A 141,525-nucleotide genomic window follows, 5' to 3' on the forward strand; every position below is an offset into this window, starting at 1 on the left:
ATTTTTTAGAATTTTTTGGAATTTTTTTGATTTTTTGGAATTGGATCAAAATGGCAATTGAAAACATTTAAAATGAAAATCCCCAAAATACCCCTGGTTAAAGATGAAGCTTTTGGATGGAGTTAGTGTATGTGATCAAAATGGCAACAAAAGGGAAAAGTCAGGGACCCAGAGGCAAAAAAAAACTATTTGGACTAAAATGGTAAATTCGGACAAAACTCAGGGACTTAAATGGCAATTTACTCATATATATACCTCATATATGTAGTTTACGAGCTACATATATGTAGTTTGTCGATCTAGACATATTTTTTGTAAAAAAAAATTCTTGATTTTACAGTAATAACCTTATAAAAAAATAAGGAAAAATAAAGAATGTAAAAAAATTGATTTATTAGTAGTAGTTTTTTTGGTTTTCAAGGTTTTAGTGGTTTTCTCAATAACCACACACATATATATATGAGAGAATAACTAGATTTTTACCCGTGCCGCGCGTTGCGGCGGCAACAACGTGTTTGCGACTACATTATACGCGTTACGATGATGACATTAACATCTGATGCCTGTGCATAACCTGACTTTTCAAACACGTTACGTCCGTGACATTAAATGTCGTACAATAATTGCTTAGTTTTCTTTTCTTTTTTTTCAATAATTACACTTAGCGTTCACATTTGTTAGTATAGGATTTCAATAAAATTTAAAAAAAATCTATACACGCCTCCAAAGTCACAATGATTTCACTTAATAAAAACATTATTTTAACATAGATAACCTAAATCTTCTATTTTTGATAACATAAAAATTAAAAATATTGTATGTCTATTTTTTATTTCATTTTATTTTTATCAAAAGAAAAACTACAAAGTGAAAATGAGGATACATGCTTTTAAAACAGTCCAATTTATAATTATAAGAATACTAATGAACTACGATTCTTTGAGAGTTTATAATTTTTATCAGGATTTTAAATATATATTATTAGATTCTATGTACAGCTGGATTTTGAAAACCATCAAACAAAACTGTCTTCACTCTCTCTCTTGCATTACCACCATATTGTTCTCCTCTCTCTCCCTCCCTCTACTCCCCACACTAACATCGCCGTAGCCATACCACCTCCACCACTCCAAGTCCGCCGCAACCATTACCACAATCGCTCACCAAGTTCCAATATTTTCTCCTCCGATTCTCTAGCTTCTATCTCTCTTTGAAAACCCCATTTTTCTCTCTAAAAAACCCAAACTTTTAGCACATCAACCTACTGAAAGAACAAATCTGAAAGACCAGAGAGTGATGGTGGCTATAGTACCTGGCGATAAAGTGGTTGTAGGTACGGTGGTGAAACTGCCTCTCAGCGGCGGTGGTGGCGGTTGAACCCATTGGTTGATCTCGACGGTGGTTCATCGCCTAGGCGGACGACGATGATGACGAAGCCATCATCTGCAGGAGGTGGTCTGTGAAGACTGTATTTGTGTGTATGTTTCTTGGCGTGTGTAGACTGTGTTTATGTGTATGTAGGTTGAAACGAAGCTTTAGAGAGAGAAGGGTAAATTTGTAATTGTGTTGGTGGCACTGTAGCCACCGACCTTTTGTTTTAAGATTATATAAATGAGAAAAATCTCCTCATGAGAAAACTATATCACAAGACTAACATTTGTGTTGAACTAGTTGATGCCCCGTTTGCGTTGCGGGGCGATGGCTGAATAATTGTCAATCAATTAAAAAAAGACTACTATAATTTTGCTTGAAAAAAAAAACAAAAACGATGATAAGACCGTAATTTTGGGCTCAGGGCAAAACTGTACTTTTTCAGGACTAATGAGCGAGTGTTAGGCAGCTCCTTGACACGAAAAAAAATTAAATCGAGTAAACCAATTAAAAAAAACCTTTATAGTTTTGCTAAAAAAAAACCTAAAACGATTGGAAAACCGTAATTTTTAACTGAGGGCGAAATCATAATTTTAATTCAGGGATAAACCGTAAATTAAATGGACCAACGGGGGAGTGCCTGGAAGCTTCCGGCACGACTGTAATTTTACACTGGGGACAAAATTGTAATTTCACCAGGAAAACAAACAAAAACGATGGGTAAAATGAAAATTTAAGTTGAGGGCAAAATCGTAACTTGGGTGTGAGAAAAAAAAAACTAATGGCAAAATTATAAATTTATACGTGGCAAAATCGTAATTTTGAACCGAGGGCAAAATTGGAATTTAAAGCGTAAATTTATTTTTAAGTGGGGATAAAAACATAATTTTGAACTGATGGGGAAATCGTAATTTTAAGGGAAAAAACTAATGACAAAACTGTAAATTGAAATGGGGCAACATCATAATTTTGAACCGGGGGCAAAATTGAAATATTTAGCTGGGAGTAAAAGCGTAAATTTATTTTTAAGTGGGTGCAAAAACATAATTTTGAACTAATGGCAAAATCGTAATTTTAAAGTGGGATAAAATCGTAAATTTGTTGGGCCAATAGGAGAGTGCCAGGCAGCTGCCTGGCAGTATTACTTTGCCGCCCATTTTGCCCAATGAAGGGCGACACCTATTCCCGTGTCGGTGCCGCCACTTCTTTTTGTAGTTGTTGATATCTAGTTGATGCCCCGCCCGCGTTGCGGGGCGATGGCCGAATAATGAGCGAGTGTTAGACAGCTCATTGACACGAAAAACAATTAAATCGAGCAAACCAATTAAAACAAAACACTGTTATAGTTTTGAAAAAAAAAAAACTAAAACAATGGCAATATTGTAATTTTTAACTGAGGGAAAGTTGCATTTTTTGACCAGGGTAAAATCGTAATTTACCAAAAGCTAAAGTAATGGTAGTACTGTAAATTTGAACCAGGGGCAAAGTTGTAAATTTTCACAGGGACAAATTCGTAATTTTGAACTTGGGGTAACAGCGTAATATAAATTTGAACTAAGGGCACAATCGTAATTTTAAGTTGGAGGCAAAAGCACAATTTTATTTTGAACCGATGGCAAAATCGTAATTTTGAGTTGGGGGCAAAAACATAATTTTATTTTGAACTGTGGAAAAAACGTAATTTTGAATTGAGGGCGAAATCACAAAATTTTAAACGGGGAAAATCACATTTTTGAACAGAGGGCAAAATCGTAAGTTTTAGCTGGGCGCAAAACAGAATTTTATTTTAAACTGGGGGCGAAAAGGTAATTCTGAGTTGAGTGCAAAACCACAATTTTATGTTGAATGGAGGGAAAAATCGTAATTTTGAGCTGAGGATAAAATCGTAATTTTTTTTAGCTGGGGCAAAACCGTAATTTTAAAGAGGGGCAAAAACGTAATTTTAGAATGGATATAAAATAATAAACTGGTTGGTCCAATTGGGGAGTGCTAGGCAAAGTCGTAATTTTGCATTGAGGGCAAGATCGTAATTTTGAAATGGGGATAAAAAGCGTAATTTTATTTTTAGTTGGGGGCAAAAACGTAATTTTAAAATGGATATAAAATAGTAAATGTGTTGGTCCAATGGGAGAGTGCCAGCCAGCTGCCTTACACTATTCCCCCATTTGGTAAATGTATATGGTGGAGAATGGATAATTTTATCTGTGATATATTTTATAGGGTTTAAGTTTTAGTATTTATTTTAAGGAAAAAAGAATTGTCCTTGGCCATTTTTATTTAGAAAAAAGTTAAAAGAATACAAACCAAACATACTAAGGCCCTAAGTCCAAACAAAGTGCAACATACTAGATGAGACAAACAATATGAGCCCAAGCCCAAACAATATGCAACGAATCCAGTAGAAACCATGTGAGTTTGTACTCATACTTCCAAGCCCAGTAGAGAGAACCATCCATAGTTCAGCCAAGGATCAAGCAAAACCACTCCATGGAAGTGAAGTGAAACCATTCAAGCCCAATACTAATCATCAAGGCTTATGAGGAAATAAGTATCTAAATCTCATTATGTTTATATCATGTTCAAGAAGCCCATAAGAATATTTCAAATCCATACGCTCCTATGTCCCATATCAAATAAAGTGGGCTTAGGGCAAAAAAAAAAAAAATAATAAATAAATAAATAAATAAATAAATAAACAAAAGACAGAACCACTTAAACTTGAAAAGCAGTAATCCTTTCTTTCTCAGGCATTTTAACTTGAGAAACAATAATCTCATCACACCAAAGAACCGTTTTGAGTTTTTTTTTCACTAATTCAACTTTCAATAATAATATTTACACCCTCTTAACATTCTAAAAACTTTGTAAAATGACATTTTGACCCCTTGAGTATTACGCTCCTTATTTTAATGTACGTGTTAGTATAAACTGAAGTTTGTTTACTTTTCAACGTAAACTTTTCAGAAACGAGTCGGGTCAAATATAATAAGTTTCCGTGCTTATTTTTTATATACGTTTTCAGTTGGTCTACATTTTTGATTTAATGTTTTCGTGTCAGTATAAATCCAATTTAGTTTTTTTTTTACAAAATAACTAAATACGTGATATAACTTTTCTGAGAACCAATCGAGCCGATACCCAACCAAAAGCTTTATCAAATTATTTTTACCAAAGCTTAATACGTTTCCATTTAAAATGTATTATGTCTCCCCCACCGCTAGTTTCCTAATAGTTTTCATCTTTTACATTTAACCCTAACACGTTTTTCACTTTTAACTTTGGGAAAAAAGTACACCATTGGTTCTTTTGGTTTCTGGCAAGTTTCAATGTCGAGTACTAATAGTTTTTGTTGCAAAATCAGGTATTAACATTTTAAATTGTCACAATGTTGAGTAATAAGACCAAACCTTGTTAAATTTTTTTGTATAAAAAACAACCCAAATGCAAAGTCCAATCTTGATGAGATGGAGAAGAAGAAATATGGAATACTTCTATATGATATGATAATGAAAATCACGTCATGATCATCCTTCAAATGACATTAATAATAACACATGAGATTCCGCAAAAGAGTCTTTGAATGATAATAACGCAAAGGGTGGTGGAATGAGTGCAAAATCTTACGGAACCCGGTTTAGTATCGTCGGAGAAGATATTAAAGATCATTTTAGTCATTTTAATAAGACTTAACTAAAACATTAACAAGGTTTGGCTTTAGTACTCAACACTGTGACAAGTTAAAACGTTAATACTTGATTTTGCAACAAAAAACTATTAGAACCTGACATTGAAACTTGACATAAACCATAAAGACCGACAGTGCAATTTTTTCTAACTTTGGTCATATACACTTTTAATCTTTTAACAAGGTTTGGCCTTAGTACTCAACACTGTGACAAATTAAAACGTTAATACTTGATTTTGCAACAAAAAACTATTAGAACCTGACATTGAAACTTGACATAAATCATAAAGACCAACAGTGCAATTTTTTTCTAACTTTGGTCATATACACTTTTAATCTTTTACAACGTGTGTATGTGCTTCAACGTTTCTGCCTCAATTTTTTAGCCATTTAATGGCCAAGTTGTGTTTTAGGTTTAGATTTGATTTTTGTGTAGTAACACGTCATAATGAGCGTGAATGGTTCAACATTTTTAACTCTAATTTTCGTTCGATTTTGTTTTTTATGTTTTTTTTTGTTTTACGATCGGTGTTGGTGATCGCCGGCGACAGTGACATTGATGCTACTTAGCAGGGTTTTACGCTCTCCATCGTAACACGAAGGGACTTAATACTAATTACTTAATAAATACAAAAAATATAACGAAAAAGGAAGGGGTAAATCTGATTCGGTGGGTTACCCATAAAGTTTAACTGAATCAAAGGATTCAAGTGGTTTGGAGATAAAGATGGTTTAGTTTATTTGTTTAAATAGTTTGAATTATCAGGTTTAATAAATAGGTTTATCTAGTTACTTATTTTAGTATTTTCTATATTGTTTATTGAAGAAACACTGGTTTAATCGACCAGGATCAATTGAAACAGGGGGTTTGAATCTACATAAAAGGGGTTATATCTCCTCGTTTGATTTAGGGGTGAATGATCTTCTTCCTCGAACAACAACTACAAAAACAAACAACCGTTAGACTCGCCACGGGGAGAATGGGGGTTGTCTCCGTGACCACCCTCCGGCGTGAGAATAAGTACATGTTTTGATGAAGAAGAAGTGATAGTAAAGTGAAATGAGTGTAACTTGAGAAATTGTACATGAATTATCCTCTATTTATAGCCGAAGTTTAGGCGGGAAAGTTTGTTGATGAAAACTCGACGGAAAGTGCTTTTCCGTAAGCGGTTGGTCCTCTGTTAATCACTAACGAGTGTGTGCACACGGATCGTGGTCGTGATCAACGGCTGGGGTGATGCCACGTGGAAAGTGGACAAGAGTGGATCTTCTTTTAATTCGGTGCCATCATCGTGATTCTGAGGAGTGCCTGGGATGATGCCACATGGCCATTCGGTTATAACCGAATGGTTGTGCACAATGAAGCCTTCTAGAAGGATACAACTGTAATCCTGTGTGGCTCTTCTTCAAGCTAATTTTTGTGGTAACAGAGAAGTTACTCTTATCCAAGTCTGGATGTAATTTATGCGGAAGTTTTCTTAGGATTTTATCCTGTCTGCTGTATGAGAGCTTGCGCAAGGATTTTATTAGTTCCTTTTGGCGCGCGGATGTTAAATACTACTGTTCCTTCTTTTAAAGTTCTCTTTTAGAACCAGTGCGCGACCGCGCAAGGTTCATTCTAAAGAGAGCTTATTGATGAAGTTGTGGTATGGTCCCAAGCACCTGTGTGAGGTTTTTGGGACCTTACCCCTTCATTTACGTTGGGTTAGATTTTAGTATTTATATATTGTTACGTTGGCTTAGGATTAGTATGAGTATAATATAAATAGATGGTTAGGGTTATTATAGTTGTATGCTTTTGTTTATAATAATGAAAGAGTTGAGCGATTTCATTCATCTGGTGTTTTGTGTGTTTGATCAAGAGTTTGATTTTCCAATAATTAGCCAAATAGTTCGTAGAAACACAAGTATTAGATACCAAAGCGGGCATCAGCGACGTACATTCGGGATGGTTTCAGGACCGACGGGACAACAATAAATCGGGACAACAATCAATCTAGGTAAGATCAGGCCTGGCCTCGTCCTTCCTGCTAAGGATAAAAACAAAGTAACCGGGGTAGGTTATCTTTATGGAATAAGATATTCGACTGGATTTGCGGGTAGGCGGATGGAAAGAAGATCCGTCGAAGCAGGAGACTTTAAATCTTGTTGTGTCTAGCAAGGGAAGAAGAAAACCGTAGAAACAGCGAGCTTATTTTTCTTTGACCGGTGGCTAAGAACGATGTAGTTCTAGGACCCAAAAAGAAGAATATGAAGATTTATCAAGGGATTGAAATTGTCGAACACAATGCGGATGTGAAGCGGGTCCAAATCAGAGCTAAGCGGCGAATGAAGGGATAATTCTGATTTGGTGGATTACCCATAAAGTCTAAATGAGTTAAAGACAATTCAAGTAGTTTCGAGAAAAAGATTGTCTAGTTCATTTATTTTAATAGTTTAAACTATTGGGTTTAATAAATAAGTTTATCTAGTTGGTTATTTTATTATTTAAATAGATTTTACGTTGAGCTAGGATTAGTACGAGTATAATATAAATAGATGGTTAGGATTATTGTATTTGTGTGATTCGGTTTATAATAATAAAGTCAAGCGACTTCATTCTTTCGGTGTTGTTTTTTGTGTTCGATAAGGGCCTGATTAAAAAAAAAAGCCCATTCACACATGGAATTTGAATCCAGCCTTAAAACCAATTACCGAATTAGTGTGTTTCTGTGATTAAATTAAAAAAAAATACATTAATATTATTGAATCAAATAGACATACAAACCAAAAGCAAACTATAAAACAGTGGTATGTTTTAAAGATCAAGATCACATCATTATTATCTATTCAAACACAAACATTTGTTCCATCTGATGATATCTTCAACCCTTGTGTGGGTAAAGTCGAATAGGAAGACCCTTAGCAGGGCTAGGCATCGGGTTGACGACTATCTGCTCATCAGGAATGATTTTCTCCCATTTGAACTTTGTTACGAGATGATGCATGAACACAAGTATTTCTAGCCGAGCATACTCTTTTCCTGGACACATTCGCGGTCCTCCTCCAAACGGCACAAACGTGTATGGTGCTGGCCCGTTGCCTTCGAATCTTGATGGGTCAAATTTCTGCGGTTCCGGGAAGAACTCAGGGTTCTTATGGGTTGAGTTTGCACTCCAGTATAACTATACAAAGAAGATGAAATGTTTATTAGGAACAGTGATCCTATCAATCTTAGCCAAGTTTATTATCTATATATTATTCTTTTCACTGTGGTCTCTATATATAGAGAACTATTTTATATTTATTTACACATAAAATATTATTCCCTAATATAGTTGTTAAGGTTCTTTTGATTCTTTCATATTCTTTCACTGTAATATCTTTATATAAAAGTATATATTATTATTATTACCTTCCAGCCCTTGGGGATAGAATAGCCATTGTACATGAAATCAGTAATGGCTTCTCTAAAAGCACCTTGGAGTGGTGGGGCTAATCTAAGAACTTCACATGCAACATTCCATGAATATTTCATTTTTGATAGATCTTCCCAGCTCAACAGTTCTCCAGCTGCTTTAGATTTTGCAATTTCTATTTGTTCTGCAGCAGGTGTTTATTAATTATTAATCATTGATATATATTAATATTCTATCTAGCCAAGAAAGGAGAGACAAGACAAGTTTATATACCTTTGTAGACTCCGTTATAGATCTCGGGTAATTCGGCAAGATACTTAACGATAAAAGCACAAGCCGAGCTTGCAGTGTCATGGCCGCCAATCAGCAAGCCTAGGATCTTGTCAGCAATATCATATTCTGCCATAAATTCCCCATCTTCATCCCTAAAAAGAAGCATGTGTGACAAGATATCTTGGGTTGGTGTTGCTTTCCCTTGAGCCAATTCGGTTTTCCTTTGCTTCACAATGTTTAAAAGTTCTTTTCTTATGAAATTGGCAGCATTGATCCCTCTCCGAAATGGTGTCCCGGGAAGGTCAATGGGGATAGCAAGGAGCCCCAAAGCGATGCTCTCAAACGGGCCGGATAAATATCTCACTCGTTCAGGTTCATCGATACTAATAAAGATTTTGCATGCTAGCCAGAAGGTGAAGTTTTTGGTGAGCTCATATGTCACAATCTCGTCCTTCCCCTCCCACCCCATGGCGAAGTGTTGTTGCGTCACAACGTCCATAACCGGGACATATCTGTGTAGCGCTTCGGGCTTGAAGAAGTTTGGCAGCATTTTTCTCATTTTAATAGCTTCTATCTTGGAGGTTTTGTCAGATGAAGGGAATATTTTGTCCACCGAAGCCGGCCACCATCCTTGTACAAGTTTGTTTTCATTTGAGAACAAGAACTTGTTACCTTGAGCACCACAGAACACTGCAGCATCCTCTAGCATTAGAGATGTCCTGAACACTATCGGTGAAAACTTTGACATGCGATCGAATATGAACTTTTCGGGTTGGCCTTTCCATCCCGTCGCAAGAAACTCAAAACTTTCTCCAATTACAGGCCACCCGGTTCTACCGGGTGGAAGTAATATCCCATCTTTAGTTGGTTTGGACTTGTAGAGGAAAAAGTGAAGAGAGAAAGAAACAACAAGGACAAAAAGAGAAACAAGAGATGCATAAAATATATCCATTTCTAGAGCTTTGCCAAATTCTTTACAATTTCTTGGTGAGTTTTACAATGAAACTAATTAGTGTATATATAGGTAATCAGTGTGTGTAAGTGACAAAAAGCTTGTTATATATTCTTGGTTTGAAATTTACATGGGAGATAGGACAAAGTGGTGAATCTTTAAAATAACCCACAAGATTTGATGCAATTACATAACATCATGCATAATTCAGTTTGGAAGAATCTTGATTTGTTATAGGTTTTTTACATTTGTTGATTGCAAATTTGTTTCTAATGATGTATTCATTTTAATACTAGGCTAATTTTGTCCACCATAGAATGGGCTGACCCAAACAATCCATGGATGCTGCAACTTATTTTTGTTTTGTGATTGTTGAGATCAAGTATCTTTTAGGGGAGGGGGAATTGTTAATTTATTAAGGTTTTATTAGGGTTTGTTACTACCATTAGTTTATTTATTTGGTAATGGTAAGCATAAAAACCAATAACTAACCCAAACCGAAAAATAGAAGAAAAAGAAACAAACAAATCCAATAATAGGGTTCTAAACGAACTGAACGTTCAGTGAATCGTTCGAGGGAAAGTTCGTTTAATAAATGGACGAACATGAACAAGAATTTTCCTTTCATTAATGAAATGAACCAACAAGAACAAAAGCCGTGTCTGTTCATAATCAATAGGTGAAACTCAGGATTAATAAAATCCAATAATCCCTAGATAAAAGCAACTCTTTTTCTTTTTTTTTTTCTTTTTTCTAAATTATAAAAAAGAAAAATAAAAGCTCCTAGTGTTCTTTGCCTTTTCGGCTCTTTGGTTAAGTTAGGTGTACAATGAGTATTTCTTGGTTCATTATTAGCAAAGTGTAATATATTATTAATAATTAGTTTAATTCCTGTTAGCCCAAAATCTTTGGTTATCAACTAACAACCCTATCCATCCTAGATACAAAACCCATAACTGAACCGCCATGTAATTGAAACCAAAATACAAAATACTCGGTTATGGTTTGGTTCAAGTCCAAAACTGACCTATCCACACTCTCAGTATATGGTGACTAATATAAGATTGAAACTGAATACACTATTATTAAATCGCAAGGAAATACAAGAAACAGGAAGAAACCTATACGATCTCAACCAAGAAACAAAGTACAAAACAAAGTGGTATGTTTTCAGATTGAGATTCCATTTAGCACCTTTTCAAATCAACTATTATTACATAGTTTAAGCACAACGCCAATTCTTTGCGCGATATGAATGACACCAGCTTCAAACTTTATGCGGGTAAATTCGAATAGGAAGACCCTTGGCCGGGCTAGGCATTGGATTGAAAACAATCTGCTCATCAGGAATGATTTTCTCCCATTTGAACCTTCGTACAAGATGATGCATGAACACAAGTATTTCTAGTCGAGCATACTCTTTTCCTGGACACATGTGTGGTCCGCCTCCGAATGGCACAAACGTATAAGGTGCAGGTCCGTTTCCTTCGAATCTTGATGGGTCGAATTTTTCGGGTTCCGGGAAGAACTCATGGTTTTTGTGGGTTGAGTTTGCACTCCAATATAACTATAACAGAAATAAGAAAAGCATTAGGAATTTAGGTTCAATCTATATTGAGTTTGGATGCATCTTATTACTACAAAAAAGTTAACAACGCGTAGCTTTTAATTATTTGAAGTTTGTTTTTAACCATCAACCATCTTAAATAACCTGTTATAAAAAGTTCAACAATATATTACATCTCATCTTACATCATTTTATATATACAACTTTAAGTAAAAAAAAAATTGTAGACCTTACAGAATTATGCAATTATTTTTAAATGTGATATATAACTTAGATTTGTAACCCATTACCGATACTTTACTATCTCTATCACTCTTATTATATTATATGTCTCAAACCATGGTTGCAAAAGTCGCTAGGCGCTCCCTAGTCGGTCGAGTGTCTAATATCATAAATTTACTAATATTTATAACAAAATACGTGAAAATGATATTTATTTAATATAATAGTCATATAAATTATGTTTTATTATTTTTTAAGTCAAACTCGGCTCGAATTGACCTACTAGATCCGATTTTGGCCGAGTTTGACCGCGTTTTATCGATTCCGAGTAATTAGGCGGAGTTAGAGAAAGTCGTCTCGGCAGCCTACCTTGTAGCGACTACTCGGCCTTGGAAACCTTGTTTTACAACCACGTCTCAAACACTATGTAATGATATGTTTCCAAGCAGGGGCGGACCCAATGCTTTAGCAGCCATAGCACAGGTTACGGCTCAAGTGCGTATTTATAGTGTATTTTTTTCCGGTTTTATACCAAAGATACCCATAAAATAATAAAATGATACCCCTAACCAACCAAACTTGTAGAATAAGGGATACCCCTGGTTTATTGTCGTTTTTTATATTGTATGGACGGTAAAAAAAATTAGAATACCCCTGATTTAATGAGCAAGTTCCACCACTGTTTCCAACTAACAGTTTTGTTGTCGCTTTCACACTCTTAAAGTGAATTTGTCTTCTTTCATATTAAGTACAAACACTTGCCTAAATTATCAACGCATAATCAATGAAACCTTGTATATACATATTTCATGAATACAAATGTTTAGCTTAATTAACAATGTATCAAAAGGTAAGGGTGAAAAAGTTCAACCAACTCGTTTGATGAATTGGTGTAAGAAATTTAATTAAATTATTTGAAGTTTACATATTTTTCTTCACTCACGTAAGATTACAAATTATAGATTATTAGAATGTTAATAAACTGATTAAGAAAATTTTAATTTCATGGTTTTATCATATAACAAACAATATTTATGTTGGACCTTGTTACCTATAAACTAATAGTGCAAAACTCTTGGTTTTAACCAAGTGTGTGTAAATTACCTTCCAGCCCTTGGGGATAGAGTAGCCATTGTACATGAAATCAGTAATGGCTTCCCTAAAAGCACCTTGAACCGGTGGGACTAATCTCATAACTTCACATGCAACTCTCCATGAGTATTTCATCTTTGACAAATCCTCCCAGTTCAACAGTTCTCCTGGTGCTTTAGATTTTGCAATTTCCATTTGTTCTACATATAATTTATCAAGTTATACAAATTCATTTTCATTTGATTAAAATTTATATCACTTAGAATCTTCTATATATATACCTTTGTAAACTCCATTGTATATCTCAGGCAACTCAGCAAGATACTTAACAATAAAAGCAGAAGTCGAGCTCGCGGTATCATGACCGCCTATTAGCAACGCTAGTATCTTGTCCGCGATATCATGTTCTTCCAAGAGCTTGCCATTTTCGTCTCTAAAGAGAATCATATGTGACAATACGTCTTGGGTTGGTGTTGCTTTCCCTTCATCCAAATCAATTTTCCTTTGTTTCACAATGGCTATGAGCTCCTTTCTAATGAAGTTGGAAGCATTGATCCCTCTTCGAAAGGGGGTCCCAGGAAGATCAATGGGGATTGAAAAAATCCCAGTAACGATGCTCTCAAACGGGCAAGATAAGTATCTAGCCCGTTCAAGATCATCGATACTAACAAAGATCTTGCATGCAAGCGTAAACGCGAAATTTCTAGTGAGTTCATACGTCACGATTTCTTCTTTCCCATCCCATCCATCAGCAAAATGTCGTTGTGTCACGACATCCATAATTGGGACATACCGTTGCAACGCTTCGGGCTTGATGAAATTTGGAAGAATTTTTCTCATTTTCATGGTTTGTGCCTTGTATGTTTTGTTAGTTGAAGGAAATATTTTGTCTACTGAAGATGGCCACCACACTTGTACAAGTTTATTCTCATTTGAAAACAAAAACTTGTTACCTTGAGCACCACACAACACTGCAACATTCTCTAGCATGAGAGATGTCCTAAAAGCTATAGGTGAAAACTTCGACATGCGGTCGAATATAAACTTTTCGGGGTGACCTTTCCATCCACTGACAAGAAACTCGAAACTTTCTCCGACTACAGGCCACCCGATTCTACCGGCTGGAAGTAATTTATGATCTTCAGCTAATTTGGAATGGTAAAGGAAGAAGTGAAGGGAGTAAGACACAACAAGAACAAAAAGAGAGAAGAGAGAAGCATATAGGAAATCCATTTTGAAAGTTATGCAAAAAGTTGGAGTGTTGTGCTTTAAAATGTAAACCAAGAGTGGTGTATTTATAGACTGTGGAGGTTCATTAGATTTGTAATTAAATTCTAGACATGGTGCGTTTAGTTAGAAAAGGAAAGAAACTTATATGTTAACGAAATAGTAACCTAACAAAATTAAATGCATATGCAAATGACGAATTGGTGAGATTTTTTGTAAGCGTTTAGTTGGCAAGTGTTTAGTTTAATTACATGTTGATAATAACTCGATACCGCAAGACGACTGTTTGTTTGCCCTTCCCCAATGCCTATCAACATTGGTCATGTGTTTAAGGTCATTAGTTCACACCCGTCCTATCCAGGTACGTCGTGAGGTTGTCAAGCCTAATAGCGCTATCAACTAATACCCCGTTGCCCTCCAAGCAACTAGTTCGGTAGTAAGATGGGACTTAAGTGATAGAGTTGAGTAGATTATCCAACATCGAAATTAAACTATAGTTTGTAACGTATCCGCTCCAGGGATGTAAATGTGTAAAGTATCCCCTCCAGGGATATAAGTTTGTTTGTTTGTTTGTCCCCACAGGACACATGCTTGAGAAAAAAGCAGTGAACTCACCTTAGACTTGTTCGGTAAGTTATGTTACTTGTTCAAAGTTGGTCCACCAAGTCCTAATATGGTTACCAACAACAATCAGTTTTGTATACAAGTGAATCACTTATCCATACACGTATTCTAGCAACTAGTACACAAGTAATCATGTCTCATATTCCACATATGGTTCGCATACAGTATAATATTCCCAACAATCGAACAGTAATCTGGTTAATCTCACAACTATAACACATATAGCCCCAACTAGACTCTGTGACCCGTTTAGAGTGTGCGGTTCAAATTCTTGTTGTGGCCCAACGGCCAGTGTGCGGCCTAATAACGTGTACGAGCCAAATGTAAGTGTGTGGCACCCTCATGAGTGTGCGACACTCCTGGGAGTGTGCGGCCTCATGAGTGTGCGATCATGCATACTTTGTATGTACCCTATGCATTCAAATGTTGTACCATATGATAGTGTGCGAGGTGTGCATCAAGTGGGTGTACACTGTGTAGTCAAAGCTTGTACTATACAGAGGTGTGCGGTTTAGCAATGTGCGACCCATATGTTTAAGCATCAAATACATGTAGGGTTGTAAACGAACCGAACGTTCAACGTACAGTTCGTGAACCGTTCGGCGGGAGTTCGTTTATGTTCGTTCGTTTAGTAAACGAACGAACACGAACAAGAAATTATGTTTGTTAAGTTAAACAAACGAACATGAACAGAGGTTGCGTTTGTCGTTTATGTTCGTGAACGTTAGGTAATTTGTTCGTTTATGTTCGTGAGCGTTCAGTAATGAGTTCATTTATGTTTGCTCATTAATGTTTATCTGTGTTCGTTCGTTTAAAGGATTTTATATGTTGTATTTCGTTTTATTATTTCTAGTGTTTATATGCCTCTCACAACATCCCTCATTTCACTATTTCATTTTTAGTTTGTGTTAAAGCTTGACAAACTCATAATTTTGTGTTTATCATGTTTCTTATAATCACGTCAACTGTATTTGGAATTATGTTAAGTGTTTATTTATTTTTTGTGGATTCATTGTAAAGTTTGTGATGAAAATGCAAATTTTATTCTAAAATGAATATTGTGTTCATAAACGTCGTTTGTGTTCATTTACGTTCATGAACATCTGTTAGAGTTCATTAGCGTAAGTGTTCGCGAATAGTTCACGAACATCTTCGTTTTCTTATTGAACGAACACGAACAAGAAATCTCGTTCGGTAAGCATTCGTGAACATTTCATGAACAAGCTTGTTCCTTAACGAACGAAAACGAACAAGGCCTTGTTCGTGTTCGTTCGGTTCGTTTACAGCCCTAAATACATATACAGTGCAATATAGTAGTGTACGAGACTGGAGTGTGCAGACAAGGGGTTGTGCGGGGTCAGTAATACAGTGTCGTAAATCTTGGTCAGTCAGTTACCCTTTTCATGTCTCACACAAAATCAAAACAACTTTCCATATAATCATGTAAACCCTAATCATCATCTAGTCGTTTCATCATGATCCATAATCAAATCAAATCAAACAACATAATCATTTCAACAATTATTCATCATGCAACTCTAACTCATGATTATAATCATCCAACTAATCCATGAACATCATTCAAATCTGAGTATTCGTGTAACAAATCTGGACGTCCTTATCACTGTAAATCGTAAACATTCTAATTTACATAATACCCTAGATCACCAATTTACAACATGAATGATTGTTTTCAGATTCATATCATCAGTTTAACATCCTAACAACTATCGAAACTCTTATAATCCTACGATATCAGTTATAACACTTCGTTCATTGCATCAATTCATGTTTAATAGATCATATACATAGCCAAGATCAACCATGAAACAAAGATAAACATACTAACCCAGGAATTGTGTGTGCACACGTGTTGGAACCGAGAGAGAGCTTCGAACAAAAAGAAGGTTGCCGTCGATCCAAAAGAGAAGGAAAAGAGTGCTAGGGTTTGTTAAAATTTTGTGTTTGTGAAATAAGGAAAACCACACACAACATTGTGTGTGTATACGCTCAAAATAAGTGGGCCGGACCCAGTTTAGGCTCCGGTTCGGGCTCGTGGAGGTTGGGCTGAGAACACCCAATGTGCCATAGAGGAGTGTGTGACTGAAGTGGGAGTGTGCAGCCCCCGGGCCCAAGTGTACGATTAGGCATAATTGATAATAATCCCGTATACCCACATAAACTCACGACATTCAATTATACACAATCAATTCACGTTTGTCCATTTAACATAACATACACCTAGTTGCAACATATAGTAGAACGTGAAGAGTAACGGTACGAGCTAAGTGTTACTAACCTTGAAAGTACGAGTTGTCACAGTAGCCACTCATAAACATCCTCATATTAAGTTAAATAATAATATAATCCAACTAAAAATCACATTGAATATCATGTTAAAAGATAACGCAAATTCATTATCAAATTTTGATTGAGAGTCTCATAACCGCGACTGCAGCTAATTAGTCATACACAAGAATAACAACTCATTCATAATTGCCATTGACTTTAAAATTATCAATTTATATAGTGTTAATTTGCAACTTGAATGTGCATAATAGCAAAACCTAGCAGCAAGTTTCAATTAAGAGGCTAAGGGAAAACGGTTGGAATTGGCTGTTTAATGGACGCCTAATCAGTTGCCACGCTAAGGATATGATATCATCATCGTCAATATACACAATATATTTTCTAATTTCCACACTATGTTCGTGAAAATAATTCATACCAACAAGCTTATTGTCGGTGATTAATCTATCAAACAAATGTACAATACCACAAAGTAAGGCATAACAATAATAATCACAAAAAATAAGTCAAGCATAAAGTATAACACCAACATGCATAACTAAGTTACAAATTAATACTATATAAATAAGAATTTGCAAAACCAACTGGAATACAACCTGGTATGATTCATGTGAGTGAATCCCATGTTAGAATCATCATCATCACAACCTTGTTAATACAACCACTAAATGTTTTCCAAACGATCGATGTATGTCTTCACAACAATTAACCACTAAATGTTTTCCAAACGATCGATGTATTATGTTTAAATCAGTTTACGGTTAAGTTTTACGCACAAATTCGTATCCAAACAAGACCAATCGCACGAGTAGGCACCTTGTTGCACGAAAGGCTGCTGCTTTTTGCACGAAAGGGCCTCCTCTCGTCCGAAGGGTCTGTTACTTGTTCATTTCGTATTTCTTTCGTATTTCAAGATCTGATCCGAACCTTTTCACATCAGAATACTTACACCTTCGTTTACCCATTTCAGGGTGACCTCGGTGTACCAAACCCCATCTAATTAGCTCGCGGTTTAGTGTTTATCTATACAAAACTGTGAGTATACTCGATCCCTTTTTCATTCTATACACTTTGGGTGCAACATGTACATATATATATACAAAAACACACAACACTATTAAACATGTTTATTAAATCACACTCTATCCACTATCAACCATGAAACTTGTTATACTTGTTAATCTCATATGCTATGTTTACATGTGTCTATATGTTCATTAACTTTGCAAGCCTACCTTAACAATTATGGCGTTATAGGATTAACGTCCCGCCGTATTCTTGTGGTATTATTAAGTAAACACCATTACACCCTCTTCATTTCGACGATGTTGGGTAATCACCATTGCGTTAAACTCTGGTTTGACATAGCTTACACTAGTATAGCATGTTAGTAACATTGTATACATTTTATCATGTTGATATGAGCACCATTAAAACATTTTCCCTATTATGTTATGTGTTCAAACTTGTATACTCGTCAACATATCTGTTGATCATATTTTAATACATGTTGCAGGTTGATAGGTGATGATCGAAGAAACAAATTTAAAGTGGACTTAGATACACACCTAAATGAATAAACAATTATTTATGTTTCATGTTCTTGTCGCTACAATTTGATTTGTTTGGTTTGAAACAAGAGTGAATTTCAAGGATTGTCCTCTATCTTTATACCCATTTTCAGGCGTTGTCCTTTATGTTCAAAATTGACGAGTTTTGTCCTATATGTTTTCATATCATACACGTTTTGTCCTTTAGGCCTAACCCATTTAGTTTTTTCAGTTAAATTTGGTCATGTGCTTTGCACATGAGGGCATTTTTGTCAATTCAAAGGTAAGTTCAACGGCAGATTTACAACTCAAAGCTTCTGCAACCTTTGAATTGACAAAAATGCCCTTATGTGCAAAGCACATGACCAAATTTAACTGAAAAAACTAACTGGGTTAGGCCTAAAGGACAAAACGTGTATGATATGAAAACATAAAGGACAAAACTCGTCAATTTTGAACATAAAGGACAACGCCTGAAAATGGGTATAAAGATAAAGGACAATTCTTGAAATTCACTCTTGAAACAATGTATTTCATGATTAGTATTTATCATGGTTGTAAAACAAGGTTTCCAAGGCCGAGTACCCCCCGAGTAGTCGCTACAAGGTAGACTGCCGAGGCGACTTTCTCTAACTCCGCATAATTACTCGGAATCGATCAAACGCGATAAAACTCGGCCAAAATCGGATCTAGTAGGTCAATTTGGGCCGAGTTTGACTTAAAAAATAATAGAACATAATTTATATGACTATCATATTAAATAATGAATATCATTTTCACGTATTTTGTTACAAATATTAGTAAAATTATGTTATTAGACATATATTTAAATTTCAAAAACTAATATCTTTATAATTTAACATGTCCGAGTACTCCCCGAGTACTCTCCGCCTATGCCGAGTACTCTCAACTCCTCGGTCGACCGACTAGGGAGCGCCTAGCGACTTTTGCAACCATGGTATTTATGCAATTGGAATTATTTAATGATCGTCACAATTTAGTGTTATAATGCTATGAAAAATCATCTTTTCGTCACTCTCCGATATTTCCGTTATCGGTTGAGGTGTGACACATAAAGTAAAGCACAATAATACACAACCAAGTTACAAATTAATACTATATATAATATAATTGAAACCTGAATTTACTTTTAATATTTTAATTTGCATTTTAAATAATACCAATATATAGACATATATCACATTCTGAATTAATATTTATACTTTATTTTAGTATTCCAATATAGCATTTGTATTTAACATTTCAGATTAATATTTTTGTTTACTGTGTTTGTAACAGTAATTTCTAAATTTTTCAAGATAGATACACCAAACATGCATCGTGTAACATTTGAATAATCAACATGTTGGATGTGGAGTACATCACTCAACCAGCAGGATGCCCCATTTGAAACATTTTGCTTTCTATTTAATATATTATTTGTATAGTTCCCATAAACAATAACGTAGAATGTCAAACTTGCTAATGTGAAAAAACTTGGACACATAAAATGTCCCATTCGAAACATTTTGTTTTCCATTTAATATAATATTTGCATAGTTTCATAAACAGTAACATAGAATATCAAACTTGCTAATGTGAAAAACTTGGACAAGGTAAAATGTAAAACTCGTTGATGTGAAAAACCTTTTGTTAACATCAATATGATTATAATTTAAGTTTTGTAAAAATTAAGGAATTGATTACATATGCTGATGGTAATATGACGATTTACAAAAAATTTGTCTATGTGTCATCCCATCCCATATAAGGTTCACTCCCACTATTGTTTCACCTTCGGAAACACCATTGTTCAGTCACCTCCAACAACCTCGCTAATTCCCTAACCTTCTTTCTTTGTTCGATCGAACTCCCTAACCTTCATTCTCTTTGCGTCGAACATTAGGTGATGAAGGACCCTATAAATGATGAAAGCAGGTGGATTTTCGTGTTAATAATAAGTGAAGAAAAAGAAGACAAATTAGAAACGTAAGGAAGGGTGTAAGGTTTCGTCAGCTTATGGTTTCAATGGGGTCATCATTCAACCTTTAATTTGTTAAAACTAAACATTCAAGATATGAAAAAGAGTAAACTTCCGTTTTGCTCCCTGTGGTTTGATCACTTTAACGGTTTTGCTCTAAATCTTTCAAAATAGCCATTTTACTCCCTGATATATGAAGCTTATCTCTATTTCACTCCCCGTCTCTAACGCCATCCAATTCAACCGTTAAATCCTGGTCACATGCCCCTCACATGAGGGGCATTTTAGTCTTTTCCTATAATTAATTATTTATTAATTTATATGTATATATATTTATATAAACTAGAAAATCATTCAACATTTCAACCCAATTAATCACAATTGTCGTTGTCTCTCTCTCCCTCTAACTTCTGTAATGTCCACCACCACTGCCATGAGACACCACCACCGCCCATCCCACCGCGATAATACTAATATGTGTTAAATACTATGATTATTTTAAACTGTCATAATTAAATACAAAGCAAACAAATAAAGAATACTCCAAAGTTACACAAATAGAATTTGGCATCCTACTTCCCACTTACGACGAAGAATAATAAAGTGAAGTTGGTTTGTCACGTGAATGATACCTATGGTACCGTATAAGTAGCTTGTCAACATTAAGATTTAAACCACCCCATCATATTCATTCGTACATACTTCTAAATATAGCAAATAGTATCTATCGAACATGGTCCTATCAAACTACCACAATTAAATTATGAGAATAACGGGCTTGTTGGTTATTGCATGTTTTGACATGTTACAACATGTATAGGGTATAAGAGTCTTTAACTATTTTTGACATATACTTTTGATAACTTTACGGTCACTTATATAAACAATACTGATATAGCATTTGTACTTCCTATACCTATGGAAATACATTGTAACTTTAGGATCGGTTGTATCGGGTGGCAAAATGTTCTTGGTTAGGTGTTTATGTAGTCTAATTAAACACGTAGATGTTTTTGCAAATCGGTTAAAATTAGGAGAGAATTGTGTATGAAAAAGCTTGTACTGCGAATCAACATGTCTTCATTCCCTTTGTCTTTGATAGTTTTAGGTTTCTTTCCCCTGAAACTGTCGGTGTCCTGAATAGAGTGTAGAAGGTCGTGCACAGCAATTAGCACCAAATAACCAAAATTTTGTTTTCAGTAAAATTGGATTTGCTATTTAAAAGGGGGTTGCGGCGCAGCTTGTTGTCCGTTTACCTGCCATTATTATGTAAATTTTCTGTTGTCCGTTTACCTGCCATTATTATGTAAATTTTCTATTGTTTGCTAACGAAGGATTTACTAATAGTTTGTATGAAACCACAAGTTTTTTTTTTTTTTTGTAAAGTGTTTTATGTCATGTAAAATGATCATTTGCCGCTAATTTTTTTATACAATAAAACTAGCGAGGTCCTTTATAAAACAGAGAGTTTTCGAAGCTAATTCATGGGAAGTGACGTCACTAATTTTTCATATAATATAATTAGCGGGGTCAAATAAAGAAATCTGGAATTACCGAGGGCTCGTAGTCTAGTGGTATTTGGTGTTCTCCCCAAGTGGTTGAGGGTTCTGGTTATATTGTGAACATTGGTGTAGATTTAGGAGTAGGTTTAGTTGGTGTAAGAATTAGCGGTTTTAAAAATATAAAAAAAGTAAATATTTAAATTTGCAACTTAGTTTAATACCAAGTTAAATGAACCGAAAATTTGACTGTATTCACATCTTTACCAACTTAAATAGAGTGTATTTTATTTATGTATTGTATAATGGCTTAGAAACCAATCTATTACATAGGTTGAATAACTACCCACCGTAACTTATTCTATTAACTACATGAAACAACCAACCATCGTAACTACATATATATTATGATGGTTGATATTCTTAACAATGTCTTAAGTAATGACACCATCAACGTTGCCAAGATATCCGACAACGCTTTAATTCATCGACATTAAACGAAAGAGGGGTCAGCCCTTTCATTATTTCGAAGGTTGTTGATGGCGTGGCCATCGTTGTTATCTCAAAAGGTGGTCTTTAGTTTCAACGCATAAGCATGTGTCGTAAGCTTTTTCTTCAAACCCGTATGAAGGTGATTTCTACTTTATCGTAGTACCCTAATTCGTCTTTTTCTTCATTGTGTAAATTTGATAAGACTGTTTACGGTCTTCATTGAAGAACGTCTAAATCTTTAGTTTTTTTTTTTTTTTTTTTTTTTTTTTTTTTTTTTTTTGACCAGCCTAAATCTTTAGTACTCATCAAATTTACAAGGTGAGGCACAATGAAACTAATGTAAGAGACCTATCATAGCATGGAAACATAGCCCAAACAAAAAATAATGTGTGTGCATATATTATTTATTTTGTTTTATATATATTAGTTATTTTGTTTTATTCTTTAAACTAGTATATTTAGCGCTTTGATTCTCACGTCGCAACAGCATTTCCAAAAATCAATAATAATATCGGATTCGTGCGGTGTTGAAATTTGTAACGCTCGATTTTGACGAATTGAACATCAATTTTGACACGTGGCGTGATCTGACTACAAAAAAAATAATTACTACATATACACAAAATAAATAATAACAAATGTGATGTGTGTGCGAGACCTGAGATGGAGCAAACAAAAAGCTAAACAAAATAAATAAAAACCAAGAATTTAGTTTGTATCGATTTGATTCATTGCGCAATTGGTATTGTTGTAAGTTGCGAGAAGCCATCTGAATATCGAATCATCTGCACCGTCCAATTATTATTGACAGATCGTCACAACGGATCGATAAACCTATACCATTATCCGTTAACCGATTTTTGGGGAAGAAATCTGATGAAGGGGAAGCCTCCGCTATTGAAGGTTTGGTTGTAGAGGACTAAATTCCCAAATTTGTTGTGAAATAAATAGAAAAGAAAAAACAAAGGAAAATCAAGAAAGGATTCAAGCCCAGGTTTTTTGACTTGGATAATAGGACAACCACCGCCAGACCGGGGTGTTCAAAAAATTTTGGATTGGAAACCGAATCTGAAAATCTGTATCCGAAATATTCGAGAATCTCGGATAATCCAAATTTTCAGATTCAGATGAATTTCTAAAAATTTCAGATAATAGGATTGTCCAATATCCGAAATTTGAAAAAATAAATAGTAAATTTATATTGCATGGGCACCATGTTTAGTTTAAAGAGTTAAATGTCATTTTAGTCCCTGTGGTTCGGACCATTTTGTCAGTTTAGTCTAAAGGTTCCATTTTTCGCCTGTGGGTCCAAAAAGCTTTCGCCGTTGCCATTTAGTCCACTGTGTTAATTTTATCCATTATTTCTGTTCACGAGAAAGACAAATCGGTCATTTTATATGGCTGAATCGCCCTTCTAGTTCACAGAATTACATATATAGTTTACGAATTATATCCACCATAATCCCATTTCATGATTGCACAAGTTTGTTTCTCTCCCCTCCTATACATACACATCTTTTATATGTATATATAATCTAGACATATAGCCCTTTGTATTGTCTCTGTAAATTGCCTAGTGATCGAATTAAGGTCTAAACAGCAACGCCAAATAAAAAGGCAATGAAAAAAAACTAAAAATCAATTCAAATCACTCTCATTTGTCCCTGCAACTTTTTCTAGGGAGAGAAAATGGTTTCTAGAGAGAGAGTTTGTAGAGGTCGCAAGAGAAGAAGACCGGACCTTCGCCGGAGTTCCAGAGGTCTCCGTACATTTGAGACCTTACGTTTGATCATCAATCAGCATTCATACAATGTCCAATAATCTTCTGCGGTCATCTTCGCGAACGTCCGGTCATATTCTCCGACGACCTGTGTGTTGAGTATCAGCCTCTCTGGTGCGTGCTTGCCAGCTTGTGGTAGGTAGAAGCCTCTGGTGAACGTCCGGTCATCTTCTCAAGTCATCTTAGATTGCGATGGTGGAAATGGCAGTGGTGGTGACGATAGTGGTGGTGGGTGGAGATGACGACGGTGTTGGTGTTGGTGGAGACGACAGTGGTGGTAGGCGGTGCAGATGGCGGTTGTGGTGGTGATGGTGAGGTGAGCAAATAATAAAGTTGTGTGCCACGTCATCGTTCATGTCAGCAAATAATAAAGGTAGTGATGGGAGTGCCAAAACATTATACACGTCAGCAAATAATAAAGTTGTGTGCCATGTCATCGTCCATGTCAGTGTCCAAGTCAGCAAAAACTAACTGGGTTATAACTAGCGTCCAAGTCAGCAATTCTTGACACGACGCGTCAACCCGACACGAAAAAACAGGTTTGCGTCAACTAACACAACCCGTTTAAAAAAACGGGTCGGGTTCAGGTTGACCCGTATTAAAAACAGGCCGGGTTCGGGTTGACCCGTATTAAAAACGGGTCGGGTTCGGGTTGACCCGTACTAAAACGGGTCGGGTTCAGGTTGACTCGTATAAAAAAAAGGCTGACCCATTAAACTATTTAACTAATTAGAAAAAAAAATCTTTTATATTTTTTTTTTGTTTTTTCCGTTTCTATTTTACATGGTTAGTTATAATAATGTTAATTTTGATACATTATATTATTTATTTGTCATACTCATACATACTCATGATTAAACATGTTATCGATAACCCGCTTAAAACCCAATAACTCGTTTATAAATCATCAACTTATATGACTCATTTCAAAATATAGGTTAAACGGGTCGGGTTCGGGTTGACCCGAATTTATATGGGTCGGGTTAGGGTTGACATCTTTGACCCGAATAATAATATGGGTCGGGTTCGGGTTGAACATTTCAACCCACCAACCCGCCACCCGTCAACCCGCCAACCCATCAACCCGACACGATTGATGTTGGAGATGTTGTCTTCAGCCCAACCCATTAAGGCTAGCCAAGAATTAGAGAGAAGATGGGAAAGGGTTCGGCCGGCCCTAACCCTAATGGGCTTTAAGTGTTTTAAGCCTAGTTGTTTAGTTACTTGTTTAGCAAGGGACTAACCCTAATTCTAGCCTATAAATATATCTCTTGTACTTGTAATCATTATCACTCAATAAAATACAAACCCTAGTTGCCCCCGTGGACGTAGGTTACACACTGTGACCGAACCACGTAAATCTCGTGTCTACTTTTCTTGTTGCTTTCGTTTATTGATCGTGTGTGTGATCTAAATCCTAACAACTGGTATCAGAGCCAGGTTCTTGATCAAGAACACACACCAGCCGCCTACCACCTCCTACCTCCAGCCGCCGCCGCAAACCCTAATTAGGGTTTCGCCGCCGCTAGGGTTTCCACCGCCGACACCCACCGACCCGCTGCAGTTTCGCAGCTTCGCTCCAGGGCAACCGGGTACCGCCGCCGCCACCTAACCCAGATTAGGGTTTTGCCTGCCGCCGCCTACCATCTTGCCGGAACCGCAGCCGCCGCTAACCAGATTAGGGTTTCCAGCCGCCGTCGCTCAAACAGAAGGGTTTCTTTACCGATTTTCGCTGCTGCGTTTTTCGGATTTCCTGCACGTTTTTCGAGGTCAGGTTTCAGGGTTGTTTTTTTCAGTTTATTCTCTCACGTTCTCTGGTTAGTTTTCTGTTATTCAGCAAAGATGTCCGATGATGGAAAAGTCAGAATTGAGAAGTTTGATGGGAAGAATTTCGGATGGTGGAAGATGCAAATCAAGGATTTGCTGATACAGAAGGATCTAGATGCAGCCTTAGAGCCTCCTCCTACACCTGTAACGGATAAGTGGACAGCCATTGACAAGAAGGCTATGTCAACTATCAGGCTCACTCTTTCTATGAATGTTGGCTACAATATTTCTGAACAAACCTCAGCACGAGGAATCATCGAGGCTTTGTCAAATATGTATGAGAAGCCGTCTCCTGCCAACAAGGTGTTTCTGATACGGGAGTTAGTCAACACCCGCATGAAAGAGGGAAGTTCTGTTATTGAGCATATTAATTTGTTTAATTCTCACTTGTCTCGTTTGAATTCAGTAAAATTCAAGATAGATGATGAACTGCAAGAATGCCTGCTCTTGTCCTCATTACCTGACAGCTGGTCAGGAACTATTACTGCAGTCACTGGGGCAGTTGAGACCCTCACTTTTGCTAAAGTACGTGACCTGATATTGAATGAGGACTCAAGAAGGAGGAATTCTGGAGAGACAAGTTCGTTGCTCAGTACTGAGGGGAGAGGGAGAAATAATAATAGAGGTGGAAATAGAGGAAGGTCAAAGTCAAAACGAAGAAGCAAGTCAAGACCAGCAAAACCGAGAAAAGACATACAGTGCTGGAACTGTGATGAGCATGGGCACTTTAGAAGTCAGTGTACTAAACCTCATAGAGACAAAAAGGAGGTGAATGCTACCACGGCCTCAGATTCAGAGGATGCCCTTATTTGCTGTGTCGAAAATACTGTTGAAGACTGGATTATGGATTCAGGAGCATCGTTTCATGCTACTTCTAGCACAAAGAAGATGAAGAATCTACGAACAGGTAACTTTGGTAAAGTTTGTTTGGCTAATAATCACAGTCTTGATATTACAGGAATTGGAGACATAGACTTAAAAACACCATTGGGAACCGAATTTATATGGGTCGGGTTAGGGTTGACATCTTTGACCCGAATAATAATATGGGTCGGGTTCGGGTTGAACATTTCAACCCACCAACCCGCCACCCGTCAACCCGCCAACCCATCAACCCGACACGATTGATGTTGGAGATGTTGTCTTCAGCCCAACCCATTAAGGCTAGCCAAGAATTAGAGAGAAGATGGGAAAGGGTTCGGCCGGCCCTAACCCTAATGGGCTTTAAGTGTTTTAAGCCTAGTTGTTTAGTTACTTGTTTAGCAAGGGACTAACCCTAATTCTAGCCTATAAATATATCTCTTGTACTTGTAATCATTATCACTCAATAAAATACAAACCCTAGTTGCCCCCGTGGACGTAGGTTACACACTGTGACCGAACCACGTAAATCTCGTGTCTACTTTTCTTGTTGCTTTCGTTTATTGATCGTGTGTGTGATCTAAATCCTAACAATTGACACCCCTAGTTATAACTCAGTTAGAAAAGGATTGATGAGAGCCAAAATCTTACAAGTTGGGATTGTCAGAGAGAATTTTTGAAGTCGGGATTATTATCGGCCAACTGGTGAAACTTTGGATTATTAAAATCCAATAACTCTTAAACTAACTGAACCATCTTGTCCTGTATAAAAAATGACTTTTGCCAACAGGATCAATCAATCTAATATAAAGATCTAAAACCAAGATTTTAGTTACAGTCTCAGTGTTGATCAATGATCCAACAAACCCGTGTTGATCAATGATCCAACAAACCCATATTTGGCCTTAACTGGCATAGTTGCCGTACCCATTGTCATCCATGCAAATCCAAACCAGCCTATTCTGATCCGAATTAAAAGTTACGTATTTACCTGTTACCCATCCTACCCAATAAAAAGATAATATAGATGTGCTCAAACAAAAAAAAAATCGCAAAAACGATTGATACAGCGAACAGTGATGGTGAGAAGATGGACGGGTCAGGCAAGTTCTACTGTAAATCTAAAAACAAATACGCAAGTCGGAACAGAATGGTTAACCCACAAACACTTTTTTCCATTTCTATAAACAAGTAATGAGTTGATTACGATCACAAAAATCGTATGCACTAAAAATCGACTTCAAACAATGTCCCTGTTTTTCCTAAATTTTTCAGTTTGACCCATTTGATAGAAAAATCGACCAATCTTAGATAAATGTGTAGAATTTGTCACCTCTACTTTATGCCATCAGCATACAAATAGGTAAACCAGAATTAAAAAACAAAGAGTGAATTTCAAGGATTGTCCTTTATCTTTATACCCATTTTCAGGCGTTGTCCTTTATGTTCAAAATTGACTAGTTTTGTCCAGGGGCAGACCCACGTTAAGCGGAACGGGGTCCCCGGACCCCAATCTTTTTTTAAAAAGTAGTAGAAGCGGTATATAAAATTTTCTATGGACCCCATAAAATAATTTTGTTGGACCCCATAACAATGAAAGTCAGCTTGGTGCAGTGGTAAAACCCCTTGTTTACACACTAAAGGTCCCAGGTTCGACACATGTTTGCTTCGTTTTTTTGTGTTTTTTTTTAACCTGATTTTAAATTAATCACTCTATTTTTTTTTCTCTATTTCAATTTTTTTTCACCTATATTTAGCTCAATGTGTAGTAAATGAAACTTGTAATTTAGTTACGATATTGTTTTCAATTATGTTTCTCGACCCGACCCGAACAACGACCGATCCAAAAAAATTTAACACCGAAAAAATGGGACCCCATTGTCCAAAAATCCTGGGTCCGCCACTGGTTTTGTCCTTTATGTTTTCATATCATACACGTTTTGTCCTTTAGACCTAACCCAGTTAGTTTTTTCAGTTAAATTTGGTCATGTGCTTTGCACATGAGAGCATTTTTGTCAATTCAAAGGTTGCAGAAGCTTTGAACTGTAAATCTGCCGTTGAACTTAGCATTGAATTGATAAAAATGCCCTCATGTGCAAAGCATATGACCAAATTTAACTGAAAAAAACTAACTGGGTTAGGCCTAAAGGACAAAACGTATATGATATGAAAACACAAAGGACAAAACTCGTCAATTTTGAACATAAAGGACAGCACCTGAAAATGAGTATAAAGATAAAGGACAATTCTTGAAATTCACTCTAAAAAAAATAATTACTTATATGAGTGTACCACAGGGCACTCTATCATCAATGTACCTGTGAACCACTCGTACACTCATGACATATCTATACATTCAAACCGACGGTAACTCATGATCAAACTCATAAAATTGTTTGCAACGAAATTTAACTGCAAATTTCAGGTTACAAAAGTCGTTCAAGGTTTAAATGTTTGAGATGAAATCAGTTCTAGAACAAACACAAGCAATGTGACGTGACGGCTTCAATACATTATCTGAATTTCATGCTTGTCTAATAAGCAAATTATGGATTCTTTTGAAGGTAAAATGCTTACACGACAGCCATTGACATTATTTGACGAGCAAGACTGGGATCTTGTTGCAAAAGCTCCCTCAAGTTAGTCTCCACCTCCGCCAATTGTTTCTCAAGGTACTCCTTTGAAGTCTGTTCATATTTTAACAAACTTAAATGACTATTTAACAAGAAAATAATTACAAGCACCCAAATTAGTTCTTAAGGATATGACTAATTAGGGCTGTAAACGATTCGAACGTTCAGCGAACAGTTCGTGAACCGTTCGGCGGGAAGTTCGTTTATGTTCGTTCGTTTAGTAAAATGAACAAACACGAGCAAGAAATCCATTCGATAAGTCAAACAAACGAACATGAACAAAGGTTGCGTTCGTTCGTTTATGTTCGTGAGCGTTCGGTAATGTTTCATTTATGTTCGCTCGTTTATGGTCGTTTGTGTTCGTTCATTTAAAGGGGTTTTTATGTTATGTTTCTATTTTATTGGTTTTCGTTTTTAAAATTTGAAACCATAGTTATACTATATACACCTCCGCTAACATTTCCCATTTGACCATTTCAATTTCAATTTGTGTTAAAGCTTTGACAAACTTCTTAATTTTTGTGTTAATTATGTTTATGATAATTATATCAATTATGTTTGGATAGTTATGTTAAGTACTTATTTATTTTTGGTGGATTCTTTATAATCTTTTTGATGAAAAATGCAGATTTTATTTTAAAATGAATATATAACGTCGTTTGTGTTCATTTATGTTCATGGACATTTGTTTGTGTTTGTTTACGTTCGTTAAGTGTTCATGAACATGTTCCTTCCTTAATGAACGAACACGTTCGGTTCGTTTACAGCCCTAGATATTTCATGAACGAACACGTTTGGTTCGTTTACAGCCCTAGATATGATGCGGTCTTTCGCAAAAAAAAAAAAAAAAAAAAAAAAAAAAAAAGAGAATCTTTTGACAAAAGAGCAAACCTGTAAGGAGGCAATTGCAGTTTCACTATCACTAAGCTTCTTTTCTTGTTCATTCATTAGAAATGGTTTTGGCTCTAAGATGAATCTAATTATAATACACAAGAATAATAAATAAGGTGGTCACAAAGTAAAAAATGACACAAAGAAATGATTTAACCGAAAAAGCCTGTTGAACCATCAAATAAATTTTCTTTTCTTCCAAACTTTAAAGATTAAAAATATTTTTACTGTCTCAAAGCCTGAATAAGGTACACGGATGGTCCCTGTGGTTTTCACATTGTAACGCACTTGGTCCCCAGCCAACAAACTTAAAAGCTTTAGGAGGTCCAAGTTAGAGGCTAAATGCATTACAAAGTGCAAACCACAAGGACCATCCATGTACTTTTGACAAAAGTTGGGGACTAAATGCGTTACAAAGTGCAAACCACCAGGACCATCCGTGTACTTTTGAAAAGTTGGGGACCGAATCCAATTTTTTGGAAAACCGTAGGGACTATCCGTGTACTTTACTCTTTTGTAAATGGTTATTCTTTAGCTCATATACTAATACAGTTTTATAAACTAGTCATTTTAAGATACGAGAGAAAGTGTTCTGTACAAATGCCCTTATCGTACATTACGTACGCTACAATCTCAGCCATCAGATCATCTTCCCACATTGAAAATCGCATGTTTTTTTTTTGATACAATTTCGCATGTAATAAATTTTGATGAAATCGCATGTTGGTTTTTTGTAACAATTTCGCTTGTGATAATTTTGATGAAATAGCATGTTTTTTTGTAACAATTTCGCATGTGTTAATTTTGATGAAATCGCATGTTAAAAAAACAACATGCGAAATTGTTACAAAAAAACATGCGATTTCAATGCCGGAAGATGATCTGACGGCTGAGATTGTAGCGTACGTAATGTACGATAAGCGCATTTGTACGTTAACCTAACCCTTAAGATATAAAACTGTGTCCAAGAAAATAGTTTGTTAAACGTAGTTTAATTGCTTAAAAACAAATAAAAATTTGTGCTTGGGAATAATATATTAATTTTGGTTCAAATTTGAAAAAAAAAAAAACGAAATCATTGTTCTTGCAGTAAGTGTGTAAATGATATCCAGTACTCACGTTCTCCCTGCAAAACAAAACAGAATACATGAATGATGAATATTCGTAACAATTTCAAGTGTGCGTTATACTGTGATATAGCCTCATATACATGAGGCCGTGACACTAGAACCTAGTGTACTTAAATGCTATATACCTATAGATTTGTATGTGTTTGTGTCATCAGATAATTGGCGCAGTTCCTCCAAGGTTAAATAAGCACGTTTCTTTTCACTTTCTTTGTTTCGCATCTGGTTTTGAACCTGAAAGACAATAATTTATGGTAAAACCCCATAACAACACAGGATGTCTATTTTTCAAGATCCAATTATTTCTTAAGGAGTTAATTGCCCGGATGGTCCCTGTGGTTTCACGTTTTTTCACGTTTAGTCCCCACCTTTTGGAAATAGCAGGTATGCTCCCTATGGTTTGTCATTTTGTTACTTGGATAGTCCCCTGACATTTACTCAAGGGACTATCCGAGTAACAAAATGACAAACCATAGGGAGCATACCTGCTATTTCCAAACTAACTAACATCTACTCAGGGGACTATCCGAGTAACAAAATAACAAACCATAGGGAGCATACCTGCTATTTTCAAAAGGTGGGGACTAAACGTGAAAAAACGTGAAACCACAGGGACCATCCGGGCAATTAACTCTTTTTTAAGCAAGATGGACTTTAATCTAGACATTGATGTATAAAATTTTTCTACAGCCATCAAAGTTAAAAATTAAGATCATCAATCATTTATCCTATCATCATAACCATATTCATCTCTACAAAGATATTCAATCATTCATCATCCCTATCTTGCTACACTTGCACCTTCTCGACGACATTATCTGGGAAAGGAGTTCTTGGAGACGATGTATTAAGGTTATGGACTTTCCTTATACCCATGTTTGCCTTAGCCTTAGCCTTGTGTGGGCAAATAGACCTTTTTAGGGACCTGTATAGATTCTTGCACAGGGCTCAGTGTTTTGTTCTGTCGTTTTGCTTTTTTATCTTACGCTACTATAGTTCACCCCTATGTTGTCAAAAGCGCAAAAAGCGCGCGCCTAGGCGCACCAATAGCGCCTGGTGTCAGCCTAGGCGCAAAAATGGGTTTTTTTGAAAAAAACGGCCTGAGGCGCAAAAAAGGCGCACAAAAACAGCCTGAGGCGCAGCAGATAAAAAAAAAAAAAAAAAAAAAGCGAAACTGAACTGAATCACGCGGGCCCGGGCTTTTCGGAGCTGCATTCGTGTACGCATGAGTTCAACCAAATTCCGGCTCAGAAACTCATTTTTGCACACCCCCCCCCCTACGCGCGGGTAGGACTTATGGTAAAACATGTCATCAAGCTACAATAGAGTAGTAAAGACTTTACCTTATAAACAACCACTCACTTTGTCCCCACACCGATGTGGGACAAAGTATTTACCACCTTTTGAAACTTTTATTCACACACCCAAAACTTACAACATATAAGTCCTAAACTTTTGCTACTAACTATTAGCTACATGATCTTAAATGGCATGTATAATAGTTTTTTTAATTATATATGTGGAATCTTATTTATTTTCAAAGCATAACATATTTTTTATATTTTTTTCTCTATGTGCGCTTTTCTTAAAAAAGCCCACGCTTTTTTTGCGCCTTGCGCCTAGGCTCCGGGCGAGGCCGATACGCCTCGCCTGCGCCTTGCGTCTTTGACAACATAGGTTCACCCAACACTGTATGTTAGACTATGCAGTTATAGCGGTCCAAAATCAAATAGCGGTCAAGGGCCGCTATTTGAGGTATAAGTTATCGCAGTGGGATGTCGGTAATTTTAATATCATGCAGAATTTATATATTTATATAAAAAACATAAAACATATATAATATTAATAGTAATATCAAAAGACCATGAAATATAAACATAACCATTCCAGGACTTTTCAGAATATGATCTAACCCGCCCATTTTGCCATGTTGAAGGGAAATAATCCCCCCTTGGTTTGAAGTTTGGGCTTTTAGCGTTGGGTTATTCCAAATAATAGAATTTTATGGTTTTTCCTTAATTTTGGCCGAAAATATAACACCTTGATAATCGGTGCTATGACCGCTATCTGGGAATCAGAATAGCGGTCAAATAACAGCCAATATCACCAATAATATCAGTTCCGCTATTCTTGAACGTGATTTGACACGAGGGCCGCTAACCGCTATCCCACCGCTATTAACTGCATAGATGTTAATAAGTTAAAATATAATGTTTGGCAAATGCACAAGGACTTTTATTCCGACTTTTAACTTACACCGGAGAAAAGGCTTTTGGAAAAGTATGAAGGGTGTGTTTGGGTTAGCTTATTTTAGTTAACTTATAAGCCAATAAGTTAATAAGTATTTTTTTTTTTTAAAGTGTTTGGTTTAGCTTATTCATGTAAAATGACCAAAAAGGACATCCCTTTAAAAAGTGTTTGGTTTAGCTTATTTTTTTTTCTCTCTAGCATATTGAAATACATTTTACGAAATATGTAACATAATATTACATTCTGATTCCTAAAAAAAACATAAAAATGCACATAAATAACACACTAATATCATACTATGCTCTTCTCCATTATTCCATTATATCTTGCGCAATAATCTCTATTATCGTTGCCATATACATACAATCATCATCCGTACGATTTGTAAACGGAACTTCTTCATGAAGTGCATCACTGGTACCGTGAGGATTGTTAGATTCTTGTTGGTCCGTGTTAAATGCTTCATCAAACCTACCGGTCTTTCTAACAAAGTTATGAACCGCCATCGATGCTATCACAATACTCACTTGGTGCTCGTATGTGTAATTAACTTGCATATCTCTCAATAACGCCCACCTAGCTTTCCACACTCCAAAGGTCCGTTCAATGATATTCCGCAATGACGACTGGTTGATGGTTAAATGTCTCTTTTGGTCCGCGAGGAGCACGCATAGCACTACTCTGTCCATGTCGAAAATTTGGTATATGATAACGAATGGTTTGACCTTTGTATGAAGCAAGATACCCTTTAGTATTTGGGTATCCGACATCAACAACGTAATATTTGTCTAAAAATATAAGAAACAGTTGTTAGTCGTTTCAAACATGTATTAAAAACATAAAAATTGCATTATACTAACCACCCATTAGATGTGGGAAATTAAGCTCCGGCCTCCGTAAGGCTTCATTGAAGAAGAATCTGGTGTCATGTGCACTACCTTCCCATACGAATGTAAAGCACATGTTAAAATCACAAACAGCCATTATATTTTGTGTCGCATATCCCTTTCGACCAATGTACATCGTTTGGTCCTTCAGTCACTGATGCCCTCACGTGTGTCCCATCAATAGCGCCAATGAAGTCCTTGAACTTTGGATAATACCGAGGATTATTTAATATATGATCAGGTACATCATCATTATAGTTTGCGGATGGCTTGATGATGTTAGCACTCATCTTAAGCACGTCTGCAATAACTTTATGGAAATGTCTATGAATGGTTTCCCCGGAATGATTAAAAGATTCTTGGACAAACCTATTCGTACACCCATGAGCCAAAGTCATCAAGAAGATCCCGACCGACTCCTCAACAGACACATTACGGGTTTGTTTCAATCCGTAATTAGTAACAAGATCTATGCATAAATGTCTAAAAAATGGCACGTGCAGTCTAAATATTTCATAGTATAGGATGGCCAGTTAGTATTTCATTAATAAACATCCTTATTATTTCTAAGGATGTTACTCACAAACGTTCAACCAAGAGCAAAACTTCATCTTTCAAAGAAAAGCTTGATGTTGTATTAGATGTCTTATCAACAAAAAGCACACAAACTTTTCCACCAAATAATGCCTCCCCAACAATTGCAGATTGCATGAACATTGTCATCACTTTTCCCGGTTTCAAAGAAGATTCACAAGATTATACACGTGCTTTGCGTGTTTTAATCAAAAAGCCAAACCGTGAAGCGTTTATGTATCCAACAACTCATGCAGCAAAGATGAAGCTCCTTAAGTCTCTTATGGAAGAATGATTTGTCATTTTATGTTATGTGTTATCGTTTGACATTGTGTTTTATTTCTACTTTTAGTATTTGTGTTATCATTTGACACTGTGTTTTATTTCTACTTTTTATATAATGTATTATTGTTTACATCTTTGTATTAATAGGATGGATAGTGACGACGACTCTGATTCGTTTGACGGTGATGAAGGAAATTTGGTGGATGAGGATATAGAATTCAAAAGGTTATGTGGATTAGCTGTCCAAGGTATAATAATAGCTCGTGACTTGCATAATAGAAGAAGGTCATGTCACACTTATGGTCGAACAGGCCACATGTTTATTAATGAAATACTAACTAGCCATCCTAGATGGTGTTATGAAATATTTAGACTGCACGTGCCAGTTTTTAGACATTTATGTATAGATCTTGTTACTAATTACGGATTGAAACAAACCCGTAATGTGTCTGTTGAGGAGTCGGTCGGAATCTTCTTGATGACTTTGGCTCATGGGTGTACGAATAGGTTTGTCCAAGAATCTTTTAATCAATCCGGGGAAACCATTCATAGACATTTCCATAAAGTTATTGCAGGCGTGCTTAAGATGAGTGCTAACATCATCAAGCCATCCGCAAACTATAATGATGATGTACCTGATCATATATTAAATGATCCTCGGTATTATCCAATGTTCAAGGACTGCATTGGCGCTATTGAAGGGACACACGTGAGGGCATCAGTTCGACTAAAGGACCAAACGAAGTACATTGGTCGAAAGGGATATGCAACACAAAATATAATGGTTGTTTGTGATTTTAACATGTGCTTTACATTCGTATGGGCTGGATGGGAAGGTAGTGCACATGACACCAGATTTTTCTTCAATGAAGCCTTACGGAGGCCGGAGCTTAATTTCCCACATCCAATGGGTGGTTAGTATAATGCAATTTTTATGTTTTTAATACATGTTTGAAACGATTAACAACTGTTTCTTATATTTTTAGACAAATATTACGTTGTTGATGTCGGATACCCAGATACTAAAGGGTATCTTGCTCCATACAAAGGTCAAACCATTAGTTATCATATACCAAAATTTCGACGTGGATAGAGTAGTGCTATGCGTGCTCCTCGCAGACCAAAAGAGACATTTAACTATCACCATTCATCATTGCGGAAATATCATTGAACGGACCTTTGGAGTGTGGAAAGCTAGGTGGGCGTTATCGAGAGATATGCATGTTAATTACACATACGAGCACTAAGTGAGTATTGTGATAGCATAGATGACGGTCCATAACTTTGTTAGAAAGACTGGTAGGTTTGATGAAGCATTTAACACGGAACAACAAGAATCTAACAATCCTCACGGTACTAGTGATGCACTTCATGAAGAAGTTCCGTCTACAAATCGTACGGATGATGATTGTATGTATATGGCAGCGATAAGAAATATTATTGCGCAAGATATAATCGAATCACGGAGAAGAGCATAGTCCGGAGAAGAGCATAGTATGATATTAGTGTGTTATTTATGTGCATATTTTAGGAATCGGTATGATATTATTGTGTTATTTATGTCCATAACTTTGTAAAAAATGAGCTTGGTTGAACTCGTGCGTGCCCGCACGTCCTGCGGACACGAATGCAGCTCCGAAAACCCGGGACCGCGTGAGGCGGTTTTTGCACGCACTCGGTTTCATTTTTTTTCAGTTTTCCTGCTTCTCCACTGCGCCTCATCGCCTTTTTGCGCCTAGGCGCGCGCCTCAGCAGCGTTTTTTTCAAAAAAAAAACCATTTTTGCACCTAGGCTACCACCAGGCGCTATATGTGCGCCTCGCTGCGCCCGGGCGCCTAGACGCGCACTTTTTGCGCTTTTGACAACATAGCACGGACCAACAAGAATCTTACAATCCTCGCGGTACTAGTGATGCACTTCATGAAGAAGTTCCGTCTACAAATCGTACGGATGATGATTGTATGTATATGAAACACTTTTTAAAAAACTACTTACTAACTTATTGGTTTATAAGCTAACCCAAACACTTTTTTAGAAACTCCTTTTCGAAAAGTCATAAGTTAATAAGTCTTTTGTTCAAAAGTCCTTTTTAACTAAAATAAGCAAACCCAAACACACCCTTTTTTTCCTCTGTTTCGCTTAGCTACATTTTTACATTATCTGGATTAACTATACTATACGCATGAAAAACATCTTTAAAGCCCGGGTTTCAGCGAGAGCACCCTAACTATCCCTCGGGACAACCGTAAGACATGCCACCACCACACCCTCCCCAAACCCTATCGATCTCTCTTCCATATGTCAAATCACACTAGTAATCCAATAACTTGTCTTCATAATATAAAATCTCATTACTTTTTTATTTATTTTTCTCTCATTCCCCCAACCCAACAAAACTGAAACCCTAATGATGCCAATCATAGCACATAGTTACTAATAACTCAATCTACTTCACAACACAACCTTAAAACACATAAAAATTAATCATTCAAGAAAAAAAAACAAATAGAAAACCTACTTGTTTCAATTTAGCAGTTGTTTCAATCATGCGACCTTGAATCTCCACAAACGCCTGAAAAAAACACAAATCAAAATCACAACAATGCATCTACTGTATGTATAACGAATCAAAGTTGAATAATGGAGGATAAAGTTACTGTTTTGTTTGCTTCGTCGGCCATTTCTGTTGAAGTTGTTGAGCAATTTGATAAACCCTAATGAAGGTGTTTTGGTGAATTTGATTTGTGACCCGATTGATGTAAGCGGGTCTGGTTTTAATTTGGGAAAGTTACATGGAAGACCTTGAAATTTAAACGACCTTTTAAAATGCACCCTATCAATTACCTGTTACCTGTTACCTATTATTATTATTATTATTATTATTATTATTATTATTATTATTATTATTATTATTATTATTATTATTATTATTATTATTATTATATATTGTTGTTAAAGAACCATGAATAGTAATTTTAATATAACTAGGGTTAAGACCCGTCCGTGTTGCGGTGCGGTGCGGTGCGGGTACATCGTAAACATTAAATGATTAGTCCAAACGTTATATGATGCATTAACCATATGAAAACACACATTTCGACGTATCCAGTAGAACTCAATGTAACCTGTATAAGCATTGTGATTGGATCAAACGTAAAGTAAATCAAATTCATATCGAACAATCATAACGTATTATATGTTGTCCGACTCATACATAGAAAACGTAACAGGTATGAAGGAAAATACGCACATGTAATCGAAAGGGATTAGTTCGAGCTTTTGAAAAAAAGGGAGAAAAGGAAACCATAATTTGACTCCACTCGGTTCGAAACAAACTTTACGAAACATACATAAAATAAACACGAAAACATATCATATTTGATCTGAATCATTTCCCAAAAAAAGTTTACGTCGAAACGTAGAACAACTTGAATTTATACCAAAACGTACATAAAAATATGCACATAAAAATGGTTTCTGTAAACGAAAACGTATTATATTTGACCTGACTCGTCTATAAAAAAAGTTTGCGTCGGAATATAGAACAAATCCTATTTATACATACCCCTAAATAAAATATGCACGTAAAAAATAGTTTTTAAGTAAAGGAAATATAGGGGTAAACCGGAAAAAAATACTAGTAATAAAATTAATAGGTTAAAAACGTTAGTCAAATCGTGCCAAGTAGCACCAATGCCACAACGACATCGACTCTCAACATCGTAAAAATAAAATAGATAAAATGGTAAAAATTACACTGAACGAAAAGCAGACTAAAATTGTTGAAACACGCACACCCGTTACAGTGTGTTAATGCGAAAAAGTTAACCAGAAACGTAAAACGTAGAAAATAATAACTTAGTCGATCTAGGACCCGCCCGTTGCGGTGAACTTTTCCAAAAGGGAAAAAATGGACACGTTGCGACGGGTCTGCCAAATATGAAAAAAATAGAGTAAAACACGTTGAACCTCACATGCACGCTACGACATGTTAACTTGCAATATTTAGAACGAAACATAAAACAAAAAAGTTGCGAAAGATAAAAAGTATGGGGGACCAAAGTTGTAAATAATAAAGTGTTGTGTTAAATTATAAAAGACGGAAAACTTTGGGTTAAAAGTAAAAAATTAGAAGGGGTTAAAATACAAAATATGAATTGTTTGGATTAAAAGTGAAAAATCAAGTTTTTTTTTTTGAAAAACTCCCAAGCTTGGGGTACAACTCCTAATGCAAATTAACCAGAAACGTAAAACGTAGAAAATAATAACTTAGTCGATCTAGGACCCGCTCGTTGCGGCGAACTTTTCAAAAGGAAAAAAATGGACGCGTTGCGACGGGTCTGTCAAATATAGAAAAATAGAGCAAAAAACATTGAAACTCACATGCACGCTACGACATGTTAACTCGCAAAATTTAGAACGAAACGTAAAACGAAAAACTTGCGAAAGATAAAAAGTATGGGGGGCAAAGTTGTAAATAATAGAATGTTGTGTTAAATTATAAAAGATGGAAAACTTTAGGTTAAAAGTAAAAAATTAAAAGGGGTTAAAACACAAAATATGAATTGTTTGGGTTAAAAGTAGAAAAACAAGTTTTTTTTTTTTTTGAAAAATCCCCCAAGCTTGGGGTACAACTCTTAATGCACAAAAAAGTTGCTTTTTTATAGTGTAACTAGGGTTAAGACCCGCCCGCGTTGCGGCGCGGGTACATCGTAAACATTGAATGGATTAGTCCAAACGTTATATGATGCATTAACCATATGAAAACACACATTTCGACGTATTCAGTTGAACTCAGTGTAACATGTATAATCATTGTGATTGGATTAAACGTAAAGTAAATAGAATTCATATCGAACAATCATAACATATTATATGTGACCCAACTTATACATAGAAAACGTAACGGGTATGAAGGAAAATATGCATATGTAATTGAAATGGATTAATTAGAGCTTTCGAAAAAAGGGGAGAAAAAGAAACCATAATTTGACTCCACTTAGTTCGAAACAAACTTTACGAAACGTACATAAAATAAACACGAAAACATATTATATTTGACCTGAATTGTTTCTCAAAACAGTTTACGTCGAAACGTAGAACAACTTGAATTTATACGAAAACGTACATAGAAATATGCACGTAAAAATGGTTTCTTTAAACGAAAATGTATTATATTTGACCTGACTCATCTATAAAAAAAAGTTTACGTCGGAATGTAAAAGAAATCATATTTACACATACCCGTACATAAAATATGCACGTAAAAATTAGTTTTTAAGTAAAGGAAGTATAGGGGTAATCCGAAACAAAAAAATTAGTAAAAATTTTAATAGGTTAAAAATGTTCGTAAAACCGTGCCAAGTAGCACCAATGCCATAACCACATCGACTCTCAACATCGTAAAAATAAAATAGATAAAATGGTAAAAATTACACTGAACGAAAAGCAGACTAAAATCGTTGAACCACACACACCCGTTACAGTGTCTTAATACGAAGAAATTAACCAGAAACGTAAAACATAGAAAATGATAACTTAGTCGATCTACGACCCGCCCGTTGCGGCGAACTTTTTAAAGGGGAAAAATGGACGCGTTGCGACGGGTCTGTATGATAACTTAGTCGATCTACGACCCGCCCGTTGCGGCGAACTTTTTAAAGGGGAAAAATGGACGCGTTGCGACGGGTCTGTCAAATATGAAAAAATAGAGCAAAAACGTTGAACCTCGCATGTACGCTACGACATGTTAACTCGCAAAATTTAGAACGAAATGTAAAACGAAAAACTTGCGAACGATAAAAAGTATGGGGTACAAAAGTTGTAGATTATAAAGTGTTGTGTTAAAGTATAAAAGATGGAAAACTTTTGGTTAAAAGTAAAAAATGAAAAGTGGTTAAAATGTAAAATATGAAATGTTTGGGTTAGAAGTGAAAAATCAAGATTTTTTTTTGAAACACTCTCTATGCACAAGTTACAACTTATGATGCATGTATAAGTTGCTTCTTTATATAGGTTTTAATAATAATTTAAAATAATATATAGTTTTTTAATATTATAATACCTTATTATTTTATTTACCACTTCAACATATTTCCTTTTTTTAAACCAGATTCTCTTTTTTCATTTACTTTTTGTTTTTCATAATTTTTGATAGCTTTATCAATCAAAATTTAATATCTTTTTAATAGCTGTTGTTTGTTAATTAAAAAAAAAAACTTAAGTACGCAATTGTGTTTATCCCCCCTGAGATTTTGATACAGGTGTTGTTAAAAAATGAAGTTGTAATCAAACTAGAGTATTTATTTGGTATTGTTTTAAAATACGATAATAAACTAATCTACCGTTTGGCTTTCGAAACAATATTCTTCATTTTCAAATATCATTTGTTTAATATTATTATTTGCTCCGTTTCGCCGCAACGCGCGACGCCAATAAAAACTAATATATATTAAAATTACAATTGAATGAACAGTAAGAACACTAAGGGTGAGAGGGGCATCACCCTCTTAGGAGAGTCCCCTCTCTTACACACACCCAATCAGGTTATGTCACGTCAACTTCCCTCTTAAACTCCTCTCACACCCTCAATTTGATGGCGGCACTCCCCTCACACAATTATTTTTTTATAAAAAAAAGAAGAAAAAAATATGATTGGTGGAAAAAGAGTGGACCCACATTAACAACCAATCACCCCCCTCTCTCTCATGCGGTAACTACACCCCGAGCTCGGTCACCGATTTCACTCACCGCGGGGATAGCGGCGGTGTTCCCGCTCGGGGAATGGGGTCACCGCTTGCCTCCCCGCATGGTGCCCCGTACCCCAACTAATGAAATTACCTATATATTTACATATTAAAAATAGAGTTAATTATTGTTTTCGTCTCTATGGTTTGTCAAAAATCACTATTTTAGTCCATTAATTTAAAAATTGCGATTTTAGCCCCCGTGGTTTCATTTTCGTAACCATTTCAGTCTCAGTGGTTTCAATTTCGTAACCATTTCAATCCATTATTCTGTTAAGTACAGGGACTGAAATGGTTACGAAAGTGAAACCACAAGGACTGAAATCGCAATTTTTAAACTAGTGGACTGAAATAGTGATTTTTGATAAATCACAAGGACGAAAATTTATTTTTAAATTCGATTTCTATATAACGAAGACATAGCCAAATTTTATTGCACGTTAACATGTGCGCTGTGGCGGAGGATAAAGCCATTGAGTATGGCAACATTTATAATAAACAATATAATTATCAACATTTTTGAAACATGTTTAAAAATGTTTAAAGATAGATATGGTCTGTTTGTCATAAGGTGTGTTTAGACTTCTTTGGGGAGCATCCAGTGCATTGTACAGAGCTTCCGGATTTCAACTACCGACATGTTTTGGTTAGGGATGTCATCTTTGATATAATTAGGTGTAGTGGGATTTCTGCTAAGAAAAAAGGCACCTTGTGAGGATCTAGGGGTTTTAACTGAACCATTGGAAGGGGTATTTACCCTCAGACCAGACGACATTTTAGTCTTTGGATGGACATGTCACATGAGGAAAATATGCTTGTGAGGATCTAGGGGTTTCCCCCCTTGTGGGCTTCGGGGTAGTGCTTTCACGGTGGGTTAAACTGTTTTAAAAGTTGTTTTGGGCAAAGTGGCCAAACACGAGAAAGCATGCCTTGACAACTAACACGTGTTTATCCCATTTGTGTTTGACACTCTTGATTTTCTTGCGCCAGAGGTTGTGGACCTGCTTGGTCAAGTCCAAAAGATCATGCATAGTAATGTTCTGACCCTGAGATCTATGAATGTAGTTTTCAAAAGACTTTGTTTTGCTATTCAAAGGAGTAGTGACGCAACTTGTTACTCGTTTACCTTCTGTTTCGATCTAATTTCTATTTGTTTTAAATAAATGTGTAAATTGATTTCGTAACGTATTTTGCTCCGGTTTACATCTACAATCTAACATTAGAGTTTACATCTACAATCTAACATTAGAGTGTTTGTCATGGTTTTTAATTAGTAGTTAGTTGTCCAAATTTATGTCCAAAAGTGATTGCCCTAAAAATTAATTTTGTTATGATATTTGAAATTCTCTACAGAATTATCCATCTTTAATTCTATTCATTTTTCTTACATATTTGACCCTTCAACTTTCCTTTTCATACACATCAACCCCTTTAGTTTTTTTTTAACCTCTTTAATTTTCATTATTTGCAGATTTGTCGTTTTACATTTTGGGTTAAATCTTGTGAGTAAACATGCGGCAACGTGCATGTGTGGTTTAACGTTATTACGTCTATTTTTTGGTGGTTTAACGGCCCCGTTACAACTCGCATGTCTTAAGCCGACTTAGTTATTCTTTTTTATGTTTTACATTTTGGACTATTTGTGATTTTTACTATTCATTTTCCTTACATATTTCACCCTTCAACTTTCCTTTTCATACATATCAACCCCTTTAGTTTTTATTTTTTAACCTCTTTAATTTTCATTATTTGCAGATTTGTCGTTTTACATTTTAGGCTAAATCTTGTGAGTAAACATGCGGCAACGTGCATGTGTGGTTTAACGTTATTACGTCTATTTTTTGGTGGTTTAACGGCCCCGTTACAACTCGCAGGTCTTAAGCCGACTTAGTTATTCTTTTTTATGTTTTACATTTTGGACTATTTTTTATGAGTTAACAAGTCGTAACGCACGCCCATGGTTCAACGTTTTTACATGTTTACTTTTTGTTTGGTTTAATGGTATAGCCACAAAACGCGAGTGTACTGTTTATGTTATAACTTATTATAAGTCGTATTCGGTATGAGTTTATAGTGAAGATGATAAATATGATATAAATAAATTAATGAAAATTAAGATTGGACAAAGAATAAGTCAATTCAAGTGGCAAACTTGTAAAAGATTTTTAAATAAGTGGTAAATTAGTATTCTAGGTAAACGTGGCATCGTTGATTGAATTGTGTCACCGCTTTCCTATTGTTTGTGCAATTTATAATTGTGCATGTGTTTAAAATATTGTAAATAGGGCACGGTAGATTGGCTTTAGGAGTGCAAACGAATCGAACAAATACAAATAATATTGTGTTTGTGTTCGTTTATTAAAAAAAATGTATCTGTTCATGAACAATAATCAAACGAAATTTTATTTTCGTGTTCGTTTGTTAAGGAAATGTATGTGTTCACGAACTGTTTATGAACACTGACCGAACGAAATTTTATGTTGATGTTCGCTCGTTAAAGAAAATAAACGTGTTCGTGTTCGTTTGCTAATTTTAGGCAACGAGCACAAATAAACATAATCTAATGTTCATGAACACAAATTGAAACATACGAACACAAATAGGTGTTCATGTACGAAATATATAACGCACTAATACTTATTAGATATTTTATTTGTTGAAATTTTGAAGTATTTAAATAAATTATAAAAAACTAAAAACACTAATGAACTATCGAACACAAACGAAAATAAACGAACATGTTACCAAACGTTCACGAACATAAATGAACGAACACAACCTCTGTTCATGTTCGTTCATTCAACTAAACGAACGAAATTTCTTGTTCGTGTTCGTTCATTTATTAAACGAACGAACACAAACGAACTTCCCGCCGAACAGTTCACGGACTATATGCTGCACTTTCAGTTCGTTTACAACCTTAATTGCCTCTCATAAATTAAACTTGATGTTTAAAATATACATGGTGTTCAAAAGTAACCTATACCATATATAACGCTCCCTAAGGGCATTTTCTGCCACATCAGCATCGTAATGCTCATTTAAAAATGTGTAATGGTTAATGCGCCTTAATGCTCCTTCAATCATTACTTTTCGTTTTGTTTTCTCTCCATTGGGCATTATACTAGAAATGTCACTCTCTCTTCATGCCCCTATAATGCCCGGGGGACGATCTTAAGGGCGTTATCAAGCTACTTCACGCCCCTATAATGTCTCATTATGCATGGTCTTATGTTATGTGATGTGATGTGTTGCGAGGTTATAGGTACTTGAGTGTAGGTGGGTTGCAAAACATCTATGTAACTAGTACTATCAAATCCTAAACCGAGATATTTTCATGGAAGCAAACGAGATCATAAATTGAATCTGCTTTAATAAACACATAAACCAATCCTTTGTTAGGTGCAAGTAGATTGTGTGGCTTATAGTTTAGCAACATGAAGCGATTCACTATACTGTTTATCTCATTAACATGTGAGTAAAGATCTAATAGAATTACGAGCATAAACCTAGCAGTAGCAATAAGTATTTTAAAGGAAGCATCACAACCAGGCCTGGAATAGCAATCCATACACAATAGGATAAGGCACAATGACCTGAGATGCTAAATACAAACACGAAACGTATATTAATTGTGTCATTTTTCCAAACACGACCACGAACCTATTTAGAAACATGTTAACACCCGAGACTCAAATTTCACAAAAATAGACGATGAAACCCTAGAATCAACAAAGAGGCAAAACGAAAACCATAATAAAGCATATCTAAATACATAAAAAATGAGCAAAGTGCAAGATTTTACTAGAGACTACTGGAAATACAAGCGAATATGGAACTTAGAATATCACTGCTTGAAAAACGAAGATAATGAAGACAGTGAACCAATGAAAATGAAAAAAAGATGCGAGGATGACGATGAAGAACCAGTGTCCCCCATTAAACTTTGACAACCAGACTTGAAGCCCTTCAAATGTCATCGAACTTCGATAATCGATGAAATGGATGAACCAATGAATTAACGAAGACAGAGAAAATATGCGAGAGCGAGGACTATGAGTTGTGAGTAACGACCTCTTTAGACACGTTAGGGCAACTGTATGGTACCACGTATACGAGATCACAAGAGCACATTATTTTTTTATTAAATAATATAAACAGGTAATAAATAGGTTAACGGGTGTTTAACCTGTTTAGATAGATTTAAACATGTCGGTCTATTTAAGACCCGAAACCTGTTGTAACAACCGTTTAATTTCCAATTTTATATAATACAATATACTTAATTATATATATAGAGTACCTTAGTTTAACATAAGTACAAAATCAAAGTTTTTAAGTATCACCTACTAGTCAACTACCGACTAGTTTAAACATTCATAACATGATTAGCAAATCATTTACATCAAAAACATTGTCTAGACAAAGTTAAGTTGACGCGGAAGCTTCAAAAATTCGTGTTCGGTTCTTGATAACATGCTTGATCACCATCCGGAAAGACCCCATCTTTACCTAGAGTCAAAACAACTTAGAAAGTTAGTCTTGACATAAATATAACGCATATAAACAAGTTCTAGTATCGAATCGTCAAAATAAAATAAAATTTCAATTTTCGTCCTGTCGCGTGTCGCGGGTAGCCCCGCGTGTCACGCCGGTGCCTTATGCTCCCCTCACGTGGCGCGGGGAGTGCGTTTTCAAGCAGGTCCAGTTTCTGGACCTGCATTTTACCCAGGACTAAGTCCAACTTTAAATCCTCATAACTTTTTACTCGGTTATCCGTTTTAAGTGATTCTTTTTCCTACGAGTTTGTAATAAAATTACGGAGCCAACCATGTAAATTTCATATTATAAAAACCGAATTACGAACAAACGGTTTACAAAATCCTTGTTTTAATTATTCGACCCATTAGCTATATGTGCCTAATACCAATTTCTCATTCTAAAACCTTTTAGATGTAATTACCCAATTCCCCGGGCTTCTAAATCTTGGTGTATTTACGCCATTCCATGGCTTTACGCTCCCATTAGGATATCATGCTTGTTTCTCTAAATTCAAGCAAACCGCTTCAAGCGATAATTACAATTGACTTCTATCGCCTGATCCGATATCTCGGATTCGTAAACCTTAAACAACATAACCAACTCATTGACGTATTATTATCCAATGCTAACGCAATATGAGACTCTCAAGTCTCTTTACACTTGATTATTTCAAAGGTATAGTTTTGACTCGTTTGGTTGTCAAGTGATATCCACCACTTTAGTGACAAGCCAAACTATTACTAACCATTATATTGATCCGTTTGATTGTCGAGTGAGCTTCGCCACTTCAATGACATGTCAAACACGTATGTTACACTACAACACTAACAAAATATGAGACTCTCAAGTCTCTTTACACTAGATTATTTCAAAAACATAGTTTTGACCCGTTTGGTTGTCAAGTGATATCCACCACTTTGTTGACAAGCCAAACTATTGCTAACCATTATATTGACCCGTTTGATTGTCGAGTGAGCTTCGCCACTTCCATGACATATCAAACGCGTATATTACACTATAACACCATTTGTAGCCTATTTACCAAACATGTATGCGTAATGTAACGGAACTAAAGTCACGTACCTTTAAAGCACACCCTTCAAACGCGTATCTCCTCCGGCGTGTCCGCTTGACGGTCCGGATTCTTTGCCTAAAGAGTTCAATTCACAATAAGTTTAGAACCCTTTCATAAGCTTTAACGCATAATTCTTTATAATAATCAAATCTGCGTTTTTACCCAACTTTTAACATTTTAATCCTCACTTAGGCGTTTCATCAAACGCCTAGCGGGTCAGATTTTTATATCATCAAAACCAAGTTCATGACTTGTAATTATCATCTAAATTAACTTCAATTAGACAATTCTACACATGTCTTGACATCAATATTTCTGAAATTTACTCTTAAATTCATATTATGCTAGAACAAGATCATAATTCTAGGGTTTATCAAGTTTTCTTCAAGCTCATTAATCACCTACAATGGTGGTTATGAACTCTATAATTATCATGCAATCTTTCAACAAGATTTCACCTAGGGTTTATCCCTGGACACCATATCTCTTCTAATTACATTCATGCAAGACACAATCAAGCTCAATTTCGATTTTTCATAATTAACCTAGAACTTGAGATGAATCAAAATACTAGAATTTCGCATACCTTGTGATCCTTTCAGCGAGGTGATCACTATTTCGTGCTTGAAACTTGATTTTAGACTGATTAGGGGCTTCAATTTGATGGAAATTGATTGGATTAGGGTTGTGGGGAAACCCTTATGTCGCCCCTGTGTAGAGATCGACCAGACACACACTTTTGTGTGTGTTTGGTGTAATTTCTTTTGTTTCAACATCCCAAGTTTCAAGTTTAACCATTCTAGTCCCTCAATTATTGTTTTCTTTATGATTTAGGAGTTTTCCATCCATTTATTTGATATCACAAGACTCGTATCTAACTGGGTTATCTATTCCTAGTTAGTTTGTTCTTGTTTATTCAACGTTTTATAATTATATTATAAAGTTTTATATTTTCGGGATGTTACACCTGTTAACTATGTGTTGTTTTGTGTAATGTTTAAGACCAACAAAGCCTCGTAAGAAATTAACCTAAGCGGGCCTTCAACTTGCATCTTTGTGAGGGACGCTAATTTCGTGTTTTGATAAAACCAGGTGTAAAAATAACTTATTTAGTTATGGATATAACTTGAGATTCCATCTAAACAAATTTATAAGTTAGAACCAAACCACAGAGATCACGTCTTACCCTATTAAAAAAGTGCTTTACGAACTTATCTAATGATTGAATACCAGACGTGTTGAAGGTGGCACACCATTGTGTCAGAATAAAGATTGAGATGCAATAAGGTGTAACATTCCAAATTCATAAGTGTAAAAGCTAAGGTGGATTTTAACTAAAATCAACAAATATCGATCGTCTAAATTTAAGTAATTATACAGTTAAGTTAACAGTAGAAAGCCAAAAGTCAAAGAAGACGTTGGTTGCAATTTATCATCAATACAAAAGGTAAAATGACTAATTTGATGAAGAAAATTATTGAACAACATGGAGTGAAGTCCACATATTTCATTTCACTTGTACAAAGTTGTAGTGTGGGTGCAAGTATCGATAAAGGGGGAATAAAATGGGTTATATAACATGAAAAATATGCATCTTTACAGGATAAGCAATAATTGGAAAGGTTTTTGAAGACTTGAATACCCTATAAAGCATATCTTGCATTTTAGGATTTATGTTTAGATCTTAAGTGAGTTTTGGTCAATAGGTGTGTATAACACCTAAATGTATTTGCAATCAAGTTGTGTGTATGGTGTGCATGTTTTAGGTATGTTAGTTTTAGTGACTTTGGAAAACGGTTATCTCGTTTTATATTTATAAGAAATTATTATTACTTAGACTAAAAACATACAATATACAAGTGTACTTCTCTTTTGTAGTGGAGTTTATATAAGAACCAAGTATCGAACACAAAGGACATGACTTGTACTACAAAATTTGTAAATTACTGATTAGTTAGTTGATTATCTTTTGCTTGCTTTGTTCAACTAAACTAAATATAAAACTATAAAATAAAGACAAGTAATATAAATGATTGGAGAATATCAAGATCACAATGAGTATTGCTTTGGGTTTTCGAATCCACATAAGACCCGACTCCTAAAAAAGGTTACAAGTGGTTTTTTTATTAAATTTACAAATTATATTTTTTAAGTTAAAATAGAAGGGCTCTGGTTAAGGTTACCTAATTCCCTTAGGCTAGAGGAAAGCTCGTTTATAGAGCCACCAACCTATTTCTATTTTAAAGACATTTAACTACTCTTCTTCTTCTACAACATTACACCTCACGACCTTTATACAAAGGCATAAATACTTGGTAATAATGTTGTTAATGCGACTAGGGTGATTGATCTTTATTTAACGAGTGATGTTATAACAATAAAATATATATAAACACATATACATTTTAACATGAGTTTACCAACTCTTGGTCCGCACCAAATCCTAACATATAAATCGTGTTAGACTACTCACTCAACCAAGTTTTGCCTTATAATTGAGGCCTGGTATATAGACCGGACAAGCCCCAATGAAATTCTTGATAAGTGGGGGTTTAGTTACAAGAAGTGTAAACACAAATGGGTTAATCAATACAAAAATGGGCTCCCCCTACTAGTATATGGGTTTTTACACACAATGAGTGTACCAATAAGCTTCACACAACTAAGTTTATCAAGAATACTTACAGAATCAAATCCAAAACTGAAGACCAAATCCAATTAACAAAGAGGAAGAGTAGAAATAATTTGTCAAAAACATAACACACCGCTTTGCCAAGGATTAAACATTTAAGTCATACCAAGCTTCATCTATAACCCAAGCAATACAAGAAGTTTAGCCAAAAATGGCCTTACAAACTTATCCACAAACAATGATCATGGGAAGGATCATGACGGATTAAGTATAAGAATCAATAACTTCTTGAAGGTTGTTGATTACAAGTTCTTTATCTTTCTCAAACTAAGCTAACACAAGTGATTTTGTGGAGTGATCCTGAACTCCAAGTGACCTCTCTAGATAATAGGGTATGTGTGTGAAAAATGGAAGAGGATTGTGGAATGGGATGCTGAAAAGGAACTGCAAAGGCTCCTATTTATAGGTTGGTTGAGTGCAAGTACGCACGACCATAGAGAGTTAGGCACGACTTTGCTTGGTACTTGGCTCCAACAGATTGTTGTCCTTCTTGTTCTTTTGGTGCGAATCTTGTCCCTTTCTATTATAAGCACTACTGTGCCTAAGGTGGTTCACGATCATGCGTGGACAAGTGTCTAGACACGAGCTTCAAATAGTATCAGTCTTGTCAGATCTCGAAGCTTATTAGCTTTGTCTTCTTCCTCCCTGGTCGTGCCTTAGTGGTGCACGACCGTGCCTCCGGACATCATGGACTTTTGTTGACCAAACAGGGTTAACTTGTTGACTTCTTATTATTAGGCTGGTATGCACGATCATGCTTATCTGGTACTTTGCTGATTTCTTCAAAATTATGAATTTTTGCCTCGTTTTTCGCTTCTTTCATTGAGAGTCCTTGGAAACCTGCGATTATTAAATAGGAACGATTTAGATAATGTTTTCAATAATAAAGTCATAAAAATTCCCATAAAATTGGGGTATACATATGTATAAAAATATATATAATTGATGGTACATCAGTGTACTAATGGGGTTTGTTTTTTAGAATTTATTATTTAGTTGTGATATAAGTAGTTAACTTGATTTCAAGGCTTGGTTTAAGGCAAGAAAGATGTATTATAGTAAGTTTTTTCATGGATCAAATCATGTAGGCCTTTAGTATAAGGAATTATGTTGTTTTCGTAATCATAAGATGTTTGGAAACCTCATTTTGGTGTTTAGTTAACTAATGTTAGTGTTTAGAAGTGTCAAGATTTAAGAAATAATGTTAAAGAGTTTTATTCATGTGTTTAATTGAAGAAGATGACATGTAGCCACCCAAAATTTCTAATGAACATTACACTTGTACAACATGGTGTCGTATAACACATATGGATGTGTATGCCACTTTAGCATACTTGTGCAATGGTTCACAAAACTTTTGTGGTGGAATGAAACTTTAGTAATAGAATGTTTAGGTCAAGGGTCTTTGTGGGTTTCATATAAGAGTGTTTACTATGCTAGTTATGAGTGTGTTAAGATGTTTAGAGTGAATTTAAGTCAACAGAATATGTGCTCAAGCAAGAGTGAGTGACAAAGTGGTTGTGAGACTCATTCAGGGCTATCAAGGTTGGTTTACATCCTATCTAACAATAGGGGCATACATCAAAATGCTAAAGTCAAACAGTCACTAAACATAGATTAATACGTACTAAGCATCATACTTTATAACTTTAAATAACAACATAACATGATACTCCATCATGTATGCATCTCAATTAATCATCAACCACACACATGGTGGTTATTATAAAATGTAACAATTACTAAAAAAACTAAACCATCAAAATGCGACACATGTCATATAGGGAAGGGTAGATACATTCAACGAAAAACATAAAAATCGCCAACAACAAAGGCATACAAGGCTGACACGCCGCTGTATAGATTAGACGCACTGTGTGCTGAGCATGCGATGTGGTTAGACACGCTTATGACACTTGTACGTAGATTATATTGACACTATGAAGAAAATTTTTTAAAAATATATTCAACAACTTAAAAATAAAATAAAGTATACAAAAGCTATTTTGTTATAAAAATAATAAAAAAGGGTAAATTTCTGTTTTCGTCCCTGAGGTTTGTCCATTTTAACTAGTTTAGTCCAAAAATCTAATTTATAACAAAATCAACCCTAAGGTTTGCATTTCTTAACGCTTTTCATCCCTAAGAATTAAATGAAAAGCAACCCTTAGGGATGAAAAGCGTTAAGAAATACAGAGTTCAGGGCTGAATTTGTTATAAATTAGATTTTTAGACTAAACTAGTTAAAATTGACAAACTCATAGATGAAAACAGAAATTTATTCTAATAAAAATAAATAAAAGCTAACAATATGACTATTCTTTTTTCCCCTATAACTACGTTCACACGATGCTACAAAATTATTATTCCCTCATCTTTAATGTGCCTTGATCAAAGATTAAAATTACTTCTTAAACTTTTACCAAGAATTTTATCTTTTTTTGTGACAAAGTATGAAACCTTGCTATCTATTTTGCTACATATTTATGTGACAAAGTATGAAACCTTGCTATCTATTTTGCTATATATTTATGTGAGTGTGAGTGTGTGACAAAGTACACTCTACACCACCGGATACTCTCCAATGGTACCTTTCGTATAAAATATTAGTATCTTACAAATTTGAGTAAAAAAACTAAATAAAAATTAACAAGAAGCTACGAGTAAAATAAAATTTTAAAACAAAAAGCCGTTGGTCTAATTAATGAAATAATACCATGACACAAATAATAACATAACATGAGCCGTATAAAAAATATTCCTTTTTACCAAAGCCACATTCTTGAAATTGTAACACCGTCTACACCATATGCCGATAGTTTTGGCATTTTAGCATACTTTTTCCTGCCGATCCTTTTTCTTTCTCATCAACCCACAACCCAAAATCAAGAATTTATAACACCAAACAAATCTTTATTACAAAATCTATTCATTTCATCAAAGTGTTCTTGAAAAAACCCAAAAAGGGTATCTTTCAACTCTTTGTGGATCATTAACTGAGACCCAGATCAGTTTTTGGATTATTAACTGTAATCTGAGATCTTTTATTGATATTTCACAAAACCCAGATGGGGAAACTGTAGATTTGAGGATAAAATGGTATAAAGATTGTTGATTTTGTTGAGATATGATGAAATGGAGTGAAAAGGTGGGGTTTTGATGTCTTGATTTTGGGTTTTGAGTGTGTTTTTGAGTGGAAGAAGTCAACAATGTGGTGATGGTTAGAGATTTGAATCTGGGTTTTTGTTTGATTTGAATCTTGAGGTTGATTGATTCATGGGTACTTGTTTTAGTTCTGAGTTTGATGAACAACATTCTTTTCAGACCAAGCCAGGTATTTATATACATTTATTGTCAATTTCTTTTTTTCTTTTTATGTTTTTTATGTGCATTCTTGAGTGGATTAGCCCTAAGATCGGTTGATGATTGCTAGATTTAGTGGTTTTAATTAAACATGAAGGCTTTTTTTTTTTTTTTTTTTTTTTTTTTTTTTTTTTTTGGGCAAATTGGATTTAAATAATCCCAACTTGCTCAATTTGGCCGATAATAATCCCAGCTTAGTTATTGGCCGATAATAATCCGAACTGGTCCACTTTTGGCCGATAATAGTCCGCCGTTAAAAATAGCCTAACGGAGTTAAGCTTTTTTCCGAATTACAAACCGATGTTTTATGGATTTTGATCAGAACGAGGAAAGGATTCGATTTATGTAAAAGGTACCTCGAAACGGTGCTTCAAACGACTTGATTTTTGTTAATTGGAAGTTTAAACACCCGAATTGAAGCATCGTTTTCGTCGTTTGGGGCAATATTTTGAGGTAAATTTTATATCAATCAACTCGTATCCTCGTTCTGATCAAAATTCATAAAACATCGGTTTGTAATTCGGAAAAAAGCTTAACTCCGTTAAGCTATTTTTAACGGCGGACTATTATCGGCCAAAAGTGGACCAGTTTGGATTATTATCGGCCAATAACTGAGTTGGGATTATTATCGGCCAAATTGAGCAAGTTGGGATTATTTAAATCCAATTTGCCTTTTTTTTTTTTTGGGGGGGGGGGGGGTATAAGCTTGGCATTCAAGTTTTGAACTTTTGTTTATCTTACATTTTGGTTATCAATTACTTACCTTAGAATCTTAGATGAAGAAAATAGATATAGAAATTAGAATCATATATGCATTTATATGAAACTACAGGTGAAATCCAACCGAGTTCAACTAAAAATGCATTAAAGACTCCACCAAAACAGACTATATTGGATTCACCTAACATAAGAAGTCCGAGCAGTTTGGTGGTGATCACGAAAGACGTTAAAGATCTTAGGCAAAGTCCTGGATATAGCAATCTTGATATATTTACGTATGACGAGATGCGGATGGCCACCAAGTTATTTCGGCCGGATCAAGTTTTAGGTGAGGGTGGATTTGGCGTTGTTTATAAAGGCGTTATAGATGAGAATGTGAGAGCCGGTTATGCGAAAACGGAAGTTGCTGTTAAGGAGCTTGATCCCGAAGGAATTCAAGGTGATCGGGAATGGCTGGTATGTGTTTCGACCTGTGTTTGTATATCGTTAGGGCTGCAAATGAACCGAACGAACACGAACAAGTCCTTGTTTTGTGTTCGTTTGTTAAGAAATATATATGTTCATGAACGCTTACCCAACAGGATTTTATGTTTGTGTTCGTTTGATAAGGAAATATCTTGCTTATTTAAACTTGTTCGTGTTCGTTTGTGTTTGTGTTTGTCTGTTAATTCTAGGCAACGAACGTCGATGAACACAAATGAGCACAAACTAATGTTCATGAACACAAACAGAAACAAACGAACACAAACAAGCGTTCATGAACAAAATATGTAATACACTGACACTTATTAAATATTTTGTTTGTCGGAATTTTGAAGTATGTAAATAAAATATAAAAACTAAAAACACTAATGAAGTATCGAACACGATCGGACACAAACGAACACGTTACCGAACATTCACAAACATAAATGAACAAACGTGGCCTCTGTTCATATTCGTTCATTTAACTAAGCGAATGGAATTTCTTGTTCGTGTTTGTCCATTTATTAAACGAACGAACACAAACGAACTTCACGCCACCGAACGTTTGGTTCGTTTGCAGCCCTATATATCGTTCCTACATGTGATGATTGTGGTTGTTCTATAGATATAAAAAGGTTATCATCATGTGTTCATCTTGAATGATTTAATAAACAAAATAACAAGTAATGAATTAAGTAGGTTGATAAAAGGTTTGTGGTTAAGATGAAAACGGTAGAATTTGTATGTCTGAAAGGTTCTTATTATATTATTTACAGGCTGAAGTCAATTATTTAGGACAACTGCAGCACCCGAATCTTGTGAAGCTTATTGGATACTGCTGTGAGGAAGATCACCGCCTTTTGGTATATGAATATATGGCTTCCGGGAGCCTAGAGAAACACCTATTTCGCAGTGAGTAGCTTAACTATTATAAAGCTTTTAATATGTTAGTACAATCTATGTAGTTAATATCCCGATATATCAACCGATATATCAGTGATATGTCGGTTATCGGTCCCCTGCCGAGATAGCGGTACAAAATATTGGTCAGAATATCGGTACCGATAATATCAGCGCTATTGTCCGATATAGGACCGATATAGGACTGATATTTGATCGATATATCACCGATTTTCCCGATATCAGTACCATTCTTATTTCTACCGTTCATTTTTCTTCTTATTGCTGCTATTAGTGTTTTAAATCTTAATTATTAGTTGTTACTGTTAAATGTTAGTGTCTTAAGTCTTAGTCAGTTCTTACTTGTTACAATTGTTAGTGTTAAATTGCTATATATATAAATTTAGCATGAATTTAAAATTACCGATATCCCACTGCGATAACCGATATCTCAAATATCGGTCCTTGACCGATATCCGATATTTTACCGCATTAACTACTTAGAGTACAATCATATTAACATATTTTATTTGTGTATAGTTATTTATGAATTTTTTGACGATCCCATATTTGTAGTAACGATGTCAAATCTTGCCCTATGATAGATACCCAATTTTGTGAAAAAAGGACATTTCACAAGACTCATGTTTGTGCAATCTAGTTTGGTAGACGGTAGTAAGTAGGAACACGACAAGAGAACGAAAAAGGATAACTTAGTGTGTGCAAGTATGATTAAATAACTACATTATTTCAGTAATACTTGAATTCCTATATATACTGATTTAGGAAGTTGTAGATGCTAAAAGCACACTCTTAGGCAACTTTCAACCCTTCAATCTAGGGATGAGCATTTGGTACCACGTACTGGTAGCGTACCGATACCGTACTGATAGGCTCAGTATGGAGTATGGTACTCGGTATCCACTTTTCCAAAAATGCAGTATCAGTATTTTCGGTACCGATATCATATAGAGAGATCATTTTGTAACAAGTATCGATACCGTACTGATAGATTCGGTAACGTATTCGGTACCCACTTTTCAAAAAATTCGGTATCGGTATTTTCGGTACCAATACCATATATAGAGAGCATTTTGTAACAAGTACCGATATCGTACTGATAGATCCGCTAAGGTATTCGGTACCCACGTTTCCAAATTTTCGGTATCGGTACCAGTACCGTACGTCGGTACCTACGGTACCTATCCGTTTGACTTGCTCCGTTAGCCAGTTTTTTTTTTTAATTCATTTTACCTGTTTCAAATGACCCAATTATAAGTAATAAGTCGAAGTTGCAGGGCTCATGTTTGTGCAAGCTAATGTTTCTTGTTACTATTTCAGTCACAAAAAAAAGTGTTGTTGAAACTTTTGAGAAATAACAAGCTACGTTGAACTATTCGCATTATTGATATCACTTTTCTTCTTCTCTTTTTTTTTGTGTGAAAAAGGAGTATGTGCTACGTTGACTTGGTCAAGAAGAATGAAGATTGCTTTGGATGCTGCAAAAGGGCTTGCTTTTCTCCATGATGCCGAACGGCCGATTATTTATCGGGATTTTAAGACATCAAATATTTTGTTGGACGCGGTTAGTCAGTTAGTCACAGTGACTTAACTTACTTAATAGGCTTTGGTTTTTGTCTTCAATTAAAAAAATGTCAAGTAATTGTTTTTGATTTGAAAATAAATTGCAGGACTTTAATGCAAAGCTGTCTGATTTTGGGCTTGCGAAGGATGGGCCTATGGGAGATCAAACTCATGTATCAACACGAGTTATGGGTACATATGGATATGCAGCGCCTGAGTATGTCATGTCTGGTGAGTCATGTTTTTGTGTAAATATATATATATATATATATATATATATATATATATATATATATATATAGAGAGAGAGAGAGAGAGAGAGAGAGAGAAAGGTTAACATACTTCACGGCTTATCATACTTCACGTAGGAGACAATGGTAACCGTTGGATCAGGGGTATAATCACGCATGGAACATATAATCACGCATGGGACCACATAATCACGCATGGGATCCAAAATCACGCACGTTATTTTAGTCAAAAAAATAATTACGCATGTTATATATTTCGTGAAGTACGTTAATGTACGTTAAGGCGTGAAGTACATTATACTTTCTCTCTCTCTCTCTATATATATATATATATATATATATATGCGTATATATACATCAAAAAGGGTATATTGCATGTCAAAGAAATGTACCATTAGTCAATTTGTATTTTAAGAATGTAACTTTTTATTAACAATTAAGGGGCTGTTTGTTTACCTCTTAATGGTTCAGACCTCTTACTGGTTCAGCACTTAATGGTTCAGACTGTTTGTTTCACGAGCAGATGTCTGAATGGTTCAGACATTTGCCTCTGAATGGTTAAACATTATACTGAGTCTGAATGGTTAAGACCTCTAATCTGAATTGGTCAGACATTTGCCTCTGAACGGTTAAGCATTATACTGGCTCTTAATGGTTCAGACCTCTCTTACTGGTTCAGCACTTAATGGTTCAGACCTCTTGTTGGTTCAGCACTTAACCATTTAGAAGTTGCCAAACAGCCCCTTAGATATTTATGTTTGTTTATTGTGAAATTTATTGTTCTTAATATCTATGACCGATATTGGATCGATATATCACCGATTTTCCTGATATCTCAAATATCGGTCCTTGACAGATATCCGATCTTTTACCGCGCTAACTGCATAGATGTCAATAACATGTCCTGATAACAACTATAACAAAAACGAAACTTGATTGTAGTCAAAGTCAAACCTAAACATTTACACACTTCTCTTCCGACATTGAGTAAAGGAATTGTTGACCTACCACTACTAAAGTCAAAATTACATGAGAAATTGTGGAAAAAGATAGCACAAGATCTTGTGTTTTTGCATTTCTTCAACTTTTTTTAACCTTTTTATCGTCTACAGATTAAAAAAATGGCATCTTTCTTCAATTCTTTGATTTTTGTATGAAGTTTGACTTTCTAAAGTCAACCATGTAGTACTGATTCTGTTTCTGTTGAACATTGATGGCATTGGCAGGACACTTGACAGCCAGAAGCGATATATACGGGTTCGGTGTGGTGCTTCTCGAGATGTTAATCGGTCGTCGAGCCATGGACAAAAGCCGGCCTAGCCGTGAGCACAACTTGGTCGAGTGGGCTAGACCACTTCTGGTCCACAACAAGAAACTTGTCAGAATACTTGACCCGAGAATGGAAGGTCAATATTCATCCAAAACCGCCATCAAAGTTGCCGGTCTAGCTTACCAATGTCTCAGTCAAAACCCTAAAGGTAGGCCCGTTATGAGCCAGGTCGTTGAGACACTTGAATCGGTTCAGACCCGTGACCTTCTTCAAGAAGAAGTGCTTTTTCAAAGTGGGTCCCGGAGTGTGACGTTGTTTGAAGCTGCGGATAGTAAAAAAATGGATACTCAGGTGAAAGGTGGTGGTGAAAATGAGGCTTGAAAGGAGATTAAGATGTAAGTTTTTAGAAAAAAAAAAAAAAAAAAAAAAAACCACGAAAGAAACACGTTTTGATTCGAGTTTGTTGTACAAGATCTAATTGATAGCGTTTTGGGTTATTTGTTAGAAAAATGAGATTTTTCATATCGAATTCGGTTAATCATTTCTGCTTATGATATCAATCTTGTTCTTGATTAGAACGAAATTGGTCGTCTTTACTTTCGTCGAATTTTTTGTGTTTTTAACTGCATACGCGTACAAATTTATTGTGTTTTTAATGCAAGAAGTAGGGGTGCAAACGAGCCGAGCTACTTGCGAGCTACTCGAGCTCAGCTCGAACGAGCCGAGCTACTCGCGAGCTACTCGAGCTCAGCTCGAACGAGCCGAGCTTAAACGAGCTCGAGCTCGAGCCTAAAAACAAGCTCGTTTACTAAACGAGCCCGAGCCCGAGCTTCGCTTATCGAGCTCGAGCCGGCTCACGAGCCTAATCGAGGTTTCTGTTTATATATTTTTTATTAATATATTAAACATAAATTTATATAATAATTACCATTTATATAAATATAAATAAATAACTAAATTATATGTATAATAATAATTATAATTAATAAATTAATTAATAAATACTAAATGCGTCGAGCCCGAGCCGCGCTCGAGCTTGAAAAATTACCTTCGAGCCGAGCTCGAGCTTCAGAAATAAAGCTCGAATCGAGCCGAGCTCGAGCTCGAGTTTTCATATGTTAAACGAGCTCGAGCCTGGTCGAGCTCGGGCCCGGCTCGGCTCGTTTGCACCCCCTAGCAAGAAGTATGGACACATGATTGGCGAAAGCACCCATTTTAACCCCGATGGAGGCATTAGAGCCCAGATTTCAACCAAAGAAAAATCACATGCTAGACGGTGATTTGGAACGAAGAGAGCGATGGGAGGTTGCTAGAGCGGGTGGGAGTCGGGTTTTAATATTTTTACATTTTTTTGTTATGACTAAGAGGACCCGGGGCGGTTACCTTTAACGCGTGATGGCAAATAGTATAACGCGTGGAAGTTTATTTCTCCCACCCCGCCTCATTTAGATAACGCGTTATATATTAACGAAAATCCATTTTCGTTATATTTTCAACGCGTGATGGTTTGGTTTTGTGAGTGGAATTGTTGGTTGGGGGAAATTGTTGGGTGTGGTGATGAGTGATGACCACCCCCACTAAAAAAGGTTGTGAGTGATGGAAAAATGGTCGATGATGTAAGTGCAGTTTCTGCCGGGTAACTGTCGCTTATCAGTTCTGGTCAACCAAAGCAGAAGTCCAAGTTAAAGTCAACCATAACGAAGAATTCAAGACCACATGAAGACCTGCATTGATCAAGGGGGAGTTGTTAATGCACTTTGGGTGAAAAGTGCATGGCTTCCAATATTTAGGGTCTTTATTGAACAAGTGTCCAAACTTAGTCCCTAAGAAGTTCCTAGGGAGAATTTGTCCCTAAGAAGTTCCTAGGGACAACTTGTCCAAGTTTTGGGAAAACTTTTGTCTGAGTTTTGGTGGAGAATTGTTTTGTCTGAGGTTTAGTCCCTAGCCTATATATATGTGTGTATTGTGTAGATTAGGGCAAGGATTTAGAGAAAGCTTTGTGCAACTCTTGTAGCTGGGTGCACCTCTCCCACTCGTTCATCCTTCTGTGTGAATTCTAGAGAGAGAGAGACTATGTGTTAGTGAGAGAAAGCTAGGGTTTAGATCTTTGTGATCTAAACCAGCTTGTAGATGATGTATACTCCTTTGGTTTGTGTAATCTGTGATGACTGATTCATAATAAAGAGTTCATCTTCTACATCTTTCTATCTTGTTCTTCATGTCTTGAATCAAGTGCAATGTTTGATGTTCGTCATCGATTCGGTGCTTTCACAGTGGTATCAGAGCATGGTTACCGATTCGGAATGGTCTAACCGCCTTTTGAATCACCATTGCTCTTGATTTGATGTTTGTTTCCGCCAAACATCTTGAAGACTTGAAGATTTTGCAGAAAAGTTTAAGAAAATGAAGCTGTTTGTGGTTGTTTTGTTCTCCAAGTTGTTGCAGATCTGAGGTTTGATCCAAAAATTGCTCTGTCTGAGTTTTCCTTAGTGTTAAACTTGTCTGAGTTTTTAAAACTCTGTGTTTGTGTTTCCGGGGTTTTGGTGAACTAGTGTGAAGTCACACTAGGGAGAAAGTCCGGAGACTTGTGTCTTCTGAGCTTTTCATTTGTTCTGAGGATTTGTTCCAAGGATCAATTCCGAGTTTTTGACCTTGTTGTTCCGAGCTTTTACATTAAAACTGTTGTTCCGATGTTGACTGTTGCTCCAAGGTTTGATTTTTTTAAATTCCAAGTTTGTTTGTTTCAGCTCCGAGTATTATACTTGTTTGTCCGTTCCGAGTTTGATATTTTTTATCAGCTCCGAGTTTGTTTGTTTCAGTTTCGAGTTTGTTTGTTTCAGTTCCGAGTATTTTTTATCAACACGGGTTCAATGATTAACAGTTTCCTTTTGGTCCGAGGTTCTTCTAGTCAAAACGGTCAAACAGTGGGCTCCGAGGCTTTCAAGCAGTAAGTCAATTCCGAGTTCTTATGTGTTTAATGGATTCCGAGTATTTTGAACAATTGTGAAAATCAGTCCGATGTTTTCTTGAAAGAATTGGTTCCGATTTTTCAAAACAGGTTGTTCAAATCCTGTCTGAGTTTGTAAATCAGTTCAGGTCCGAGTTTTTCATCAGTTTTTAACAGGTTAAAACAGTTAACAGTTGTTTGTTCCGAGTTTTAACATGAGTATTATTCCGAGTTTTACTTAGTATACGTGTCCGAGTTTTCTTGTGTACAAGTTATATGTTTCCGAGTTTAATATAGTTACAGCAAAACAGTTTTTTTTTTCTGAGTTTTAGCATACTGTTCCGAACAAGTTATCTGTTCCGAGTTTGACTCCCTCAAAATCACTGTTCCGAACAAGGTAGCTGTTATATCTGTCCGAGGTTTATTTGTTTAATCATGAAACACCCATATTTATTTGTTATATCTGTCCGAGGTTTATTTGTTATATCTGTCCGAGTTTTTTAACTTCTGTCCATATGTTCATCCGAGTTTAACCTCTGTCCATATGTTACCGAGTTTTACACTGGGGTATCAGACCCCGAGTTTAAATTTCTCACGGTCCGAGCTCTTTGAGTAATTATGCATCTCCGAGTTTAAATCTCTTAGTTGCTCCGAGTTTGTTTGTTTGTTAAACAGCTCCGAGTTAACTTCTGTCCATTTGTTCCGAGTTTGATTCTGTCATCTGGTCTGTTAACAAGCTCCGAGTTTCCTCTGTTTCCGAGCTTGTCCGAGTTTTAACACACATACACATGATGCACACTTCGAGTTTTTGACTTGCAAATGATGGGTCCGAGGTTTTAATGTCTCCGAGTTTTCTGAAAACATTTTTCGGTCTGAGGTTCAGTTTGCAGTTCCGAGTTTCTGTTTTTAAACAGCCAGTCCGAGTTTTATACGGGTCCTCAGATTTCCGAGTTTTGTTTTAGTTAAAACACAAAACAGTCGTTTCAGAACTCTTAGTTAACTGTTGTTATTCCGATTTTTACCCAAACACGTTGTACTCTGTGTTTCCGAGCTTTTAGTGACTCCGGGTTTTGAAAAGGGTAAACAATCTCCGAGGTTTTAAATGGATTAAGTTTAGAGCGGATTGTTATTCCGAGCTTTTGAGAGACGGTGACACGGCGTCGTTTGGGATACCGAAGCAGGTTGTGGTATACGAGCCGGAGAAGTTGAGTATTAATGAAACGGCGTCGTTTGGTGAGGGTTTGAACTTGAAGTTTCCGGTGTCTGCGAAACTGTTGGTGGCTGACAGTAGTGCGAAATCGCATAAGATGTTGTTGGTATTTATTAATGAGGGTTTCGAGTGCTTGAGCTCGCTAGGGCCCACAATGAGCCCGTTTTACGTCGTGATTTTGAATCTCCACATGCCTGAGATGGACGGCTTCGAAGTTGCCACACGGACTCGTAAGTTTCGTAGCCGTAATCGACCGTTGATTATTGCGACTGCAAGCGCCGAAGAACATGTGTGGGAGCGATGTTTGCAAGTGGGGATGAACGGGGTGATAAGGTAACCGGTTCTGTTGCGGGGCTTGGAAAATGAGCTTCGAACGGTTTTACAACGAACTGGTGATCGGTTATGGGTTTTTCGGATGTCTTTGCTTGTTCTGAATTTCTTTGTACTCTAAGTACTATTCCGATGATCTGATTCGAGGTTTCAAGAGCTTTTGGGTTTTACAAGTTCCGAATTTTCTAAGCTTCCGGGTTACCTGGGGTACCGGATTTTTAACTAAGTTTAGAAGCTTGTGTAGTTCGGAAGTTTCGAGTTGTGCATGTTCCGAGTTTTTTTTCTAGTTATTCCGGGTTACCTGGGGTACCGGATAACTAACTAAGAGTCAGAATTATGCGTAGTTTGGAAACTTGAAGTCGGTTTCGGATTATCGAAAAGTTTTATGGTATTTATGTTGTCCGGATCAAGTGAGGAGGTGAAGAGAATACGACTTGCTTGGATTTTTGTATTGTTTACAAAGAAAAAGGGGGAGTAAAAATTTTGAAATTCCTGTTTTCTTTGTAAATCAAAAGCTCGTAGTGCTACAATCAAAACAAGTTCATGTTCACTGTCTTTGAGATTAACTTAGTGTTAATCTTACCGGTGGTGAAGTGTAACAGCAAGTTAGAGCTAGTGTATGATTGAGTTTTGTCGAGTTTGTTCGAGGTTTAATCAAGTGTTGACGTGATGAAGCAAATTGTTCGTTTGGCAACTAGTTGAAGGTCATGCCTTTATCGTATGCCAGTTAGAGTAGAGAAGATTAGTCTTCTTGGTACCTCTTCCAAGTGGGTGACTGATCGGATTCTCGAAATAGGGGTTCTTACATTGAGGGGGAGATCAGAGACGAAAGTCATCGGGTAATTGGCGGATTTGTGAAGATACGAGATTGGATCTTGAAGATTCGAGATGAAATGATTTCAGACACTCGGTTGAAGACTCTGATCAAGATGGTGGATGTACTTTTACAAAGTTCAGTTTGTTATTAACTTATCGAACTGAGCTTCATGTCTTTGTGAAGTTTGAAGTGTTCAAAATTGGGGATTGAAAATCCAATGTTTCTTTCTGCTACCGGTTAGGTTTGAAGATTAATGTATCGAGCGATATTCCTAAATGTGGTTGTAGGTCGGTTCGCGTTAATTTGATTCGGGAGTAGTTTGAGGGGGAGGATCTACAGTGTTTGATGTTGGATTCTTCGGGTTTCTCAAAGCGGCCTTAAGTGATCGTCAGCAAGTCTTTAATTAGAAGGGTTGAAGATCGCTGTGCTCTACCAGAAAGATCAAGTCTCAGCCAAAGTTGAAAGCTGACATGATATCTTCAGTTAAAGGGGAGTCTCTAAGTGCAGTATCCGTGATTGAAGATTATCGATGCCACACAGAACTGATGCAACAGTTAAGGGGGAGACTGTAAGTGCAGTTTCTGCCGGGTAACTGTCGCTTATCAGTTCTGGTCAACCAAAGCAGAAGTCCAAGTTAAAGTCAACCATAACGAAGAATTCAAGACCACATGAAGACCTGCATTGATCAAGGGGGAGTTGTTAATGCACTTTGGGTGAAAAGTGCATGGCTTCCAATATTTAGGGTCTTTATTGAACAAGTGTCCAAACTTAGTCCCTAAGAAGTTCCTAGGGAGAATTTGTCCCTAAGAAGTTCCTAGGGACAACTTGTCCAAGTTTTGGGAAAACTTTTGTCTGAGTTTTGGTGGAGAATTGTTTTGTCTGAGGTTTAGTCCCTAGCCTATATATATGTGTGTATTGTGTAGATTAGGGCAAGGATTTAGAGAAAGCTTTGTGCAACTCTTGTAGCTGGGTGCACCTCTCCCACTCGTTCATCCTTCTGTGTGAATTCTAGAGAGAGAGAGACTATGTGTTAGTGAGAGAAAGCTAGGGTTTAGATCTTTGTGATCTAAACTAGCTTGTAGATGATGTATACTCCTTTGGTTTGTGTAATCTGTGATGACTGATTCATAATAAAGAGTTCATCTTCTACATCTTTCTATCTTGTTCTTCATATTTTGTTCTTCATGTCTTGAATCAAGTGCAATGTTTGATGTTCGTCATCGATTCGGTGCTTTCACAGTGGTATCAGAGCATGGTTACCGATTCGGAATGGTCTAACCGCCTTTTGAATCACCATTGCTCTTGATTTGATGTTTGTTTCCGCCAAACATCTTGAAGACTTGAAGATTTTGCAGAAAAGTTTAAGAAAATGAAGCTGTTTGTGGTTGTTTTGTTCTCCAAGTTGTTGCAGATCTGAGGTTTGATCCAAAAATTGCTCTGTCTGAGTTTTCCTTAGTGTTAAACTTGTCTGAGTTTTTAAAACTCTGTGTTTGTGTTTCCGGGGTTTTGGTGAACTAGTGTGAAGTCACACTAGGGAGAAAGTCCGGAGACTTGTGTCTTCTGAGCTTTTCATTTGTTCTGAGGATTTGTTCCAAGGATCAATTCCGAGTTTTTGACCTTGTTGTTCCGAGCTTTTACATTAAAACTGTTGTTCCGATGTTGACTGTTGCTCCAAGGTTTGATTTTTTTAAATTCCAAGTTTGTTTGTTTCAGCTCCGAGTATTATACTTGTTTGTCCGTTCCGAGTTTGATATTTTTTATCAGCTCCGAGTTTGTTTGTTTCAGTTTCGAGTTTGTTTGTTTCAGTTCCGAGTATTTTTTATCAACACGGGTTCAATGATTAACAGTTTCCTTTTGGTCCGAGGTTCTTCTAGTCAAAACGGTCAAACAGTGGGCTCCGAGGCTTTCAAGCAGTAAGTCAATTCCGAGTTCTTATGTGTTTAATGGATTCCGAGTATTTTGAACAATTGTGAAAATCAGTCCGATGTTTTCTTGAAAGAATTGGTTCCGATTTTTCAAAACAGGTTGTTCAAATCCTGTCTGAGTTTGTAAATCAGTTCAGGTCCGAGTTTTTCATCAGTTTTTAACAGGTTAAAACAGTTAACAGTTGTTTGTTCCGAGTTTTAACATGAGTATTATTCCGAGTTTTACTTAGTATACGTGTCCGAGTTTTCTTGTGTACAAGTTATATGTTTCCGAGTTTAATATAGTTACAGCAAAACAGTTTTTTTTTTCTGAGTTTTAGCATACTGTTCCGAACAAGTTATCTGTTCCGAGTTTGACTCCCTCAAAATCACTGTTCCGAACAAGGTAGCTGTTATATCTGTCCGAGGTTTATTTGTTTAATCATGAAACACCCATATTTATTTGTTATATCTGTCCGAGGTTTATTTGTTATATCTGTCCGAGTTTTTTAACTTCTGTCCATATGTTCATCCGAGTTTAACCTCTGTCCATATGTTACCGAGTTTTACACTGGGGTATCAGACCCCGAGTTTAAATTTCTCACGGTCCGAGCTCTTTGAGTAATTATGCATCTCCGAGTTTAAATCTCTTAGTTGCTCCGAGTTTGTTTGTTTGTTAAACAGCTCCGAGTTAACTTCTGTCCATTTGTTCCGAGTTTGATTCTGTCATCTGGTCTGTTAACAAGCTCCGAGTTTCCTCTGTTTCCGAGCTTGTCCGAGTTTTAACACACATACACATGATGCACACTCCGAGTTTTTGACTTGCAAATGATGGGTCCGAGGTTTTAATGTCTCCGAGTTTTCTGAAAACATTTTTCGGTCTGAGGTTCAGTTTGCAGTTCCGAGTTTCTGTTTTTAAACAGCCAGTCCGAGTTTTATACGGGTCCTCAGATTTCCGAGTTTTGTTTTAGTTAAAACACAAAACAGTCGTTTCAGAACTCTTAGTTAACTGTTGTTATTCCGATTTTTACCCAAACACGTTGTACTCTGTGTTTCCGAGCTTTTAGTGACTCCGGGTTTTGAAAAGGGTAAACAATCTCCGAGGTTTTAAATGGATTAAGTTTAGAGCGGATTGTTATTCCGAGCTTTTGAGAGACGGTGACACGGCGTCGTTTGGGATACCGAAGCAGGTTGTGGTATACGAGCCGGAGAAGTTGAGTATTAATGAAACGGCGTCGTTTGGTGAGGGTTTGAACTTGAAGTTTCCGGTGTCTGCGAAACTGTTGGTGGCTGACAGTAGTGCGAAATCGCATAAGATGTTGTTGGTATTTATTAATGAGGGTTTCGAGTGCTTGAGCTCGCTAGGGCCCACAATGAGCCCGTTTTACGTCGTGATTTTGAATCTCCACATGCCTGAGATGGACGGCTTCGAAGTTGCCACACGGACTCGTAAGTTTCGTAGCCGTAATCGACCGTTGATTATTGCGACTGCAAGCGCCGAAGAACATGTGTGGGAGCGATGTTTGCAAGTGGGGATGAACGGGGTGATAAGGTAACCGGTTCTGTTGCGGGGCTTGGAAAATGAGCTTCGAACGGTTTTACAACGAACTGGTGATCGGTTATGGGTTTTTCGGATGTCTTTGCTTGTTCTGAATTTCTTTGTACTCTAAGTACTATTCCGATGATCTGATTCGAGGTTTCAAGAGCTTTTGGGTTTTACAAGTTCCGAATTTTCTAAGCTTCCGGGTTACCTGGGGTACCGGATTTTTAACTAAGTTTAGAAGCTTGTGTAGTTCGGAAGTTTCGAGTTGTGCATGTTCCGAGTTTTTTTTCTAGTTATTCCGGGTTACCTGGGGTACCGGATAACTAACTAAGAGTCAGAATTATGCGTAGTTTGGAAACTTGAAGTCGGTTTCGGATTATCGAAAAGTTTTATGGTATTTATGTTGTCCGGATCAAGTGAGGAGGTGAAGAGAATACGACTTGCTTGGATTTTTGTATTGTTTACAAAGAAAAAGGGGGAGTAAAAATTTTGAAATTCCTGTTTTCTTTGTAAATCAAAAGCTCGTAGTGCTACAATCAAAACAAGTTCATGTTCACTGTCTTTGAGATTAACTTAGTGTTAATCTTACCGGTGGTGAAGTGTAACAGCAAGTTAGAGCTAGTGTATGATTGAGTTTTGTCGAGTTTGTTCGAGGTTTAATCAAGTGTTGACGTGATGAAGCAAATTGTTCGTTTGGCAACTAGTTGAAGGTCATGCCTTTATCGTATGCCAGTTAGAGTAGAGAAGATTAGTCTTCTTGGTACCTCTTCCAAGTGGGTGACTGATCGGATTCTCGAAATAGGGGTTCTTACATTGAGGGGGAGATCAGAGACGAAAGTCATCGGGTAATTGGCGGATTTGTGAAGATACGAGATTGGATCTTGAAGATTCGAGATGAAATGATTTCAGACACTCGGTTGAAGACTCTGATCAAGATGGTGGATGTACTTTTACAAAGTTCAGTTTGTTATTAACTTATCGAACTGAGCTTCATGTCTTTGTGAAGTTTGAAGTGTTCAAAATTGGGGATTGAAAATCCAATGTTTCTTTCTGCTACCGGTTAGGTTTGAAGATTAATGTATCGAGCGATATTCCTACATGTGGTTGTAGGTCGGTTCGCGTTAATTTGATTCGGGAGTAGTTTGAGGGGGAGGATCTACAGTGTTTGATGTTGGATTCTTCGGGTTTCTCAAAGCGGCCTTAAGTGATCGTCAGCAAGTCTTTAATTAGAAGGGTTGAAGATCGCTGTGCTCTACCAGAAAGATCAAGTCTCAGCCAAAGTTGAAAGCTGACATGATATCTTCAGTTAAAGGGGAGTCTCTAAGTGCAGTATCCGTGATTGAAGATTATCGATGCCACACAGAACTGATGCAACAGTTAAGGGGGAGACTGTAAGTGCAGTTTCTGCCGGGTAACTGTCGCTTATCAGTTCTGGTCAACCAAAGCAGAAGTCCAAGTTAAAGTCAACCATAACGAAGAATTCAAGACCACATGAAGACCTGCATTGATCAAGGGGGAGTTGTTAATGCACTTTGGGTGAAAAGTGCATGGCTTCCAATATTTAGGGTCTTTATTGAACAAGTGTCCAAACTTAGTCCCTAAGAAGTTCCTAGGGAGAATTTGTCCCTAAGAAGTTCCTAGGGACAACTTGTCCAAGTTTTGGGAAAACTTTTGTCTGAGTTTTGGTGGAGAATTGTTTTGTCTGAGGTTTAGTCCCTAGCCTATATATATGTGTGTATTGTGTAGATTAGGGCAAGGATTTAGAGAAAGCTTTGTGCAACTCTTGTAGCTGGGTGCACCTCTCCCACTCGTTCATCCTTCTGTGTGAATTCTAGAGAGAGAGAGAGACTATGTGTTAGTGAGAGAAAGCTAGGGTTTAGATCTTTGTGATCTAAACCAGCTTGTAGATGATGTATACTCCTTTGGTTTGTGTAATCTGTGATGACTGATTCATAATAAAGAGTTCATCTTCTACATCTTTCTATCTTGTTCTTCATATTTTGTTCTTCATGTCTTGAATCAAGTGCAATGTTTGATGTTCGTCATCGATTCGATGCTTTCACAGATGACATGGCGGAACTTGATTGGTGCTTGTGAGTGATAAATTCTATCACTAGTGAACCACCCCCCTCCCCTAAAAAGGTAAAATTGTCATTTAGAATAATTTAACATAACTTCTTTTTACAAAAGTTGGTAGTACACCCCAAACATGTACAAAATGAAAAGTACAAGGTGTGACCATTGAAGGGACTATTTGTGTAATGTACTCTATAAACAATAACATAAAATGTCAAATAACCAACATTACTTTTCCCCTTCAAATTAGACTGATTCTTGGTCAAAATATTGACCTACACAGCTACAAAGTCAAACCTTGGCAAGACAAGGCCTAATGTGCATATTTCCAAAGCTTAAACAAACCAAAACATAATCGAAAACAAGACCTAGCCATGTTGCAATTTCGGCTTTAAACTTACAATCAAACTAACTAGAACGTAAAACCACAACTCAAACTTTGACTTTCGTTGACCACATCATCGGTCTCACAACCGTTCCCTCTCACGATCATTTTCCTGCATTGAAAAGGCCATCAATAACTTTCACAATAAAAAAAAAATTAAAAAATTAAACACAACCTTCTATTATCGGTCATTATATATAAACTCAAATGGCAATAATAAGTATACGGTTGCTTACCCCAAGCTTGATGCAGTCTTGATACCAACTGTGTTATAGATCTCCTCTCTGTGACATTCGGGAACTCCATGTGTACCGCTTCCTGAATCGCACCCAAAAATTGTCGTCTTGCTTTTGCGGTTAGTACAAGGTTGTTTGGTCCATGACTGCTGCTCAAGTCAACCGCCTGTAAAAAACATCATTTATATATAAGAAGTACAAATACTACTCAAGAGATGCTAAGAGTTTTTCTTTAGAGTAAAGTACACGGATGGTCCCTATGGTTTACCAAAATTTTGGATTTGGTCCCCAGGTTTCTAAAAGTACACGGATGGTCCTTGTGGTTTGCACTTTGTAACCCTTATAGTCCCCACCTTTTTCCAAAAGTAGATGGATGGTCCCTGTGGTTGACGCTTTTGTAACGCATTTAGTTCGTAACTTGGACCTGCTAAAACCTTTAGATTTGTTGACTAACGACTAAATGCATTACAAAGTGCAAACCACAGGGACCATTGATCCATCCGTGTACTTTTGGAAAGCTAAGGACCAAATCCAAAATTTTGGTAAACTACAAGGACCATCCGTGTACTTTACTCTTTTCTTTTCCTTTTTTTCAGAAAACCTACTAATTACTAGTCAATAACAATTAGAAAAACAATATTACTACAATAATATTTCCTACATATACATTTCTAAGTTAGGGGAATAGTGCCATTGCCTGGCACTTCCCTATTGGACCAACTTATTTTTAATTTAATTTTATTTCCAGTTTAAAATTACGCTTTCATCCTTTATTTAAAATTAGATTTTTGCCCCCAGCTCAAAATAAAATTATAATTTTGCCCCCAGCTCAAAATTACGCTTTTGCCGTCGGTTCAAAAACTCACTTTTACTTTTGTTCCCAGTTTCAAATTACGGTTTCGCCCTCCATTTAAAATTACGTTTTTGCACCCAGTTTAAAATAAAATGTTGTTTTTTCCTCTAGCTCAAAATTACGATTCTGCCTTCACCTCAAAATTACGTTTATGCCCAGAGTTCAAAATAAAATTAAATTTTCCCCCTAGCTCAAAATTATGATTTTGCTCTCAGTTTAAAATTATGATTTCGCCTCCAGTTGAAAATATAATTTACGATTTTGCCCTCTGTACAGACATACATGTTATGAGAGAGAAATATTCGGCTTATTGCCCCGCAACGCGGGCGGGGCAAAAACTAGTTTTATACGTTTGATAAAACGATTTAGGAGGTTGTGTCATTATACATAACGTTTGGCTGATTTCCAACCCATTTCGCCCATTAGACCCGTGACCCGTCTCCTTCTACCTAACTATTTGGATTGACCCGTAAGTTACCTGTTGCAGCCAAGGGATTATTGAGCTCATGAACTGTTGTTCGGACAAAAACGAAGCCAAAGTGGTAAGAACATCATTTGCCGTTCTATTCGACAAACATTCCAAAACCGGCCCGGTTTTATCAAGAAGATCAACCAATATCATTTCATCACCAGAATTCATCGCTTCAACATACGCAGAATCTAAATCCCCTTGTGATAAATAGCCTTTTATAACCCTGCAGACGCTATTCTCCGCTTGTAATCCATTATGCCTTAAACTAGCAAAAGAACCGGAACCGCTTTTTTGCATACCCTTTGCGGGATTTCTACTCGTTCTTACCATGGGGTCAACCACACTGGCTTTGCCCCTCGGAAACGTTGAATCTTCCCAAGAATCGGATTTTTTTATCGGCTGCAACGGAGATTTTCGAGTGTGTATATCGATAGATGATCGTGGAGTGCATGTTGAGAGTCTAGGAGAAGCGGTAGTGGAACTTTTTTTTAATAGTCGGGCAGTTGATTCGTAATGTTTTCCGCTATGATTGATGTTTTCCGACATTTGATCCACCACGTCTTCTAAGCTTGACACTTTTTGTTGTATCATCGATAAACTATCCATCGTTTTTGTCGCAAACACCTAAAATGTTCGTTTAGTATAATCAAGTCGATTTAGACGTCGAAAGCTTCAAAACATTTCATCGATGTATAATAAAGATCCAAACTAGCAAACCTTAATTAGGCGTGTAAACGAACCGAACAAACACGAACGTGGGCATGTTCATGTTCGTTCATAGAACTTTAACCGAACACGAACATATAATAGAACACATTTTTTTTGTTCATGTTCGTTCGTTAAGAAAATGAGCATGTTCTTGTTCGTTTATGTTCGTTTGTTTAAAACCTAAACGAACAGTTCACGAACCTATCTAACATAAACAAACTTATACGAACGTAACTAAATAAACATAACGAACACAAATGAACATAACTAGCCAAACATAAACGAATATAAAATGGGTTTTTTTATATAAATTAGTGATTAATTACGATAAGTTCAATTCGAAAGCCCGCTTTTTATTACTAGGAAGCCCAATTACTAATTAGTTATTTTTATACAAGTAGTTAGAAAAATGTTTATATTTATATAACTGTAACGAGGCCAGTTAACGTACAATACGGCTTAACATACATCACATACGACAGATAATTACGCACGTTATAAACTAAAAAACCCAAATCACACATGTTGGAAAACATTAATCACGCATGATGAAAACATTAATCGCACGTTATACACATAATCACGCACGTTGTCGTACGTGATGTACGTTAAGCCGTATTGTATTTTACACTTTTCCTAACTGTAACTATTTTTGTATATATAATATTTAAATTTAAATGAACGGTCCCCTTTAAGCGCCATTTTTTTTTCTTTTTTTAGTTTGACCCGTTTGAGATAAATTCAAACTATTCATAAATCATAAGTAAATATGTCAAAATTACCTGCAACAAATCCATGAGATTTGACTGTTTAGTTTCTATTTCCAGAAGCTTTTCTTTAATGCAAACCATATCTTTCGCCGTTTGCACACAACATCCACTTTGCTCATGCATAATCTGACAACTCGATTCCGTAACAGTCGAATCAAGGCTTCTACGATCCTGATTCTTCGAAAAATACCTCTGTTCTTCATTACTAACTTCTTCTTCCACTTGATGTAAATTCACTCCATGTGATTTTACCGATTCGCCCTTCACACGTGAGTCAATCGGGACCAAACTTACGTTGGTTGCAGAAGAACACTCTTGTTTATCATCCAACGGCACGTATTCGTATCCGATATCTTGAGTGGATGTGATATCGGATCTAGTCCGTTCAAATGTCTTTGTGACGGAACTACCCTCCGATTCTTCATCGTGAGTGTATGCTAAAGAGATGTTGCATTTTTTTGGAACGTTGACTTCTACATGCCAATCGTTTGCTTTAGAGTTTTGAGGACTTTCGACATAACTATGGCCGCTTTTTCTAACCGATAACGGAACCCTTTTTCTAATTGATGTAGATTCGGTGTTACTTGGAATGTCACTGTAATCACCTGAAATTATAACACAATGTTATAAAACGCATCCCATAGTTGTCGATAGCGAATAGCGACAAGGCACCTATAGGCTACGTAGCGAATAGCGACAAATAACGACGGCTATTTTATAAGTAGCGCTTACACTAGAAAAAGAATTTTGAAAATTTTTATATGTATATTAAATCAAAATACCCTTGTATATATGCTATTTTACATGTATATTTAACAAAAACCTATAAATCCAGCTATTTTATAGCTATATCTAATTGCTATTTACATCAAAAAAAAAATCGCTATGACCCATATAGCGACACTACGTCGCATGGCTACATAGCGCGCTATTAATAACTATGACGCATCCAATGCCAACATGTGTCAAAACACCTTCTTGTTCCATTTTTAGCTATTAACTAATGTGTTAATTATGATTATAAAAAATCGTAAAATTGGATTTGAATAATCCAAACTATTACCTATTTGCCGGCAACAATCCTAATTAACGAAATGTTTTTTGACAGTCCCAACTTTTAACCTATTTTCTTCCAACGAGCTTTTTCTAACTGAGGTCTAACCCAGTTAGTTTATGCTTATGTGGACTGCCACATAAGCAGTCAGCAAAAAACTAACGGGGTTAGACCTCAGTTAGAAAAAACTCGTCTGGAGAAAATAGGTTAAAAGTTGGGACTGTCAGAAAACATTTCGTTAATTAGGATTGTTGCCGGCTAATAGGTAATAGTTAGGATTATTTAAATCCACGTTTCCTAAAAAAATATCATTGCAACAATAAACTAAATCTGTGAATAAAACGATTTAGAAGGTTATATACAATAAATATAAACATTTGGCGACATTTAACTCGTTTAACATGTTCCCCTTTCGGTGAAACTTTTTTTCATTGGCCCGTTTGACATAAAACACAACCGAAAGTATATGTTTAACAATTACAAATTTAGGCCACCAATCATTACGAAACCTTTAATAGAAGATCCAGCTTCTGAAATTTCAGATGCATCGGTTCCAAGAAGAACCTTCCACAGCTGTAACGCTTGCAGTACCGAGTCCCTAACCGGTTTTACCTATATTAAACAACAACCCTTGGATCCAACGTACATTCGAAAAAATAAAAAAACCATAATTTTCACTACGTTATTGCGTAACAACACTAACCTTATCAAACCGACACAATTCAAGAGAACGAATGCAGGATGACTTTACGGCAACAGAATACGATCCGTTACTTGACGCGATTTCTGCTAACGCTTCAGAAGCCGCTTTTCGCGTTCGCCAATCACTATTCTTAAGAGCTTCTTGTATGCTAGTCATTGCAGCCGTAAGCATGCTTTGCGTTGAAGCCCCCCCTCCCTAAAACAATTTTATCCAAACATTAAAACTAATTATAGCGCCTTGTAAACGAGTGAAATTACGAAACTAACCTGAATGATACTTCTGTTCAACTCAATAATTGCCGGTTTAGCCATAAAATGCGGATTCTTCAGCATCTTTGTTGTCCTTACCAACATACGTTGTAGGATCGGCAGCGGTGGGTCCCGCGTATGATCAATCACCCGAGATAAACACAGCGCTGAACCAAACTGAACATACTTATTCTGCTCACCGAGTGCTTCAAAAAGCGGCCTCACTAGTATTACGAAACTACCCTCGGACTCGTTGCTAACGCTAAATTTCGAAGCCAAAATACCCATGGTTTCCACACACGCGTTTTGCACAACGGAATCCGAATCTTTAAGCCGTTTAACTACGCTAGCAACCATTTTGCTTAAATGAGGCGCGATAAGATCGTGGTGGAACGTTGTGAGTGTGCCCATTAGCTTTATACACTCCTTACGAACCGCGATCTTTTGCTCCGAATCGGTATCTAAGATACATGATAAAAACGGCGAAATCCCGTCTGGAGTTAAACTTTCAATTATTCTTCCGAGTTCCTCAACCCCTATTTCATACGTGTCCCGATCCGAAACCTTGTTTAACGCGAGAACAACGCGCCGTTTTAGCTCGAAAATAACGTGCTGATTGTTGGCCCTAGCGGAAACTCCTTTGGATTTCAAAGGAGCATGTAACTTCATCTTAATAATATTTTATAATAGCCCTAAATGTTCCTAAACTCCAGCAACATACTGTTCAAGATCATGTATCAATCAAGATCACACCCCGAATGATACAAGCTGCAAGATTATTAAAAAAAAGAGTTAATTACTGTTTTCGTCCCTATGGTTTGTCAAAAATCACTATTTCAGTCCATTATTTTAGAAGTTGCGATTTCAGTCCCTGTGGTTTCACTTTCGTAACCATTTCAGTCCACCTCATAACCATTTCAGTCCCTGTACTGAACAGAATAATGGATTGAAATGGTTACGAAAGTGAAACCACAGGGACTGAAATCGCAATTTTTAAACTAATGGACTGAAATAGTGATTTTTGACAAACCACATGGACGAAAACAGTAATTAACTCTTAAAAAAATTAAAGAAAAACATTATTGTAGATTAAACTTTCCAGAATGAACAAGATTCACTTGCAACATAAAACTAAAATAAATAAAAAAATATTATAAGAACCCTAAATATTAATCAAGATAACACCCAAAATAATACAAGCTGCAAGATAATAAATAAAAGATTATTACAGTGGATTTAACTTTCCAGAATGAACAAGATTCACTTGCAAACATATAACTAAAATTTAAAAAAAAAAAAAAAAAGATTTCAGATTTATGAAAACCCAAAATAAGAAACCAAGAAATATCCTTTTTTTTTTTTCATTTTTTTCCCTAATCGGAAATAAATTAATATACAAGTAAGTAAGAAACTTTACAAGAAAAAGAAACCCTAGATTTAGGAAACAAGAACCCAGATGAAATTAAGAAGAAATATACCTTGAAACATGGGTGCAGAAGGGGAGAAAATATCTGAAAAAGGGGGAAATTAAATTAGAGAGAGGTATAATAAAATTGTAAATGTATTTATGGAAATTTGAAAGGGAACCTCTGTTTTCGCGCTTGTGAGAGTTGGGTTTTCGAATTCAAAGTGAAAGATGTGACGTTGGTACCGATGTGTGTCCTATTCTTTGTCATTTCTCACCTTTTGGCCCCTCAACTACTCTATAAAACATCTTCTCTTTATTTACTTTAGAAAATGCGCTGATGGTGATGTGTCGACTTTGCAGTTATGCCAACTCGAATTTTCCTATGTTATTATTACATCATATATCACTTTCATTTATTTATTTATAAATACATTTCATATTTAAAATATTTAACCTCTTCATTTGAATTTCAAAATATGAGAAAAGAGTTTTTTATAAGGGGCTCAATTTATGTTTGTAGAACGTTTGTACTGTAATGTCTGTCTGTCATATAACTCACTCTTGTTCTCTCCTCCTTCTCCAGAACTCATTTTTCATCTTCAAAAATTATTGTAACACTCCATCTTCCAAGCTAAATAAGCATTTGCCTGTTTTCTGAGTTCAACACAATCACACTCAGTCTTAGCATCATGCACGGTCAGAAGGAAGCATACGGAGAGAGGAGAGCCATCGCAGATCTTGCTTCATTTTTTCGTCTCCGTCAGTATTGCATTGTGTAGAAGCCATCGCAGGTCTTGCTTATTCAACACTAAAAGTCGTCGCAGGTTGCATCTCGATTCTGGCAGGTAACCCTAAAAGTAAAACCTTTTATGAGTTTGCAATTTGATGATGAAATTGAATACTGATTCGTATGAATTTCTTTTTCTTTTTCTTCAGTTATGTTTCTTGCTTCATGAACCGAAAACTCATATTTGGATACTAGTAAACAAAGATTTGTATGAAACCCCTTTTTATGTCATGTGCTCACCAACTGTTTGTGAAAATGCTTGTGTTGGTAATAGATAATCTTTTGTGTCAGTTAAAAGGAAAAAACTATTGCATACCAGAGCCAACCATTCAAGTAAAAACTAAAAACTGGAGTTATTTCAACTTTTGTCTTGAAACTTGATAGTTATATTTGAGTTTAATAGTGTTTCATTGTATTTGCTTGTAAGAAGATAGGTTTTGCATTTTGAACTAATGTGCAGTTCCAAACTGATGCTTTATTTTTTTATCTTTATTAATGTGCACAATCGGTTTACTTTGTTGAATTCTTTTGTTTAATAAGGGAAGCACTGGGGGGGGGGGATAGTGCACGGTCCTCCCAACCGCCGGAGTGATCCCACTCCGGGAGCCGCTACCCGACCAAGCTAGCTCCGCGGTGAATTCCCCTTGCCGAGTTCTTACCCTGGGCATTTCCATGTAACTCCCAAGACTCGAACCCGGTACCTCTGGGAAGAGGTGGGTGTCGGTGGCCAACTGGGCTACCCCAGTTGGTTATAAGGGAAGCACTGATATATACAAATACTTGATTTTAAGTTTTTTACTTTGTTACCAAGTGCATTGATAATATAATATATGGTTGCCTTTGCTTGCAGATAAGATCCAATACATGGGAACTGTAATAGTGATTATCGTCTACGTTATCCCTGGTTGGTACTTTTTTTATTTGCTTAATTTAAAAAGCGATTGGTGTATTGGTTCATGTGAAATAAGAAAAGCACATGATTGAAGGTTGAGGGAGGATTCATATTCTCCCTGTTGTTGAGTCGATAACATTTTGTTTTGTGTTATTTTATAACTAGGATGATTATGCCTCATGAAAGCAGCACTTCATCCCATATAATTGAGGTTTGGTTTAGTGATTGTATGATTTTTATTTGTTCTAGTTTATATGTTTTTGACAGTGCATTTTATAAATCAAATTTTATTGGAGCATTTGTCAAGCACTTGCAAGTAGGTGTGATCTGGCTGAAGATCTAAAACTTAGCGCTCTTAGGTGGCAGCCTAAGGTTTGTTTTTCTTTTGTTTTTGTTTTTTGTTTTTATTCATCTTGTTTTTAGTGTTGACCTATGCGAAGTTTCAAGTGTGGGGAAGTTGGGTGGGTGTTTTACTAAGTCTTGGTGTAATTGAGGATAATTGTCACACCCCAACCGATGGCGGAAACATCGGGATGAGACGAAGTGTGTATAGATTGCTAGAGACATCATAACACTATGTGACAATATTTAATTAAATTCAAATTTCATTGCAATACTAAATTGTCATACAAGATTCAAATAGAAATAACAACATTGTTTCAAATTGTAACATAACCATAAAAGATAGATTAATCTAGGTGTGTATCTAGTCCACCCTAAATCTTGTTTCGTCTTGCATATCATCTCAATAATTAACCTGCAACATGTATTAAAATAGAGTTCAATGCAAAAGCAAAGACGAGTATACAAGTTTGACTACATAGCATAATAGAATAAAACTCATATCCAACATGTTACTAAGTGAATCAATTTACTAGCAATGCAATTTTTGGCGTACAATATGATCAAACCCATGAATACAACGCATAAAAATAGCCTAATCCCAATCGTTCAGCGGGGTGGTAATGTTTAACTTAACAATACCCAATTAGAATAGCGGGCGGGGCGTTAATCCTATAGCGCTATAATTGTTAAGGTGGGCTAGCAAAGTTAATGAGCATATAACGTTCCAAATCGTTCATAGAGCATACAAGCATAGCAAATATTCATAATAGTTTCATGTCACGTTCATAGATAGAGTATGTTTTGTTTAAGCATAAAAGTTGTTTTGAATAGGTATACATGTTGCATCCCAAAGTGTAAAGGGGAAAAAGGGATCGAGTATACTCACGGTTTACAAGTCTTGACTTGGAAGTTCCTAGAGTAAGTTTGGTGGATGATTTAGCTTGGAGCACCTAGTCCTTCTACACGAGGAAACGTAGGTGTGTGAGTTTGGCGTTTACGGAAGATTAAGAATATGGAAATAACTTAGTATAACGAAAGTATATGTGTATGTGAAAATAATCATCTTTTAGACTTTATAACCATCATATGACACTAGGTAACCAATATGGTTATTTAATGTTTTTCATGGGTAGTGAACCCATTAGAATCATATTAAGGTTTAGGTCTTGGATGATATTCTACTTCTTTAACATGTAAACACAAGTTTAACGTCAAAGGTTCGAATGGGTATATGCTTATAATTAGGCTAAATATTACATATTATTTAGGTCCAATATGTCCAGTAGGAGGTAGAAGATTAAATCTCCATTTAGGCACCTCTTAGTTACAAGGATGTCATGTATGGGGTAGGAAGACTAAGCTTCCATTTAGGCACCCCTTTGAAGTTCACCACTTCTCTTGATGTAAAGACAACCAAGGAGGGTCACGAACTAAGGTTTATACGAGTATGTAAGATAAACTAACTAATAGAAATCATCAAATCATGTGAGGATTGTATGTTTGGACAACCCATGTTGTTCCATAATCACTCATGTATCAAAGTCTAAGTTTGACATGACTTGTGGGTTAAAACCCTAATCAAAACACCAAGTTTATGAGGTTTAATCATCTGATTTTAAGTGTCTCAACCATGTTTTTAAGCTTACCCAACCATAGGAGAGGTTGTAAGCATTAGGACATTGGTGTGAGATGTGTTAGACACAAGTTGGATAAGAAATAACAAGTTGTTGAATAATAATAAACAAAACAGAAAGTTTTATTCCATTTTAGGGCAAATCCAAGCATGATTCTTCCAAGGAAAAACCAAGGATTCAAACCCAAGGACATAACAAAGCAATAGGAAGAAGAACCAAGTGATTTGGTTGAGAAATGAGCAAGTTACACTCACTTTTGTGAAGATACAATAATCTGTCCAAAACTCAGATTTACTGCAGATTGAGAGTGAATTTGTGAAGATTAGAGAGTTGTGAAAGTGTCAAATGGGGTTGGAGAAGGTGGGTATTTATAAGGGAAGAGTTAGAAGGTGATTGGAGGTGATTAGAGGTGGATTAAAGGTGATTGGGTGGTTTAGGTTAATGGGATTTCGTGCACAACAGCTCAAGAAACACATTCTGCCGAAACAAGGGGCTCGCGTGACGCCTAGCACCCTCGCGTCACGCGGCGGGTGTGTTTGTCTGACTTTCGTTTTATTACACTTAGGCCCCTGAAGTTTATTTTTGGTTCCTTTAGGTGCAAGCTTGAGAGTTTAGGGACTTGTTTTGATATAAAAGCATAGTATAAGGTGTAGTTAAGCATGATGATCATAACCAAAGTATGTTTAAGCGTATAAATGTCATAACCAAGTATCGTTCTCATTCAAAACACGTTCAATGCATATGTTTAGATTAATTACAAGTTTCGCACATAGTTTCCAAGAATAACGATTAAACATCGATTGATTCACCAAATCGAACATACGAGCATACATAGAATGCGTATAACATAAACGTAACAAAATACAAGTTTCATTAATGATCCAAGTCTCGCTTTGATAATGATTACAATGAAAGGAACGATTACAAGAATACAAGGTTTCCAAAAATAGAAATACGAACAAAACTTTCTATAAATGGAAAGTACAAAAGAGCCGGGCATTATAGTCTCCCCTCCTTTAGGAAATTTCGTCCCGAAATTTAGGAAGATGGAAGGTTTGAAAAATTTTTGGTAATAAGGTGATTATTAAGAAATGAGGCTTTGAGAATTTGAAACGTTTTAAAAAGTATGAAGTTTTGGAGAACGACAAGGCCTAGTACTTTGAATAGAGTGATAATGGTCTACTAAGTACGTCTATATAAGAAATAAGAATAGGACGGCGGTTTAACAGACTTGATTGTCAACGAGGTTCATATAAAAGACAAAAATAATGAAGAATACTAGAAGTATAGAAGTGGACGATTGATTCTTAATATACGAATGCATGTATAAGAATGATATAAGTATTAGATAGATGAAAGTAACGTGTTAAAGATGAAGTCTCGTCAAGGATAATCGAATATAATGCGTTTGTGAGTTGTCTAAGGTTATAACAGGTCTAAATGGTCTGTAAAACACTGAATTTCTCATAGCACGTTCTATGAAATTTTGGTAACATGATGAAAACACTTATTTATAGGAAGTACCAGCGGCGTATCCACCATGTTTTGACCACGTTGCATCTGTTTCATATTTCGTGCAATGTTACGTTCTGTGTCTTACCATATGCAGTAGTACACTCTATGGTTCTCATACGGCCATTACTATAATCCCGTGTGCACCCGCGATTATACCAATCGTCGCATGATCCGCATATCTTGTACTAGTTGCGTATGAATCAAGGTATGCATAAATTTTGAAAATAAGATTGCGAGTGTATAAAAATATAGCATATAAGTACGTTTGTGTTCCAAATAGTATAAGACCAACGTAAGCGAATCCCTTCGGTTTCGCTCGCGTATACGTGCGAAAGTATAAATTTTAAGTATGAATAAATCACGAGCATAGTATAAGTTTAAATATGAGTACGGACGTGAGCATAAACACCAAAACGTATGACAAGAGTATGAGTAAAGTATAAGCATGGCGTGTATGAAAAAAATGAGCATATATGTGAGTACAAATTTGAGCATAAACGAATGAGCGTGAGCATAAACGTAAATCTTATAAATGAGAGTATATATATAAGTACGAGTCTAACGTAAATTGTATAAATGCGAGTATAACTATGAATTTAAGTATAAACATAATTGTATTGGTATGAGGAAAATATATGGATGTGAATATAAGTTTAAACATAGTTGTATAGGTACAAGTACAAGTAGGTTATATGAGTATAAACACGAATATGAATATTAGCGTAAACGTAATTGTGAGTGTAAGTATAATCGTATTATTATGAATATAAACTTGGATATAAGTGTAATGTAGATGTATAATTTGGGAACATGAGTATAATATAAAACGTATGAATATGGATATGATTATGAAAATTAACATAAATGTGTAAATATAACTATAAGTGTAGACATAAGATGTAGAAACACGGATATGGATATGAGTGTAATACGTAATGATTTTGTTTATGATATGAATCGTAATATACGAATTTAAACATGAAAAGAAGAGGCCAAGAAGTTTTGAGTATGAAGGTAAAAATGAGGGTATAAGTGGAATTGTCACGAGATATAAACTAAAGCACATAAAATGATATACATATATAGTTGTTTGAGCAAGCGTGACGTTTAATTAAATCAAAATAGATTGAGTTGACATGAAATATAGAATCTAGTTTATAAATGCAAAAGAGAGTATAAAATATTGATTGGTTATGTGTGTTGTACTTTGCGAATAAAGGAAATGCTACTCTTGTTTTAAAAAAAGATTTACATACGTTGAAGATGGTTGGTTATTATGAAGTTTCCTTGCCCACACATTTTAAATTACCTTGACGTATTGAATAATGGTTGAAAAGGTTCTAGAAGTAAATAAGTTTGCATCGTTTTAAATAGTCTTGCATTAAAGAAGAATTTCGAAGTTTAGAGATTTTTGTGACAACGTTGATTCGTAGGAAAAAAAAAAAATTTGGCATACGATCTTAGTGATTGTTGAAAAGGCGTCTCTAATAAAACATTTTACTGATCTTGAAGGAAATTTTAGTAAATGGTCGAACAAAATTGGTGGTATTTCATAGATGTGTGTGAAAAAAAATTTTGGTTTGGTTCCTAATTAAAAATAGAAATCTCTAGTTTAAGGACATAAGGTGAGTCTAATAGTTACGTTGAATACAAAATTTCGTGGGCAATGGATTTATTAAACCAACTAGGTTGATAAGTAGCATTTCGTAAATTTTGAAAATCGAGGTATAAGCGTTTATGGTAAAGGTTAAGAATTTCGTGTGTGTGAGCTATATAAAAATAGATTGTAGAGTAAGGAATTCGTTCATATAAACAATGCATGCTGAAATAAATAGAGATTTGGCTAATGATAAACGATTTAGGTATAAACGTGATCATGTTTACGTAATATAGTCTATTAAGGAAAATATTGGTAACGATCACCTAAGTAAGGGAATCACCCCTAATTCGTTGGCGCGGTCGTTGTAAGTTGGGAAAAGAAACGGAGTTAGTCGTCAAGGTAAAGAAATCACTCCCACCTTGATGATATGTCTCCATTTATTGTTACAAGGGGTATAAATAAAATTAAGTGAAATCATGTATGTGAATAATGTATGATAAAGTATTTGTACGATATATGCGTAAAAGTGAAATTTCAAAAAAATAATTCGAATTTGAAAAGAGGGAGTAGGTGAGACTTGGTCATAATGTTTGTTTAAGAAAACGAAATTGATCACATAGCATAAAGAATCACATAGCATAAAGGTTCAAGTTGATTTGCATAGCATAAAAGTTTAAACGTTTCATATAGCATAGTCATGAATTCCACATAGCATAACATGAATAAACGAAAGCATTGTAAATTTAGTTTGTTCACGAGGGATTATTATTGTTTGTGATTGCGATAACGTGCGAAATGATTAAAACGACATTTCGAAATGAATGAACGTTCAAGTATAAAATTACATATAAATTGAGATTCATAAAAGAGAGGCTCAATAAAACATGGGATTGTTTCGGGTAGAGAAACGTCGACTATTCCAAAGTGGGTCGAAAGTTCTTTCGATTTAGAGATATTGTGCTTTGGCCTATAAGTAAGATACTCTCGTCGAGAAGCGATTAACGGTATCTTACCCTTCCGGTTACTACACATCTCTAAATGATTGAAACATTCGGGACTTTGGCGAGAATAAAAATCGAGGAATGAGACTTAATCGACGAGATGCGGGTTTCACCCCTAACTTGACGATTTCGTACCCTAAATGTGGTTGGTACTCGTCGATCAAAATAAAATTTTGACACTTTGACGAGGGTCCACTAGAGTTGAAATGGAAATTACCATTAAGTTGTGGACGTCACTCCTAGCTAAATGGTGAAATTTCGTGCAAAATGGATTAAAGGTAGAATGAGAGTCGTTTACCAAATTGTGGGTTTCACGCCTATTTTGGTAAATTCTTCTCGTTGGTGTTACAAGAGTATAAAAATAGCATAAGTGTATTAGTGTTAGCCTTAGGAAAGGCACATAATTTTAATAGAAAGTATAGCTAGGAAGCATGCATGGTACAGCACAAAAGTTTTAAACAACAAATAAGAGGCAAAATTTCCTAGAACTATAGATTAGGGCAAAAGCATGGCAATTTTTCCTAATTCCCTATAGTTATGGCTCTGATACCAATCTGTCACACCCCAACCGATGGCGGAAACATCGGGATGAGACGAAGTGTGTATAGATTGCTAGAGACGTCATAACACTATGTGACAATATTTAATTAAATTCAAATTTCATTGCAATACTAAATTGTCATACAAGATTCAAATAGAAATAACAACATTGTTTCAAATTGTAACATAACCATAAAAGATAGATTAATCTAGGTGTGTATCTAGTCCACCCTAAATCTTGTTTCGTCTTGCATATCATCTCAATAATTAACCTGCAACATGTATTAAAATAGAGTTCAATGCAAAAGCAAAGGCGAGTATACAAGTTTGACTACATAGCATAATAGAATAAAACTCATATCCAACATGTTACTAAGTGAATCAATTTACTAGCAATGCAATTTTTGGCGTACAATATGATCAAACCCATGAATACAACGCATAAAAATAGCCTAATCCCAATCGTTCAGCGGGGTGGTAATGTTTAACTTAACAATACCCAATTAGAATAGCGGGCGGGACGTTAATCCTATAGCGCTATAATTGTTAAGGTGGGCTAGCAAAGTTAATGAGCATATAACGTTCCAAATCGTTCATAGAGCATACAAGCATAGCAAATATTCATAATAGTTTCATGTCACGTTCATAGATAGAGTATGTTTTGTTTAAGCATAAAAGTTGTTTTGAATAGGTATACACGTTGCATCCCAAAGTGTAAAGGGGAAAAAGGGATCGAGTATACTCACGGTTTACAGGTCTTGACTTGGAAGTTCCGAGAGTAAGTTTGGTGGATGATTTAGCTTGGAGCACCTAGTCCTTCTACACGAGGAAACGTAGGTGTGTGAGTTTGGCGTTTACGGAAGATTAAGAATATGGAAATAACTTAGTATAACGAAAGTATATGTGTATGTGAAATAATCATCTTTTAGACTTTATAACCATCATATGACACTAGGTAACCAATATGGTTATTTAATGTTTTTCATGGGTAGTGAACCCATTAGAATCATATTAAGGTTTAGGTCTTGGATGATATTCTACTTCTTTAACATGTAAACACAAGTTTAACGTCAAAGGTTCGAATGGGTATATGCTTATAATTAGGCTAAATATTACATATTATTTAGGTCCAATATGTCCAGTAGGAGGTAGAAGATTAAATCTCCATTTAGGCACCTCTTAGTTACAAGGATGTCATGTATGGGGTAGGAAGACTAAGCTTCCATTTAGGCACCCCTTTGAAGTTCACCACTTCTCTTGATGTAAAGACAACCAAGGAGGGTCACGAACTAAGGTTTATACGAGTATGTAAGATAAACTAACTAATAGAAATCATCAAATCATGTGAGGATTGTATGTTTGGACAACCCATGTTGTTCCATAATCACTCATGTATCAAAGTCTAAGTTTGACATGACTTGTGGGTTAAAACCCTAATCAAAACACCAAGTTTATGAGGTTTAATCCTCTGATTTTAAGTGTCTCAACCATGTTTTTAAGCTTACCCAACCATAGGAGAGGTTGTAAGCATTAGGACATTGGTGTGAGATGTGTTAGACACAAGTTGGATAAGAAATAACAAGTTGTTGAATAATAATAAACAAAACAGAAAGTTTTAGTCCATTTTAGGGCAAATCCAAGCATGATTCTTCCAAGGAAAAACCAAGGATTCAAACCCAAGGACATAACAAAGCAATAGGAAGAAGAACCAAGTGATTTGGTTGAGAAATGAGCAAGTTACACTCACTTTTGTGAAGATACAATAATCTGTCCAAAACTCAGATTTACTGCAGATTGAGAGTGAATTTGTGAAGATTAGAGAGTTGTGAAAGTGTCAAATGGGTTGGAGAAGGTGGGTATTTATAAGGGAAGAGTTAGAAGGTGATTGGAGGTGATTAGAGGTGGATTAAAGGTGATTGGGTGGTTTAGGTTAATGGGATTTCGTGCACAACAGCTCAAGAAACACATTCTGCCGAAACAAGGGGCTCGCGTCACGCCTAGCACCCTCGCGTCACGCGGCGGGTGTGTTTGTCTGACTTTCGTTTTATTACACTTAGGCCCCTGAAGTTTATTTTTGGTTCCTTTAGGTGCAAACTTGAGAGTTTAGGGACTTGTTTTGATATAAAAGCATAGTATAAGGTGTAGTTAAGCATGATGAACATAACCAAAGTATGTTTAAGCGTATAAATGTCATAACCAAGTATCGTTCTCGTTCAAAACACGTTCAATGCATATGTTTAGATTAATTACAAGTTTCGCACATAGTTTCCAAGAATAATGATTAAACATCGATTGATTCACCAAATCGAACATACGAGCATACATAGAATGCATATAACATAAACGTAACAAAATACAAGTTTCATTAATGATCCAAGTCTCGGTTTGATAATGATTACAATGAAAGGAACGATTACAAGAATACAAGGTTTCCAAAAATAGAAATACGAACAAAACTTTCTATAAATGGAAAGTACAAAAGAGCCGGGCGTTACAATAATACACAATTGTTTGGGGGTAGGGTAATGGATCAAATGGTTTTAGTAATGATTTGGTGAAAAATTTTGAGAAAAATTAAAACTTTGGTGCGTTTTTGGGCATTTTTCGGTTGTTTTCGGAGTGTTTTAGGAGTAGGAGATGGACCCAAGAACGAAAATCATGAAAAAAAGACTCTCAGGTCTTTTTTTTCTTGGAATTTTGGTGTAGGAACACGTTTGAGGGGATTTGGAAGGTTAAAACTGAGAAAAAGTGAAAAAATGCCAAGGCATGTAACCCATTTTTTAAGTAATCTACTGGAAAAAGGAGTCTCATGCGACATACGGAAGATCTTGGTCATCTCAGGCGACGCGCTTGGGAACCTCAGTCAATGAGTCATCATTATTTTGATCAACAATTAACAATTTAAGTACGTCTCTACTATTGACTCTAGAAAAGGCCTTGTGCGAACCATGTGAAAAGACTAGTTATTTTAAAAATAAACCAACTCTGAATAGCGATTGTTCCTTGAATTTTAATTATTTCCATCGCGAAACATACAATGAGAGAAAACTAACTTTTTTTTATCTCAGGTATTATAATAGGACTGAATAAATGATACAATGTGAAATGAAAAGGTATACGTATTTATTGCTTTTTAATTATTTTTTAAATGAGTTTTTTGTAAGTTATTGATGTGCGTGTTTTAGTAGTGTTTTAGTGCAACTTTGAACACATTTATCAAAGTTTTAAATTTATAAAAATCATATTTACATAGACTTAACACACACAACAGACACGTGTACTTATCATTATGTAGTAAAGTTTATGTAAGAACCAAGTATTGAACCCAAATGTGACAACTGTGCTCTGTAATCGATGTACAATGTAAAACAGTGTTAATTATTAATAAAACAATGTTTTTGGTGCTATTATGTCACACCCCCAAATTCCACCCGCGGATAACACCCGCTTCGAGGGCGTGACTGACCAGGATCCAGCCACCAATTATACTGACAACTTATATTAATAACAAAAGTAATACTTACTAACCATATGATTAGCAAATATTAAGTTCAGTATTCAAAGTCTTAAGTTCAGAGTAAATGTAGCGGAAGCATAATTAAACAGTTTTAAAACAACGTTCATAAGGTAAGCATGATAAATGCCCACACACGGGCAGACGACCACTACACATCCCAAGCAGCTGCTCCAGTCACTGGCCACCTGCAAAGCATGCAGTAAAGGGGTCAACAATAATGCTGAGTGAGTTCACTAGTTGTCCAGTTTTAATTACCAAAAACTTGTTTCACCAGTTAATTTATCCGTTTATACATGCCATGGGGAGCTACCCCAAAAGTTAGCGACTAAACTGTTTTTCCAATACCGAACACTAGGTAACCGTTTGCGTTTCCGCAGGATGCCCCGATGTCAATGTTCTATCATCATTGACGGATGCCTGAGTACATTAGTTCACGACCGATCCCATACCATGGCACGGTGTGAGGCTGGTAAGACCTAAATAGCGCTATCAACTAATAACCCGTTCGCCTGGCACCGGCGACTAATCGGTATTATGTAGTAGGGACTTGAGTGATAGAGTTGCGTTTAGTGCCGTTGGTTGCATTCTGTATAAACAGTAATTAACTAAAAGGGTTTCCCAATACAAGGGAAGATAAAGTAAGTTTGTTTCCCAATAACTAGGGAAGGAATGTAGACGGTATCCCCTTTACAAGGGGATAGGGTTGTTTCAGTCTCGTGTCCCAAACCACCGGGACGCATGCTTTTAAGTTGTGAACTCACCTTAGGTTGCTCGGTATGATACGTTACTTGGTTAAGTATGTTGGTCACCACGTCCTAGCATGGTTACCAAGTATGGGTCAAGTTGGGTACAAGTAAACACGTATAAAACACACTAAACATAAATGCAAACAACTACAGTAGCAGGTATACATGCAGCCCAGTCAACAGAAAGTCCAACATACAAACAGTGGGGTTATTGGGCCTGAACAGTAACAGATACACAAACAGTCCAGTTAGCAGATAATCCAACAAGTTCTTTGGCCCAATAACAGCCCAGTCGAGACAAGGGTGACTCGCAACCAAGGTTGCGACTCGCAACCGAGGTCTCGGTTCGTCACGCTTTGGTTACGACTCGCAATCAGAGATTCCGACTCGCAACCGGCGGTTCCGACAAAGCAGCTGTGGTTACGACTCGCAACCGGATCGATACGCGTTGATTACGACTCGCAACCGGGAGGTCTCGACAAATCCTGCTGTGGTTTCGAGTAGCAACCAAAGGTTGCGACTCGCAACCGTGATTACGTGCACCAGAAACAGTTTCTAGAACCTGCAAACTGTACTATCCAATGATATTGCAATTTCATGAGAATTATGTACTATACCCACTAAACATGTTTGTTTGTCTGATTTCTTACCAAAACAGATCAAAATATGCACCATTTGAATATCCTAAAAATTTTCAAAGTGTTCTTCAATCATTCAAATAAAACTTCAAACATATAATCAAGAAATCATGAACTCTAAATAAACCCGAATCAAAACGGGAAACTTATAAAACCATGTATCATTTCTTGACAAAGATCATAACACCTATTCTATCATAGAAATCATATTTGTTAACAAACAAATCCTAAGAACATGCAATTCTAACCAACCCCTTAACATTTATCGGATAACCCAAAACTATGATCAACAAAACATCATCGAGTAACCACCTTCCTTAGCATATTTATGAACATACAAGCCTAATATTCATACTAAAACCTCTAATCACATCAACAAGCATAAAACCATAACAATCATCAACAACCATGAACATATAAACACTAACCGGTTACTCGGGGTTGAGAGAAAAGGGGTGTTCGGGTGGTCTCTTGGTTCGGCCGATCTTCCTTGTTGATAGCTCACTTGATCCGAGAGATATGAAGGAATGGGGAGATGATTTTTGGTTGCTAGAAACTTAGGGTTTTAGGGTTTTAGTGAGAAAGATGAGAGGAGAGTGTGAGAGTGTTGTAAAAATGGTTAAGGGAGGGGTGGGTTGGTTTATATAAGGTTCCGAATTGGGCTAGTGGGGATTCCGGCTTGGGTTTCTCGGTCACAAGGCCCAAACCGGCCCATTGCTACTGTTCACTCGAGACCGTGGTTTCGAGTCGGGTTCTCGGGTTTGGTTGTGGTTTCGGGTTCCGGTTCATCTCACATACACACCCATTCTCTTATGTCTATTTATATATATATATATAATATATACACATTTATATCTATATACACATTTATATGAATAGCATGTAACACAATAGTTCAAATTTTCATTTTAATAGAATCTATGTACACACAAGTTACATCGAAAGGTTGTCCGGGAAATTCCGAAGTGTCACATTATCCCCAAGTTTTAGGAACTTTCGTCCCGAAAGTTAAGGCAGCCACTGTCAAGCTAGTGTAAGTGAAAGCGTTTCAACGGGGTGTCACATCATCCCCCCGTTAGTTTGGAATTTCGTCCCGAAATTCGTTCGTAGCTTCAGTGCTGGGATTTTCGTTAGGGAACAGTTGGGGATACTTGTGCTTCATCTGGTCTTCCCGCTCCCAGGTATACTCTGGGCCACGTCGCGAGTTCCAACGAACTCGTACAAGAGGTATCTGGCTACGTTTGAGGATTTTGATCTCTCGATCAGTGATCTCAATCGGTTCCTCAGTAAAGTGTAGCTGTTCGTCAATCGTTAGTTCCTTAAAAGGAATCACAAGTGTTTCATCCGACAAACACTTCTTCAGGTTGGATACGTGAAAAACGTTGTGTACCGCACTCAGTTCTTCAGGCAGATTCAATCTATAAGCAACCTTACCGATCTTCTCGGTAATTTCGAATGGTCCGATATATCGCGGATTAAGCTTGCCCCGTTTACCAAAGCGGACCACACCCTTCCAGGGTGAGACTTTAAGTAGAACCCGGTCACCGACCTGGAATTCCAATGGTTTCCTACGCTTATCAGCGTAACTCTTCTGACGGTCACGAGCTGCCGCCATGCGTTGTCTGATCTGGGCAATCTTTTCCGTTGTATCTACCACCATTTCTGGGCCTGTGATTTGACTATCACCGATTTCTGCCCAGCAGAGGGGTGACCGGCATTTACGACCGTACAATGCCTCAAAAGGTGCTGCCTGAATACTAGTGTGGTAGCTGTTGTTGTATGAGAACTCTACTAACGGTAGATGCTTCTCCCAGTTCTTGCCAAAATCGATCACACATGCTCTAAGCATGTCTTCTAGAGTCTGGATGGTACGTTCGGACTGTCCATCCGTTTGCGGGTGATAAGCAGTGCTCATGTCCAAACGTGAGCCAAAGCATTTGTGCATAGCTCTGATACCAATCTGTCACACCCCCAAATTCCACCCGCGGATAACACCCGCTTCGAGGGCGTGACTGACCAGGATCCAGCCACCAATTATACTGACAACTTATATTAATAACAAAAGTAATACTTACTAACCATATGATTAGCAAATATTAAGTTCAGTATTCAAAGTCTTAAGTTCAGAGTAAATGTAGCGGAAGCATAATTAAACAGTTTTAAAACAACGTTCATAAGGTAAGCATGATAAATGCCCACACACGGGCAGACGACCACTACACATCCCAAGCAGCTGCTCCAGTCACTGGCCACCTGCAAAGCATGCAGTAAAGGGGTCAACAATAATGCTGAGTGAGTTCACTAGTTGTCCAGTTTTAATTACCAAAAACTTGTTTCACCAGTTAATTTATCCGTTTATACATGCCATGGGGAGCTACCCCAAAAGTTAGCGACTAAACTGTTTTTCCAATACCGAACACTAGGTAACCGTTTGCGTTTCCGCAGGATGCCCCGATGTCAATGTTCTATCATCATTGACGGATGCCTGAGTACATTAGTTCACGACCGATCCCATACCATGGCACGGTGTGAGGCTGGTAAGACCTAAATAGCGCTATCAACTAATAACCCGTTCGCCTGGCACCGGCGACTAATCGGTATTATGTAGTAGGGACTTGAGTGATAGAGTTGCGTTTAGTGCCGTTGGTTGCATTCCGTATAAACAGTAATTAACTAAAAGGGTTTCCCAATACAAGGGAAGATAAAGTAAGTTTGTTTCCCAATAACTAGGGAAGGAATGTAGACGGTATCCCCTTTACAAGGGGATAGGGTTGTTTCAGTCTCGTGTCCCAAACCACCGGGACGCATGCTTTTAAGTTGTGAACTCACCTTAGGTTGCTCGGTATGATACGTTACTTGGTTAAGTATGTTGGTCACCACGTCCTAGCATGGTTACCAAGTATGGGTCAAGTTGGGTACAAGTAAACACGTATAAAACACACTAAACATAAATGCAAACAACTACAGTAGCAGGTATACATGCAGCCCAGTCAACAGAAAGTCCAACATACAAACAGTGGGGTTATTGGGCCTGAACAGTAACAGATACACAAACAGTCCAGTTAGCAGATAATCCAACAAGTTCTTTGGCCCAATAACAGCCCAGTCGAGACAAGGGTGACTCGCAACCAAGGTTGCGACTCGCAACCGAGGTCTCGGTTCGTCACGCTTTGGTTACGACTCGCAATCAGAGATTCCGACTCGCAACCGGCGGTTCCGACAAAGCAGCTGTGGTTACGACTCGCAACCGGATCGATACGCGTTGATTACGACTCGCAACCGGGAGGTCTCGACAAATCCTGCTGTGGTTTCGAGTAGCAACCAAAGGTTGCGACTCGCAACCGTGATTACGTGCACCAGAAACAGTTTCTAGAACCTGCAAACTGTACTATCCAATGATATTGCAATTTCATGAGAATTATGTACTATACCCACTAAACATGTTTGTTTGTCTGATTTCTTACCAAAACAGATCAAAATATGCACCATTTGAATATCCTAAAAATTTTCAAAGTGTTCTTCAATCATTCAAATAAAACTTCAAACATATAATCAAGAAATCATGAACTCTAAATAAACCCGAATCAAAACGGGAAACTTATAAAACCATGTATCATTTCTTGACAAAGATCATAACACCTATTCTATCATAGAAATCATATTTGTTAACAAACAAATCCTAAGAACATGCAATTCTAACCAACCCCTTAACATTTATCGGATAACCCAAAACTATGATCAACAAAACATCATCGAGTAACCACCTTCCTTAGCATATTTATGAACATACAAGCCTAATATTCATACTAAAACCTCTAATCACATCAACAAGCATAAAACCATAACAATCATCAACAACCATGAACATATAAACACTAACCGGTTACTCGGGGTTGAGAGAAAAGGGGTGTTCGGGTGGTCTCTTGGTTCGGCCGATCTTCCTTGTTGATAGCTCACTTGATCCGAGAGATATGAAGGAATGGGGAGATGATTTTTGGTTGCTAGAAACTTAGGGTTTTAGGGTTTTAGTGAGAGAGATGAGAGGAGAGTGTGAGAGTGTTGTAAAAATGGTTAAGGGAGGGGTGGGTTGGTTTATATAAGGTTCCGAATTGGGCTAGTGGGGATTCCGGCTTGGGTTTCTCGGTCACAAGGCCCAAACCGGCCCATTGCTACTGTTCACTCGAGACCGTGGTTTCGAGTCGGATTCTCGGGTTTGGTTGTGGTTTCGGGTTCCGGTTCATCTCACATACACACCCATTCTCTTATGTCTATTTATATATATATATATAATATATACACATTTATATCTATATACACATTTATATGAATAGCATGTAACACAATAGTTCAAATTTTCATTTTAATAGAATCTATGTACACACAAGTTACATCGAAAGGTTGTCCGGGAAATTCCGAAGTGTCACATATTATGTGTGTATTTATGTTTAATGATTTTACGATTTGATTCGATTCCGATTTCAATCTTTAAATCGCTTTCTGGAAGGTTATACGCAAGCTAGTGCGTAAATGCAATCAGTTTAACGCGACAAACACTCTGGAATAGTGAAATAGGCTTAAAATACCTTAAATAACCTTCACATAACTTAGAAATAAGTTTTGGATGGTTTGGTGTGTCGAAAACAAGTTTGTTCGATCGCAGGGACTATTTGTGTCAAACTGCGAAACTATACCGATTTATATAGTAACGAATATTCCGGAACTTGATCATAAGTTAAACATACCCTAAATATCCCTTACATAGCTTAGAAATAGGCTTTGAGGGGTTCGGTATGCTAAAACAAACTTTATTAATCAGTAGGGACTAAAAGCGTCAAAAAGTGCATAAGTTTCCATTTTCGCGCATATCTTACGTTCTGAATGTATCCGTACACCCAAAAATTTATGTAATCATTAAAATATTTTATTTTAGTGATTGGCATGATAAAATTCCATTCGTCGCTCAATTTGGATCGTTTTTGCGTTCGTTACGACTTCCGTCGTAATTAATCGAACAACGCAACCGTACGACCAAACGAACCGACATCCGAGATATTTTTGAGCATTTTTTGAGTTCTCAATACTTTAACTTCATTTTAGAGCCTTGAAATGAGGTTAACGGGGCTTAAACGTGTCAAAAATGAGCCGAAATGCAAGTTTTACAAGTTCAGGGGCTACATGTGACAATCTGCCAAAGATGGCCAGGCAGCCCGTGTGAGCCTAGCCATATCCTTAGGCGGCGCGTGTCAGACTTGCAGATTAGAAACATTGAATCTGGTCATTTAGCTCGATTTTGTTGGTTTTGATCAATGGTTTTCAATGCTATGGGCTGGTTTGTATGGAGAACAAGTCCCCCAATCATTCTTTGACATTTGTAAGGCCTAGATCATTCCCTCTTCTCTAAGAAATGATCCTAACGGTTTGCGAAAAACTATATAAGGCCATGTTCCCATTCCATTTCCCCACATGTGGTCTGAGATTCTCTAAGTGGTTGTGATTATTCACTACCTACCTGAGAATACTTAGAACCAAATCTATTTGGACCCTTTGTTAGTCCTCTTTCGTTCTTTTATCACTTTCCTAGCGTGAAAGTCAAACAGTGTTTGACTTTCTGCTTTGACCACGAGATGGTCAACGAGAAGTTCGTTTGAACTTCGCAACGTGAGCGTAATCACGATGATTATAGTCATTAGTGACTATACCTACTGATTACCACGTTGACTAGGCATAGTGACGAGTCGTAGTTTCGGTCAAAATACGCATTTAAGCGTATTTTGCAACCAAACTACTCTTGATATCAAAACCTGTTTTCTAACTTAGTTAAGCATGTTTTAACATGCTTAGCTCGTCACTTTTAGTTTAGTGCTTGTTTAGAGTCGAAGTCAAGCGGTCTAAACCACCGCTTAGACTTTCGAACTCGACCCATTTGGCCGATCATTAGGATCCGACCAAGCATGTTTAGTGACCATAGTTGCATAGGGAATAACCTTCCGAGGTTATACCTTATGGTCACATAGTTTAAGTAGTTGTATGATAGGTAGTTCATATGCCTTAGGTAAATTACCAAAATGCCCTTTTCATGCATAATATGTAACCCAAATAATTGTCACATAACTGATTATGCAACATAAAGAAACATGTTAGGGCATATAATACTTGTCATAGGACTAGTTAGACGTCTCAAACGCATTTTACGCGAACGACGCGTTAAAGTAGCGTAAGCTACCTAAACGGGCCGTAACGGGTCGAAAGCACTTAGGTTAGGTTCCGATTTAGAATGTAGGCTTTGTTAAACCATATCACATGAGTTCCTACACTCATTTGGTTTACAAGACCTCATTCTGTCCGATCTTTCGAATTAGGTGTCGATTTATTTACTAGTGATCCGATTACTAGGTACTACTTGAATTTCCTTGGTTTGCCTGAGCTTCGCTAAGTTCTTTAGATCAAGGATACCTTTCCATTTAATGTGAGTACATAGTTCCCCTATTTTAATGTTTTCAATTGTTTTGGGGTGATTCATATGTATTAAAACGATTTCGATATTTTAACGATGTTTTCAAAAACGATTAAGATGGTTTATATTAAACTAAATACGATTTCGATAATGTGAACGAAACTTGTTGGTTGTGATTACATAACGAATGACATTCATTAGCATTGATCAAGCCGACCAGTATTAGGTTATGGTACCATAGGATCTGACAAATCCTGTTATCAGACTACACCCATGGTTATGTGTGGGGGTTAAGTAGGTAACGACCGAATCTGATGATTGTTAACTTACCCTTTGGTGGTTTGTTAATGCGAGAAACGAGTTTGACGAGTCACAAGGTTTGAATGTTATTAGCGAGATAACCAAAAGTAGTTTCACAATTAAAACGAATATGATTTTGGGACGAGTTAAACGATTTGAGATGACTTAAACGAGATAAACGATTTGGATAAACGATTGGTTTTGGGTGGTGATTAGATAATGGAACGGGTGTAGTATGATAGAATCATGGTAGATATGCCGCTGGTACATCTTATATATAAGTGCTTCTATCATATTACATTGCGTGTCATTATTTAGTTCACTGGGGAAACGATTTTGAAACGATGTCACACATAGAGGTTTTTGAAACGATATAAACCATACGAGTTTTATTAACGAGTTTTTACGAGATATTTACGAGTTGTTTTACTAAAACAAATGTTTTTGGGTTAAGAATCATGGCTACGAGATTTTATATACTATAACCATCTTGATTTGAGTTGGTTAAATTATGTTGCAATACACTTTTCAAAACGAGATTTGTACTTTTGACTCTTGTAGTCTAATGAGGTACTGCAACATATAAACGAGCCATGAATCCGATATTCCCATAAAACCTATGTACTCGCCAGCATTTCTTTGCTAACTTTATTTTTACATATGTTTCATGTGGTATTGCTTGATGTTGCTTGCTAGGAAGCTTGTGTCACATAGGACCTGGACGAGGCCTTAGTGACTTAAAAACAGTTATAAACAATGTGTAGCATGTTTGTTTTGGTTTAAAGACAATGTACATTACTTAATAATTCAATAAAACGAAACATTTGTATCCATGGTTGTGAAACGATGATTCTGTTACAACACTCCCCGACGTGTCCGCCACGGTTTGTTGTTTTAACGTGGTCGGGGTGTGACAGAAGAGTTGGTATCAGAGCCAATGGTTATAGGGAATTAGGTTATTAGTAATGCTTTGACCTAGACTATAACTTTCTAGGACCCTAATGCAAGTTACTTGTGTTTAGATTTTAAAACAATACCGTCACCTATACTTAGGTGATAACCACAACGGGAACACAATATCGAATCCGCTTCGAAAATAAATTATCTATCCTTGGATGATTGATTATAAGGTTTTGAACCCTCTTAGTTTTTAAAAAATCTCGTCAAAGTTTGGGTCTAAATAATGTGAACACGTGCAAACTGGAGGAGTGAATGCCTGTACCCCGAGTTTTCTGTCTAAGGCTAGAGTGTTTGTACAAATCCGCAGTATCGGACCAGTCACTCTTACCTGGGAACTCTTGGGGTGAGTGTTCACTTATAGGCGAGCATGTCTTCGCGATACATTATATTGACCCATTTACTTTGATTTGTCACTGCGTGTCGTTTGTTTGTTCGAGGTAACGAACGAATGATCGCCTTCCTTGTGTTTTGTCGATGTTTTTCAATACCTCTTTTGTTTCTCCAACTATCAACCTCACTCGTCTCTCATGTTTCCTTGTTAGACATTGCCTCCTCGACGCGAAGCTCGAACTTTTACCACTGAAGAAGTCGCAACCCTTGTCTCTTAGCAAATGGCTGTTGTGCTTCGAGGCGTTCTGACCCAAATCCATGAGTTATACAACAACAACAATAATAACAACAATAATGCTCAATGTAATTTCAAGAATTTCAATTCAGCGAAGCCGCTTAAGTTTTCTGGGTCATAAGGAGCAACTGCGCTCCTGCAGTGGTTTGAGAGTATCGAGAGCACATTCAGACATGTGCAGTGTCCGAATGCGCGTAAGGTTGAATTTGCCTCGAGTGTGTTTGAGAAACGTGCACTTACATGGTGGAACGAAGTGATGCGTGATAGGGGTGCCGAAGTAGCATTAGCACAAACTTGGGAAGAGCTCCGAGCTCTCATGATGAGAGAGTTCTGTCCCCGACACGAGATTCGAGCTTTAAAACGAGAATTTGACGATCTAAAACAAGATGGGGAAGAACACCATGCTTATACGGATCGATTTGAGGAGCTCAGTTTGTTATGTCCCACTATGGTTAGCCCACTGGAGAAAGCAATCGAGAGGTATATCGATGGTTTACCCGATTCCATTCAGGATATTGTGACCGGTGTTAATCCTACTACCGTCCGTCATGCAATCGAGTGGTCTGCTACCCTGATTGAGTCTCAAGTCAGGAAGGGTAAACTTACCCGCAAGGGTGATAAAAAGAAGCCGACCGATTCTGACAAGGAAAAGGGTAAGGTTAAGAAAGCTGAGTCGTCGAAGAAGTCAAGGAAGCGCAAGGCTTCCCAGAACTTTGCTGTCACCAACCAGACTGCTCAGAACCCACCGACTCAACCTCCTGCAAAGAAAACATATGTTGGTACCGCACCTCACTGTGCTCGATGTAATGGTCACCATGTTGCCCAACAGGCCTGTAAATAGTGTGCTACGTGTGGTAGACTTGGGCATTTGCCCAACATTTGTCATTTTGGTCAAAATCAGGCTGCTCAGGTTCCAGCACAAGCTCAAGGGAATGCTGCGAGATTCCCACCTGGTTCGTGTTTTAATTGCGGAGAAATGGGCCATTGCCGCAACAATTGCCCGAGATTGGTAAATGCGAATGCAAATCCGAATGTCAACGCGAACGCGAATGTGAATCCCGCTCGTGGACGAGCATTCAATCTAAACGCAAATGAGGCGAGGGCGGACAACGAGGTTGTTAATGGTACGTTCCTTGTTAACAATCAACTTGCATAAGTTCTTTTCGATTCTGGTGCCGATAGGAGTTTTGTTTCCTTGTCTTTTGAGCCTTTGCTTGCGATACCTAGAACTAAACTGAGGAAACCCTTATCTGTCGAAGTTGCTACTGGTAAACCCCTTGTACTCGATTCTGTTCTTCGTGGTTGTCAACTGAACCTCGATAACCATCTTTTTCCTATCGACCTTACGCTGATGCAACTTGGGAGTTTCGACATTATCGTGGGAATGGATTGGTTAACCAAACATCATGCCGAGGTTGTTTGTTTCGATAAGATCATTCGTATTCCTCTTTCGTCTGGTGATGTCCTAGAGGTTTGTGGCGAGAAACCATCTGGTGGATTGAAACTTATGTCGTGCACGAAAGCCCAAAGCTATCTACGAAAAGGATATGTTGCTTTTCTGGCACATGTCACCGAGGAGAAAGGCAAGAGTAAGAGTATTCAAGATATTCCAATTGTTCGGGATTATCCAGAGGTGTTTCCTGATGAACTGCCTGGTTTGCCTCCAGTTCGTAAAGTGAGTTTCATATTGATCTTGTACCCAATGCTAACCCGATTGCGAAAGCACCTTATCGTCTTGCACCGTCTGAGATGCAAGAGTTATTGAAACAGCTTCAAGAGTTATCTAATAAAGGATTCGTCCGTCCGAGTTATTCACCTTGGGGAGCTCCTGTCCTCTTCGTGAAAAAGAAAGATGGATCTTTTCGAATGTGTATCGATTATCGTGAGCTTAACAAGCTTACCATCAAGAATCGATATCCCCTACCTCGAATTGATGATCTCTTTGATCAGCTGCAAGGTGCTACCTGTTTTTCCAAGATCGATCTGCGTTCTGGGTATCATCAACTTCGTGTATTCGAAGAAGATATTCCCAAAACTGCATTCCGCACGAGATATGGGCATTACGAGTTCATAGTCATGCCTTTTGGTTTGACGAATGCTCCAGCTATCTTTATGGACTTAATGAATAGGGTCTGCAAACCTTATTTAGACAAGTTCATTATTGTGTTCATCGACGATATTCTCATTTATTCGAAGTCTCGAGCCGATCACGAGCAACACCTTCGTTTGACTCTGGAACTCCTGAAGAAGGAACAACTTTTTGCTAAATTCTCCAAGTGTGAATTTTGGCTTAAAGAAGTTCAGTTTTTGGGACATATAGTCAACGAGCAGGGTATTCATGTAGATCCATCCAAAATAGCCGCTATTAAGGATTGGAATACACCATCAACACCGACAGAAATTCGATCTTTTCTTAGTCTTGCTGGTTATTATCGTCGTTTCATCTCGAACTTCTCAAAGATTGCGGTTCCACTCACTGCTTTGACTCAAAAGAATAAGCCTTTTGAGTGGGGACCTAAGTAAGAAGTAGCGTTCCAAACGCTGAAACGGAAGCTATGTGATGCTCCTGTTTTATCTCTGCCCGAGGGAAACGATGATTTCGTTGTCTATTGCGATGCATCCAACTTAGGCCTTGGTTGTGTTCTCATGCAACGAGGCATAGTGATAACTTATGCGTCAAGACAACTGAAAGTTCACGAGAAGAACTATAGACTCATGATCTTGAGTTAGGTGTTGTAGTTTTTGCTCTTAAAATCTGGAGACACTACCTCTATGGCACGAAGTGTGTGGTTTTCACAGACCACAAAAGTCTCCAGCATATTCTTAATCAGAAGGAGTTGAACATGAGGCAACGACGTTGGGTTGAACTCTTAAACGATTATGATTGCGAGATTCGCTACCATCCTGGTAAGGTGAATGTCGTAGCCGATGCGCTTAGTCGAAAAGAACGAGCCAAGCTTCATTCTATTCGAACTCTATCTGATATTCAAGCTCGTGTTCTTCAAGCTCAACAATTTTGTGTTACCCAAAATTTGATAGGTAAGGAATTACCACATCAACTTGAGCTTAAACTCGAAGCGAAGGACGATGGGTTGCTTTATTTCAATGATCGTTTGTGGATCCCGAAACAAGACGATCTTCACACTTTGGTAATGGACGAATCTCATAAGTCTCGATATTCTATCCATCCTGGTGCTGATAAAATGTACAAGGATCTTCGTACTAAGTTCTGGTGGCCTGGTATGAAGAAAGATGTTGCCTTGTATGTTTCGAAATGCCTAACTTGTCTCAAAGAAAAGGCTGAACATCAACGACCTTCTGGTTTGCTTGTACAACCAGAGATATCGGTTTCGAAGTGGGAGAAAATTGCGATGGATCTCATCACTAAATTACCGCGTACATTGATGTGCGTGAAGTGTGGTATATTTTTGATGTATATTTAAGCCCCTTTTACACTTTTAGCCAAGTTTTAAATTTATAAAACACGATATTTACTAACATTAAACATACATATGGGCAAGTGCACCCATCGTGGACGTAGTATAGTGTTGGTAAGATACCGAGGTCGTCCAAGGACACAAGAGCTTTTAATACCGGTTTATCCTCAACGTCTAATCAAATCAAAAAGTGAGAAAAATGTTATAAACTAAGAAAAATAAAAATTAACTAAATGCTGAAAAATAAAATAAAAATAAAAACAGATAGACAAGATGAATCACTTGGATCCGACACGTGTGTTAGTATAACCTTTGATTATTTTCGCACTTTTGCACTTGTTTAAGAGATTATCTTAGTTATTGTAGTAGGCTCCTCTTTTGAAGGCGACGTTACCCTCAACCCAGTAGTTTGAGTCAGCAAGGATACAATCCTAAAGGGTCGGATTATTGAAAGATAATGAATTAAGTTATTAATGCAAATTGTGGTAGGCCCCGCTTTCGGCGGTGACGTTACCCTCGGCTAAGTAGTCTGAGTCAGCAGGGATACAGTCCTAAATAGCCGGGTTATAGTATTAATAGTAGTTAACTTATGAGGGGGTCAAAGAGTTTGGATCCCCGCCATCCAATACCTATGGGCATTGAAGGAGATCCTACTAAATTTGACCCAGGTCCCAAGCAGGACCTCTAAACGCTGAACAAGGGCAAGACCCTTACCAAACCGTTCCCTTAACCCCCGACCAGGTAGCCAACATACCTCCATATAGACCGTGGAGATATGAATGGTGAAAATCTTTTATTTTATATAGACAGTAAAATAACGCCAAGACACCACGGACAAACGATAAGGAAAGATCACCTTCAACATAAGTAACTAGTTATTAAAGTCATTAATACAAAACCAAATAAAAAGTGCAAAAGATTAAAAATAAAAAGTATTATACTAAACACTTGTCTTCACCAAGTGATGTAAGAGACTTAGGCAAACATGGCCTTGATTGTCAAGAACTCTTACGATCAATCTTGGATCCCGAGACGACTCACACACTCTATGATGGACAATGGATGATGGTGGTGGATGATGGTGTTATGGTGGTGGTGGGTGGTGGATGAAGTGTGAGAGAGGTGGTGTGCCAAGGGATGAGATGGAATGAAACCAAGCACCCCTATTTATAGGCTGAACAGAAGGCTGGGCACGGCCCCGTGTCCGCTGGACACGCCCCCGTGCCCGTCTGACATTCTCTCTCTTCATTAATTGTAATTCGCAATTACAATTAATGCGCCTGCTGTACTTTCACCACGCCCCCGTGCCCGCTGGACACGGCCCCGTGGTGGGCAATGGAAGCTTCTACTGGTTTGTATTTTCTGCTGCTTCCTGGGCACGGCCCCGTGTTCGCTGGACACGGGGCGTGTTCAGTCTTCTGTTTTCTCTTCTTTGCCTTGGGAGGTGCCGTTGAGGATCCGGGCAGTCTACTTTTATTCCTTTTCTTGTATTTATGCTAGAATTAGTTGTCTTTTTTCTTCTTTTGTGATTTTGAGCTCATTTTATCCTGAAAATACAAAAGGAAGACAAAAACACTCTTTTTCCAACATTAGTACTCAAAAAGGGTTAGTTTTATGCCTTAATTGATGTGATTTATATGTTGCATTTTACACACATCAAATACCCCCACACTTGAACTTTTGCTTGTCCTCAAGCAAAACTCTTTAAATGTGGCTTACACTCCCAAATGGAATAGGTAGAAGAGAAAGTTTTTAGCTTGTCCTAGAGTGTCGGGAATCCAAGGTCTTAGTAAGTTTTATTTTTATTTATTTACAATCCTATTCGTTATGATTTATTTTGAACGTTTCATAAGATAAATTACTTAGTCGGGCATACCATGCCTTATTAAAATTCCATTTATATACAAGTTCACATACCTCACGGGGGATCACTCAACACTCGGCCGAAGGTGTATATTTTTAGTGAATCACTCGAGAGCGGCATGGAACTTACGCCTTCCATAGGCTTGCCAAGCAATCAATCCTCCTCCTTTTTAACTTTTTACCTTTGTAAATATCAAGAGGACTTTTGGGGTGAAGGGTTAGGCTTGGGTTAAAGGTGGGTGGTTGGGTTAGTGGTTAGTAAAAGGGCGAAAATCGTAAAAAGCGTCGGTTTTCGTGAAATACCTTGTCTTTAGTGACTTTTTATTTTGAAGTATTTCTCCAAACAAGCTTTTATATAGCTTTTGTTTGTTTTTGACTTCATTTTTTTTTGTCACATAAAAAAGGTGAGTTTACGATAAACCGAGCTTGTTACTAAAATAAAAGGTGAAAAATAAAAAGGGGTTTTGGTGGGTAAAAAGGGTTTTGGGGTAATGAAATGAAAGGTTTAGGCTCAAAGGGGCTATCTAGGGGGATTTTGGGTAAGTGGTAAAAAAAAATGAAAAATAATGGTTTAGAAAGAAAAAATGGTTAGTCCTAATGCCTCCATCACTTACTTACTTGGGTTTAAGTTGGTAAGGACCGGGAATGTATTGTTGTGGCAACTTCTAGATTTGTAAGAACCAAGCGGCTATTCACACAAGAAACGAAAAATGAGCATTTAGTCTAAATATGTATATATCTTTATGCTCAATAAAGGCTCAAAACTCACTTTTGTGGGAATGGGTTTTTAATGTGATCAAGTATATATAATCGAATTTTTAACTAGACTTGTTATGCCGTTTCATAATTTTCTTATGTTGGTTCTTTGTTATCATGACGCTATCGGTTGTAAACTTGTAAAAATATAACCTTTTTAGAACTTGTTATTCCCAACTTAAACTAAGACAAGTAAATAAAAATAAAAAAAATGAAAAAGTTTTTGAAAAAATTTGGGGTGTTTAGCGGTTCCAATAGAGTTTTGTGTAAGGCTTGTGTTTAGGATTTGCAAAATTCAAGGTTTTAGCATCCCCCCCCCCACACTTAAATTACACATTGTCCTCAATGTGTCCAAAAATAAGGTTTTTGGTTGATTAGAATGTGTAAAAGTGGTTTAAAAAGCAAAGATTTTTGTTACTGGCATCCTGGACACGGCCCCGTGGTGACCGGGCACGGCCCCGTGGTCAAGTGCCAGTAACAAAAATTAGAAAATTGAAACAGAAGCCTGGACACGGGGGCGTGTCCGCTGAACACGGCCCGTGTCCAGTTACCTGAACTGGGTGTTTTCCTGCAGGTGGCTCAGCACGGGGCCGTGTTGGTTGGGCACGGCCCGTGTTGAGCCTTCTGTGATGGAGATTTGTGTCGGGTTGCTCTGTTCTTCGTGCATGGTTCCATTTTTCTCGTTCCCTTTTTCATCCATTACCACCATGAGTGTGTTTTATTCTGCAAAATAAGACTAAAAGATTAAACTAAACTAAGGATAGTTCCGCGGAATGCCTCCGTGGTGCGCCACGTTTATAAGGGTCCTTGGCTAGACCCGATTCGAGGTTATATATTTTCTGAGTGGGATGCTTGGCGTCCCATGTTACACCGTCGGAGAGCAGCATCCAAGCTCGAATCAATAACCTTCATGTAATTGACCGGGTCATCATCTTTTATTCTCTTCCCAACTCCGAATTTCACTTCATCATCCCCATACCTCAAGGTGAGTGTCCCGTCATTCATATCCACCACTGCTTGGGCTGTGGCAAGGAAGGGTCTCCCTAGTATAAGGGGGACCTCGGTGTCTTCCTCCATATCGAGTATGACAAAGTCAGCTGGATAAACGAATCTGCTTACCTTTACCAAGACATTCTCGATGACACCTTGTGGGAATTTGACGGATCGATCAGCGAGTTGTATGCTCATTTTTGTAGGGCTCGTGGTTCCCAAGCCGAGCCTTTTGAACATTGACGAGGGCATGAGGTTAATGCTAGCTCCTAGGTCGGCTAAGGCATTGCGAACGGGCGATTCCCCTATTGAGCATGGAATCGTGAAGCTTCCGGGATCGATTTTCTTTTGGGGAAGTTTATTGAGCACGAGGGCAGAGCATTCTTCGCCTAAATTAACTAATTGCAAATTTTCAATTTTCCTCTTATGCGTAAGGAAGTCCCTCATGAATTTAGAGTATTTGGGCATTTGGGTTAGGACTTCGATAAAAGGAATATTGACGTGCAATTGTTTTAACAGACTTTCGAATTTTGCGAATTGCTCATTTGCCTTTTGACGAATTAACCTACCGGGGTACGGAACTCGAGGAGCCTTGGTCGGCTCTGGTGGTGGAGGAGAGTTCTTCTCCTGCAGAGGTGTCGGTACTGTTTCTTCCGTTGGCGGTGGCACTTCTGCAGGCCCTACGGTGCGGTTTCGTAGTGTGATGAGGTGAACTTGCGCCTTTGGGTTTGTTTCGGTATTGCTGGGTAATGCGCCTTGTGGTCTCTCGGAAAAGTTTTGAGCTATTTGATTTAATTGTTTTTCTATGTTTTGAATGCTAGCTTGTTGATTTCTAAAATTAGATTCTAATTGTAGAAATCTTTCCGAGTTTTTCTTATCAGTGTCAGAGACGAGACGAGATATAGTATCTTCGAGCCTTTCTCGTCCACCTTGTTGTTGAGTGAAATTTTGTGACTCATTTCTTGGTTGCTGAAAGTTTGTTCGTTGGGTTTGTTGGTTACTACTATTGCCGGGTTCCCTCCAACCAAGGTTTTGGTGGTTTCGCCATCCTTGGTTGTAAGTTCCCGTTGGGGGACCCGACGGCCTAGGTCTATTATCAATGTAGTTTACCATTTCTTGTTGATCGTTTGTTTCTTTCATGCAACTCCAATTTTCATGTGACCCACCACACCCTTCACAAGCCATAACCGAGACTGTTTTTGTCATTTCCAATTTTTTTATCTTTGAAGAAAGAGCCTCGATTTGGGCTTGTAAAGAAGTGCTTTCATCGACCTTATGGGCGCCCGGGGCGATAGACTTATTTCCCCGGGGGGTGTGCCATTGAAAATTGGTTTGAGCAATTTCCTCAATTTGATTATATATTTCGTGTGGGCGTCGATTACCTAAAAGTCCCCCGGAGCTAGAATCAAGTGTCTGCCTAGTGTGTGGCAACAATCCATTATAGAAAGTGGATACTTGTTGCCATATTGCGAGGCCGTGATGGGGACACTTGCGTAATAGCTCCTTGAACCTTTCCCAAGTTTCATATAGGGATTCCCCGTCCTCTTGTGAATATGTATTAATTTCAGCCATTAACTTAGCAGTTTTAGAAGGAGGGAAATACTTATATAGAAATTTTTGGGCTAGTTCATCCCAGGTGTTTACCGATCCAGCTGGGAGGGTGTTGAGCCAAGCTTTCGCTCGGTCTTTTAGTGAGAAGGGAAACATACGGAGGCGGATGGCGTCGTTTGATGCTCCATTGATCCGAAAGGTATCACATATTTCCAAGAAATTAGTTATATGTAGATGGGGATCCTCGTCCGCAAGCCCATGGAAGGTTGCGGAGTTTTGGAGCATTTGTATCAAATGTGGCCGAAGTTCGAAGTTATTGGTTTCGACATTCGGAGCATTGATAGCGGCGCCTAGATTACCTACGGTGGGTCGTAGATAATCCATAAGGGTACGTTGGTCCGCCATTGGAGGTGGATCACCCGAAACCTTCTCTTGGTTTTTGACTTTTAACTTTTTTCTGAGAAAGCGTTCGGGTTCTTCTAGTGGTTCTTTTATGTCTTTATTGGAACTGGAGCTCATACACTACGTGAGGTTGGCGTCGGGTTCCAAGTCCTGCAATAAAAACAGAAAAGAATGTTGGTCAGAAGGTTCACCACGGCCCCGTGTTGAGTGAACACGGCCCGTGGTCGGAATTTCAGTGATTGTTTTCCAGATCCCAGTTACTGGAAGTTGGACACGACCCCGTGTTGCACCGGCACGGCCCCATAGTCAGCCTTCTGTAACTTGGAAAACAAAAACTGCCAGTGACGATGCTGAACACGGCCCGTGTCCGACCAGGCACGGCCCCGTGTTGAGCTCTGCAGAAGCTGAAAATCTAAGAAAAAATCCTAAAAAATTAAAGAAAAATAAAAATATGATTAGGCCGCTGATTCCTAACTTTCTTAAAATCCTTGTGTCCTCGGCAGCGGCGCCAAAAACTTGATGTGCGTGAAGTGTGGTATATTTTTGATGTATATTTAAGCCCCTTTTAGCCAAGTTTTAAATTTATAAAACACGATATTTACTAACACTAAACACACATATGGGCAAGTGCACCCATCGTGGACGTAGTATAGTGTTGGTAAGATACCGAGGTCGTCCAAGGACACAAGAGCTTTTAATACCGGTTTATCCTCAACGTCTAATCAAATCAAAAAGTGAGAAAAATGTTATAAACTAAGAAAAATAAAAATTAACTAAATGCTGAAAAATAAAATAAAAATAAAAACAGATAGACAAGATGAATCACTTGGATCCGACACGTGTGTTAGTATAACCTTTGATTATTTTCGCACTTTTGCACTTGTTTAAGAGATTATCTTAGTTATTGTAGTAGGCCCCTCTTTTGAAGGCGACGTTACCCTCAACCCAGTAGTTTGAGTCAGCAAGGATCCAATCCTAAAGGGTCGGATTATTGAAAGATAATGAATTAAGTTATTAATGCAAATTGTGGTAGGCCCCGCTTTCGGCGGTGACGTTACCCTCGGCTAAGTAGTCTGAGTCAGCAGGGATACAGTCCTAAATAGCCGGGTTATAGTATTAATAGTAGTTAACTTATGAGGGGGTCAAAGAGTTTGGATCCCCGCCATCCAATACCTATGGGCATTGAAGGAGATCCAACTAAATTTGACCCAGGTCCCAAGCAGGACCTCTAAACGCTGAACAAGGGCAAGACCCTTACCAAACCGTTCCCTTAACCCCCGACCAGGTAGCCAACATACCTCCATATAGACCGTGGAGATATGAATGGTGAAAATCTTTTATTTTATATAGACAGTAAAATAACGCCAAGACACCACGGACAAACGATAAGGAAAGATCACCTTCAACATAAGTAACTAGTTATTAAAGTCATTAATACAAAACCAAATAAAAAGTGCAAAAGATTAAAAATAAAAAGTATTATACTAAACACTTGTCTTCACCAAGTGATGTAAGAGACTTAGGCAAACATGGCCTTGATTGTCAAGAACTCTTACGATCAATCTTGGATCCCGAGACGACTCACACACTCTATGATGGACAATGGATGATGGTGGTGGATGATGGTGTTATGGTAGTGGTGGGTGGTGGATGAAGTGTGAGAGAGGTGGTGTGCCAAGGGATGAGATGGAATGAAACCAAGCACCCCTATTTATAGGCTGAACAGAAGGCTGGGCACGGCCCCGTGTCCGCTGGACACGCCCTCGTGCCCGTCTGACATTCTCTCTCTTCATTAATTGTAATTCGCAATTACAATTAATGCGCCTGCTGTACTTTCACCATGCCCCCGTGCCCGCTGGACACGGCCCCGTGGTGGGCAATGGAAGCTTCTACTGGTTTGTCTTTTCTGCTGCTTCCTGGGCACGGCCCCGTGTTCGCTGGACACGGGGCGTGTTCAGTCTTCTGTTTTCTCTTCTTTGCCTTGGGAGGTGCCGTTGAGGATCCGGGCAGTCTACTTTTATTCCTTTTCTTGTATTTATGCTAGAATTAGTTGTCTTTTTGCTTCTTTTGTGATTTTGAGCTCATTTTATCCTGAAAATACAAAAGGAAGACAAAAACACTCTTTTTCCAACATTAGTACTCAAAAAGGGTTAGTTTTATGCCTTAATTGATGTGATTTATATGTTGCATTTTACACACATCAACATCTAAAGGTCACGATGCTATATGGGTTGTTATCGATCGATTAACGAAGTCAGCTCATTTTATTCCGATTCGCGAGGATCTATCTGCTGATAAACTTGCAAAGATTTATGTTGATGAGATTGTATCTCGACATGGTGTTCCTTTGGACATCATATCCGATCGTGATGCTCGATTTTCATCTCATTTTTGGAAGGCCATGCAATCTGCTATGGGAACCCAATTAAATCTAAGCACTGCTTATCATCCCCAAACAGATGGACAATCTGAGAGGACGATTCAAACTTTGGAGGATATGCTTAGAGCATGCGTGATAGACTTTGGTGGTAACTGGGATTCTCATCTTCCATTGATCGAGTTCTCTTACAACAATAGTTATCATGTTAGCATTAATATGGCACCATTCGAAGCTCCCTACGATCGAAAATGTCGTTCACCTGTCTGTTGGAATGAGATCGGTGAAGCTATGCTTACTGGACCTGAGCTCATTCTGGAAACGACAGACAAAATCAAGAAAATTCGCGATAATCTTGCGACAGCTAGAAGTCGTCAAAAGAGTTATGCGGATATGCAACGCAAGCCCTAGAATTTCAAGTCGGAGACCATGTCCTACTCAAGGTGTCACCTTGGAAGGGAGTGGTGAGATTTGGAAAGAAAGGAAAACTTGCACCCCGATATGTTGGACCATTTAAGATTGTGGCAAGAGTTGGAAAGGTTGCCTATCGATTAGAGCTACCTCCAGAGCTTGGAAATATTCATCCGACTTTTCACGTGTCCAATTTGCAAAAGTGTCTAGCTGACGCTAATCTTCACATTCCTCTCGACGAGATCCGAATCGATGAAATGATGCACTTTGTCGAGAAACCTATGGAGATAACGGACCATACAGTCAAACAGCTGAAGAACAAACGGATTCGATTGGTCAAAATTCGTTGGGAATCCAAACGTCGCCCAGAGTTTACTTGGGAATGTGAGGACCAAATGAAGACGAAATATCCGCAATTGTTCTCACAAGTTTCCTCTAGTTAAAATTTCGGGACGAAATTTCCTAAAGTAGGGGAGACTGTGACAACTGTGCTCTGTAATCGATGTACAATTTAAAACAATATTAATTATTAATAAAACAATGTGTTTTGGTGCTATTATGTGTGTATTTATGCTTGATGATTTTACGATTTGATTCGATTCCGATTTCAAACTTTAAATCGCTTTCTGGAAAGTTATACGCAAGATAGTGCGTAAAGGCAGTTAGTTTAATGCGACAAACACTCTGGAATAGTGAAATAGATTTAACATACCTTAAGTAACCTTCACATAACTTAGAAATAAGTTTTGGATGGTTTGGTGTGTCGAAAACAAGTTTGTTCGATCGAAGGGACTATTTGTGTGAAACTGCGAAACTATACCGATTTGTATAGTAACAAACATTCCAGAACTTGATCATAAGTTAAACATACCCTAAATATCCTTTACGTAGCTTAGAAATAGGCTTTGAGGGGTTCGGTATGCTAAAACAAACTTTATTGATCAATAGGGACTAAAAGCGTCAAAAAGTGCATAAGTTTGCATTTTCGCGCATATCTTACGTTCTGAATGTATCCGGACACCCAAAAATTTATGTAATCATTAAAATATTTTATTTTAGTGATTGGCATGATAAAATTCCATTCGTCGCTCAATTTGGATGGTTTTTGCGTTCGTTATGACTTCCGTCATAATTAAGCGAACAACGCAACCGTACGACCAAACGAACCGACATCCGAGATATTCTTGAGCATGTTTTGAGTTCTCAATACTTTAACTTCATTTTAGAGCCTTGAAATGAGGTTAACGGGGCTTAAACGTGTCAAAAATGAGCCGAAATGCAAGTTTTACAAGTTCAGGGGCTAAATGTGACAATCTGCCAAAGATGGTCAGGCGGCCCGCGTGAGCCTAGCCATATCCTTACGCGGCCCGTGTCAGACTTGCAGATCAGAAACATTGAATCTGGTCATTTAGCTCGATTTTGATGGTTCTGATCAATGGTTTTCAATGCTATGGGCTGGTTTGTGTGGAGAACAAGTCCCCCAATCATTCTTTGACATTTGTAAGGCCTAGATCATTCCCTCTTCTCCAAGAAATGATCCTAATGGTTTGCGAAAAACTATATAAGGCCATGTTCCCATTCCATTTTCCTCACATTTGGTCTGAGATTTCTCTAAGTGGTTGTGATTATTCACTACCTACCTGAGAATACTTAGAACTAAATCTATTTGGACCCTTTGTAAGTCCTTTTTCGTTCTTTTATCGCTTCCTAGCGTGAAAGTCAAACAGTGTTTGACTTTCTGCTTTGACCACGAGATGGACAACGAGAAGTTCGTTTAAACTTCGCAACGTGAGCGTAATCACGATGGTTATAGTCATTAGTGACTATACCTACTGATTACCACGTTGACTAGGCATAGTGACGAGTCGTAGTTTCGGTCAAATGCGCATTTAAGTGTATTTTGCAACCAAACTACTCTTGGTATCAAAACACTTTGTTTTGATATCAAAACCTGTTTTCTAATTTAGTTAAGCATGTGTTAACATGCTTAGCTCGTCACTTTTAGTTTAGTGCTTGTTTAGAGTCGAAGTCAAGCGGTCTAAACCACTGCTTAGACTTTCGAACTCGACCCATTTGGCCGATCATTAGGATCCGACCAAGCATGTTTAGTGACCATAGTTGCATAGGGAATAACCTTCCGAGGTTATACCTTATGGTCACATAGTTTAAGTAGTTGTATGATAGGTAGTTCATATGCCTTAGGTAAATTACCAAAATGCCCTTTTCATGCATAATATGTAACCCAAATAATTGTCACATAACTGATTATGCAACATAAAGAAACATGTTAGGGCATATAATACTTGTCATAGGACTAGTTAGACGTCTCAAACGCGTTTTACGCGAACGACGCGTTAAAGTAGCGTAAGCTACCTAAACGGGCCGTAACGGGTCGAAAGCACTTAGGTTAGGTTCCGATTTAGAATGTAGGCTTTGTTAAACCATATCACATGAGTTCCTACACTCATTTGGTTTACAAGACCTCATTCTGTCCGATCTTTCAAATTAGGTGTCGATTTATTTACTAGTGATCCGATTACTAGGTACTACTTGAATTTCCTTGGTTTGCCTGAGCTTCGCTAAGTTCTTTAGATCAAGGATACCTTTCCATTCAATGTGAGTACATAGTTCCCCTATTTTACTGTTTTCAATTGTTTTGGGGTGATTCATATGTATTAAAACGATTTCGATATTTTAACGATGTTTTCAAAAACGATTAAGATGGTTTATATTAAACTAAATACGATTTCGATAATGTGAACGAAACTTGTTGGTTGTGATTACATAACGAATGACATTCATTAGCATTGATCAAGCCGACCAGTATTAGGTTATGGTACCATAGGATCTGACAAATCCCGTTATCAGACTACACCCATGGTTATGTGTGGGGGTTAAGTAGGTAACGACCGAATCTGATGATTGTTAACTTACCCTTTGGTGGTTTGTTAATGCGAGAAACGAGTTTGACGAGTCACAAAGGTTTGAATGTTATTAGCGAGACGACCAAAAGTAGTTTCACAATTAAAACGAATACGATTTTGGGACGAGTTAAACGGTTTGAGACGACTTAAACGATTTGGATAAACGATTGGTTTTGGGTGGTGATTAGATAATGGAACGGGTGTAGTATGATAGAATCATGGTAGATATGCCGCTGGTACATCTTATATATAAGTGCTTCTATCATATTACATTGCGTGTCATTATTTAGTTCACTGGGGAAACGATTTTGAAACGATGTCACACAACGAGGTTTTCGGAACGATATAAACCATACGAGTTTTATTAACGAGTTTTTACGAGATGTTTACGAGTTGTTTTACTAAAACAAATGTTTTTGGGTTAAGAATCATGGCTACGATATTTTATATACTATAACCACCTTGATTTGAGTTGGTTAAATTATGTTGCAATACACTTTTCAAAACGAGATTTGTACTTTTGACTCTTGTAGTCTAATGAGGTACTGCAACATATAAACGAGCCATGAATCCGATATTCCCATAAAACCTATGTACACACCAGCATTTCTTTGCTGACTTTATTTTTACATATGTTTCAGGTGGTATTGCTTGATGTTGCTTGCTAGGAAGCTTGTGTCACATAGGACCTGGATGAGGCCTTAGTGACTTAAAAACAGTTATAAACAATGTGTAGCATGTGTGTTTTGGTTTAAAGACAATGTACATTACTTAATAATTCGAAACATTTGTATCCATGGTTGTGAAATGATGATTCTGTTACAACACTCCCCGACGTTTCCGCCACGGTTTGTTGTTTTAACGTGGTCGGGGTGTGACACCAAAGGACATGACTTTTACTACTTAACTTTTCTTTTGTTACTAATTAGTTAATTAATTGATTTTATTTTGTTTGTAGACAATAAAATAAAAGATAGAAAATAAATACGAGTAACGATAAATGGCTAGAGAATATCATATCACACGAGTTATTGCTCGGGGTGGAATCCACTTAGAATTAATCAATGTTAAGTTTTTAGCTTTTTTGTGTGGTGAACATATTAAAATGGCTGGCTCCTAGCTAAGGTTACTGGTGAATTAGTGTTAAGTTATTAAGGTTGTTGTCGATCAGAAATACAGTCATTCTACTCCACCATTGATTCTAGTCAACCAACCTTTCCTGCATTGCAAAACTTTCCAAAGCCTACAAATGTCAAAGAGTATCTGAAATTAAAGTTGAAACACGCTGAAAGGATAACTTTAGAGAAAAGCAAAGGGGATGATGACAAGCAAATTCAGTTCAGGAACTTAGGAAAGTGAATGCATTGGAAGACTATGCAAAAGACATATGTAATCAACTTTCTCATGCACCAACCATTAATGCTGACCTCAGAAAGACACTGAGAGAAGATTATTTGAACCATATCATGAAGATCAAGCCATACAAAGCAACCAAAGCTTAATTCTCAGGCTGGAAAACTGAAGCTTTACTAGACAAAATATTAGGGATAGAAAAGTTTCTACTTAACCTAGAGATCAAGCCTATACCTCCAAATTGGAAGGCTGGTAAAAGGCCAAATGACAAAAGGGCCTTACAATTAAATAGAATGAAAGAGTAAATGGTTGTTGCACAATTTGGAACTATACGGTCAATGGCAAAATGGAATGAAGCTACAATTGAAGACAACTACAAAAAGCTGGAAGCACTAAGAGAGAATGATTTTTCAATTCCAAGAAAGTCTGTATATGACAATGTAGATTTTCCCATCAAGACTCAGACCAATATGGCCGAGGGTAGCGTTGCTTCCAAAAGAGGGACATTCCACATTTTGCATTAATAACTTACTTAATTATCTTTCAATATTCTAGCCTTGCGGGAATGTATCCCTGCTGACTCAGACCAATATGGCTGAGGGTAGCGTTGCCTCAAAAAGTGGGACATGCCACTATAACTAAAATAATATATTAAAAAGCCCAAAGTGCAGAAATCATCAAATGATACATAAAAGATGAGTTGGAACCAAGTGATTCATCTTGCGTCTTTGTTTCTTTTATTTATTTAGTTTCTTTCTTTATTTTACTTTTTATAAATCTTTTCTCAAAATTTGGTTAGACTTGAAGTTGACAATATTCCGGTATTAAAAGCTCTCGTGTCCTTGGACGACCTCTTTATCTTACCATCACTAACTATACTACGCCAACGATGGGTGTACTTGCCCTAAGCGTGTTGTAGAGAGTGATAGTGTTATATCGTGTTTTATAAATTTAAAGCTTGCTAAACAAGTAAAAAACTACTTAAAATATATTAAAAATTTACACACCCTCGCTCACGTCAAGTTTTTGGCGCCGTTACCGGGGACACAAAGGTTTTAAGAAAGTTTAAAACCGACGGCCTAATCATTTTTATGCTTCTTTAATTTTCCTTTAAGGTTTTTATTCTTTTTCTTCATTTTTTTACTCTCTACAGATCTCGCACGGGGCCGTGCCTGATCACACATGGGCCGTGCCAACTCCCTAGTAACATAAAACTTTTTCTGCCAGACAGAAGCTGCAACACGGGGCTGTGTGACAATCACACGGGCCCGTGCCCTAACAAAAGTTTCTAAGAAAACAATACCGTTTGATCCTGACGGTTAAACCTTGTTTGGCAACCATGAATTCATGAAGATTTAGAATGTCTCATTCTAAATTTTCAACCCCACTACTTAGACCTCTCGTTTTCTTGTGACGATCACCTTAAGATGGGGGGAGGGGGTAAAAACGATAATTACCATCCACCTGAATTCCATCAAACCTCTTCCATAAGAGACATAAGCTCGGAAGAATTATGTCAAATAGAAAAGAGGATTCTCAAAAAAACTCTAAGAAAGAGAATCCATGATGAAGGCACGATATTCATCAAGGAACAAAAACGAAGGAGATTCGATGGAGCCACATTCAGGAATAGACACCAAGGCCAACAAATATACCCTAACCCCTTGCGAAAACGAAGGCAATAGTCATCCCTGTATCGGCCTCGCAATGAGGGACTCCTTAACGTCGTGAATTTCACATCAACGGTTTAGACCAGAGCGAGTCGACTCACACCTTCTTTAACAAGAGCCCGGAAAAGGTTAATAAAGGACGATTTCGCCCTCCTACTTTTAGCTTAGGTTTCTTCCTTTCCGACAACCTCTTGCGTTTCGTATCTCTCGCCGGAACCTAAGGTACATTCAGCACTTCGGTGTTGTCCCAACCAGTAAGGAACCTCTCGATAAAACACGGTTCCTTAAAAATTCCGATGAAACTTCATAAAACCCTAAAAACACGGGACCGTGCTCATCGCACATGGGGTCGTGCCGCATCTACTCTCCAGACATGAGGGCGTGTTGGATAAACACGGGGTCGTGTCTACCTCGACATCGCCCGTGTATCACTAACGGACAACATTCTCTGATTCATTGCAGACGATATGGGGCCGTTTCGACGTGCTTTCACTTTCTATAAAGTTAACCATGAGGAGAATGTTTGGACCCATTCCTAAAAGACCAAGATCCTTCCAGATCTCACACACATACCAAAAAGGGTAGGTTCTTAAAAAGGTTCCCTTAAACCTTGTTTTTACCACTTTTAGTCATTTCCTCCTTCTTCAACCTCCATTGAAGCTTGAAGCTTCAAGCTTAAAAGCTTCAATTGTTGGGATGAGAGCATAATTTTTAGCACGAAATTTGGCAAAAATACTATTTTATAACATTATTTTAAGTTATGGGGTCGTACCCCACTAAAGATTCCAGAAAGAAAAAGACAAACAGAGGCAGAAAAGAGACACGGGGCCGTATCCTATGAACACGGGTCGTGGTCAACTCCCAGATTTGCAAATCTTAGATAGTACAACAAGTACAATGGCCACACGGCTGTTCCGTTGACACTCGAGGTCGTGCAAGCGTACAGACTGACACATCTCATTAAATGAAGACAAAGAAGAAGGAGGCACGGGATTGTGCCCAACGGGCACAGGGCCGTGTAAACTGTTTGTTTCCAGCTACAAAATATGGGTGTTTGGTTCAATTGCAATCCATCCCTTGGCAAACCACTTCTCTCACACCTGCCACCACTCCACCACCATCATCCACCACTTTCATCCATCATCCATCTTTAGAGTGTGTAGTAGTCTCGGCATCCAAGATTGATCGTAAGAGTTTTTGTCAAACAAAGGCCATGCTTGGCTAATCTCTTACATCACTTGGTGAAGACAAGTCATTTATGTATTATTTTTGATTTCCAAGCTTTGGTTAACTTTTTAATTGGGTTTGTATTAATGACTTTAATATCTAGTTTTTTATATTGGAAGTGAACTTTATTCTATAATCTCTTCATGTTTTGTTGATTCAGTCATTCGTGTCTTTACAGTCTATATAAAGTGCGTTAACTGCCTGGAAAGGGGTTAGAAGTGTGGTTGGGTAAAGTTCTTGCATCGTTCAGTGTATAGATACTACGAGGACTTGATTCAAGCTTATTAGGACTTCCTTTGAGGCAGTTAGCATCAAATCGGGGGAAGTAAGAATGACTTGAATCCCTTATAAACAAACTAAACTTTAAACCGGTAGATAACATCAAATCAGAAAGCTCCAAAATTCTAAACTAGAAATCTAATAAGATAAGCCATGAATTGACTTTGCTCAGAGCTAATGGATAAGTGCAAATGATCTCCATGAATATTACATATGGCCTAAGGGGTGAAGATCTGCAAGACCTACTAGGTCTTGAACTTGAAAGGGACCCAGAAGATTACCTCTCAATGAAATTTGAATTACAATTCAAAGGGCAGATCAGAGAGAAGTTAATTAGAAATAAAGGTTAATCTAATAAAGTCAAGTTTTGGCGTCATCTGTTCTAGGGGAGATTGTTGAACCTACAAAATATCAGATGATATCAAAAGCCAAAACATGTTATCCTAATCAAGAAATAAGCAAGCTATGGTGATCATCTCTCCTCAAAGATAGTGAATTTTGAACACTAACATAACATCTGTTGAAGACATGAAAGCTCTGTTGGAGAAGACCAAAAGTCTGTTTAAGGCTAAAGCCATGTTGAAGGTTAAAGCACTGATGAAAAAGACCAAACATCTGTTTAGGTCTGAACAGATATTTGGAATCAACAAACAGAGGTTAAAGAACAGAGGTCAACCAATAGAACAGTTGTCTGTATAACAATGTTTGTATGTCTTAGAACAGGTGTTAGTACCCAACAGATGTCAGTACCCGTATAAATAGATCTCGCCTATTAGATATCTAGTCATCACCTTACATCCTTTTGTACAAACAGAAAGCTGTGTGATCAGGCTGAGGGGGAGTGTATAATCAAACTTGTATTTGGTTTATTATAGAAAACAATATAATATCTTTCCAAGTTTGTGTGTTCATTTAATTCCGCTGTAATTCATCTTATCATTCTCATTTATACTTCATTTAATTCATCAAACACTCCATTTATTCACACACAAAAAATACAAACTAAAACTTAGATCCTAATAGTAGAAAGTTTTCGGCAAATTGTGATACCTATGGAAAGGAACATATAAAGGTTTCTAACATTATGCCACATATCTATGTTCTATCATCCATAATAAATTTGTTTTCCAACATAAAGGATTGTTACTTTATGATGGAAAACGTGGCGTTTCCTTCATACTCACGCACTGAACCTTACTGCTTTTCTGCTAGTAGATCAAAAGCTAAACTTCTATCTGCACCGGGGTACGTGGTAATTCATTTTCTAATGTTGATTTCCTTTTTGTTTATAAATGCAAGAAATGTAGATATTATGATCATATTGATTGTGCAAATTTTAGAATGTGAATTTGCACTCTCTAGTTCAGTTAAATCTATTGCTTATACGACTGGAGAATAGGGTTTATGCGACCGCATTTGTTATCACAAAACAACGATAATTGCTATTTTGCGACCAAAAGGTTGGTGAGAAAACCACATGTCGCAATTTACCTATCACCTATTTGCGACCGTTGCTATTTTTTGCGACCAGATCATTGCGACAACAAAAAGAGAAAAAATATTGTGACAATCGGGCTTATTGCCACCGTTTTGCGATTGCATGCTACAAGTTTTGCCACCAACCGTACCAGTTTTTCTACCATAAGACCAAACTTTCTAGCCCATACCGGGACATATTCTATACTTGTAGGACTTAAAAAATGTAACCATTTATAAAAATTTCAAAATCATATACAACATTACAATAAAATTACTAAAACATCAAATAACCCTAATTATTGCAACACAATAAACATCTAAATCCAAACATTCAAAATAAAGTGTTTATTATCTCCGAAATATAATTTTTAACATAGCTTTAATGTTCGTCATCCTATTGAGTATAACATCCTTCTCCACTTTATCTTTTTATTTTTCAGTCATCAATTCCGTATAATTCCATTTAACATTTCTTTTTCTTCTTCCTTGTACTCAATGAGCTCCTTAATAACCCCGTTTAACTTTTCAATCTACAAAACAACCAATGCATAGAGTTAAGACTTAAGAAGTCATAACTGAAAAGAAAAATGAAAACAAAATAATGGGTCAAGTTGGCTAAAAATCGAAAGATGCAAGTGTATGCATATAATCATAAAGGGAGATTTGCTGCAGTTACAAAGAACAACAAAAGTGGTTGTATACTAAACATGATGGAGTACAAAAAGTGATTTATCTAGACTCCAACTTTGCAATAACACCTTGTTTAGCAACATCAATCAACATTAGTATATGTGTAGGTCATACATAATAATATAACATCTTGTGTATCTGTTGTAAGCTGACCTGTAACCAAAGCAAAAAAGATGGCCCGAGGCTCACTTTGGAGCAAAACCTATAGTACCAGAAAAAGCATGTCTCCTCATCATCACATGCTTTCATTCTTGTTACGATGAGCTCATGACTCATCATGTCTTCAAACAAATTAACATATATTTTAGCAATATTTATTTTTCATGCCTCATTATATTTCCCTACATAGAACCAGACTGAGTTCCCAAAACCATGTATAAAATCTCAACAAATGGACAATAACCTCACACCCATATTTTAGTATGATGCTGAGGAGCTTACTTCCATTGTTACACTTCTAAGTATATCATTTATAATTGCAAATTTGTATCATCTGACCATGATACTTCACCTCCATTCATAAGCAAGACCCTTTTTTTTTTCTCAAGGGTGGTATAAAATGACATAGAACAATACCTACTAAAACCATGTGTAGTGGTGGGTGAACTTCAAGCCCCTTTCTTGGGCGTGATACAACATGTGGCTGCTTAGTCAGCAAATGGGCATAAAGAGGCTTGAAGTTAAAAATGGTGTAGTGGTATAATGTCCTATAATGCCCCTTGCAATGATTACCCTATTATTATTATTATTATTATTATTATTATTATTATTATTATTATTATTATTATTATCATCATCATCATCATCATCATTATCATTATCATTATTATTATTATTATTATTTTGAAAATTAAAACAAATAATATTTCATTAAATAAATAAAAATTACATTACCATTAACGAAAGAGTAAATTACAAGTTTTGTCCTTTATGTTTGTACCAAATTACAGGCGGTGTCCTTTGACTTTAAATTTGATGAGTTTTGTCCTTAACGGTTCAAAATCCTGCACGTTATGTCCTTTAGCCCTAACTTAGTCAGGTTTTTTTGTTAAATATAATCATGTGCCTTGCACATAAGGGTATTCTTGTCATTTTACTCTCCAGAAACTATTGAGTAAATAATTCAAAGTGACTAAATGTTAAACCCCTCTCTCTATCTATGGAACTCTCTTCTTCAACTAGCCACTCCTACAGCTACCCACCCCCACCTGCCACCAATCTCCACCACCGTAAACACCATCACAACCACCATAAGCAACCACCAATCTCCACCACCGTCAACCAAATTTGAACTACGGGACTCCTAAACACCGCAAGAAAACACTTCAGTGATTCAGAAGATGCAGCAATGATAAAAACGGAACTCACAATCGAAGCCTATCTCGATTTGAGAGTACTGTCGTAGTTAATGATGAAGATATCTTATTATTCCATTGCCGGAGATTCGCCGGAGGATTGTACATACCCAAATCTCAATTCTACCACAAACCCATGATAAAGACAACTTTTACAAAACCCACACCAGAAAAACTAAAAAAAAAAAAACAAAACCAGTACGAATTTGAGGTCAATAATCCCAATTTTACTACAAACCTTTCAGCTCTACACCTCCGCACCCGAACACCCTTACCCCATCACAAGCCCCAAACGCCACCCAAACATCGGAAAAATCAGCATTCAACGGACTGGAGGAGGTGTCCTGACCGCAGTTGCAGGGGGAGGCGGCGGTGGAATTGGTATGTGCAGTGGAGGAAGCGGTTGTGGTGGACTGGTGGCCGCATATGGTGGTTGTGGCGAAGATGGCGGTGGTGGCAACATATGATGGTGTACATGAAGACGGTGGTGGTGGTGGTGGCATATGATGTTGAGTCTGTTGATAGGTGAAATGAGGAAGGAGATATAAATTGGGTTTTTTTTATATATAAATGGTTTTTACACATTAGGTCCTTTAATATAAATTGTTTTACACAATAGTCCTTGGGTAAGTAAAATGACAAGAATGCCCTTGTGTGCAGGCCACATGACTATACTTAACAGAAAAATCTAACAAAGTTAGGGCTAAAGGACATAATGTGTAGGATTTTGAAACGTTAAGGACAAAACTCGTCAAATTTAAAGACAAAGGACACCGCCTGCAATTTGGTACAAACATAAAGGACAAAACTTGTAATTTACTCTTAACGAAAATACTAAAAGTTAAAGACGAAACATGCAAAAATACTAAACATAAAAAACCGACAAATGCTTAAAAAATATAGCTCTAAAGTCCGTATTTATCATGGATTTGTTGCCTACGCATTTGAGCTAGGAGCAACGCTTCTCCTTGGAAGTGATCGATCGGTTTAGACATAAACTCAATGTCTTTCTCCATTTCCCTCGCTTCTTGGACGCCTATGGCAAAGGTCTCTTATATCTTGAAGTCATCGGTTCATCTCTTCGAAATCTTGTTTCATTTTGACACCTGCCGAAGACGACTCCGCTCTTCCCCCCTTTTCCCCACTTGTTCTACCGGGCGGTCAAGGCAACTCCACTTCCTCATCATCCTCATTAATATTAATAGGATTGTTTAAATCGATCTTTCGAGCAACGGAAAAGGGTGTTTCTGGATCAACCGAATAGAAGGTTTTGGACCTTTTCGCTTTACGCCTACCACTAGACATCATGGTTGATACGTTAGACCATTTAGGACTTCCACGTAGAAGCTCCCAACACTTCATGTACGCGAATACCCATCTCGTTGCGTTGAACTCCTCCAACGCTTTTGCTAATATATCTGCATTACTTTGATCGCTACCCCAATTGTCCCTCATGCGTTGGAAAACTATTTGAAACGCATGATTGACACTTATATCGGTCCATTTGCTTGATATCGAATCCTTGTCCCAATAATCTCCTTTACCCATGGCCTTAAAAAAGGTTTCTAGAATTTTAATCCAAAAAGGGGTAGGGCTGACATATCGGGTCAACCCGATTTGTTAAGACACGAACACGAAACATGTAAACACGAACACGACACGAAATCTTATCGTATCAGATTTTCCAAACACGAACACGAACCTGTTAATAAACAGGTTACACGAAATAACCTGTTAAGACACGAAAATGTTACCAACATATCATATGACCTGTTTAAGACACGAACACGGCCTGTTAAGACACGAACATGACCTGTTATTCCAAATTTGAAATTAGCGATTAAGGAACGTGTTTAGTGAAAATTTAGTCGCCATAGGTTTACAAAACGAGACATATCTGCTCATCACATCCTCCTTATTTTCATGATGGTCTTTACATGAGCAGACACATTGACCATGTTCTTTTGCTACAAGTGCCTAACTTAAATTTATGCAGATGAAATAACTGGTCAATATGTGACAATGGTTCAACTTTGCATTGCATCCCTTGTATAGAAATAATCATTGGGTAATCTAATTTAACTATAAACATGTTAGCTGCTAAAAGACTTTTGAACAACAACTATATCCAAAGCAATAAAGCATATAATAAGACCAGACGACTTTTGAACAGCATATGAATGTTCGATTAGCGTACAAAACGAGTTTTAAAGAACGATGACGATGATTTACCTTAACTGTGAAGAACGATGACGATGATTTACCTTAACTGTGAAGAACGATGACGATGATTTACCGAAGGGATAAGCGGCAATGAAGGTTCGATTAGCCGATGTCCAGCGATGAAGGTCGAAGGGGTGAGCGGCGTCGGCGATGAAGGTCGTAGGGGTGAACGGCACCGGCGACTGAATTCTATATTCTTATGTTCCCCTTAAAGTCAAAGAGAACAAAATGCAATCTTAGCCATTGGATCAAAATAAGATTAAATCCTGGCCCTAATAATTCAGAAAAAGCATGAGCAGTTATTAAGATTGAAAGTTGACTTTTTTAAATCCCATTTTGATTTTCACCTGAAATTCAGGCCACGATCTGATTTTAATAACTTAACAAAATTAAATAAAAAATCTTTATAAATTACTAAATTCCTTCTAGAAGTAGAGGTTACCAACAGTTTGTATGTTTGGGGTTCCAGTTTTGCATTTGACTTGGTAATCATCACAACTGACACCCCATGTTCTAATTTACAATAAAAGGTACTACGTTATATAACAGCAATAACTTTTACCTTTTTTTTACAACGGGTTATTTTATAAAAAATAAAACAGTAAAAAGTATAAAACTTTATTGAAAGCTAAACATTGTGTTGCAAGTTTGCTGCCATGAAATGATACCTGCAAAAAAAATCAGCTACATGAAAGTGTTAAGTCTAATAATTTTTAAGTGAAGGTGCATAATATTTTGGTTAAATTCTACCCAAAAAAAAAAAAAATATACCATAAAAATATAGAGCCTAACTGCAAGTTTTAAATTATAAAAATTTATATTTATATAAACAACATACCGTCACTGAAAGTTGGAACTGATTATTAAAAGGAACAAAAAATTATGTATCTCGAACTGGACAGTTTTCACCTTAAATTATCAATTATTTTATAAAAACTGCAGATTGTCTAAATTATTTAAAGTCTTAACTGCAACCAAGTTTCAAAATTTTAGTTCCCTCCAAATTGTCCAAATTAGTTTTACAACATCCAAAAAAAACACAGAAAACATGGGTAGAAGTTATTTTGTAGATCATGGGGAGAAGTTATTTAAAATCTGTCCCTAAAAGCAACTATATAAAGATGTAGATAGCTTAAAAAACAAACTATTCTTTCTCTCAAAATTGCTCTCTGGATGAAGTTTATTATCAAGAAAGAAATGCAGCCAAACGTAAGTCAATTCTGCAAATTTACCTACTTCCATTTAAACCTTTATACCTTACAATATTTTTATCTTTTGTATTTTAAGATGGAGCAAACTTACCGAGTTGAAAATTTTGATCCCAAAACCGACGAGAAAGAGCAGCAACACCTTGACTTACCTGTAAGTAAACATATTTAAATGTAATGTATTTTTTTCCAGTTCTACATATTTACCTACAATTTCTACTTTATAATCTTTTTTTATCTTTTCTATTTAAGACGGAGCCAACTTACCAAGTTGAAAAAGATGATCCCAAAACCGAAGAAGTCGAAGAGCAGCAACACCTCGAATCACATGTAAGTAAACATATTAAGAAATTCTGTAAAAGTGATATCTAATGATGTACTTTGATTTTGTAGAAACCTATAAAAAGAGTTGAGATAATTAAATGTGATGGAGAGCCAAGTCCAACCGCTTCAGAAATTCTACGTGAAATCAGTGAGCAGGTAAATCTGAATTTTAGCAGTGTAATATATTTTATTTTTTATGTCCACATTATTTTTTTAAATTGTTGTTATCTTAGAAACGAAAGTGTGACAAGCTAAACAAAAGGTTAGAGTCTCTTGCCACCTGGAATTGGGAAGAGGTTATCAATGTCAGCAGCGATCATGGAGCTTCCGAAGATGATCCAAATCCCGATTATGAGATGGCTGATACTGCAGATTCAATGGAGAGTTTTTGGAAGAAATCTAAAATTCCACGAGCTGAAATACGTACCCGTGAACGAGTTGTTCAAGTCGATTCCGTCTAAAGCTTTTCATGATTTAAAATTTTCCATTATGTATATACAATGATATAATTCCAGAATTTCGCTCACAAAAAAGGATTGATTTGTTATGAAGTTTTACTCTCATAACTACAATCAAAAGTTTAGTAGATACTGTTTGAGGTCATGTCCTTTAAGAGCCCAGATCTCCTCCCTATATGGATAGAGATTTGACTAATACTTTAATTTTTTAGAAGAAAAATAATTTTAAAATATATTTTTTTTCTTAAAGATGAAGATAAGAGCTAGAAATTTTTTTAAATATATAATTAAAGAACAGATCTGATCTGATGAACACGAAAACCCTAAGAGTATGAATCCCTTAGGGAATACTCTTAGGGAAATCCTTAAGGCCGTACATCAGATCTGATGAACACGAAAACCCTAGCTCGTACAACATTGATAAATGGAAAATAATCATGATCAACATACACACTTTACATAGAATCGTTCATCAAACACACGAAAAAATTAGTACTGATTACCCAAATATGAATAAAAACAGTAACAAATCACTATATGTGTACATCACAACAGAAATAGATAAATCACATGATACATATTAAAACTTTAAGAACTGACCTTGCAAACTTTAAGAATCTGGAGCTGTGGTATCTTCGCCTTGAAGATTTAACCACACCACAACCACTTTCCTTGCGGCATCTCCGTAAATCCTAGATCTGAATGACTGAAAACGACCGAGATGATGACGATTTGATTTCCAGCGAGATTTTGGAGTTCTGATTAGGCGGAGGCTTGTGAGGTTTTGTTGGAGGTGTGCACATCTTGAACTAGGGCAAAATTTGGAATGAGGTTTGTAGAAAAAGAGGTTAGGGTTTCGGAACACCCATATATGTGTAGCAGACCAAAGCCCCAAAGCCCACTGTAACACCTCCAACTTATTTGTTTAGAAAAAGAATTATGAGCCCATTTGACCTTAATTTGAATAATAAGCCCAAAGGCCATGATAAATATAATTCTTTTCTTAAAGGGATTAAATTATTTTTTTTTAATAAAATAATATGTTAACGAATTGGACTTGAGCTGAACTTCAATGAAAAAAAATGTGATAATGTATGTTGAATTCGTATAATTTTGAAATTTTTAAATCAATATCTTCAACTACTATAATTATAATACTAGGTTATAACCCCGTGTATTACACGGGTTGAATAAATAAATTTTATATATTAAATAATAAAACAATATATCTTTAAAAATCTTCTTTATTGCACGAGTTGAATAAATATAAATTTATATATTAAATAATAAAAAGTTATATCTATAAATCTTTAAAACCACGTGTATTACAGGAGTTGAATAAATGTAATATTGAAATTGTTAATAACCTTTATTTGCTATGTTTTTCAAGGCATAGCATACGAAACAATTTCGATTAAAAAACTCACACATTTTTTTTTGTTTTAAACAAATAATGTTTTCTTTTATAATACAAATAATAAAATAGTTATTATATTATACCATTAATATGCCCGTCCACCGGACGGGTATAGAACTAGTTAGTGAAGAAGGAAATTTAGGGTTGTTTGGTTTTTTGGAGCGTGAACTGAAGTGTGAATGGAATTGATTTCAAAATTTTGGGTATACCCTGACTCTACATGTTCCCACCCCAATATTTGATATATTTTTAATTTAAAATTATAAACAGGTCATTAACGGGTCTTAACAGGTTAACGGGTTTTAACCTGTTTAGACACGAAATTTAAACAGGTCTTATCGTGTCGACCTGTTTAGACACGAAACCTGTTAAGGTCAAACACGAAACATGTTAACTTCGTGTAGGTTCGTGTCGTGTTATCGTGTTCGTGTCAGAATTGCCAGCCCTAAAAAGGGGCGGTGTTTGATAGTTGGCTATAAAAATTAGAACATATATATTATTATACTCTTTTTTTAAATACAACTTATAAAAATAACACTTACCAACTTCCGGATCCTCCGAGATGTCGAGCCAAGCCGTGCGAGAATGTACTCCTCGTCTTTTGTCCAAGCTTAAGAGCTCCTTATCGAACGGAGAGCGGTAGGAACCTTTTTTATGCGAGCGTTTTCCACGTTGAGAGCCCTCGGGTTCGCGCTCCAGTTGTGTCTTCTTGGGAACCATGCATACCGCCCATGCTTATGTTCACATTAGATGCAAAACTGAGTGGCCCTTGGAAGTATTGGTGGGGCATGTTTAGTATTTGCGTGTACCCCATCATATTCGGGTCAATGTTTTGGTAACTGTAGGTTGGTAGCGGTTGGGTGGTGTATTGCGATATGAATTGGGGTTGCTAGGTCGAGACGGTACACCAAAAGGAGGCTGGAATGGATGCATGATATTTTTTTTTATAAAAACAAGAAAGTGGTTTACAAGAATGAGAGAAAAGTATATAAAAATGGGGTTGAGTTAGGGTTTATATAGATAAAAAATGGAATTAAAAAAGTGAAAATCATTATTTTATTACCCTTGATGCAATGGTCGTATTGTGAAAACTTTCAAATTCATGGCGTTTTAAAGGCCACGCCCAAGCCCAAGCCCATAATCGAAACAAAACGCCCCGGGGGCGGTCAACCTAGCGTTTTGGGGTTAAAAAACGCCCCAAAAAACCCACTTACAGGTTGTCTAACATGCATCTAATTATGACCAATAAGAAATACAAGCAAATGACAATAGTTATCAGCTAGTATTTACCTTTGGGGTTGGTGGCCTAACGGGTGAACTAAAACTTCTAGGAGCACCTAAGTTAGGGATGTCATGGGTTGATCAAGTTCCACAGGAGTAAAAAAAATGATTTTTGCCGTTAAAAAAGTTATCAACTAGTATTTAGGATCCGCATGTGACGAGACTTTAAAAATATAAAAAATAGACGTAAAAGCTTGTGACATATAATTCCAATGAAACATAGATAAAAATAGAACCGATCAAGGCGATTTCGTCAGTTTTATGCTTTGATTCCTCTTTATCGCCATTTCTGGCCTTTCTCAGTTTCACTCATGTAATGCACCCTCTTAGCAGTAGCGAACCGATTGTCTTATTAGTTCACTGGTCGGATCGATCTGACGGGTTTAAGATCTGGATGACGTCAATATAAAACATATATATTATTATATATCTAATTTAAAACAAATTTTAAAATAGCTTGTTTTCGTGTGGATTTCATCAATAAAATATGAATAACTTAAATAAATAAGATATAGTTTGTAATACTAACTTAGCTTTTAACCACTTGAACATGGATTCGAGTCCTATGAATGTCGCCAATGAAGTAACACGACATCGCCTGCATAATTTGAACCGTATTCTAAAAGATACCGAGAAACCAAATTGTTCTTCCTCTTGAATCTAGATCTATAAGTAGAGAAAATGATAGAAGTTTGGGAGAGTAGAAACGGCTGCTAGGAGAATAATCTCCTTTCACACCTACGAAAATGTAGTTGGCTACATGTATAAAAGACATGAGCCACCCCTAACCTTAATGGGCCAGACCCAGTTAGGGGTTATCTTTACAAGCACTCAGCCCGGTGTAGTGTAAACTACATTATGCGAGGCCTCGCAATTGGTTTAGTACGCAATAATAATAAATAATATCATAAAACACGATAAGTAACGGAGAAACTCAATGCCCGACCGTTTAAGTCGGGTCAAATACCATACATCCTTAGTAACATATATAATCTAACTTCTAATAAATAGTTCCAATTGATACCATATTGCATTCTCTACTTCAAACTCACTATTTTTACTTATGTTTTATTTTAATATTTTTAATAATTATTACATGGATTTCAATTATTATAAATGTAGAAATAATTATTCCATACTTCCATAGTTTATGATAATGAATATCTGGTAAGGGATATCATATTTATGGTAATTAATATAATTTCAAATCACGAATGAGGTGGTGATCCATTGGTAAAGGTAAAGCCTTTAAAACATCTAGATTGGAAAGAGAAAAGTCTTGGGTTCAAGTTCTACTGAGAACAGAGGATTAAAGAATTAGCTGTTCGACAAAAAAATATATATATAATTTCAAATTTAAATTCTTACATAAAGTATTGGTATCAAAATTAGTACAGTACATGGTCTATAACCTAATAATACTGAATACGTATAAAAATCTTAATCGGAAAAAGTAGGGCGACACTATCTGGTTTTTTCGCACATGGTCACCCTATTTTTTTAGAATGTAATAAGAACTAGGATTGCGACCCACCGTAATACGGCGGGGATTCTTTAGTTATAATTAAGTCGATCTAGGACCTGCACGTTATGTTAAACATGTTAAACGGGGAAAAAATAGACGATGTAAAAACGTTCACCCACACACGCACGTTGTGTCATGTTAACTCGCAAAATTTAGAACGAAACGTAAAAACGTTAAACGAAAGACGCACGTTGCGATGTGTTAAGTCACAAAATTTAGAACCAAGCATAAAGCGGAAAATTTGCGGAAAATTAAAACTATAAAGGACCAAAGTTGAAAGTAAAAAAAGTTATGAGGATAAATTGCAAAAGATAAAAAGTTTTGGGTTAAAAAGTAAAAAAACAAATAGTTTTGGGTTAAAAATAATTTACAAAATACTTTTGGGTGAAAAGTAAAAAAATCAATTTTTTTTGGAAAACCATCAAAGCCAACGTTACAACAACCATATGCATAACCATTTTTCTTTGAAAAACCCCCTAAAGCACACCCCACGTTACGGCGGGGCGTAAAATGGTGTCAAATAGTACTAATGTCACAAAACCGTCATCGACCAACAACACTAACTCGACCTAGGATATGCGTGTTGCGACGAACCTGTCAAACATGGAAAAATAGAGGTACAAACGTTAAACCACACATGCACGTTGCTTCGTATTAATTCGAAAAATTTAGAACTATACGTAAAACAAAAATTTGCGAAACATGAAAAGTATAACTGACAAAAGTTGTGAAGTTAAATTGCAAATAATGAAAAGTTTTTGGTTAAAGTTAAAAAAACAAATTATGTAGGGTTAAAATTGCAAAAGGTAAAAATCTTTGGGTTAAAAGTAAAAAATCAACTTTTTTTTTTAATGCCCAAAGCACAATGTACAACTCATGATGCATATATAACTTGCTAATTTATATATGAAATAACTAGGATTGCGACCCGCCGCAATGCGGCGGTGATTCTTTAGTTATAACTAAGCCAATCTAGGACCTGCACGTTATGTTAAACCTGTCAAACGGGGAAAAAACAGACGATGTAAAAACGTTCACCCACACACGCACGTTGTGTCGTGTTAACTCGTAAAATTTAGAACGAAACATAAAAACGTTAAACCAAAGACGCACGTTGCGATGTGTTAAGTCACAAAATTTAGAACCAAGCATAAAGCGAAAAATTTACGGAAAATGAAAACTATAAAGGATCAAAGTTGAAAGTACAAAAAGTTACGAGAATAGATTACAAAAGATAAAAAGTTTTGGGTTGAAAGTAAAAAAACAAATAGTTTTGGGTTAAAAGTAATTTATGAAATACTTTTGGGTGAAAAGTAAAAAAAATCAATTTTTTTATAAAACTCCCAAAGCCAACGTTACGACAACCATATGCATAACCATTTTTTCTTTGAAAACCCCCCAAAGCACACCGCGCGTTGCGGCGGGGCGTAAAACGGTGTGTCAAATAGTACTAATGTCACACAACCGTCATCGACGACCAACACTGACTCGACCTAGGATATGCGTGTTGCGATGAACCTGTCAACATGAAAAAATAGAGGTAAAAACATTGAACCACACATGCACGTTGCGTCATATTAACTCGAAAATTTTAGAACTATACGTAAAACGAAAATTTGCGAGAGATGAAAAGTATAAGTGACAAAAGTTGCGAAGTTAAATTGCAAATAATTAAAAGTTTTGGGTTAAAGTTAAAAAACAAATTATATAGGGTTAAAATTGAAAAAGGTAAAAACCTTTTGTTTAAAAGTAAAAAATTCAACTTTTTTTTTTGAAACTCATAAAGCACAATTTACAAGTTGTTATGCACAAAAAAGTTGCAAAGTTATATATGGAATAATTTATCAATATTTTTTTTTGAATTTTAATCGATCACCTAACAAGCAAAACTTTTTCGAAGACAATTTGACCGATAACACAAACAAACCTAAAAACAAGATCAGGTTTCCAACAATTATGAATTTCGCCTGAAAAAAAATTGTCCCAAGATTTCCGACCGCTTAACTACCATATCATAGGAATTATGCGAACTTTTCATTTTAGAGGGAAACCGGTCGCAAAATTTACTACCATTTTTTCGATAGTAAATTCGAGTGACAATTGCCTGGTTTTCTAGTAGTGTTGGAATGGTTAACCACGCGGGTTTACATCTACTGGGGTGTCTGCATTTTATTAAGAGTTCTAATCATATACTTCAATGAAACTATGATTACAACTATACTACTTTTTGGTGTTTGTATAAATATTCTTTTCTTGTATAAACCATCTCCAAAAGATGAAGGTGGTTCCACCTTAGCCAAAGAATAAAATAAAGAGAATAAAGGAAAAGAAGCAACTTGCCAACAAAACAATAGATTAAAGTAGATGACTTCGTTGCGTGTTACACAACGATAGGGACCACGTCAATCAGAAATCTCAATTATCATAACATTCACTCTCTAGTCAGCACATCTGCGATTTCATTAGATGATGCAAACCTCAAAAACTTAATAAGTCCGGATGGTGTGAGACAAAGTGTTTAGGGGTTTAATTACGCCACATAAATGAGGGCTTTATCATTAACTTTTATGGTATGGGATAACGTCAAAGCCTCTTTATATATAAAAGATAAAAATAAAAAAAATTACAAAGAAAATATATCTGATTGGTTAAATATTTGCGTGCCCCAACACAATCCCTATAGCGCTTGTTAAGAGACTGACAATTCCCCCATAGCGCCCCCATAATGCCCCGGAATTGGTATTTGGGGTGCTATAGATATGATGTGGCGAGAGGCACTGCTGCAAACTAACTAGCCTAATTACACTTATTTAGCTGAAGCTAGATTTTTATAGATTTAAATTATATGTAAGAGTAATTATCTAGTCATTTAGATATTTTTTCTAAAGATAATGATGTCTAGTAAGTTAACTCAAAATATAGTTTCACATTTACTTTTGGGGCAAATAAAGAAAGGTATCTACATCATACAGTATATAATCTCATGTATATTTATTTTAGCTTGACATCAATCTTTCTTTATTTGTAAGTTATCTCATTTCACTTTCAAATTCTCTTGTTCCTTCAAACATTTCCATTCTTTCCTTTTCGTGTCAAGCTCTAGATCATATCCAAAAGAAAGAGAAGCATGATCAATACAATGAAGGTGTTACAACATGAACATCAACTAACTCTTATAGATTTAAATCCAGAATATCCAAATGATAACGTTTACGATGATGAGTATGATTTGATTAAAAATCAAGCCTTTAATTGTTCATGTGGTCTTTGTTCTCGAGAAATCACTTTTTTTCACAGGTATTACTATAAATGTGATCAGTGTGACTACTCGCTCCACAAATTATGCAAAGAACAACAGTTTCCAACAAAGTTGGAACACGCATCCCATGAAATTTTTCACCCTAGCCACCAGCACCCACTAATTCCCCTTTTTAAAGAGCTTTTGGCAAAATGTGATGCCTGTGGAGAGCAACAAGAAGGAGTTTTCTATCATTGTTCCAAATGTGTTTGTTCCACATGTGTTTCTCCTTTCATCCATAACGATTGTGCTTTCCGGGAGAAAAGGTTGCACATTCAACAAGATGCACATGATCGTTTCTCTCATGCTCATCCACTCATCCTTACGTACTCCTTTCCAAAAGCCGACCAAGAAGCCAAATTTAATCCTCCATGTAGGATATGTGAGCAATCCTTTTCTAATTATGAGAACCTTTGGGTTTATAAATGCGAGAAATGCAGATATTATGTTCATCTTCATTGTGCAAATTTAAGATTGAAGCCCTCCTATTCAGGTAATTCTATTACTTATTTTTGTAATGGGCTAACTGCATAAAACGAAAGATAATATATCTTCTTTCTACTATTTTATATATAATACAAAATTGTTTCGATTGACAGGAACTTATGTTAGCTTTTTAGTTTTATTTTAATTTTTAGTTTCAACCTTTATATACACTTTTTAACTTATTAACTTTTTAATTGTTTTATTTCTCTTTAGTAACATACATTCATTAACTTAGGAAAACAAACGTTAAATACATAGTTGTGTTTATTTGTTCTCAACATTTCGACATAAATCTACTAAACATGGAGTTGTATTCAAAATAAATAAACTATACCTAGTATTAGTATCCTAAAGAAAGGAACCGATATCGACCAAACAACATCGGTATTGGTATTGGTATTAACGAAAACGGTTTTGGTATTTGTTTTAATGGTTTTCGATTATTGCATAACACATGTCGATAGCCTTATGGTACCGGTAACTAACCGAACCGATACTAACCAAATATCGAAACCGGTATCGATACCATCGGGACCAGTTTTGGTATTCGTTTTATGGTTTTGAATCAGTATAAAACACATGTCCATATCTTTCTAGATACATCATACCATTAATGTTTGGGTTTTATCTTTTGGTTCTACGGTAGCTTCATAACGTATAATTAAATCTAATAATTTTCCCTGTGGCATCGCACTAAAAGAAATTACCGCCCGTATACAACATATATTTCTTTTTAGGAGGTGCTACATCTACCCAATCCATAGTTTTTTTACGTAAGTAGTATTTTGACCCGTGCCGTGCGTTGCGGCAGCAACATTGCTTTTGTAATTTCGTTACTTGCGTAACGATGATGACATTACGTGTGGTGCTCGCGCATGACGTTACATGTTTTTTACTTTATTAGAGACGTTACGTTCGTGACGTTAACATCATTAGACATAGATAATAAAAAAAGAGTATAAATGTCTCGGACATTGCAGTGTAAAATTGTAAAAGTAATTTAGACAATAGCGTACTGTCGTAAAAGTAACTTAGACATCAACGTGGTTAGGCATATATAACAAAAACATAATAATGTGTCGTACGTTACAATGTAAAGTAGTAAAAGTAATTTAAATAATGAGTTGTCAATTTAAATCAAATTTGTCAATTACCAAAAGTTAGAAGTGAATGTGTAACTTACTTAAAAATAAGGGTTAATAGTGTTTCATGCCAAAAGTTTGAGGGTATAACCTGCATGTTGCGGCGAGTGTGAACTCCATCGTTTTCGGTGTGCCCATATAGCAAAGGAAATAGAAAACTAAAAACAATATAGTTGTAACATGTATAAAACGTATTTATTTGATTTTCCTTAGATTATTGTGGGAGAGAACCATTTTAAAAATTATTACAAAATTTTTAGTTGATTATAATTAAAGTTAAACAGTAGAAAGAAAAGGAAAAAATGTATGAATATAATTTATAGGAAGATAAATGTTTACACAAAATACAAAATAAGTTTTTTTATTGATATGCAATTAACAATTGAATTCTTTGTTCCGAAAGAAATATAGTGGAAAGGTAAGATTAAAAAAATACAGAAAAAGGAAACACCTTAAATCACGCTTTAAGGTCGAACTCGGTTTGAAGTTTTGAGGGTTTAGGATCAAATACAAAAGAAATATAAATAAGAAGTGTAAGAAAGATTCTAGTCCATTGATTAAAGATTTCGAGTATTGAGATTAATTTTATGAAAAAAAAATAATGGTTCCATTTTCTCTCTCTACATTTAAAACACATGCTATTTTCCTCATCAATTTTAAACGTCTATAACTTTTTGATACACCATTTTTTTTTTAAATTCACCATAATAACGATACTTTTTTTTATCTTTAATGTGAGTATGATTTTATTATATAAAGATAAAATAAAAAAAAAATATTTTTACTGGGTTTTCTTTTTATTGTGTTTAAGATTCCGATTATTGTGTCTTTCAACTAGGTTTTGGTCCTTATGTTTTTTTTTTGCTAAGGTTTCTATATAGTGTTATTATCAAAACTTATAACACAGCGTTAATTTGGGTTAAGTCCATTGCGTTTTTATCAAGACCTATAACACAATGTATGACACAATGAAAATGGTGTTATATTTGGATTTTCTATACATTGTGTTATAGGTTCTGGTCATTGTGTTTATTTTGCTATCGATTGTGTTTTAATATGTTGTTAATTGTGTTTTTGTTTTGTTGTCCGTTGTGTTTTAATCTGTCGTTCACTGTGTTTAAGTCTATTGTCCATTGTGCTTTTGTATCGTTGTCCATTATGTTTTGTATCGTTGTGCTTTGTGTTTTAATCTGTTGTTCATTGTGTTTTAGTCTGTTGTCCATTGTGTTTTGTAGCATTGTCCATTGTGTTTTAACTATGTTGTTTATTGTGTTTTAGTCTGTTGTCCATGTGTTTTAATCTGCTGTCCATTGTGTCTTTTATCTGCTGCCATCAATGGTGTTTTTAGTCTACTTTCTACTGAGTTTTTAGTTTGATACTCGTTGTATTTTACGTTATCTCCATTTTGTTTAATCTACTGTCCATTGTGTCTTTTATATGTTGTCATCGATTGTGTTTTTGATCTACTTTCCATTGTGTTTTACGTTATGTCCATTGTGTAATACGCAACTGGGTTTTCTCATTGTGTTTTACGTTATGTCCATTGTGTAATACGCAATTGGGTTTTTTGATTTTTTTTAAAATATAACAATAGGGTAATCATATTAAAGAAAAAAAGCGCTCGATTTTTATGGTATAATTTTTTTTAGAAAACAAATGACGTATAAAAAAGTTGCGGACGTGTAAAAAATTGGGGGTGGGGGGAAGCATGTGACTTGTATGTGCATAATCTTTTTATTCTATTTGGCAAAATTACCTGTCCCCACATGATTTTTTCTTGAACACTTGTCAATAGTGATTTCATATACTTCTTATTTTTAAATCCTTTGTACCATAATTCAACCCGAACTTTTGGAGGCCACATTAATTAGCCACCTGAGCCAACAATTTTATTGTTTATGCATTTGCTTTAAGGCTATGCGGTATGGTGACCATCCTTCTTTGGAGGCTGATCCGTCACGTAGGCGCTACATCATAGTCCTATAGAGGACGATCCACCATGGCAAAACACACTGGAAATGGGAGGATGATCCTACCCCACTAATTATAACAATTAAATTATTATTTTTTTTAATTTTTGCAAACCAAACACTGGAAATGGAAATTATTTTGTCCTGTTCTGCTTCGTCCCCAACATCTCCATGGAGACGGTCACGACGCCGACGGGGAGGGGCGGGATGGTGTGCGGTCCGTCGCCGAGGCTGGATGGGTGGGGGACGCTCCCCATACGGTCTAGCCTAAGAATATTATATAAACAAACAAATGTCGTTGACTTTTGATGTAAAGCCGACGCCGACATTTGTTTTGAAGGGTATATATAATTGTCTCCTTCGTTGTCAAATCACTTAGATTTACTCTAGATTTATTCATTTGGCACCTAATTTTTTAAAAAAAGTTTTTATTATTTTGAAACATATGTTTTACATACTATCCATTTTTTAACTTTTTCTTTATTCACTTTTAAAGAATATTTGATTGATGATTGTAAACCATGAAATTGAGTGGTGGACATTTGGGTTTCCTTTATACCTGTCAACATACTTACATTTCCGTACATTTATATGTAAAATCTTTATATTAAGTGATAAAAATCGGTATATAGATAATAGATGTATGTTTAATTTTGGTGCAATGTTATATATTTATACACACACAATAACAATTGCATGAAAATGTAATTTTATGACGTACAACGGTAAAACGCAAGTAACACTAGTTGTTGAAATGAAAAAAATAACAAAAAATATATACATGACGCAATAAACTACTTTTATAAAAGCCTGTTGTTTCTTGTTCTAATAATTATTTAATGAACATGTATTGTATGACTCATTAGGTACGGATATAACCATATCAAGCAATAACGAAGACGATTCTAATGTTCTCCATCTCCCATTCACCGATCAAACTTACAACATGATTAGTGATTTTCTTTTCAAGAAAACTATTGAGATGAGTCTAACTCATAATAGTCATAAGCATCCACTGATTCATGTGGACACACCAACCTCCTCAAGAATACCAAAATTATCCTTTCATGATCTGATGAATAAGAATGAAGCTTTATGCAATGGATGTCTGAGACCAATCACGGACGACATGGCGTTTTACAAGTGCACATTAAATGATCAGGTATGCAACTTTGTTCTCCATGACTGGTGCACCCGGTTGCCTGCTGAATTAAAAGGCTATAGAGGTCACCCAAAACATACGCTTCTTCTCTTGCCAAAGGCGCGCCATAATGTTCTTGGCGCGTTTGTATGTAACACATGCGACGGTTTTTGCAATGGATTTGTTTACGCTTGTGAAGAATGTAGTTACTACGTCGATGTTATTTGTGCACTCCTACCCAAAAAAATCATACATAAATCTCATCCAAATCACCCACTTTCAAGAGTTGAGAAAAGACTGGGCAAAGATCGTTGTCGTATGTGTTTGCGTGATTTCGTGCATGACAAAGAAGTCTCGCTGAGTTGCGAAACTTGTAAATTTCATCTACATCCCGAGTGCGCTATCTCACTACCCCAGGCAATTACGCACAAGTATGACAAGCACCCAATGACCCTAACTTACTCCCCAGCTGAAAACTATGGTGGTGATTATTTCTGTGAAGTTTGTGAGGAGGAACTTAATCCTAATGCTTGTTTCTATCATTGTGATAAATGTGAGCAGTCCATGCATTCAACTTGTGCTCCATTATTGCCTAAAAGCAACACATATATCTATGACTATGGGTTAAGTGTGACAAGTGTTTCTGGTTTGGTGAACATAAAGTTCGGAAGCATTCATGAGACTCAAGATCATGAACACCCTCTTTTGCTTATGCAAGGGACTGAAAGTGATGGTGATTGCACCAAGTGCCATGGCAGATTGAATGGCTTTTTCATCTTAAAGTGTCTAGAGCGTAAGTTTGCGATTCATATACATCATTACTGGTGGTGATGCTTCATCTCTTTGATATGCACGTTTCAAATATTGTATTGTTGATCATTCAATGATTTCTTTATGATAATAAATATATACCTTTATATATAGTTGATCTTTTATTTCAGTCTCAATTTATAGATATAACACATTACCTGTTAATAAAATTAAAAAAAGTACAATTTTAGGATAACAAGTGTTTCGGATCAATTTGCCAACAATAGTTCAAGATAGTTTACGTGACGACTCTGATCAAGAGAATGGAATTTAGCAATGTTTACATTTAACTCCAAATTGAGTCAAATCTATTTGACTAGCCTTTAGGACCTGCATACATAAACTTAATATATCTATTGTATAGATATTGTGTAATTAGGAAGTAAGGAAATGTCAAATGCATGTATCATCACATAAGTGAACGAATAGGGTATGGTGATGGTCCTCCAAGCGAGGATGATCCGCCACGTAGGCGCCACGTCATAGTCCTCCCAAGGATGGTCCATCCCACAAAACTAGGGGGTATGGGAGGATGGTCATAGTCATAGTCCTCCCCACCACTTTTATGTTTTTTAATTTTTTTAATCTTCTACTTTTTTTTTATCATTTAACAAATATATTAATAAGATGTAAAAATACAATGTAAACCAAATATTGTCAAAAGCCTTAGAATTTTAAAATTAGATTAAAGAAAGGCCTGAATGTGTATCCTTAAAAGCCCAGACGATACTGGGTTACACAAGCCCATACATCCCAATCATTCACCTAAAACCCTAATCAGGTTCACTTATCACATATTTTGTGGCATCTACGCAAGCCTCTTCCTCTATCGTCTCTTACCTTCTTCACTGGTCCATGTTAAAAAATTCAATCAAACAACAGCAATCAAATCAAACAACATCAATCAAATCTCATATTTTCTTCTACTCCTCTCTTTCTCTAAACAAAGAACAACAGAAAGAAACAAAGAACAAAGCCTTGGACCCCACTTTTTTGTCCTTTTGTGCGCATCGCAAACGTCTAGTTGGTGCCGAAGAGGACAGGGATGGGGGATGGTGTAGCGGCCGACGACGATCCACGATGGTATGGGGACGTCCCCCATACCGCATAGCCTCAACTTGTTGGTGGAAAGGAGGATTCTACAACAACTCCATTAAGAAGCACTTAACATAATTATCCGAACATAGTTGACATAATCATCATAAACATAATTAACACGAATACTAAGAAGTTTGTCAACCTTTAGCACAAACTGAAATTGAAATGGTCAAATAATGGATGTTGGCAGATGCGTATAAATGACTATGCTTTCAAACTTTTAAAACTTAAACCAACAAAATAAAAAACAACATAAGTAAAACTTTAAATGAACAGACACAAATGAACATAAAAGAGGACATTACCAATCGTTCGCGAACATAAACAAACAAACGCAACCTCTGTTCAAGTTCGTTTGTTTAACTTATCAAACAAAATTTCTTGTTCATGTTTGTTCAAATGAACAAACATTAACGAACTTTATACCGAACAGTTCACAAATAATTTGCTGAAATGTGTGCGTGCAAGCGCGTCCAGTACCTCGCCAATTTCGAGGCACTCTTTATTGAATCTGGTGATGAAGGCGTCCAAGCCTTCGTTGTTCCTGCGCGAGATATTCATTACGTCCAGTCGTATCACGGACGCGTCGTTGTTGCTGGCTGAAGTTAACAAGAAACTTCTCTTGCAAATCTTCATATGATACCAGTGAGCCCATTGGTAAGTTATCGAACCAGGCCCTTACGTTTCCCGTAAGGGTCTGGCTAAAAAGGTTGCACCATAGCGGTTGCATCCACCCGCCAACGAGGCTGGCGTTGGTGAATACACCGAGGTTGTCATCGAGGTTTGACAACCCGTTTTATTTGCCCACAGTGGGTGGAAGTTTTGACCGCATGAGTGGTGCCAGGGCAATTTCCTTTATGAATTTGGAATTGCCTGCAGCAGACTTCGGCCGATAGACCGATCTGTAATCGTGCTTCCCTGCACGATCATAATTTGTGCGCGGTTGCGTAGGTATGTACGTGTCCCGGTCATCTAACCGGCTGAAAACGTTGTATGACTCCGCGTAATAAGTGGAGTCATCAGGGCCGGTCCTGTCATTGTTGTCGTCATTGGGTAGCGCCCCAAGACGACTATGTATGTTCGACCCTCGACGGTTATCGGATTCCCGCCGGTGTTGTTTTGGTGGCCCCAGCCTTAGGTGTGCTGAGGCTCTTGCCCGGGATCCATAGGTTGAATCCCTTTCATCTAACGGTTGTTGACTCATATATGAGTCACCATATTGTTCGCGCCTATCCCCAGGCGCAGGCTGCTATTGGGGTAGCGCCTCATATTGAAGAAAACTTCTTCGAGGCGTCGGTGTGATTGGTGCAGGTGTATGTTGTATAGTCTGTTGCGTGCCCGCGCAGAGCTGGGTGTACACTGCACTTAGAGATACTTGTTGATTTAAAAACCAGGAGATGGGCTCTTCCCCTTCTGGTATGGTGGGTGCGAAATGGGGAATATCTTGCAGATTCGATAATATGTTTCCCGGTTGAGCGGTTGAGCCGACGTGGCCGATAGTTTAGTTAAGGGGAGTGTTCCCCGTCTGGCCGACCACCATTGGAACATAGGGTTCCCTCTTTGGGTTGGTGATGTTTTGATGATCAGACATGATCTTTGAAAAGAAGAGATGATAGTGCTTGTAGAAATAGTGGTGGGCGCCAATGAAGAAAAAGTGGTTAACCAGGGGGTTAGTCCACGGGTCGAGTCTCATTAGATAGGGTTAATCCCTTCTTCCCTCGATCGATGGCTGGATCGTCTTAAATCTGTCACCTGCACAGTAAACACACCGTGACTCGCAACAAGTAGAATGGGGTGGGGGTTGCTCCTTGTTACCACCCTCTGCCATAAGAGTAAGTATTTGCTTCGGAAGAAAGATAAATGATTAAGTAGTAAGTGTGAGTGAGCATATTAGCATTACCTCAAACTTGGTCTGAGGTTTGATATTTGTAGTTGAAGGGCGTAGGCTACAGAAGTGTCAGGCACATGGTGGAGGTGCCGCCGCACGTCCTCCTGTATCAGGCACACGAAAGAGCCGTCACCACGTGGCCTGCTGGCTTTGGTTGTCAGTCTGTTCATCAGCTTTATGTTAGTGGGAGCTCCGTTAGTGGACTGGGTAGCCACGTATTGGGCGGTCATCTGACTGTTATCGACAGTGTCAAGGCATACCGCTCACTGGTTGGTCACAGAAGTCAAAGTGACAATTCCACTTGCATTA

General features: G+C 36.8%; 7 protein-coding genes, 2 long non-coding RNA genes and 1 other non-coding gene across 10 annotated transcripts; 4 read left to right on the forward strand and 6 right to left on the reverse strand.

Moving 5' to 3' along the window:
• Nucleotides 1-7,771: 7,771 nt before the first annotated feature.
• Nucleotides 7,772-9,692, reverse strand: LOC110894028 (beta-amyrin 28-monooxygenase-like). The gene is made up of 3 exons (XM_022141188.2): nt 8,728-9,692; nt 8,451-8,638; nt 7,772-8,220 (listed from the first exon to the last, which is right to left on the reverse strand). Exons 1-3 carry the CDS (start codon nt 9,677-9,679, stop codon nt 7,921-7,923), a joined length of 1,440 nt encoding a protein of 479 aa, XP_021996880.1. The 5' UTR covers nt 9,680-9,692; the 3' UTR covers nt 7,772-7,920.
• A 1,046-nt stretch (nt 9,693-10,738) lies between these two features.
• On the reverse strand, nt 10,739-13,836 carry LOC110894029 (beta-amyrin 28-monooxygenase). The gene is made up of 3 exons (XM_022141189.2): nt 12,842-13,836; nt 12,573-12,760; nt 10,739-11,246 (listed from the first exon to the last, which is right to left on the reverse strand). The coding sequence occupies exons 1-3, from the start codon at nt 13,791-13,793 to the stop codon at nt 10,947-10,949; spliced, it is 1,440 nt and encodes a 479-aa protein (XP_021996881.1). The 5' UTR covers nt 13,794-13,836; the 3' UTR covers nt 10,739-10,946.
• A 15,250-nt stretch (nt 13,837-29,086) lies between these two features.
• LOC110894030 (prefoldin subunit 1) lies at nt 29,087-38,156 on the reverse strand. Its single transcript, XM_022141190.2, has 6 exons — nt 38,015-38,156; nt 37,876-37,929; nt 31,491-31,596; nt 31,355-31,361; nt 30,236-30,320; nt 29,087-29,398 (listed from the first exon to the last, which is right to left on the reverse strand). The coding sequence occupies exons 1-6, from the start codon at nt 38,036-38,038 to the stop codon at nt 29,285-29,287; spliced, it is 390 nt and encodes a 129-aa protein (XP_021996882.1). The 5' UTR covers nt 38,039-38,156; the 3' UTR covers nt 29,087-29,284.
• An 8,214-nt stretch (nt 38,157-46,370) lies between these two features.
• Nucleotides 46,371-48,476, reverse strand: LOC110896370. Its single transcript, XR_002567864.2, has 3 exons — nt 48,307-48,476; nt 47,729-47,795; nt 46,371-46,615 (listed from the first exon to the last, which is right to left on the reverse strand). It is a non-coding gene; the product is annotated as an uncharacterized LOC110896370 (long non-coding RNA).
• Nucleotides 48,477-53,191: 4,715 nt separating this feature from the next.
• On the forward strand, nt 53,192-59,519 carry LOC110894031 (probable serine/threonine-protein kinase PBL17). The gene is made up of 6 exons (XM_022141191.2): nt 53,192-53,746; nt 54,608-54,951; nt 55,737-55,872; nt 57,309-57,445; nt 57,552-57,675; nt 58,922-59,519. Exons 1-6 carry the CDS (start codon nt 53,689-53,691, stop codon nt 59,344-59,346), a joined length of 1,224 nt encoding a protein of 407 aa, XP_021996883.1. The 5' UTR covers nt 53,192-53,688; the 3' UTR covers nt 59,347-59,519.
• A 10,482-nt stretch (nt 59,520-70,001) lies between these two features.
• Nucleotides 70,002-76,823, reverse strand: LOC110894032 (TORTIFOLIA1-like protein 2). The gene is made up of 9 exons (XM_022141192.2): nt 76,809-76,823; nt 76,700-76,732; nt 75,240-75,989; nt 74,974-75,168; nt 74,780-74,882; nt 73,229-73,821; nt 71,745-72,362; nt 70,414-70,579; nt 70,002-70,289 (listed from the first exon to the last, which is right to left on the reverse strand). The coding sequence occupies exons 3-9, from the start codon at nt 75,888-75,890 to the stop codon at nt 70,282-70,284; spliced, it is 2,334 nt and encodes a 777-aa protein (XP_021996884.1). The 5' UTR covers nt 75,891-75,989; nt 76,700-76,732; nt 76,809-76,823; the 3' UTR covers nt 70,002-70,281.
• Nucleotides 76,824-106,700: 29,877 nt separating this feature from the next.
• Nucleotides 106,701-106,807, forward strand: LOC118485272. Its single transcript, XR_004875577.1, has one exon. It is a non-coding gene; the product is annotated as a small nucleolar RNA R71 (small nucleolar RNA).
• A 12,413-nt stretch (nt 106,808-119,220) lies between these two features.
• Nucleotides 119,221-123,353, reverse strand: LOC110894034. Its single transcript, XR_002566074.2, has 2 exons — nt 123,180-123,353; nt 119,221-119,432 (listed from the first exon to the last, which is right to left on the reverse strand). It is a non-coding gene; the product is annotated as an uncharacterized LOC110894034 (long non-coding RNA).
• A 1,104-nt stretch (nt 123,354-124,457) lies between these two features.
• Nucleotides 124,458-125,163, forward strand: LOC110892402. Its single transcript, XM_022139568.1, has 4 exons — nt 124,458-124,532; nt 124,631-124,708; nt 124,772-124,858; nt 124,936-125,163. Exons 1-4 carry the CDS (start codon nt 124,458-124,460, stop codon nt 125,161-125,163), a joined length of 468 nt encoding a protein of 155 aa, XP_021995260.1.
• A 7,298-nt stretch (nt 125,164-132,461) lies between these two features.
• On the forward strand, nt 132,462-138,336 carry LOC110894035. Its single transcript, XM_022141193.2, has 2 exons — nt 132,462-133,174; nt 137,146-138,336. Exons 1-2 carry the CDS (start codon nt 132,511-132,513, stop codon nt 138,249-138,251), a joined length of 1,770 nt encoding a protein of 589 aa, XP_021996885.1. The 5' UTR covers nt 132,462-132,510; the 3' UTR covers nt 138,252-138,336.
• Nucleotides 138,337-141,525: the final 3,189 nt, after the last annotated feature.

This window comes from Helianthus annuus, chromosome 12 (genome assembly GCF_002127325.2).
Source record: "Helianthus annuus cultivar XRQ/B chromosome 12, HanXRQr2.0-SUNRISE, whole genome shotgun sequence".
Classification (NCBI taxonomy): Eukaryota; Viridiplantae; Streptophyta; class Magnoliopsida; order Asterales; family Asteraceae; genus Helianthus; species Helianthus annuus.

Excerpts from the sequence above, each read along its gene's own strand:
- LOC110894031 (XM_022141191.2), top strand. The coding sequence starts at position 53,689 with ATGGGTACTTGTTTTAGTTCTGAGTTTGATGAACAACATTCTTTTCAG. Across the intron at positions 55,873-57,308 it reads AGAGAAACACCTATTTCGCA|GAGTATGTGCTACGTTGACT; the intron begins GTGAGTAGCTTA and ends TGTGTGAAAAAG. Across the intron at positions 57,446-57,551 it reads CAAATATTTTGTTGGACGCG|GACTTTAATGCAAAGCTGTC; the intron begins GTTAGTCAGTTA and ends AATAAATTGCAG.
- LOC110894028 (XM_022141188.2), bottom strand. The coding sequence starts at position 9,679 with ATGGATATATTTTATGCATCTCTTGTTTCTCTTTTTGTCCTTGTTGTT. Across the intron at positions 8,639-8,727 it reads CTATAACGGAGTCTACAAAG|AACAAATAGAAATTGCAAAA; the intron begins GTATATAAACTT and ends CACCTGCTGCAG. Across the intron at positions 8,221-8,450 it reads CTATCCCCAAGGGCTGGAAG|TTATACTGGAGTGCAAACTC; the intron begins GTAATAATAATA and ends TTCTTTGTATAG.
- LOC110894030 (XM_022141190.2), bottom strand. The coding sequence starts at position 38,038 with ATGGCCGACGAAGCAAACAAAACA. Across the intron at positions 31,597-37,875 it reads CAACTGCTAAATTGAAACAA|GTTCAAAACCAGATGCGAAA; the intron begins GTAGGTTTTCTA and ends ATTGTCTTTCAG. Across the intron at positions 29,399-30,235 it reads CTGCAATTGCCTCCTTACAG|ACTTCAAAGGAGTACCTTGA; the intron begins GTTTGCTCTTTT and ends AAATATGAACAG.
- LOC110894032 (XM_022141192.2), bottom strand. The coding sequence starts at position 75,890 with ATGAAGTTACATGCTCCTTTGAAATCCAAAGGAGTTTCCGCTAGGGCC. Across the intron at positions 72,363-73,228 it reads ATCTCATGGATTTGTTGCAG|GTGTTTGCGACAAAAACGAT; the intron begins GTAATTTTGACA and ends CGAACATTTTAG. Across the intron at positions 70,580-71,744 it reads TAATCCCTTGGCTGCAACAG|GCGGTTGACTTGAGCAGCAG; the intron begins GTAACTTACGGG and ends TGTTTTTTACAG.
- LOC110894035 (XM_022141193.2), top strand. The coding sequence starts at position 132,511 with ATGATCAATACAATGAAGGTGTTACAACATGAACATCAACTAACTCTT. Across the intron at positions 133,175-137,145 it reads ATTGAAGCCCTCCTATTCAG|GTACGGATATAACCATATCA; the intron begins GTAATTCTATTA and ends ATGACTCATTAG.
- LOC110892402 (XM_022139568.1), top strand. The coding sequence starts at position 124,458 with ATGGAGCAAACTTACCGAGTTGAAAATTTTGATCCCAAAACCGACGAG. Across the intron at positions 124,533-124,630 it reads AGCAACACCTTGACTTACCT|ACGGAGCCAACTTACCAAGT; the intron begins GTAAGTAAACAT and ends TTTCTATTTAAG. Across the intron at positions 124,709-124,771 it reads AGCAACACCTCGAATCACAT|AAACCTATAAAAAGAGTTGA; the intron begins GTAAGTAAACAT and ends TTGATTTTGTAG.
- LOC110894029 (XM_022141189.2), bottom strand. The coding sequence starts at position 13,793 with ATGGATTTCCTATATGCTTCTCTCTTCTCTCTTTTTGTTCTTGTTGTG. Across the intron at positions 12,761-12,841 it reads ATACAATGGAGTTTACAAAG|AACAAATGGAAATTGCAAAA; the intron begins GTATATATATAG and ends AATTATATGTAG. Across the intron at positions 11,247-12,572 it reads CTATCCCCAAGGGCTGGAAG|TTATATTGGAGTGCAAACTC; the intron begins GTAATTTACACA and ends TTTCTGTTATAG.